At 47.8% G+C, this 144,179-nt stretch overlaps 1 protein-coding gene across 1 annotated transcript; it reads right to left on the bottom strand.

Moving 5' to 3' along the window:
• Positions 1-15,775: 15,775 nt before the first annotated feature.
• On the bottom strand, positions 15,776-94,950 carry LOC136572952 (alcohol dehydrogenase 1-like). Its single transcript, XM_066573997.1, has 9 exons — positions 94,897-94,950; positions 87,287-87,388; positions 78,164-78,305; positions 76,746-76,833; positions 66,338-66,557; positions 63,008-63,268; positions 56,823-56,958; positions 56,603-56,741; positions 15,776-15,909 (listed from the first exon to the last, which is right to left on the bottom strand). Exons 1-9 carry the CDS (start codon positions 94,912-94,914, stop codon positions 15,885-15,887), a joined length of 1,131 nt encoding a protein of 376 aa, XP_066430094.1. The 5' UTR covers positions 94,915-94,950; the 3' UTR covers positions 15,776-15,884.
• Positions 94,951-144,179: the final 49,229 nt, after the last annotated feature.

Consider the following 144,179-nt stretch of genomic DNA (forward strand, 5'->3'; position numbering starts at 1 on the left):
AAAATAGTATAGCTGAAATGGCCTGCACAGCCCGAGATGGAAAAAAAATTTTGGTGCACTACAGCTCCCAGCCAGACACAACAGTAATGTACACTATGAAGAGTGAGTAGCCCTAAGAAGGCCCGTTGGGGTTCTTGAAGACTGGATCCTACTCTAACACTTTCCCTATATAAGCAGCAGCACTTTCCCTAACCTCTGCCAGCATGCATCTGAGGCGTGCCGCGGGCAGAACCACTTTAAGTACTCGGCGGTCACCTGATCGGCCCAGCCACTCACTACTGTGAGGTGGGATAGGGCTGGCACGCCACAGCAGGAAGTGGTAATGCCTTCCTCGCATGTCTATTGCTCGAATGACCATCAAACTCGGACGAGTGTGCTCGCTTATCTCCAAGCAATACGTAATGGAGAAAATAATAAATGTCCTTCTGCTAACAGTGTTTGTCAATCATATTGGCTCAGAATTTGCTCCAGATTCTCTGCATATATGATGTATGTAAATTTTGTGTAGGTACCAGTCCTTTTAACTTGGTCATGTTGCAACAGAAATAAGTTCATTGCATCTGAAATGTACCCACCTGCTGTAGGCTGTGCCTTAAATACATGGTATTTGTCAAACATTTATAAATGTGACACATGGGTGCATCTTTTAGAAATCCAGATTTTTGACAAAAGTTTTATATACCGTATGTGTCTTTTTGTTTCAATGATTTTTATTACATTTTTAAATTTCTAAACAGTGCAACAAATACACATTTATATACTGTATGTGTCTTTAGTAGAGATGAGCGAACGTACTCATCCGAGCTTGATACTCGTTCGAGTATTAGCGTGTTCGAGATGCTCGTTACTCGTGATGAGTACCACGCGATGTTCGAGTTACTTTCACTTTCATCTCTGAGACGTTAGCACGCTTTTCTGGCCAATAGAAAGACAGGGAAGGCATTACAACTTCCCCCTGCGACGTTCAAGCCCTATACCACCCCCCTGCAGTGAGTGGCTGGCGAGATCAGGTGTCACCCGAGTATAAAAATCGGCCCCTCCCGTGGCTCGCCACAGATGCGTTCTGACATAGTTTAGGGAAAGTGCTATCTTGTTGGAGCTGCTATAGGGAGAGTGTTAGGAGTATTTTAGGCTTCAAGAACCCCAACGGTCCTTCTTAGGGCCACATCTAACCGTGTGCAGTACTGTGGAGGCTGCTTTTTGCAGTGTTGCACTTTTTTTTTTTTGGTATATCGGCCGTGCAGAGCATTGCGCCCTGCAGTAATACTCCGGGGCCAGAAGCGCTTAGGCAGGGATAGAAGACATATTGATTGAATATAGGCAGTGGGCCTTTGCAAAAAAATTTGGGTAAAAAAATCTATTTGGGCTGCCTGTGAGTGTCCTCAGTGTTCTGGGTCTGTGCTGGGTGTAGTAGTTCTCCAAATTGATACGCAGCCAGCTAAGTGTTACAGCAGGCTTGCGCAAAATTATTTCCTGGTTCTGTCTGGTCTGTGAAATCACCGCTGTATTGCAGTTCACAGTGCAACACTCTGTAGTTCTTTTTTTTTTTTTAATTATTAAATTTTTATTGAGGAGTACAAAATCACATAAACATAAAATACATGGAAGACAGAATTATCAAACATGGCAATGGAAACATCAATAATCTAACCCGTCTTGGGCTTACCTTCCTCAGTAATTTTTTTTTTTTAAAACATAAGAGGAGAAACATTTTCTGTGTACATATAAGTATTGAAGTCTGATGAGATCTGTTAACACGCCTATTATCAAACTTCGTAACTTTAGTCCCATCGGCTTACCTTGTGAAATATATGTAATAAAAAAAAAAAAAAAAAAATTTGCATGAAATAACAGTAACACAATATGAACAAAAGGCATCTTGGAGTAATTAGCTATAGCTAGTTATATGGGCTCCCTCCACACGCTCCACATCTCCTCATGTTACGGTATACTATTCTCTCTGAATGCCAACCATCTCTCGAACACCTTCTGTTCGGCCATTTTGTCAACAAACTCGCGGTACTCCGGAGGGTCTAACCTCCTCCAGTGTTTAGCAATTAGGGCTTTTGCAGTCATTAGGGCGTGACCTACCAATTTTCTAACCGGAGGAGGGAGTCCCTCCAAGCCCACCAGCAGCAAAATCCACCTCGCCTCCCTCTGGACCCTGAGTTGTAGGGTTGTGTCTAGTAAATTTAGTACCTTGCATCAGTAATCCCTCAACTTAGGGCATGACCAAAATATGTGGGAGAGAGTACCTTTACCCCCGCATTCTCTCCAGCAAGTTCCATCTCCTCTTCGGAATCTGTTACAAATTAGTGCTGGCACAAAATGCCATCGCATATTAATCTTTATTTGTACTTCCAGGACCCTCATCCCTTTGGTAGCTTTCCCAGCTAGTCTAAATGCGTTATTCCAGCTATCAATTGAGATGTCTACCTTCAATTCTCTCTCCCAATTTAACATGTGGACTCTCTTGGCTGGAATATTGTTACCTGTTAGTATATCATAAAAGGTCCTGGTCTCTGATTTTCCCAATACAGGGCAGGAAGAGAATCTTTTTGTAACTTCGTGTGGGATCTTAATTGCGTGTAATTGAGATTTGGATATAAAATGGGCTATTCTTGTGTATCTATATAGGTCCTGTGGGAGTGGGTTATACTTTGAAATAAGAGCTTGAAAAGGTCTTATCGCACTACCCAACATTAGGTCCGACACATTTACTATGCCCTTACTTCTCCAATCTTTCAAGGCCAGGTCAGGGAGGAACAGACATAAGGTCTCAAGAGGAATCTGTGGGGACTCCAGCGTGTCGTAAGAGGCTAGTTTTTCAGTTAAGTCTCTCCAGACCTTAAGGGAAGCCGCCGTGGTGGGGGAGAAATGTTTCATGTCAATTTTCAGGTTTTTTAGTAAATTCGGGCTGCTCGCCATAGCTTCTAGGGACGCCGCCAAAAGCATAGGTTTACATGAGTTGAGCCTTGCAAAATTGCTTTCCATGCCAGCCCATCCCATCTTATCCTCCCATAGAAGCCAGCCCCTAGTCTGGTTCAGGAGGGTAGCTTTAAAGTATTTTTCCACATTAGGGATATCCGCTCCCCCCCTGGACCGCCGCATAGCCAATATAGGTAATGCCAGACGGGGTTTTTTACCCGCCCAAATGTAATTTGATATTTGTTTCTGGAGTTTGGCCAGTGTACTCGGAGAGACATCGATCGGCAGGACCCGGAAAACATACAGGATTTTGGGCAGTAGTTTCATTTTAAATGTCATAACTTTACCTTACCATGATAGTCCGAGTTTCGCCAAGCGACCTACCTCCTTCTGTATAGAGGTCAGCAATGAGGGAAAGTTAACACTCTCCAAATCATCCGTGTTAGGGGACAGACATATTCCCAAGTAGGGGAGATCATTTTCTCGCCATTTAAAGGGGAACTCTTTTCTTATAGAATCTTTTAAGTCCTTTGGGACGTTCACCCCCATAATCATGGATTTATCTATGTTAAGTTTATACTGCGAAACTTTACTGAATTCTTGCGGGATTTGTTGGGCCGCCCTCAGAGAGCTCAACGGATGCAACAGGGTGAGGACCACATCATCCGCAAAAAGTCCGATCTTATACTGGCGGAAATTTAAGGGAATCCCTCTTATTTCAAGCGATGATCTAATAGCTTCCGCCAGCGGTTCGATCGAAAGAACGTACAGTATAGGGGACAACGGACAGCCCTGTCTTGTGCCGTTAGTTATGTTAAATGGCCCAGACAGAGTCCCGTCTACTAACGTCCTAGCTGAGGGCATGGAGTATAAAGCTCGGATAGCGCGTTGAAGCCCCTCCCCTATGCCAAACCTCTCCAGCGTCTTGAATGTGTAGTCCCAGTGGACACGATCAAAAGCCTTTTCAGCATCGAGTGCAAGCAAGATCGCTGGGGAACGAGAGGCCTTCAGAGAATGCAGAAGATTGATTATTTTACGTGTGCCGTCAGGTGCCTGCCGTCCCTTCACGAAACCGACCTGGTCGGGGTGGATAATTTCTGGGAGAATTTCCAGAAGTCTCCTTGCAAGGGTTTTAGAGTATATTTTTACATCCGTATTTAATAAAGAAATTGGCCTAAAGTTAGACGGATCATCAGGGGGTTTACCTTGTTTGGGCAACACTACTATAGTAGCCTGGAGGGACTCCGCCGGGAACATACCGCTACGCATGGCCAGATTGAAATGGTTTACTAACTGTGGGGATAAGATTCTCTGAAACATCTTATAGTATTCGGCTGAGAAGCCGTCGGGGCCGGGTGCTTTCTGATTTTTCATTATTAAGATAGTATCTATAACTTCCGTTAGGGACATTTCTTTATCGAGTTCAGCCATCTGTGAGTTGGTAATTTTGGGAAGTTTTAATTTATTTAGGAACTCCTCTATCTCCTCTTTCTGTGGTTGTTTTACGGAAGTGTCGTCCTTCAAATTATACAAGTCACTATAATATGAGCTGACTCTGTCTGCAATCTGTTCCGGGTGGGATATTTTGAATTCTTTCTTTTTAGAGTTCCACACAAAAGGGATGTTGGATTTGGTTATCTTTTTTTTGACCAAGTTGGCCATTAATTTTGTCGGCTTATTTAATGAAGAATATATGTTGGCTCTATTAATAGTGATTTCTTTTTCAAAGTCACCTTGTAAGGTTTTTCGGAGTTCTAATCTTGCTTTAAGTAATTTGTTGTGGGTGGCAGTGGAAGGGGATGTTTGTAGTTCTCTTTCCAGAAGTTGGATACTGGTCACTAAGGATTCGGTCTTGTCACATTTCGTTCTCTTGTACTTAGCGCCCAACTTTATGAGCACTCCTCTTATAAAAGCCTTATGGGCATTCCAGAGAATGTTTGAATCTACATCAGGAGTGTCATTTAGGGCAAAGAATTCCTCCAGACTATTTTCTATCTCTTTTTTATATTCCGGGATTTTCATGAGGTATAAATTATTTTTCCACTTCTTGGCTCTCAGACGGGATCTACCTATATGAATTGACGTTGTTATGGGTGCGTGGTCCGACCATGTGGCCGTTCCGATGGCTGCCTCCGACACGGAGGTAATTAGTTGTTTATCCACCAGACACAGATCTATGCGTGAAAACGTCTTGTGTCGTGGCGAGTAAAACGAGTATTCTCTTGCCGACGCGTTTAAGCATCGGAAAATGTCGAATAAAGCCATCCCACGGATCCACCTGCCAAGAGGGGTATCTTTCCTTGTGTGACTTTGAGTGGAGTCTACTTTGCCTTCAGGCACCAAGTTAAAATCCCCACAGAGAATCAACGGACCTTTAGCTACTTTGTAAATTTTTTTCATGAGTTTATTTAAGAAGCGTATTTGTTTCGTGTTGGGGGCATAAACATTAATTAGTGTAACCTGTGAACCTCTCAAAGTGCCTACCAATATTATATAGCGGCCTTTAGGGTCACATACTTGGTTGTCAATTTTAAACGATGTGGAGTCTCTAACAGCGACCAACACCCCCGCTTGCTTCTTAGGGGCGCAAGCCAACACCACGTGGGGAAATCTTTTATGTGTCATGCGAAAGCTATCTGTTTCAAGCAGATGTGTCTCCTGAATACATACTAGATCGGCGTTGCAACGCAAAGCCTCCTTCCAGGCGGCGCTTCTTTTGTTCGGAGAGTTTAATCCGTTAACATTCAGGGACAGCGCCTTCAACGCCATCTTTCCATAAGAAACGATACGGAGCTAGGAGCTAGGGAACCTGCGTAGTTGACGATGCCTGTCAATACAAAACTACAAACAAAACAAGAGAAACAGAATCTGCTAGTGCAGAGAAACACACGGCTATGAAAAACAGCTTTAGAAAACATTAGCACCTTGCTGACATTTAAAAGAAAGCAGTAAGACATACAAAAGAAAACTGGGCAAGCAAAAGCTTGCAATCTTGTTTTGGGGAACAACAGTTCACGAGAGAGTGTAAAGCATCACTCAAAACTTGCGGAAACATATTGCGGCAGGGCGCAATAGCCGGATATGACGCAATAGACAACACTTCAAAAAAAAAACTTTCATTCCTTCGTGTGTCGGTAAAGAGAGTTAGCTATATCGGGCACCTCTTCCTCGATTCTTTCCGGGATCATTATCAGAGCGGGAAGACGAAGGATCTTTTTCTTTAATGCCCCACACTTTCAAGGTAGACTTGGCAGAAGCAGGGTCAAGAAAAACATGTGAGGAATTTTCCCTTGATACAATAATCTTGGTGGGGAAACCCCACATATATGGAATCTTCGCCTCTCTCAAGGCCAGAGTCACTCCTGCAAAACCCCGTCTCGCCTCCATAGTAACTTGGGATAAATCAATAAATAGACGTATGTCCGCATAAGGACTCGGCAAGACCCCCAATCTCCTCGTGGTAGACATGAGAGCCTCTTTTGTGCTACAATAATGGAAACGCACAATAATGTCCCGCGGACTGTTTTCTTTCAGAAATTTTGGCAATGGAAGCCTATGCACCCTGTCGATCTTGAGCTCTTCCTCAGGGATATCTGGTAGAACTTTTTGGGTCAGGCGCACAACATATTCTGTTAATTCGGTGTTCGTGATCTTTTCGGAGACACCTCTTATTTTAACATTGTTGCGCCTGTTTCTGTCCTCAAAGTCGTTTATTTTATTCTGTAATTTGGTGACCAAGCCTTCTAGGTCATAGTGCGCGTCTATGAGGTCATTGTGAGACTTGACCATCTCCTCCATTTTATGCTCTGTGTTGTTTATTCTGTTTTTAACTTCTAACACTGAGAAGTCCACATGCTGGGTGAGGCTTTTTAGGTCAGTCTGGATCGTGTGCCTTAAAGCCAAAATAGCCTCCTTAATGTATAATTCTGAGGCTGGTCTTTCTGTGGCAGATAAGTTGCCGATTTCTCCTTCTTTTGTGATCAGAGGGGCACCCTCCTCTAGGCTCTCCTCCCCCATGTCCTCTGACAATCTCTGGCGTAGTTTGACTGGGCTGCTGGAAGCTGAAGCAGGCTGGCTTCCCTGCAGTGACACCGCCGCCATTTTGTTTTTTGTACTGCGGCCGGGAGGGGTCCCGTATTTTGTTTAAATGCACCCTTGGCCTCCTTTTCTCCCTGTCCCGGTCCCCCTGGTTGTTCCCTAGCGTTAGGAATGTCCACATTACCTAGGGGCTGCATCTCTAGGGAGTCAGGGGATCCTCTTACCGGAGCGCCGGCTTCAGGCATAGCTTCTTCCTCCGCCGCCATTACAGTGTGAGGAGCGCGCGGGACAAAGAACTCCTCCAACCGCGTCGGTTGCGCTTTAGAAGTTCTCCTTCTGGACGCTGCCATGGTCCCTAGAGCTTCTTCTTGCCGGTTGAAGGTAAACCGAGCCGTCCGGAACGCTGTGTAAGTCGCTGAGCAATGCTGCCGAACGGAGTCTATCTAGACATGGCCGTCTCGGTCTCTCTCCAAGCCACGCCCCCCAACACTCTGCAGTTCTTTGACATACTCCAGGGCCAGAAGCGCTTAGGCAGGGACAGAAGACATATTGATTGAATATAGGCAGTGGGCCTTTGCAAAAAAATTTGGGGAAAAAAATCTATTTGAGCTGCCTGTGACTGTCCTCAGTGTTCTGGGTCTGTGCTGGGTGTAGTAGTTCTCCAAACTCATACGCAGCCAGCTAAGTGTTACAGCAGGCTTGCGCAAAACTATTTCCTGGCTCTGTCTGGGCTGTGAAATCACCGCTGTATTGCAGATCACAGTGCAACACTCTGCAGTTCTTTGACATACTCCAGGGCCAGAAGCGCTTAGGCAGGGACAGAAGACATATTGATTGAATATAGGCAGTGGGCCTTTGCAAAAAAATTTGGGGAAAAAAATCTATTTGGGCTGCCTGTGAGTGTCCTCAGTGTTCTGGGTCTCTGCTGGGTGTAGTAGTTCTCCAAATTCATACGCAGCCAGCTAAGTGTTACAGCAGGCTTGCGCAAAATTATTTCCTGGCTCTGTCTGGGCTGTGAAATCACCGCTGTATTGCAGTTCACAGTGCAACACTCTGCAGTTCTTTGACATACTCCAGGGCCAGAAGCGCTTAGGCAGGGACAGAAGACATATTGATTGAATATAGGCAGTGGGCCTTTGCAAAAAAATTTGGGGAAAAAAATCTATTTGGGCTGCCTGTGAGTGTCCTCAGTGTTCTGGGTCTGTGCTGGGTGTAGTAGTTCTCCAAACTCATACGCAGCCAGCTAAGTGTTACAGCAGGCTTGCGCAAAATTATTTCCTGGCTCTGTCTGGGCTGTGAAATCACCGCTGTATTGCAGTTCACAGTGCAACACTCTGCAGTTCTTTGACATACTCCAGGGCCAGAAGCGCTTAGACAGGGACAGAAGACATATTGATGGAATATAGGCAGTGGGCCTTTGCAAAAAAATTTGGGGAAAAAAATCTATTTGGGCTGCCTGTGAGTGTCCTCAGTGTTCTGGGTCTGTGCTGGGTGTAGTAGTTCTCCAAATTCATACGCAGCCAGCTAAGTGTTACAGCAGGCTTGCGCAAAATTATTTCCTGGCTCTGTCTGGGCTGTGAAATCACCGCTGTATTTGCAGTTCACAGTGCAACACTCTGCAGTTCTTTGACATACTCCAGGGCCAGAAGCGCTTAGGCAGGGACAGAAGACATATTGATTGAATATAGGCAGTGGACCTTTGCAAAAAAATTTGGGGAAAAAAATCTATTTGGGCTGCCTGTGAGTGTCCTCAGTGCTCTGGGTCTGTGCTGGGTGTAGTAGTTCTCCAAATTCATACGCAGCCAGCTAAGTGTTACAGCAGGCTTGCGCAAAATTATTTCCTGGCTCTGTCTGGGCTGTGAAATCACCGCTGTATTGCAGTTCACAGTGCAACACTCTGCAGTTCTTTGACATACTCCAGGGCCAGAAGCGCTTAGGCAGGGACAGAAGACATATTTATTGAATATAGGCAGTGGACCTTTGCAAAAAAATGTGGGGAAAAAAATCTATTTGGGCTGCCTGTGAGTGTCCTCAGTGTTCTGGGTCTCTGCTGGGTGTAGTAGTTCTCCAAATTCATACGCAGCCAGCTAAGTGTTACAGCAGGCTTGCGCAAAATTATTTCCTGGCTCTGTCTGGGCTGTGAAATCACCGCTGTATTTGCAGTTCACAGTGCAACACTCTGCAGTTCTTTGACATACTCCAGGGCCAGAAGCGCTTAGGCAGGGACAGAAGACATATTGATTGAATATAGGCAGTGGACCTTTGCAAAAAAATTTGGGGAAAAAAATCTATTTGGGCTGCCTGTGAGTGTCCTCAGTGCTCTGGGTCTGTGCTGGGTGTAGTAGTTCTCCAAATTCATACGCAGCCAGCTAAGTGTTACAGCAGGCTTGCGCAAAATTATTTCCTGGCTCTGTCTGGGCTGTGAAATCACCGCTGTATTGCAGTTCACAGTGCAACACTCTGCAGTTCTTTGACATACTCTAGGGCCAGAAGCGCTTAGGCAGGGACAGAAAACATATTGATTATTGATTGAATATAGGCAGTGGGCCTTTGCAATAAAATTTGGGGAAAAAATCTATTTGGGCTGCCTGTGAGTGTCCTCAGTGCTCTGGGTCTGTGCTGGGTGTAGTAGTTCTCCAAATTCATACGCAGCCAGCTAAGTGTTACAGCAGGCTTGCGCAAAATTATTTCCTGGCTCTGTCTGGGCTGTGAAATCACCGCTGTATTGCAGTTCACAGTGCAACACTCTGCAGTTCTTGGACATACTCCAGGGCCAGAAGCGCTTAGGCAGGGACAGAAGACATATTTATTGAATATAGGCAGTGGACCTTTGCAAAAAAATGTGGGGAAAAAAATCTATTTGGGCTGCCTGTGAGTGTCCTCAGTGTTCTGGGTCTGTGCTGGGTGTAGTAGTTCTCCAAATTCATACGCAGCCAGCTAAGTGTTACAGCAGGCTTGCGCAAAATTATTTCCTGGCTCTGTCTGGGCTGTGAAATCACTGCTGTATTGCTGTTCACAGTGCAACACTCTGCAGTTCTTTGACATACTCCAGGGCCAGAAGCGCTTAGGCAGGGACAGAAGACATATTGATTGAATATAGGCAGTGGGCCTTTGCAAAAAAATTTGGGGAAAAAATCTATTTGGGCTGCCTGTGACTGTCCTCAGTGTTCTGGGTCTGTGCTGGGTGTAGTAGTTCTCCAAATTCATACGCAGCCAGCTAAGTGTTACAGCAGGCTTGCGCAAAATTATTTCCTGGCTCTGTCTGGGCTGTGAAATCACCGCTGTATTGCAGTTCACATTGCAACAGTCTGCAGTTCTTTGACATACTCCAGGGCCAGAAGCGCTTAGGCAGGGACAGAAGACATATTGATTGAATATAGGCAGTGGGCCTTTGCAAAAAAATTTGGGGAAAAAAATCTATTTGGGCTGCCTGTGAGTGTCCTCAGTGTTCTGGGTCTGTGCTGGGTGTAGTAGTTCTCCAAATTCATACGCAGCCAGCTAAGTGTTACAGCAGGCTTGCGCAAAATTATTTCCTGGCGTTCCGTAAGCGAAGTCAGCCTCCAACCACAGGCCAATAAGCGTCACATTTAATTACAGCGTTCTGTTTCTGCACTACTGGTAATACACCATGCTGAGGGGTAGGGGTAGGCCTAGAGGACGTGGACGCGGGCGAGGACGCGGAGGCCCAAGTCAGGGTGTGGGCACAGGCCGAGCCAGTGCGGTGGCCCGGGGTAGAGGCAGGGCCAGACCGAATAATCCACCAACTGTTTCCCAAAGCGCCCCCTCCTGCCATGCCACCCTGCAGAGGTCAAGGTGCTCTACGGTGTGGCAGTTTTTCACAGAGACGCCTGACGACCGACGAACAGTGGTATGCAACCTTTGTCGCGCCAAGATCAGCTGGGGAGGCACCACCACCAGCATGCACAGGCATATGATGGCCAAGCACCCCACAAGGTGGGACGAAGGCCGTTCACCGCCTCCGTTTTGCACCACTGCCTCTCCCCCTGTGCCCCAACCTGCCACTGAGATCCAACTCCCCTCTTGAGGACACAGGCACTACTGTCTCCTGGCCTGCACCCACATCCTCACCTCCGCTGTCCTCGGCCCCATCCAGCAATGTCTCTCAGCGCAGCGTCCAGACGTCGCTAGCACCACTGTTTGAGCGCTAGCGCAAGTACGCCGCCACGCACCCGTACGCTCAAGCGTTAAACGTGCACATTGCCAAATTGATCAGCCTGGAGATGCTGCCATATAGGCTTGTGGAAACGGAGGCTTTCAAAAGCATGATGGTGGCGCGCGGCCCCGCGCTACTCGGTTCCCAGTCGCCACTACTTTTCCCGATGTGCCGTCCCAGCCCTGCACGACCACGTCTCCCGCAACATTGTACGCGCCCTCACCAACGCGGTTACTGCCAAGGTCCACTTAACAACAGACACGTGGACAAGCACAGGCGGGCAGGGCCACTATATCTCCCTGACGGCACATTGGGTGAATTTAGTGGAGGCTGCGACAGAGTCAGAGCCTGGGACCGCTCACGTCCTACCCACCCCCCGAATTGCGTGCCCCAGCTCGGTGGTGGTATCTGCGGGGGTGTATTCTTCCTCCACTAAACCACCCTCCTCCTCCTCCTACGCAACCTCTGTCTCGCAATCAAGATGTGTCAGCAGCAGCACGTCGCCAGCAGTCGGTGTCGTGAGGCGTGGCAGCACAGCGGTGGGCAAGCGTCAGCAGGCCGTGCTGAAACTACTCAGCTTAGGAGAGAAGAGTCAGACGGCCCACGAACTGCTGCAGGGTCTGACAGAGCAGACCGAACGCTGGCTTGCACCGCTGAGCCTCCAACCGGGCATGGTCGTGTGTGACAATGGCCGTAACCTGGTGGCGGCTCTGCAGCTCGGCAGCCTCACGCACGTGCCATGCCTGGCCCATGTCTTTAATTTGGTGGTTCAGCGCTTTCTGAAAAGCTACCCACACTTGTCATACCTGCTCGGAAAGGTGCGCCGGGTCAGCGCACATTTCCACAACTCCAGGACGGACGCTGCCACCCTGCGGACCCTGCAACATCGGTTTCATCTGCCAGTGCACCGATTGCTGTGCGACGTGCCCACACAGTGGAACTCTACGCTCCACATGTTGGCCAGGCTCTATGAGCAGCGCAGAGCTATAGCGGAATACCAACTCCAACATGGGCGGCGCAGTGGGAGTCAGCCTCCTCAATTATTTACAGAAGAGTGGGCCTGGTTGGCAGCCATCTGCCAGGTCCTTGGAAACTTTGAGGAGTCTACCCAGATGCTGAGCGGGGATGCTGCAATCATTAGCGTCACCATTCCTCTGTTATGCCTCTTGAGAAGTTCCCTGCAAAGCATAAAGGCAGACGCTTTGCACTCGGAAACGGAGGCGGGGGAAGACAGTATGTCGCTGGATAGTCAGAGCACCCTCATGTCTATATCTCAGCGCGTTGAGGAGGAGGAGGAGGGGGAGGAGCATGAGGAGGAGGGGGAAGAGACAGCTTGGCCCACTGCTGAGGGTACACATGCTGCTTGCCTGTCATCCTTTCAGCGTGTATGGCCAGAGGAGGAGGAGGAGGGGGAGGAGCATGAGGAGGAGGGGGAAGAGACAGCTTGGCCCACTGCTGAGGGTACACATGCTGCTTGCCTGTCATCCTTTCAGCGTGTATGGCCAGAGGAGGAGGAGGAGGATCCTGAAAGTGATCTTCCGAGTGAGGACAGCCATGTGTTGCGTACAGGTACCCTGGCACACATGGCTGACTTCATGTTAGGATGCCTTTCTCGTGACCCTCGTGTTACATGCATTCTGGCCACTACGGATTACTGGGTGTACACACTGCTCGACCCACGGTATAAGGAGAGCCTTTCCACTCTCATTCCCGAAGAGGAAAGGGGTTCGAGAATGATGCTATACCACAGGGCGCTGGTGGACAAACTGATGGTAAACTTCCCATCCGACAGCGCTAGTGGCCGAAGGCGCATTTCCGCGGCCCAGGTAGCAGGGGAGGCGCAGAGATCAGGCAGCATGTACAGCGCAGGCAGGGGACCATTATCCAAGGCCTTTGCCAGCTTTCTGGCTCCCCAGCAAGACTGTGTCACCGGTCCCCAGTCAAGGCTGAGTTGGCGGGAGCACTGTAAAAGGATGGTGAGGGAGTACGTAGCCGATCGCACGACCGTCCTCCGTGACGCCTCTGCCCCCTACAACTACTGGGTGTCGAAGCTGGACACGTGGCCTGAAGTCGCGCTGTATGCCCTGGAGGTGCTTGCTTGTCCTGCGGCTAGCGTCTTGTCAGAGAGTGTGTTTAGTGTGGCTGGGGGAATCATCACGGATAAGCGTACCCACCTGTCAACCGACAGTGCCGACAGGCTTACAATCATAAAGATGAACAAAACCTGGATTTCCCCAGACTTCTCTTCTCCACCAGCGGACAGCAGCGATACCTAAACAATACGTAGGCTGCACCCGCGGATGGAAGCATCGTTCTCTATCACCATCCAAAACGGGGACCTTTTTGTTTCATCAATCTGTGTATAATATTCCTCCTCCTCCTCCAGCTCCTCCTCCTGAAACCTCACATAATCACGCCGAACGGGCAATTTTTCTTAGGCCCACAAGGCTCAGTCATATAATTTTTCTAAACAATTTTTATACGTTTCAATGCTCATTAAAGCGTTGAAACTTTCACCTCAGCCAATTTTTATTTTTACTGGGCTGCCTCCAGGCCTAGTTACCAATTAAGCCACATTAACCAAAGAGATTAATGGATTTCACCTGCCCTTTTGGTTGGGCATGGGCAATTTTTCTCAGGTACATAAGTACTGTTGGTACACCAATTTTTGGGGGCCCTCGCCTACAGTGTAATCCAATTAATTTTTAGCCCACCTGCATTACAGCTGACTTTACATCAGCTGTGTTGGGCACTGCAATGGGATATATTTATGTACCGCCGGTGGGTTCCAGGGAGCCACCCATGCTGTGAGTCCACAGGGAATTGTAACTGCATGTGTCCACTTCTAAAGAACCCCAGTCTGACTGGGGCATGCAGTGTGGGCCGAAGCCCACCTGCATTAAACATGACATTACCTCAGCTGTGATGGGCAATGCAATGGGATATATTTATGTACCGCCGGTGGGTTCCAGGGAGCCACCCATACTGTTGGTCCACAGGGAGTTGTAACTGCATGTGTCCACTTCTAAAGAACCCCAGTCTGACTGGGGCATGCAGTGTGGGCCGAAGCCCACCTGCATTAAACATGACATTACCTCAGCTGTGATGGGCAATGCAAAGGGATATATTTATGTACCGCCGGTGGCTTCCTGGCACCCACCCATGCTGTGGGTCCACAGGGAGTTGTAACTGCATGTGTCCACTTCTAAAGAACCCCAGTCTGACTGGGGCATGCAGTGTGGGCCGAAGCCCACCTGCATTAAACATGACATTACCTCAGCTGTGATGGGCAATGCAATGGGATATATTTATGTACCGCCGGTGGGTTCCAGGGAGCCACCCATGCTGTGGGTCCACAGGGAGTTGTAACTGCATGTGTCCACTTCTAAAGAACCCCAGTCTGACTGGGGCATGCAGTGTGGGCCGAAGCCCACCTGCATTAAACATGACATTACCTCAGCTGTGATGGGCAATGCAATGGGATATATTTATGTACGACCGGTGGCTTCCTGGCACCCACCCATGCTGTCGGTCCACAGGGACTTCACAATAGGGAGTTGTACCTGCCTGTGTCTATGAATTAAAAACCCCGGTCAGGTTGGGGCATGCAGTGTGGGCCGAAGCCCACCGGCATTTAATCTGACGTTAGCTCTGCTGTCCAGGGCACTGCAATGGGATACATTTATGTACAGCTGGTGGGTTCCAGGGAGCCACCCATGCTGTGGGTGCACACGGAATTCCCATTGCGGAGTTGTACCTGCCTGTGACTATTTATAAAAAAACGCGGTCTGACTGGGTCATGCAGACACCTTGACAGAATAAATAGTGTGTGGCACATAGGTTCCCCATTGCAATGCCCACGTGTGCAGCTCCAGATGGAGGTGGCACAGGATTGGATTTCTCATTGCTTCTGTACAGCATTGTGGACTATCGCCCCGCCCCTTTTAAAGAGGGTCGCTGCCTAGCCGTGCCAACCCTCTGCAGTGTGTGCCTGCGGTTCCTCTGGCAGACACACTTATAAATAGACATGAGGGTGGCGTGGCATGAGGGCAGCTGAAGGCTGGGCAGGGACAGTTTGGTGTGCGCTGTGGACACTGGGTCGTGGGGGGGGGGGGGGTTGGGCAGCATGTTACCCAGGAGAAGTGGCAGCGGAGTGTCATGCAGGCAGTGATTGTGCTTTGTTGGAGGTAGTGTGGTGCTTAGCTAAGGTATGCATTGCTAATGAGGGCTTTTCAGAAGTAAAAGTTGTTGGGAGGGGGGGGCCCACTCTTGCCGCTATTGTGGCTTAATAGTGGGACCTGGGAACTTGAGATGCAGCCCAACATGTAGCCCTTGCCTGCCCTATCTGTTGCTGTGTCGTTCCTGTCACTTTCTTGAATTGCCCAGATTTTCACAAATGAAAACCTTAGCGAGCATCGTCGATATACAAAAATGCTCGGGTCGCCCATTGACTTCAATAGGGTTCGTTATTCGAAATGAACCCTCGAGCATCGCGAAAAGTTCGTCTCGAGTAACGAGCACCTGAGCATTTTGGTGCTCGCTCATCTCTAGTCTTTAGCACTGCTTACATACTAAAAATTCCAGTAACTAATTAAAAGAATTATATGTTTTCACACAGCATTATGCAGTTGCACCATTTTATTTCTGAGACTGGGAAGTCATGAGTTAAATTTTTCAAATAATTCAATGAACAATGCCTTCTTCTTGAATCAACAATGGGTCTTTCTGCTGAACACTGGAGATCTCAGAACTCCAGTACTGTACGAATGCTGTAGATAAAGAGAGTGAGAAAAACACAATTACTGGTGAAAGTAAAAACATTCAGAAATATACATTGTGGCTATTACAACTCAGTATAATATTAGTTATCAGTAAGTTACAAATGCAGCAAACTTATCTCAGATTCTACAGGCCCTTTTACACGGGATGAGTATCATTCAAAATTTTTTCAAATGAGTGAAAATAAACAATAATCGTGTAAAAGCAGCCAGTGATCAAATGACGAACGGTCATTGTTTGCTTTTCATTCATCGATCATTTTATGAAGGCATAAAAATAATCGTTGACTAATTCTTCGCTTTAAATACAGATCGTTCAGTCGTTCTCATTCACTTATACACTAAATGTGAATGACTTCTGGTTTGAACAAGCCAACAATGTATCTGCTTGTATAAACAGGCTGCGTGAGTGAAATTGATAAATCGGACACCTACTGACTATAGTGAGATATTTGACAGAAAGCAATGATTAAACAATATTATTTCATTAGCTGAAGACAAAAGTGTAACTTGAAGCTCCTGGGCGCTAATGCAACCACGTGTTATTTATACAACTTCTAATGTGGCAAAGCGGCTTTTGGGACCACATGCAACTGCTTCCTCTACTCCCCTATAGCTACATCCACTTGCGTAACTATAGGGGATGCCGTTGCACCCGGGCCCAGGAGCCTTGGGGAGTCCATAAGGCCTCTTTTCTCCATATAGTGAGCCAAGTACTATAAATAAAGCATTATAGTTGGGGGCCCTGTTACAGATTTTGCATTGGGGCCCAGAAGCTTCAAGTTACTCCTCTGGCTACATCCATGGCTACATAAATAACAGATCACAATCTGGTGCCAGATAGAGATACCACCAGCATTATTTAACCACTCTTTGAAGTTACTGTAAATTATTCAGCCTTCAATGTTAACTCCTTAGTAGCTTGCCTACCAGTGTTTATTAAAGATCACTAAGGGGTTAAAGATCTGCTCACTCCTAAAAGGCCACCAGTTTTTGACCTTCCATGGCAGCTGCCTGGAATTGGAAAACACTGCATGTATCTGTCCTCTAATACGAATTTAACATTCAAATCAATAGGAACAAAGATGACATTCATATTTGCATTCATTTTCCCACTGAATTAAAGAAGACCACATGCTGTTCCATTGACTACAATGGTGAAAAAGTAATGAAATAGAAATTATATTTCTACATCATTTATGCCTGGCCTTGTTGTCCTTAGCAGTTTACAGAACTCTACTGCAGACTGTTCATTATAGAGATTGGTGAGAATCCCAACAATTGGATACCACTAGAGATGAGCGAACGTACTCGTCCGAGCTTGATGCTCGGACAAATATTAGGGTGTTCGGGATGCTCGTTACTCGTAACGAGTACCACGCGATGTTCGGGTTACTTTCACTTTCCTCTCTGAGACGTTAGCGCGCTTTTCTGGCCAATTGAAAGACAGGGAAGGCATTACAACTTCACCCTGCGTCGTTCAAGCCCTATACCACCCCCCTGCTGTGAGTGGCTGGGGAGATCAGATGTCACCCGAGTATAAAAGTCGGCCCCTCCCGCGGCTCGCCTCAGATGCGTTGTGAGATAGCTGAGGGACAGTGCTATAGTGTTAGAGCTGCTGTAGGGAGAGTGTTAGGAGTTAGTGTAGGCTTCAAGAACCCCAACGGTCCTTCTTAGGGCCACATCTAACAGTGTGCAGTACTGTGGAGGCTGCTGTTAGCAGTGTTGCACTTTTTTTTTTTTTTCCAAATCGGCCGTGCAGAGCATTGCGCCTGCAGTAATACTACAGGGACAGAATTGTGTAGGCAGGGCCAGAAGACATATTTTATTGATTGAATATAGTCAGTGGGCCTTTCCTTTAAAAAAAAAGGGAAAAAATTCTATTTGGCCTGCCTCTGACAGTCCTCAGCGTTCTGGGTACATGTGTGCTGGGTGGAGAACTTAAAAAAAATCATACACAGCCAGCTAAGTTTAACAGCAGGCTTGCGCCAATTTATTTCCTGGCTGGGAAATCACCGCTCTGCTGCAGTTAATAACAGTGCAAGACTGCAGTTCTGTGACACACTGCAGGGCCACAACACATTTATTATTGATTGAATATAGTCAGTGGGCCTTTCCTTTAAAAAAAAGGGAAAAAATTCTATTTGGCCTGCAGGCTTGCGCCAATTTATTTCCTGGCTGGGAAATCACCGCTCTGCTGCAGTTCATAACAGTGCAAGACTGCAGTTCTGTGACACACTGCAGGGCCACAACACATTTATTATTGATTGAATATAGGCAGTGGGTCTTTCCTTTAAAAAAAAAGGGAAAAAATTCTATTTGGCCTGCAGGCTTGCGCCAATTTCTTTTCTGGCTGGGAAATCAAATCACTGGTAATACACCATGCTGAGGGGTAGGGGTAGGCCTATAGGACGTGGACGCGGGCGAGGACGCGGAGGCCCAAGTCAGGGTGTGGGCACAGGCCGAGCCAGTGCGGTCTCCAGGGGTAGAGGCAGGGCCAGACCGAATAATCCACCAACTGGTTCCCAAAGCGCCCCCTCGCGCCATGCCACCCTGCAGAGGTCAAGGTGCTCTACGGTGTGGCAGTTTTTCACAGAGACGCCTGACCACCGACGCACAGTGGTGTGCAACCTTTGTCGCGCCAAGATCAGCTGGGGAGGCACCACCACCAGCATGCGCAGGCATATGATGGCCAAGCACCCCACAAGGTGGGACGATGCCCGTTCACCACCTCCGGTTTGCACCACTGCCTCTCCCCCTGTGCCCCAACCTGCCACTGAGATCCAACCCCCCTCTGAGGACACAGGCAGTAGAGTCTCCTGGCCTGCACCCACACCCTCACCTCTGCTGTCCTCGGCCCCATCCAGCAATGTCTCTCAGCGTAGCGTCCAGACGTCGCTAGCGCCACAGTTTGAGCGCAAGCGCAAGTACGACGCCACGCACCCGCACGCTCAAGCGTTAAACGTGCACATTGCAAAATTGATCAGCCTAGAGATGCTGCCGTATAGGCTTGTGGAAACGGAGGCTTTCAAAAGCATGATGGCGGCGGCGGCCCCGCGCTACTCGGTTCCCAGTCGCCACTACTTTTCCCGATGTGCCGTCCCAGGCCTGCACGACCACGTCTCCCGCAACATTGTACGCGCCCTCACCAACGCGGTTACTGCCAAGGTCCACTTAACAACAGACACGTGGACAAGCACAGGCGGGCAGGGCCACTATATCTCCCTGACGGCACATTGGGTGAATTTAGTGGAGGCTGGGACAGAGTCAGAGCCTGGGACCGCTCACGTCCTACCCACCCCCCGAATTGCATGCCCCAGCTCGGTGGTGGTATCTGCGGGGGTGTATGCTTCCTCCACTAAACCACCCTCCTCCTCCTCCTACGCAACCTCTGTCTCGCAATCTAGATGTGTCAGCAGCAGCACGTCGCCAGCAGTCGGTGTCACGCGGCGTGGCAGCACAGCGGTGGCCAAGCGTCAGCAGGCCGTGCTGAAACTACTCAGCTTAGGAGAGAAGAGGCACAGGGCCCACAAACTGCTGCAGGGTCTGACAGAGCAGACCGACCGCTGGCTTGCGCCGCTGAGCCTCCAACCGGGCATGGTCGTGTGTGACAACGGCCGTAACCTGGTGGCGGCTCTGCAGCTCGGCAGCCTCACGCACGTGCCATGCCTGGCCCATGTCTTTAATTTGGTGGTTCAGCGCTTTCTGAAAAGCTACCCCCACTTGTCATACCTGCTCGGAAAGGTGCGACAGCTCTGCGCACATTTCCGCAAATCCCACATGCACGCTACCACCCTGCAGACCCTGCAACATCGGTTTAATCTGCCAGTGCACCGACTGCTGTGCGACGTGCCCACACAGTGGAACTCTACGCTCCACATGTTGGCCAGACTCTATGAGCAGCGTAGAGCTATAGTGGAATACCAACTCCAACTTGCGCGGCGCAGTGGGAGTCAGCCTCCTCAATTATTTACAGAAGAGTGGGCCTGGTTGGCAGCCATCTGCCAGGTCCTTGGAAAATTTGAGGAGTCTACCCAGATGGTGAGCGGGGATGCTGCAATCATTAGCGTCACCATTCCTCTGCTATGCCTCTTGAGAAGTTCCCTGCAAAGCATAAAGGCAAACGCTTTGGAATCAGAAACGGAGGCGGGGGAAGACAGTATGTCGCTGGATAGTCAGAGCAACCTCATGTCTATATCTCAGCGCGTTGAGGAAGAGGGGGAGGAGCATGAGGAGGAGGGGGAAGAGACAGCTTGGCCCACTGCTGAGGGGACAGATGCTGCTTGCCTGTCATCCTTTCAGCGTGTATGGCCAGAGGAGGAGGAGGAGGAGGGGGAGGAGCATGAGGAGGAGGGGGAAGAGACAGCTTGGCCCACTGCTGAGGGTACAGATGCAGCTTGCCTGTCATCCTTTCAGCGTGTATGGCCAGAGGAGGAGGAGGAGGAGGAGGAGGAGGATCCTGAAAGTGATCTTCCGAGTGAGGACAGCCATGTGTTGCATACAGGTACCCTGGCACACATGGCTGACTTCATGTTAGGATGCCTTTCTCGTGACCCTCGTGTTACACGCATTCTGGCCACTACGGATTACTGGGTGTACACACTGCTCGATCCACGGTATAAGGAGAGCCTTTGCACTCTCATTCCCGAAGAGGAAAGGGGTTCGAGAATGATGCTATACCACAGGGCGCTGGTGGACAAACTGATAGTAAACTTCCCATCTGACAGCGCTAGTGGTCGAAGACGCATTTCCGCGGCCCAGGTAGCAGGGGAGGCGCAGAGATCAGGCAGCATGTACAGCGCAGGCAGGGGAACACTCTCTAAGGCCTTTGACAGCTTTATGGCTCCCCAGCAAGACTGTGTCACCGGTCCCCAGTCAAGGCTGAGTCGGCGGGAGCACTGTAAAAGGATGGTGAGGGAGTACGTAGCCGATTGCAGCACCGTCCTCGGTGACGCCTCTGCCCCCTACAACTACTGGGTGTTGAAGCTGGACACGTGGCCTGAACTCGCGCTGTATGCCCTGGAGGTGCTTGCTTGTCCTGCGGCTAGCGTCTTGTCAGAGAGTGTGTTTAGTGTGGCTGGGGGAATCATCACGGATAAGCGTACCCACCTGTCAACTGACAGTGCTGACAGGCTTACACTCATCAAGATGAACAAAGCCTGGATTTCCCCAGACTTCTCTTCTCCACCAGCGGACAACAGCGATACCTAATCAATACGTAGGCTGCACCCGCGGATGGAAGCATCGTTCTCAATCACCATCCAAAACGGGGACATTTCTGCTTCATCAATCTGTGTATAATATTCCTCCTCCTCCTCCTGCTCCTCCTCCTGAAACCTCACGTAATCACGCCGAACGGGCAATTTTTCTTACGGCCACAAGGCTCACTCATATAATTTTTCTAAACAATTTTTAAACGTTTCAATGCTCTTAAAAGCGTTGAAACTTTAACTTGAACCAATTTTTCGTTAAACTGGGCTGCCTCCAGGCCTAGTTACCACTTAAGCCACATTAACCAAAGCGATTAATGGGTTTCACCTGCCATCTTGGTTGGGCATGGCCAATTTTTTTCTGAGGTACATTAGTACTGTTGCTACACCAATTTTTTGGGGTCCTCACCTACAGTGTAATCATAGTAATTTCTATGTTCTTCGCCTGCACTCATGGTACAGAAAGGTGTGTGGGGTTGGCCTACACTTTTGCTACATAAATGTAACTGGGGCCTTGTCTATACTGCAGCTACTGAAAGGTGAAAGAGACTGTTATCTCCCTAAACTGCTGCAATGGGAATGTTACTGGGTCCTGTCTTGAGTGCTACTATTACTGAAATGGAACTAAGACTGCACTCCCCCTATACTGCTGCTAGTGATATGTTAGTGGGGCCTGTCCCTAATGCTACCGCTGAAATGTTAATAATTCTGGGCTCTGCCTATACCGCTGCTAATGGTATGTCACTGGGGTGTGGAAACAGAGGCTTCACAAAGACATGATGGCGGCGAGGCCATTTCCCACCAACGCTGTTACTGTTAAGGTGCATATAACCACGGACACGTGTAGAGGACACATAGTGGCTCCAAAACATCCCCCTCCTCCTCCAACAATGAAAACATTCTTGGCAAATACCTTTGCATTGGTCCGTCTGGTGGCAGTCCAAGAATTTCACCTTTAACGACACAACAAGAGAGCACCACCACCATCCCCCCGACACGGCCCACTTAATCCTGGCCACATTCCGAAAACCAACTACATAAAACCGCGCTACCAGGTCCGCAGTCACCACCACATTACCACCAACGAGTCTACTGTTAAGGTACATATTACCAGTCTGACTGGGGCATGCAGTGTGGGCCGAAGCCCACCTGTATTAAGCACGACATTACCTCAGCTGTGATGGGCAATGCAATGGGATATTTTTATGTACCGCCGGTGGCTTCCTGGCACCCACCCATGCTGTGGGTCCACAGGGAGTTGTTACTACATCTGTCCACTTGTAAAGAACCCCAGTCTGACTGGGGCATGCAGTGTGGGCCGAAGCCCACCTCCATTAACCACGACATTACCTCAGCTGTGATGGGCAATGCAATGGGATTTATTTATGTACCACCGGTGGGTTCCAGGGAGCCACCCATGCTGTAGGTGCACACGGAGTTTAACCTACATCTGTCCACTTGTAAAGAACCCCAGTCAAACTGGGGCATGCAGTGTGGGCCGAAGCCCACCTGTATTAAGCACGACATTACTACCTCAGCTGTGATGGGCAATGCAATGGGATATTTCTATGTACCGCCGGTGGATTCCTGGCACCCACCCATGCTGTGTGTCCACAGGGAGTTGTTACTACCTCTGTCCACTTGTAAAGAACCCCAGTCTGACTGGGGCATGCAGTGTGGGCCGAAGCCCACCTGCATTAACCACGACATTACCTCAGCTGTGATGGGCAATGCAATGGGATATTTTTATGTACCGCCGGTGGCTTCCTGGCACCCACCCATGCTGTGGGTCCACAGGGAGTTGTTACTACATCTGTCCACTTGTAAAGAACCCCAGTCTGACTGGGGCATGCAGTGTGGGCCGAAGCCCACCTGCATTAACCACGACATTACCTCAGCTGTGATGGGCAATGCAATGGGATTTATTTATGTACCACCGGTGGGTTCCAGGGAGCCACCCATGCTGTAGGTGCACACGGAGTTTAACCTACATCTGTCCACTTGTAAAGAACCCCAGTCAGACTGGGGCATGCAGTGTGGGCCGAAGCCCACCTGTATTAAGCACGACATTACCTCAGCTGTGATGGGCACTGCAATGGGATACATTTATGTATAGCGGGTGGGTTCCAGGGAGCCACCCATGCTGTGGGTGCACACGGAATTCCCATTGCGGAGTTGTACCTGCCTGTGACTATTTATAAAAAACCGCGGTCTGACTGGGGCATGCAGACACCTTGACAGAATGAATAGTGTGTGGCACATAGGTTCCCCATTGCTATGCCCACGTGTGCAGCTCCAGATGGAGGTGGTACAGGATTGGATTTCTCATTGCTTCTGTACAGCATTGTGGGCTATCGCCCCGCCCCTTTTATGGGGGGGTCGCTGCCTAGCCATGCCAACCCTCTGCAGTGTGTGCCTGCTTTTCCTGTGGCAGACGCACTTATAAATAGACATGAGGGTGGCTTGGCATGGGGGCAGCTGAAGGCTGGGCAGGGACAATTTGGTGTACGCTGTGGACACTGTCGTGCGGGGGGGGGGGGGGGGGGTTGGGCAGCATGTAACCCAGGAGAAGTGGCAGCGGAGTGTCATGCAGGCAGTGATTGTGCTTTGCTGGAGGTAGTGTGGTGCTTAGCTAAGGTATGCCATGCTAATGAGGGCTTTTCAGAAGTAAAAGTTGTTGGGGGGGGGGGGGCACTCTTGCCGGTATTGTGGCTTAATAGTGGGACCTGTGAACTTGAGATGCAGCCCAACATGTAGCCCCTCGCCTGCCCTATCCGTTGCTGTGTCGTTCCCATCACTTTCTTGAATTGCCCAGATTTTCACACATGAAAACCTTAGCAAGCATCGGCGAAATACAAAAATGCTCGGGTCGCCCATTGACTTCAATGGGGTTCGTTACTCGAAACGAACCCTCGAGCATCGCGATAATTTCGTCCCGAGTAACGAGCACCCGAGCATTTTGGTGCTCGCTCATCTCTAGATACCACTGATCACACAGTGATTGGATATTCTCTCTGTATCTCTTCGGATCCTAGGTCAGTGTTTCTTGCAGTTATAAGGTAGTATCAGGCCCCCAAATTAAAGGGATTTTCCAAATTATTATTTTAATCCTGGCCATGTGGAAAAATAAAAGAGACTATACTCATCCGTCCGGGCACCCCACATTTACAGTGCCACCTCTCCATTCACCCTGCCAGCGCTCTGTACAGCAATATTTGTACCTATAGTGCCCACCTACAGTATTAGTGTCACCCACATAGCCCCATACAGTTATACTAGCCTCTATAGTATCCCTATATAGTAATAATGGACCAAATAGTGCCCCATATAGCAATATTAGCCCCAATAGTGCCCACATATAGCTACAGTTTATGGCAGATTATAATATGGGATGGCCTCCACGGGCCCAAGACTCAAGGGGTTACCAAAGCTTCCCAAATTAGCCTTATTGATAATCCGCCGCTATTGAAATCTAAAAGATTATACTCACCTGTATCGCTCTTTCTGCTCATGGCCTCTGTAGTCCAAGTTAATTCAGAAAGCTGCTGTTTAATCCCTTAGACGCCTTGGTCAATACTGATTGCGACGCATCTAGGTGGTTAGAAGCAGGGCTACCTCCATCACTTCATCAGCCCACCAGTGATGTGGTGGGATGCCAATGGCTTGTTTTGGTAGCAAGGGACCTAATGAAGGCCCCCAGTTATGCCATATAGTATTCGTATTAAGCCATGCTTGTCATGACCCAACAATCGTTCTCATTTATTCCGCCACACAAAACAACAGTTTCTCAATACCATATGTGGTACACTATGCATTGAAAAAATGAACTTGTTCCACAAAGAAGTCCAATATGGCTATGTTAATGGAAAAATAACAAAGTTATAGCTCTTGATATCTGGGGATGAAAAGAACTCAAACTTGCTGCCCAAACTCCCTGTGACATAAGGGGTTAACAAGATTTGAAGGTGAACCAGAAATGGTTTTGATGGTTTGATTATCTTCAATTAGTTTTGTATTTGGAACAAATAGTATTCAAAGTAGTGTAGTCTCTATTTCATTCAAATGGTTCAGCTGCTGAAAAGATACCAAATGATTTCCAAATAGCTAAAAGCACTTTCATATAATAGATGATAATAATAGAAGTATTTTGCCTTTTGAAATATTATGGGCACATTTTGATACACTCTTTGTAAAAAAAAATATTAAGCACCTAGAAGAAGTTGCTTTGCTCCAAAACTCGGCATGCAATTACATCTCAGGCAGAAATGCACATCATTAGAATTGTGGTGTGATTAGATGAACAGTTTTGCCACATGAATAGAGATGAGCGAGCACCAAAATGCTCGGGTGCTCGTTACTCGAGTCGAACTTTCAGTGATGCTCGAGAGTTCGTTTCGAGTAACGAACCCCATTGAAGTCAATGGGCGATTCGAGCATTTTTGTATATCACCGATGTTCGCTAAGGTTTTCATTTGTGAAAACCTAGGAAATTCAAGAAAGTGATGGGAACGACACAGAAACGGATAGGGCAGGCGAGGGGCTACATGTTGGGCTGCATCTCAAGTTCCCAGGTCCCACTATTAAGCCACAATAGTGGCAAGAGTGAGACCCCCCCCCTCGCACTGTCAGCATAAAGATCATTCTTTATGCTGAAGAACGATGTTAGCCCATTGAATTCAATGGAGCCGGCAATACAGCTGGCTCCATTGAAAGCAATGGGCTGCCGGCGATCGCGGGATGAATCAGATTGGTCCCTGCGCTGAGCCAATGAGAGGCAGCAGTCACTCACCCATTCATGAATTCATGAATGGGTGTGTGAGTGAGATCTGCCTCTGATTGGTCAGGCTGTGACCAATTAGAGGCAGCTCATTCAGCAGGCGGGGATTTTAAATCCCCAGCTGCTGAATACTACTCACAGCTGTTCAGAGCAGTTCAAGAGGACTGCCGCCGGCCGCGCTGAACTCCGTCTGCCGGGACCAGGTGAGTATATATATTTTTTTTATTTTTACACATTTCTGGATGAATTGCAGGGAAGGGCTTATATATTTAAGCCCTTCCCGACAATTCATCCCGCGATCGCCGGCAGCCCATTGCTTTCAATGGAGCCGGCTGTATTGCCGGCTCCATTGAATTCAATGGTCAGTGCTCGTTTAATTGAGACGAGTACCGCGTGGTGCTCGTCTCGAGTAACGAGCATCTCGAGCAACCTAATACTCGAACGAGCATCAAGCTCGGACGAGTATGCTCGCTCATGTCTACACATGAAGCCTCAAAAGTGGTTCCATCCTTGGCCGATAAAAAGGCTCTCAGAGGCTACTTGTGTGTAGTGGACCTCTTTTTCTGCTTGTATAGAGTTTGTTGAGTACTAGACACCTTGACAGCTCAATCAAAGAGATGTCACCCTGTTAATAGACTTTGAGAGGAGGCACATTACTGGAATGTAAGAAGCTGGATGGTCATAGCAACAAATTGTCTGTCACCTAGGCTGCTCTGACCAGACTGTTAGGAAGTGTTTGGACCAGTGGATGCATGAGGACATTCACACAAGACAACTGGGCTCAGGACACCCTCGACAAACTACCAGTAGAGAATTGTCTGATTGTCCTATAAGCATAAGCAGCTCCAACTACTTTGTTGTCCGCCATCCAGAGATAGGTGACATTATTGTTACAGGCCCCTGCGGAACCATTTCCAGGCACTTAGTGAAGGACATTTCGTCTTGTGGTACCCATTATGTCTACTGCCTTTGACACCCATCATGGCCTTCTTTTGCAGTGTTGTCGTCAATGATAAAACTGGACTGCTACAGAGTGGAAATGGGTTGCTTCCAGCAACAAACCCAGGTTTATTTGGGCACTGACGACTGCCTTGTTCTTGTCTGGATTCCCAGGGGTGGACACCTCAATACTGCCCTCAGCAGGATATTGCTAGACCACACACAACAATGGTGTCAAAAGAATGCCTCCACAACATTGCCACACTTCCATGGCTTGCCCAGTCGCCAGATTTATCGGCACTAGAACATGCATGGGACCATCTGGCATATCAACTTCGACAGCCTATGAGTTTGCATGATCTAAAGGCTCAGTTACAGCAAATGTGGACCGATACCATATAGAACCAGTATGTTTCCATGCCGGTTCATATTACATTTTACATTCAAGCTAGAGGTGGCCCAAGAGGGTACTACAGCCTCCATGCCTGCCCGTATCACATTTTGCATCCAAGCTAGAGGTGGTACAACAGGGTACTAGAGCCTACTACATGCCCCCTCCGTTTCATTCCATTTTGACAACTCCATCTAGGTGCTTAAATTTTTTTTTGACAATGAGTGTATTAAAGGGATTGCCACAAGATAAGAAACACGTGTCTGACTGCTGGAACACCCCCACTGATCATGAGAACGGGGGTTCCGATTTTCCCTGATCGATTGGAGTGGTGGTCACACTTGTATTTATATTTCTTCAAGTAAACAAAAGAGAACAATATATTTTCCTCATTAAATTATTTGAATATATGTAATTAAACATAAAAAATAAAGTTAATGTTATTTATAATGCATAACAGCAAAAAATAAAAAAATGAAATGCTAACCTACACTATATGATTAAAAAAACAATATTATATAATTCTGTACTAAACTTATACCCTTCTTCTGCTAGGCTATGTTCCTAGGGCCTATGCCCAACATATCCATAGGACTCTATTGATCTGACAGACTTTGGCATCTGCTAGACTGTTATATGTCAGTATACTTTTTTCTTTTACTATACAGAATATCATAGTCGACTATGTTATTCAATACAGAGGCATCCATAAGCATACACCGCGTGGCATGAATTTTTTTGTTGTACTTTTACAATGGGACCCTATGGGTGACTCATGCCTGTGTTTGCCTATACAATTGCATACATCGGAATCTTCATCAGGAGATATTCCTAAGATCCGCCTTCAATGAAAAGCTCAAAGAAGAAGTGACTTATGTAGCATTCTATCAAGCTAGTGAAGCTTCCAGAAATGATTTCATGCATATGGTTTGTGTCAACTATTTATATAATAAGTTATATAAGTAACCACTTTTACATATAACACATGTGTTATGAACTGAATGATGCATCGTAACTTGATACCCTTTCCCCAATTACCCTGTTACGGCTCCTCGCATGTGTTTCATTTCCATGTTCTATGCTGGAAAGTTGAGAAGTCATTTAAGGTAATCGGCTTTGTGATCAAGTTTAACCCCTTAGGGACCAAGCCTGTTTGCGCCTTAATGACCAGGCCAAATTTTGCAAATCTGACGTGTCACTTTAACATGGAAAAACACCAGAAAGGTTTTGCATATCCAAGCGATTCTGACATTGTTTTTTCGCCACATGTTGTACTTCATTTAGGCGGAAAAAATAGACCGATAGAATTTGTGTTTATTTATTAAAAGCGCCAAAATTGGGAAATTATTGAAAAAATCGTCATTTTTTCACATTTCCAACTGCAGTATCTTAAATATGTGCAAACATAATATAAAAGTTTTTTGCTAAGATATATATTTCCACCCATTTACTTTATTTTGGGCGCACATTGGAAAAACTTTCTTTTTGCTTTTTAACCATTTAGGAGACGTACAAATTTAACATTACTTTTTAGCATTTTGAGGAACACTTTGTTTTCCTACACCAAGCCAAGATTGGAAAGGCTCATGAGTGTCAGAATAATAGATACCCCCACAAATGACCCCATTTTAAAAACTACACCCCTTAGTGTATTCACTGAGGGGTGTCATGAGTATTTTGACCCCATTGTTTTTTTTCAGGAATTAATTCAATTTAGAGGAGAAAAAGTAAAATTTCATATTTTTGCAATTATGTCATTTTAAAGACATTTTTTCCCTATAGTTTACATGAAAATGGGGATTTACAACCCAAAATGGATACCTCTGCTTCTCCCGTGTTCAGAAATATACCCATTGTGGCCCTAATGTTATATCTGAGTCCACAACGGGGCTCAAAATTAAAGGAGTAGTCAGTGTCTTTCAAAACAGAAATTTTGCTTGAAGTCCTTTTAGGCCCCATTGCCCACTTGTAGAGTTCTTGAGCGCCCAAAACCATAGAAAACCCCCACAAATGAGCCAATTTTGAAAACTAGACCCCTTAAGGAATTTATCTAGGGGTGTACTGCATATTTTGACCCCACAGTTTTTGAATGAATTCAAGCCAAGCAAAAGGAAAAAATTGTGATTTGGGTCATTCCATGTCAGTTCAACCAACGCTCCCATGCATTTGTGTAATAAATAACTATAGTTTACAAGTGACTGATTGTGCACCAGCAAAGATGAAGTGAAAAATGAGCAGAAAGGAAGCGCAACTGCTGGATGCCATGTCAAGCTGTAGCATGCCGGCTGATCAACAGATCCTATGAAGCAGCTTAATGACAAAACGCAAAACAAAAATTTCCCATCTAGAAGGTCTGGGAACAAAATGAAAAACATCAAATCTTGTAGAGCAAAAAATTCTCTTTCAAATAGAGCAAAAAAAAAAAAAAGGAGTACATTCCGATTTTTGCCTCTGAAAAAAGGTAAAAATTTGCATAAAAATGTTTTTTGCCATTTTTGACTCATTGTATCTTAAGAGCTATGCATCCTTTTGGGTCCATAATGCGAATAATGAGAAACATTTCTATGGAGTACACATTGATAAATTCATAGGTGAGTTGGATTGCATTGATTATGAGTTATTACTGCTTAAAATATGAATTTTATTTTGCGCGATAGAATTTTTCAGCTAATTTGACATGCAATGGTGGCAGAATGATGACAAGAGTGGCAGTCTGAGTAGCTTAGCTGGATTCAGCACCAAACGTTCTCCTAGTGTGTGAAGTTTCATTGCTCTAGAGTCATTGGAACTGGCTTGGCAATAAATTGAAATCGCCACTTTTTTCAGGTTGCGCACTGTAATCACATGACAACCCCCTAGATAAAGACCTGTAGCTCGTGAACCAAAGCACTTTGAAGCCTAATATTTTGGCTATCTTAGTGTAGGGTCAGGTTCTATCTTTGTGCAAAGTTCCATTGAAATCTGAGATGGTCGACTGGGAGCATTGGTTGAACTGACATGGAATGACCCATTTTCGTTTTTTTGGCAATTCTGAATGAAGACTTGCACCCAAAAATGGATACCCCTCTTTGTCCCGTGTAAAGAGACATTCCCATTGTGGCACTAATCTTATGTCTGGATGCACAACAGGGCCCAAAATGAAAGGAGTAGTCAGTGGCTTTCAGAACATAGATTTTGCTTGAAATCCTTTTAGGCCCCATTGCCCACTTGTAGAGTTCTTGAGCGCCCAAAACCATAGAGAACCCCCACAAATGACCCCATTTTGAAAACTAGACCCTTTAGTGAATTTATTTAGGGGTGTACTGTGTATTTTAACCCTACAATTTTTGAATAGATCTAAGCAAAGCAGTAAGAAAAAAATTAAGATTTTCATTTTTTGGGCTATTGCGTCAATTTAAAAACAGATTGTTTTGTACAGCACATGTATAAATGAAGACTTTCACCCCAAAATGCATACCCCTTTTTGTCCCATGTTCAGAAACATACCCTTTGTGGCCCTAATAGACTTACAGGACACATGGCTAGGCCTACAATGAAAGGAACACCCGTTGGATTTCAGGGTACAATTGAATAAATTCCAGGCAACATTGCCCACTTATAGAGCCATTGAGCGGCCAAAACTATAAAGACACCCTCAAATGACCTCATTTTGAAAACTAGACCCCTTTACAAATTCATCTAGGGGTGTACTGCGTATTTTGACCCCACAGTATTTGAATGAATCTAAGCAAAGCAGAAGGAAAAAGTTACGATTTTCATTTTTTTTGGCAATTTTTTAAATTTAAAAACAGTTTTTTTGTACAGGGTACATAGGAATGAAGACATTCACCCCCACATGGATACCCCCGTTTGTTCCGTGTTCAGAAACATACCCATTGTGGCCCTAATTTACTTACAGGACCCATGGCAAGGCCTATAAAGGACGGAACACCCGTTGGATTTCAGGGCACAACTGAATAAATTCCAGGCCCCATTGCTTATTTGTACGGAATAAAAATTGACTCCCTAAAAATTTCCCCCCCGCCCACAAACACACACACTCCGCGCCCTTTTCGGCGTTCGCAAATCTTAGATAACAGTAATAATGTGATCTGTGTGGTATTTCCAAAGACAGGGGTAATTACGGGGGCCTGGTTGGGATGGCCACATGGGGCAATAAAACCGGTATCCCCCCCATCTCTCATGCTTTTGGGGGGTCATTTCTTGACCTCAGTGGCCGGTATACGGTGTAAAAAGTGGCGTTCCGTGAGTCTTCGTGAGCTTGCGGAGGTGCGGCGGTCTCACACAGAAGGCGCTCAACAAGCTGCTCCTGGAACTGCATGAAGGCAAACGTTCCCGGGGCTTCTTGTAAAATACGTATTACAGGTAGCGGTCTGAATAAGACCGGGCTCACGCAGCCGTAGGAGGAATCCGCTTGCGGAGGCCCACAGCGGATCCCTTCTGTGAGCCCGGCTGTGACCCTGCGCACGGCCGCGTAATGTACTGCGCATAACTGCGTACTTACACGGGCGGTCATGCGCAGTACACCTTTTTTTTGTTTGTATTTCCCGCACCGTCACTTAGCGATGATGCGGGGACCCGCAGTCCGTATACAACGTAGTTGCATATGGGCAGCGGGTATATCCACGACCATGGAGCACAATAGGCTCTATGTTGCGGATATCCGCAGTAAAATAGAACCTGCTGCGTTCTCTTTTCTGCGAGTTGATTACACAATTCCAACCCACTAATGTGAGCGGAATTGTGTAATCCAATGCGATTGATCTGCGTATTACCGCGGATCAGACGCATGTGGAATCCGTAATTCCTATCCGGTCACGTGAGACCGACCTATGTTAGAGCGCTACTTTTTTATTACGTGACCGGGGACCGCTCAACGGGGCCACCTGTCACTGCTCCAGGCTCTCGGTGACCGTTGGTCGCTGAGAGCAAGGAGATTTTAAATTTCCTGTGCTCCCCGACTCCTGCGCATGTGTCCGGCTTTTTGCCAGCAATCACATGTGCAGAATTCGGGAAGGTTCACGGAGGAGGATTGCGTCGGGGTTCAAATACGGAGGCCTCTGGTAAAAAGTTTAATCTCCTCTCACCGATCGCATCGGTGAAGGGAGATGAAACTTCAATTTTTTTTTTACTTTTATATGACCGCCATTATTGGATAACGGTGAACACGTGACCAGGAACCGCTCACCGTGGCCCTCCGTGATATCTCCAGGCTCTTGGCTACGTTTTGTAGCCAGGAGCAGGGAGAATTTAAATTGAATTGCGGATTCTGCAGCAGAAATCTGCAACGGAATCCGCAATTCAATTTTGCTAGTGGACATGAGACTTTAGACCCAATGTCCACAGCCACGCACGGATTCCATCTGCTGAATCCCGCTGAAGAATCCAGTCGTGCCTGCAGACATGGACAGAAAAATATACTTTGTTACCTGTCCAGATCCAGTGCGGATCTCCTCTATGCTGGACGCATGCGCAGTGCTTTTTTTTTTTTTTTAAATCTGCTGCTTTCACAGTGACAGCTGCGGGTGTGCCGTGGACCGGTCGGCTTTTATTGACTTTAATGGAAGCCGTCCCGCAGAATCTGCAGAAAAATGGAGCATGCTGCGATGTCTTCCCATACATGCTATCCACACGCCGTGGAAAAAAATCACATGCTTTAAATTGTTTTGACAGCTCACATTCTGTGCTATTGCATGTGGGTAAAGAAAAAGAAGCAGGAAGATGGGTCCTCCTGTCTTTGTTCAAAAAACCGCCGCAAAAACTGCCCTGGAATTCTTTGCGGTTTTAGTTGATTAATGTTCTTCTTTGTATTTTATAATAATAATTTAAATATAAGTTTCCAATATATTTACTGTATTAACCCTTTCCAATCCACTGTCTGATGTCAGAAGACATTATGATTTAAGGCTGTACAGCTCCGATGTTGGAAGACGCCCGTCGTGGTTCTCTTACTGTATATTGCCAGCCTCTCTGCTGTCGGAGCCTATACAACATGTCACCTCATGCTGTACTGGCTTTAGCCAGCAGATAGTGCCATTGTATAACAGCAGAAAAAAAGTAAGCCCCGTAAGAAAACCAGGATACAAATTGGATTGGAAAGGGTTAATTGCTTGTTATTTTATAGGACAGATAATTTTAGTCTATTTGGGAAGTTACTTCATTTCACAGTTACAAAAGAACAAATGAATAATAAACAAAAATCAGTGCAAAGATTTTAACATACTTTAAGGCCAACTTCACACATAAGTCAATGGGCTCTATTCACTGCGTATTGTGTGGGTAACTTTTGCGCGCGTAATACGCACCTTATTATTTGGGAAAAAGCACAGTTTTTGTAACGGATTCAAGTCCTTATTTTAGGCCGGATTCAAATGGCTATATTTGTGCGCGCGATAGGAAGTGAGTAGAACCCACTGACTTTAATAGGTTAGTTCACACGCGTGTATTTTGCATGCGCTATTATGTCATGCAAAACAATTTGCAACATGTTCTATTTTCCTAGACATTAGCACAGGGAAAAGAACACGTGAAACTATTCAGGCTAATTAGCCATTTCAATGGCTGCAAGTCTTTTTGCATGTGCAAATGTGCACGATTTGCGCAAACAAAAAGTACAGTAAAAATGCAGCTGCACGCAAATATGCAACACCCATTCCACAAAAACGCAGCACAAATGCGTGCATGAATACGCATACGCTTGTGTGAATCCAGCCTTATATTTTCTATTCCTTAAAAAGCCACTTCTGTCTTTGACTTAAAAAAACAACCCCATCACTAAGGCTTCCTTCAGACATACAGTGCAGCTCATACATTTCTATACTCCCCAAAATGCTAATAAACTCACTTTGTTCTTATGTTTACAAATGAGTTGAGCCGTGATTTCTTGACATTTTTCTCCTCAAGGCATCTACAGTATCAGCAGTCTTCCCAGAAGTCATCCGCGTAAATAAATCCATATTCATCACAAACTAACTTCATTTATTTCCAAAAAAATCGACAGTTTGGGTGGTCTGTTGAAATTGATGGGCTGTAGCGTAGTTTTATTATTCTGGGAGGGTTTTAGTGTTTAAAAAATGCCAGAAAAATCAATTTTTTTTTCAGAGTTTTATTGGTGGTGTTTTTTAGTCACACGTACATTTTTCCTTTTGTCTATTTTTTCCCTAAAGAAAAGCTTGTAGAAAAAAAGCAGAAAAACAGCAAAACACAAAAAATTGTAGTAAAAGTGAAAAAAACTGCACTACAAAAAATACAATGTTTGTGAGCATTACATATTTCACTATTTACCTACAGCAAATGCATGGATGCAAGATTGTTTGCCACTGTGTTAAAATGCTAGAAAAGTGGTATTTTTACAAGAACTATTTTATGAAACCAACCACATTATGGATCGGAAAAAAAATCCTTCTATAAAACAACCACCTAAATAAAGTTCCATTATAGTTTGCTAAAAATTGTATTGTGTTGAACTTTCATTATAAAGTGGATGGATGCATCAGAAGTGACATTCATCTAACCGCTCATTGTTAGCCTTAAAGGGGTTGTCCCGCGAAAGCAAGTGGGGTTCAGCACTTCTGTATGGCCATATTAATGCACTTTGTAATGTACATCGTGCATTAAATATGAGCCATACAGAAGTTATTCACTTACCTGTTCCGTTGCTGGTGTCCCCGTCGCCATGGTGCCGTCTAATTTCAGCGTCTAATCGCCCGATTAGATGCGCTTGCGCAGTCCGGTCTTCTCCCTGGTGAATGGGGCCGCTCGTGCCGGAGAGCTGGTCCTCGTAGCTCCGCCCCATCACGTGTGCCGATTCCAGCCAATCAGGAGGCTGGAATTGGCAATGGACCGCACAGAGCCCACGGTGCACCATGGGAGAAGACCTGCGGTGCATCGTGGGTGAAGATCCCGGCGGCCATCTTAGTAAGGTAAGGAAGAAGTCGCCGCAGTGCAGGGATTCAGGTAAGTACTAAACGTTTTTTTTTTAACACATGCATTGGGTTTGTCCCGCGCCGAACGAGGGGCCTATTGAAAAAAAAAAAACCCCGTTTCGGCGCGGGACAACCCCTTTAACTGTAGTTTAGCCGTCATATTCTGCACATCGAGGACTGCTGCCGGTGTGGGCAGCTGAAAGATCAGGAAACACTGCATGACAAGAGTTGTGACGCTCAACACGCTGTGGGTTCAAATCCTTGTACAAATCTCCATTATAAGCTGACAATATGTGGGGATTTAACTCCGTGTCAGTAACAGGGCTGCAAGCTCCAGTAATGAGCAAAGGTTTTTCTAGGATTCATCTTGAAAAAGGTTTTAAAAAAATAACTACTCCATTCGCTGTGTTTGGATTGTTCTTCTTACTCATTGTTCTGTCTTGCCTCACAAGGGTTAATGGCTTACATACACACACTGTGCATTTAATTAATTAGCTGGTTAAATAAAATTGAAGCAAAGCAAAAGAAAACCTTATAAGTGTACATTAAGTCTGTCCCGTCATTTAGACCTTCGGAATATCTAGTATCTAGAGATGAGCGAACGCGTTCGTCCGAGCTTGATATTCGTGCGAATATTAGGGTGTTCGGGATGTTCGTTATTCGTGACGAACACCATGCGGTGTTCTGGTTACTTTCACTTCCTTCCCTGAGACGTTAGCGCGCTTTTCTGGCCAATTGAAAGACAGGGAAGGCATTACAACTTCCCCCTGCAACGTTTAAGCCCTATACCACCCCCCTGCTGTGAGTGGCTGGCGAGATCAGGTGTTCGCCTAATATAAAAGTCGGCCCCTCCCGCGGCTCGCCTCAGATGCGGTGTGAGTTAGATGAGGGACAGTGCTGTTTATACCGGAGCTGCTGTAGGGAAAGAATTGGTAGTTAGTGTAGGCTTCAAGACCCCCCAAAGGTCCTTATTAGGGCCACTGATAGCTGTGTGTTGGCTGCTGTTAGCAGTGGGATTTTTTTTTTTCTCAAAGTCGCCTCTGCAGACCGTTGCACCTGGCATTAGGGACAGAAGTGCTGCATAGGCAGGGAGAGTGTTAGGAGTGAGTGTAGCCTTCAAGAACCTCAACGGTCCTTTCTAGGGCCATATTTATCCGTGTGCAGTACTGTCCAGGCTGCTGTTGGCTGTGCTGCATTTTTTTTGGGCTTCTCAAAATCGCCTCTGCAGAGCATTCCACCCTCCATTGATACTGCAGGGAAAGAATTGTATAGGCAGGGCCACAACACAGTTATTATTCATAGAATATACGCAGTGCTGCCTGTTGGTGGGAAAAAACTGAAAAGAAATCTATTTGTCCAGCCTGTGTCCGTCCTTACGCCTGTGGAGACGTGTGAGCTGCGTGAAAAACATTGCTAAATCATACGCAGCCAGCTACGCTTTACTGCTGGCTTCGCCATTTGCTTTCCTTAATTGGGAAAAAAAATACCTGCTCTCCAAGAGTTATAATAACTCTGCTACCCTCACGTTCTGTGACACATAAGCAGGGACACAGCGCAGTTATTAAACTTCGCAGGTTCATTGAATATACGCAGTGCTGCCTGTTGGTGGGAAAAAACTGAAAAGAAATCTATTTGTCCAGCCTGTGTCCGTCCTTACGCCTGTGGAGACGTGTGAGCTGCGTGAAAAACATTGCTAAATCATACGCAGCCAGCTACGCTTTACTGCTGGCTTCGCCATTTGCTTTCCTTAATTGGGAAAAAAAATACCTGCTCTGCCACAGTTAATAACTCTGCTACCCTCACGTTCTGTGACACATAAGCAGGGACACAGCGCAGTTATTAAACTTAGATAATTCATTCACTAGAGGCAGTGGGGCCTTTCGTTTTCCAAAAAGGGCAAAAATTATATTTGGCCTGCAGTCTTGCGCCAATTTATTTCCTGCCTGGGAAATCTAATCACTGGTAATACAGCATGCTGAGGGGTAGGGGTAAGCCTAGAGGACGTGGACGTGGACGTGGCCGAGGACGCGGAGGGCCAAGTGAGGGTGTGGGCACAGGCCAAGCTCCTGATCCAGGTGTGTCGCAGCTGTCTGCTGCGCGATTAGGAGAGAGGCACGTTTCTGGCGTCCCCACATTCATCGCCCAATTAATGGGTCCACGCGGGAGACGGTTATTAGAAAATGAGCAGTGTGAGCAGGTCCTGTCCTGGATGGCAGAAAGTGCTTCGAGCAACCTATCGTCTACCCGCAGTTCTGCGCCGTCCACTGCTGCCAATCCGAATCCTCTGTCTGCTGCTCCTCCTTCCTCCCAGCCTCCTCACTCCACTACAATGACACCTGCTCAGGAGCGGGAACACTCCCAGGAACTGTTCTCGGGCCCCTGCTTAGATTGGGCAGCAGCGGTTCCTCTCCCACCAGAGGAGTTTATCGTCACTGATGCCCAACCATTCGAAAGTTCCCGGGGTCCGGGGGAAGAGGCTGGGGACTTCCGCCAACTGTCTCAACAACTTTCTGTGGGTGAGGAGGACGATGACGATCAGACACAGTTGTCTTGCAGTGAGGTAGTAGTAAGGGCAGTAAGTCCCAGGGAGCAGCGCACAGAGGATTCGGAGGAAGAGCAGCAGGACGATGAGGTGACTGACCCCACCTGGTGTGCAACGCTTACTCAGGAGGACAGGTCTTCAGAGGGGGAGTCAAGGGCATCAGCAGGGCAGGTTGCAAGAGGCAGTGCGGTGGCCAGGGCCAGGGGTAGAGGCAGGGCCAGACCGAATAATCCACCAAGTGTTTCCCAAAGCGCCCCCCCGCGCCATGCCACCCTGCAGAGGCCGAGGTGCTCTAAGGTCTGGCAGTTTTTCACAGAGACGCCTGACGACCGACGAACAGTGGTGTGCAACCTTTGTTGCGCAAAGCTCAGCCGGGGAGCCAACACCAACAGCCTCACCACCACCACCATGCGCAGACATATGATGGCCAAGCACCCCACAAGGTGGGACGAAGGCCGTTCACCGCCTCCGGTTTGCACCCCTGCCTCTCCCCCTGTGCCCCAACCTGCCACTGAGATGCAACCCCCCTCTCAGGACACAGGCACTACCGCCTCATGGCCTGCACCCACACCCTCATCTCCGCTGTCCTCGGCCCCATCCAGCAGTGTAGTTCAGCGCACCGTTCAGCCGTCGCTTGCGCAAGTGTTCGAGCGCAAGCGCAAGTACGCCGCCACGCACCCGCACGCTCAAACGTTAACCGTCCGCATCGCAAAATTCATCAGCCTTGAGATGCTGCCGTATAGGGTTGTGGAAACGGAGTCCTTCAAAAGTATCATGGAGGCGGCGGCCCCGCGCTACTCAGTTCCCAGTCGCCACTACTTTTCCCGATGTGCCGTCCCAGCCCTGCACGACCACGTCTCCCGCAACATTGTGCGCGCCCTCACCAACGCGGTTACTGCCACGGTCCACTTAACTACGGACACGTGGACAAGCACAGGCGGGCAGGGCCACTACATCTCCCTGACGGCACATTGGGTGAATTTAGTGGAGGCTGGGACAGAGTCAGAGCCTGGGACCGCTCACGTCCTACCCACCCCCAGAATTGCGGGCCCCAGCTCGGTGGTGGTATCTGCGGAGGTGTATGCTTCCTCCACTAAAGCACCCTCCTCCTCCTCCTCCTCCTCCTCTGTCTCACAATCAAGATGTGTTAGCAGCAGCATGTCGCCAGCAGTCGGTGTCGCGCGGTGTGGCAGCACAGCGGTGGGCAAGCGTCAGCAGGCCGTGCTGAAACTACTCAGCTTAGGCGATAAGAGGCACACGGCCCACGAACTGCTGCAGGGTCTGACACAGCAGACCGACCGCTGGCTTGCGCCGCTGAGCCTCCAACCGGGCATGGTCGTGTGTGACAACGGCCGTAACCTGGTGGCGGCTCTGCAGCTCGGCAGCCTCACGCACGTGCCATGCCTGGCCCACGTCTTTAATTTGGTGGTTCAGCGGTTTCTGAAAAGCTACCCACGCTTGTCAGACCTGCTCGTAAAGGCGCGCCGGCTCTGCGCACATTTCCGCAAGTCCCACACGGACGCTGCCACCCTGCGCACCCTGCAACATCACTTTAAGCTGCCAGTGCACCGACTGCTGTGCGACGTGCCCACACGGTGGAACTCTACGCTCCACATGTTGGCCAGGCTCTATGAACAACGGAGAGCTATAGTCGAATACCAACTCCAACATGGGCGGCGCAGTGGGAGTCAGCCTCCTCAATTCCTTTCAGAAGAGTGGGCCTGGTTGGCAGACATCTGCCATGTCCTTGGTAATTTTGAGGAGTCTACCCAGGTGGTGAGCGGCGATGCTACAATCATTAGCGTCACCATTCCTCTGCTATGCATCTTGAGAAATTCCCTGCAAACCATAAAGGCAGCTGCTTTGCGCTCGGAAACGGGGGCGGGGGAAGACAGTATGCCGCTGGATAGTCAGGGCACCCTCCTGTCTATTTCACAGCGCGTACAGGAGGAGGAGGAGGATGAGGAGGAGGGGGAAGAGACAGCTTGGCCCGCTGCTGACGGTACACCGGCTGATTGCCTGTCATCCTTTCAGCGTGTATGGCCTGAGGAGGAGGAGGAGGAGGAGGATCCTGAAAGTGATCTTCCTAGTGAAGACAGCCATGTGTTGCGTACAGGTACCCTGGCACACATGGCTGACTTCATGTTAGGATGCCTTTCTCGTGACCCTCGCGTTGCACGCATTCTGGCCACTACGGATTACTGGGTGTACACACTGCTCGATCCACGGTATAAGGAGAACCTGCCCACTCTGATTCCCGAAGAGGAAAGGGGTTCGAGAGTGTTGCTATACCACAGGACCCTTGCGGACAAGCTGATGGTAAAATTCCCAGCCGACAGCGCTAGTGGCAGAAGGCGCAGTTCCGAGGGCCATGTTGCAGGGGATGTGCGTAGATCGAGCAGCATGTACATCCCAGGCAGTGCAACAGTCTTTAAGGGCCTGGCCAGCTTTATGGCTCCCCACCAAGACTGTGTCACCGCTCCCCAGTCACGGCTGAGTCGGCGGGAGCACTGCAAAAGGATGGTGAGGGAGTACGTAGCGGATCGCACGACCATCCTTGGTGACGCCTCTGCCCCCTACAACTACTGGGTGTCGAAGCTGGACACGTGGCCTGAACTAGCCCTGTATGCCCTTGAGGTGCTTGCTTGTCCTGCGGCTAGCGTGTTGTCGGAGAGGGTGTTTAGTGCGGCTGGGGGAATCATCACCGATAAGCGTAGCCGCTTGTCAACCGACAGTGCCGACAGGCTAACACTCATCAAGATGAACAAAGGCTGGATTTCGCCAGACTTCTGTTCTCCACCAGCGGACAGCAGCGATACGTAAGCAATACGTAGGCTGCACCCGCGGATGGAAGCTACGTTCTCTCTCACCATCCAAAACGGGGACATTTGTGCTTCATCAATCTGTGTCTAATATTCCTCCTCCTCCTCCTGCTGCTCCTCCTCCTGAAACCTCACGTAATCACGCTGAACGGGCAATTTTTCTTAGGGCCACAAGGCTCACTCAAATAATTTTTCAGAACAATTTTTATAAGTTTCAATTAGCTTAAAAGCGTTGGAACTTTAACTTGAACCAATTTTTCGTTACACTGGGCTGCCTCCAGGCCTAGTTACCACTTAAGCCACATTAACCAAAGCGATTAATGGGTTTCACCTGCCCTCTTGGCTGGCCATGGCCAATTTTTGGGATGTACATTAGTACTGTTGATACAGCAATTTTTGTGGGCCCTCGCCTACAGTGTAATCAAATTAATTTTTAGCCCACCTGCATTACAGCTGACGTTACCTCAGCTGTGTTGGGCAATGCAATGGGATATTTCTATGTACCGCCGGTGGCTTCCTGGCACCCACCCAGGCAGTGGGTCCACAGGGAGTTAAACCTACATGTGTCCACTTGTAAAGAACCCCAGTCTGACTGGGGCATGCAGTGTGGGCCGAAGCCCACCTGTATTACGCACGACATTACTACCTCAGCTGTGTTGGGCAATGCAATGGGATATTTTTGTGTACCGCCGGTGGGTTCCAGGGAGCCACCCATGCTGTAGGTGCACACTGAGTTTTTAATACATCTGTACACTTCTAAAGAACCCGTCTGACTGGGGCATGCAGTGTGGGCCGAAGCCCACCTGTATTACGCACGACATTACTACCTCAGCTGTGTTGGGCAATGCAATGGGATATTTTTGTGTACCGCCGGTGGGTTCCAGGGAGCCACCCATGCTGTAGGTGCACACTGAGTTTTTAATACATCTGTACACTTCTAAAGAACCCGTCTGACTGGGGCATGCAGTGTGGGCCGAAGCCCACCTGTATTACGCACGACATTACTACCTCAGCTGTGTTGGGCAATGCAATGGGATATTTCTATGTACCGCCGGTGGCTTCCTGGCACCCACCCAGGCAGTGGGTCCACAGGGAGTTAAACCTACATGTGTCCACTTGTAAAGAACCCCAGTCTGACTGGGGCATGCAGTGTGGGCCGAAGCCCACCTGTATTACGCACGACATTACTACCTCAGCTGTGTTGGGCAATGCAATGGGATATTTTTGTGTACCGCCGGTGGGTTCCAGGGAGCCACCCATGCTGTAGGTGCACACTGAGTTTTTAATACATCTGTACACTTCTAAAGAACCCGTCTGACTGGGGCATGCAGTGTGGGCCGAAGCCCACCTGTATTACGCACGACATTACTACCTCAGCTGTGTTGGGCAATGCAATGGGATATTTCTATGTACCGCCGGTGGCTTCCTGGCACCCACCCAGGCAGTGGGTCCACAGGGAGTTAAACCTACATGTGTCCACTTGTAAAGAACCCCAGTCTGACTGGGGCATGCAGTGTGGGCCGAAGCCCACCTGCATTAAGCACGACATTACTACCTCAGCTGTGTTGGGCAATGCAATGGGATATTTCTGTGTACCGCCGGTGGGTTCCAGGGAGCCACCCATGCTGTGGGTCGACAGGGACTTCACAATAGGGAGTTGTACCTGCCTGTGTCTATGAATTAAAAAGCCCGGTCTGACTGGGGCATGCAGACACCTTGACAGAATGAATAGTGTGTGGCACATAGGTTCCCCATTGCTATGCCCACGTGTGCAGCTCCTGATGGCGGTGGCACAGGATTCTATTTCTCATTGCTTCTGTACAGCATTGTGGGCTATCGCTCCGCCACTTTTAAAGAGGGTCGCTGCCTAGCCGTGCCAACCTCTGCAGTGTATGCCTGAGGTCCCTCGTCATGGCAGACGCAATTCTAAATAGACATGAGCGTGGTGTGGCATGAGGGCAGCTGAAGGCTGCGCAGGGACACTTTGGTGTGCGCTGTGGGGGGGAGGGGGTGCGGTTGGGCAGCATGTAACTCAGGAGAAGTGTCAGTGGAGTGTCATGCAGGCAGTGATTGTGCTTTGTTGGAGGTAGTGTGGTGCTTAGCAAAGGTATGCCATGCTAATGAGGGCTTTTCAGAAGTAAAAGTTGTTGGGAGGGGGGGGGGCCCACTCTTGCCGCTATTGTGGCTTAATAGTGGGACCTGTGAACTTAGGATGCAGCCCAACATGTAGCCCCTCGCCTGCCCTATCCGTCACTGTGTCATTCCCATCACTTTCCTGAATTGCCCAGATTTTCACACATGAAAACCTTAGCGAGCATCGGCGAAATACAAAAATGTTCTGGTCGCCCATTGACTTCAATGGGGTTCGTTGTTCGAAACGAACCCTCGAGCATCACGGGAAGTTCGTTACGAATAACGAACACCCGAACATTTTGGTGTTCGCTCATCTCTACTAGTATCCGAATTAGGGATCTAAACGGCTTTCCTATAGTATATGTTTCCTCTCTCTGCCATGCATGGGTCTTTTAACTCTTCTGGGACCTTTCAAAGGGGACGGAAATGTCCGCAGGACTCAGCATAGATGCAGATTGTATCAATTAGAGCCGATTTGTTGAGTTTTGAACTGTGGAACGTCTTGCAGAAATTCTTGCATTTTTTTCTACAGACTTTAAAGGGGTTGTCCCGCGCCGAAACGGGTTTTTCTTTTTTTCAACAGCCCCCCGTTCGGCGCGAGACAAACCCGATGCAGGGACTTAAAAAAAAAAACGCACAGCGCTTACCTGAATCCCCGCGCTCCGGTGACTTCTTACTTACCTGGTGAAGATGGCCGCCGGGATCTTCTCCCTCGGTGGACCGCAGGGCTTCTGTGCGGTCCATTGCCGATTCCAGCCTCCTGATTGGCTGGAATCGGCACGTGACGGGGCGGAGCTACACGGAGCCGCTCTCCGGCACGAGCGGCCCCATTCAGAAAAGAAGAAGACCGGACTGCGCAAGCGCGTCTAATCCGGCGATTAGACGCTGAAAATTAGACGGCACCATGGAGACGAGGACGCTAGCAACGGAACAGGTAAGTGAATAATTTCTGATAACTTCTGTATGGCTCATAATTAATGCACAATGTACATTACAAAGTGCGTTAATATGGCCATACAGAAGTGTATAACCCCACTTGCTTTCGCGGGACAACCCCTTTAATCGTGGAATTAAATCTCCTGTAGGTTAGAAATCCACAATAACAATTCTGCAAGACGTCGTTAATTCTGCAGCAAAAAGCTATCTTGTTGGGAATTTAAATCTTGCGGTTTTGAAGTAAAGACGTGCAGATTTTAACAGGTTCGGAATTCAAGCGCCATAGGGATAACATTGCAAAGCGCAAATGTCTATGTGGACTAATTCCATCCCGTGTTAAAGGTCCCTTAGAGTGCAGTTACCTTTTGGGTATCAATTTTGGCATCATGGGAATATAAACAATGTTTAGAGACTCCTGAGATAGTTTTGGTGGTCGGGTTTCTGATGTTAGACCACCTCCATGTGGTGGGGTTTGAATTGCGGAATCAACGATCATCTCCCGCATGGACAATCTGCGATATTCCACACCAATTCAAACCAATAGTGCATCCGGATGTCCACTCACGTGAGCGGACAGAGGCTGCAATTTTCTGCTAACAGCAAAAAATTCTGCGCAGGCGACTTCCATTGAAGTCAATGGAAGTGGTTTGACCGAAGTCCCTTCTGCAATAAACATTGCAGAAAGGTCGCAGATTCCACGTCACCGCCTAGCGACGGCGCAGAAAAGTAGGATTTTAAAGAAAAAAATATGTCCTCCCATAGGCAACAGCTCGTTGTATGGACTATCTGCAGGATAGAAGAGAGGACGAAAAAAGAGAAGTATGCATTCGGAATCCAACCCGATCACATGCAGCCGATGATTTGTTCACTAATTCTTTTTTTCTGAGCTTTATGCTAGTGCATCTCACATATTGTTCTTGGCATTAATTGCAACTGATCACATACATATCACATGTATATCATCACATATGTTGAAAAGAATATGTGTTTCCAGGGTGTAGGCTTGCAATTTTCAACACGTAGCAAACAAATTTGCTGTTTTAAAATCTTTTTCAAGATAAGTGCTGGAAAACTTATGGCTTGTTAATGGAACAGAAAGGTCAGTCCATGTATGAGTTTCCTCTAGGAAAGCTTATGTCTCCCTCTACAGGAGACTAAGATGCAAATAAGGGAGATGGAATAATACCTCCACAGTGCCACCTACTGAAATACAGCATTCCTTTAAGCCAAAGTCAGACTTTTTATACAAGCCTTGTTACAATGATCAGGAATTAGGAGACTAAGAGTCACTCTGGATGGGATGGCCTGTACACAGCACAGAAGGAGGCTCCATATAGTTGCTATAATATTATAGATTGATTCAAAAACAGATGTAACCAAGTTTAACCTGACTGACACCTTCCTGCAACAAATTATCTTAAGCCATTTAAAGGTTATTGTTTTCGTAAAGAGGTTCTACAGGCAAATACTATTGATGATCAGTCATCAGGATAATGAGACCCTAGCTTGCAATTACCAGCACCAGCGAGTACACAGGGAGCACAGCCAACTGCTTCTGCTCCGACCCTGTGTATTACAGTACTGACAGTGGGCACCTGAGTCCTGAGCAAACGATCAACTATTGATGAACTATCAAGTATACTTTGAATACTACTACTAGAGATGAGCGAACACCAAAATGTTCGGGTGTTCGTTATTCGAAACGAACTTCCCGCGATGTTCGAGGGTTCGTTTCGAATAACGAACCCCATTGAAGTCAATGGGCGACCAGAGCATTTTTGTATTTCGCCGATGCTTGCTAAGGTTTTCATGTGTGAAAATCTGGGCAATTCAAGAAAGTGATGGGAATGACACAGAAACGGATAGGGCAGGCGAGGGGCTACATGTTGGGCTGCATCTCAAGTTCACAGGTCCCACTATTAAGCCACAATACCGGCAAGAGTGCCCCCCCCCCCTCCCAACAACTTTTACTTCTGAAAAGCCCTCATTAGCATGGCATACCTTTGCTAAGCACCACACTAGCTACAACAAAGCACAATCACTGCCTGGATGACACTCCGCTGCCACTTCTCCTGGGTTACATGCTGCCCAACCGCCCCCCCCCCTCCCCCCACAGCGCACACCAAAGTGTCCCTGCGCAGCCTTCAGCTGCCCTCATGCCACGCCACACTCATGTCTATTTAGAAGTGCGTCTGCCATGAGGAGGAACCGCAGGCACACACTGCAGAGGGTTGGCACGGCTAGGCAGCGACCCTCTTTAAAAGGGGCGGGGCGATAGCCCACAATGCTGTACAGAAGCAATGAGAAATAGAATCCTGTGCCACCGCCATCAGGAGCTGCATACGTGGGCATAGCAATGGGGAACCTATGTGCCACACACTATTCATTCTGTCAAGGTGTCTGCATGCCCCAGTCAGACTGGTAATATGTACCTTAACAGTAACCGCGTTGGTGGTAATGTGGTGGTGACTGCGGACCTAGTAGCACGGTTGTATTTTGTTGGTTTTCGGAATGCGGCCAGGATTAAGTGGGCCGTGGCGGGGGGAATTCTTGGACTGCCACCAGACGAACCAATGCAAAGGCATTTGCCAAGAATGTTTTCCCTGTTGGAGGAGGAGGGGGATGTTTTTGAGGCACTACGTGTCCTCTCCACGTGTCCGTGGTTATATGCACCTTAACAGTAACCGCGTTGGTGGGAAATGGCCTCGCCGCCATCATGTCTTTGGGAAGCCTCTGTTTCCACACCCCAGAGACATACCATTAGCAGCGGTATAGGCAGAGCCCAGAATTCGTAACATTTCAGCCATAGCATTAGGACAGGCCCCACTAACATATCACTAGCAGCATTATAGGAGGAGCGCAGTCTTCGTTCCATGTCAGCAATAGTAGCACTCAATACAGGCCCCAGTAACAATTCCGAAGCAGCAGTATAGCGGGAGCGCAGTCTTCGTTCCATGTCAGCAATAGTAGCACTCAAGACAGGCCCCAGTAACAATTCTGAAGCAGCAGTATAGCGGGAGCGCAGTCTTCGTTCCATGTCAGCAATAGTAGCACTCAAGACAGGCCCCAGTAACAATTCCGAAGCAGCAGTATAGCGGGAGCGCAGTCTTCGTTCCATGTCAGCAATAGTAGCACTCAAGACAGGCCCCAGTAACAATTCCGAAGCAGCAGTATAGCGGGAGCGCAGTCTTAGTTCCATTTCAGTAGCCTTAGTATAGCCAAGGCCCAAGTTACATTTATGTAGCTAAAGTGTAGGCCAACCCCACACACCTTTCTGTACCATGAGTGCAGGCGAAGAACACACAAATTGCTATGATTACACTGTAGGTAAGGGCCCCAAAAATTTGGTGTACCAACAGTACTAATGTACCTCAGTAAAAATTGGCCATGCCCAACCAAGATGGCAGGTGAATCGCTTTGGTTAATGTGGCTTAAGTGGTAACTAGGCCTGGAGGCAGCCCAGTGTAACGAAAAATTGGTTCAAGTTAAAGTTCCAACGCTTTTAAGCGCATTGAAACTTATAAAAATTGTTCAGAAAAATTATTTGAGTGAGCCTTGCGGCCCTAAGAAAAATTGCCCGTTCAGCGTGATTACGTGAGGTTTCAGGAGGAGGAGCAGGAGGAGGAGGAGGAATATTAGACACAGATTGATGAAGCAGAAATGTCCCCGTTTTGGATGGTGAGAGAGAACGTAGCTTCCATCCGCGGGTGCAGCCTATGTATTGCTTACGTATCGCTGCTGTCCGCTGGTGGAGAACAGAAGTCTGGGGAAATCCAGCCTTTGTTCATCTTGATGAGTGTTAGCCTGTCAGCACTGTCGGTTGACAAGCGGCTACGCTTATCTGTGATGATTCCTCCAGCCGCACTAAACACCCTCTCCGACAAGACGCTAGCCGCAGGACAAGCAAGCACCTCCAGGGCATACAGCGCTAGTTCAGGCCACGTGTCCAGCTTCGACACCCAGTAGTTGTAGGTGGCAGAGGCGTCACGGAGGACGGTCGTGCGATCGGCTACGTACTCCCTCACCATCCTTTTACAGTGCTCCCGCCGACTCAGCCTTGACTGGGGAGCGGTGACACAGTCTTGGTGGGGAGCCATAAAGCTGTCCAGGCCCTTAAAGACTGTTGCACTGCCTGGGATGTACATGCTGCTCGATCTACGCACCTCCCCTGCTACCTTGCCCTCGGTACTGCGCCTTCTGCCACTAGCGCTGTCGGCTGGGAATTTTACCATCAGCTTGTCCGCAAGGGTCCTGTGGTATAGCAACACTCTCGAACCCCTTTCCTCTTCGGGAATGAGAGTGGGCAGGTTCTCCTTATAGCGTGGGTCGAGCAGTGTGTACACCCAGTAATCCGTCGTGGCCAGAATGCGTGCAACGCGAGGGTCACGAGTAAGGCATCCTAACATGAAGTCAGCCATGTGTGCCAGGGTACCTGTACGCAACACATGGCTGTCTTCACTAGGAAGATCACTTTCAGGATCCTCCTCCTCCTCCTCCTCCTCCTCAGGCCATACACGCTGAAAGGATGACAGGCAATCAGCCGGTGTACCGTCAGCAGCGGGCCAAGCTGTCTCTTCCCCCTCCTCCTCATCCTCCTCATGCTCCTCCTCCTGTACGCGCTGAGAAATAGACAGGAGGGTGCCCTGACTATCCAGCGGCATACTGTCTTCCCCCGCCCCCGTTTCCGAGCGCAAAGCAGCTGCCTTTATGGTTTGCAGGGAATTTCTCAAGATGCATAGCAGAGGAATGGTGACGCTAATGATTGTAGCATCGCCGCTCACCACCTGGGTAGACTCCTCAAAATTACCAAGGACATGGCAGATGTCTGCCAACCAGGCCCACTCTTCTGAAAGGAATTGAGGAGGCTGACTCCCACTGCGCCGCCCATGTTGGAGTTGGTATTCGACTATAGCTCTACGCTGTTCATAGAGCCTGGCCAACATGTGGAGCGTAGAGTTCCACCGTGTGGGCACGTCGCACAGCAGTCGGTGCACTGGCAGCTTAAAGTGATGTTGCAGGGTGCGCAGGGTGGCAGCGTCCGTGTGGGACTTGCGGAAATGTGCGCAGAGCCGGCGCGCCTTTACGAGCAGGTCTGACAAGCGTGGGTAGCTTTTCAGAAAGCGCTGAACCACCAAATTAAAGACGTGGGCCAGGCATGGCACGTGCGTGAGGCTGCCGAGCTGCAGAGCCGCCACCAGGTTACGGCCGTTGTCACACACGACCATGCCCGGTTGGAGGCTCAGCGGCGCAAGCCAGCGGTCGGTCTGCTGTGTCAGACCCTGCAGCAGTTCGTGGGCCGTGTGCCTCTTATCGCCTAAGCTGAGTAGTTTCAGCACGGCCTGCTGACGCTTGCCCACCGCTGTGCTGCCACACCGCGCGACACCGACTGCTGGCGACATGCTGCTGCTAACACATCTTGATTGCGAGACAGAGGAGGAGGAGGAGGGTGCTTTAGTGGAGGAAGCATACACCTCCGCAGATACCACCACCGAGCTGGGGCCCGCAATTCTGGGGGTGGGTAGGACGTGAGCGGTCCCAGGCTCTGACTCTGTCCCAGCCTCCACTAAATTCACCCAATGTGCCGTCAGGGAGATGTAGTGGCCCTGCCCGCCTGTGCTTGTCCACGTGTCCGTTGTTAAGTGGACCGTGGCAGTAACCGCGTTGGTGAGGGCGCGTACAATGTTGCGGGAGACGTGGTCGTGCAGGGCTGGGACGGCACATCGGGAAAAGTAGTGGCGACTGGGAACTGAGTAGCGCGGGGCCGCCGCCTCCATGATACTTTTGAAGGACTCCGTTTCCACAACCCTATACGGCAGCATCTCAAGGCTGATGAATTTTGCTATGCGGACGGTTAACGTTTGAGCGTGCGGGTGCGTGGCGGCGTACTTGCGCTTGCGCTCCAACAGTTGCGCAAGCGACGGCTGGACGGTGCGCTGAACTACACTGCTGGATGGGGCCGAGGACAGCGGAGGTGAGGGTGTGGGTGCAGGCCATGAGGCGGTAGTGCCTGTGTCCTGAGAGGGGGTTGCATCTCAGTGGCAGGTTGGGGCACAGGGGGAGAGGCAGGGGTGCAAACCGGAGGCGCTGAACGGCCTTCGTCCCACCTTGTGGGGTGCTTGGCCATCATATGTCTGCGCATGGTGGTGGTGGTGAGGCTGTTGGTGTTGGCTCCCCGGCTGAGCTTTGCGCGACTAAGGTTGCACACCACTGTTCGTCGGTGGTCAGGCGTCTCTGTGAATAACTGCCAGACCTTAGAGCACCTCGGCCTCTGCAGGGTGGCATGGCGCGAGGGGGCGCTTTGGGAAACAGTTGGTGGATTATTCGGTCTGGCCCTGCCTCTACCCCTGGCCACCGCACTGCCTCTTGCAACCTGTCCTGCTGATGCCCTTGACTCCCCCTCTGAAGACCTGTCCTCCTGAGTAAGCGTTGCACACCAGGTGGGGTCAGTCACCTCATCGTCCTGCTGCTCTTCCTCCGAATCCTCTGTGCGCTGCTCCCTCGGACTTACTGCCCTTACTACTACCTCACTGCAAGACAACTGTGTCTGATCGTCATCGTCCTCCTCACCCACAGAAAGTTGTTGAGACAGTTGGCGTAAGTCCCCAGCCTCTTCCCCCGGACCCCGGGAACTTTCGAATGGTTGGGCATCAGTGACGATAAACTCCTCTGGTGGGAGAGGAACCGCTGCTGCCCAATCTAAGCAGGGGCCCGAGAACAGTTCCTGGGAGTGTTCCCGCTCTTGAGCAGGTGTCATTGTAGTGGAGTGAGGAGGCTGGGAGGAAGGAGGAGCAGCAGACAGAGGATTCGGATTTGAAGCAGTGGACGGCGCAGAACTGCGTGTTGACGATAGGTTGCTCGAAGCACTTTCTGCCATCCAGGACAGGACCTGCTCACACTGCTCATTTTCTAATAACCGTCTCCCGCGTGGACCCATTAATTGGGCGATGAATGTGGGGACGCCAGAAACGTGCCTCTCTCCTAATCGCGCAGCAGTCGGCTGCGACATACCTGGATCAGGAGCTCGGCCTGTGCCCACACCCTGACTTGGCCCTCCGCCTCCTCGGCCGCGTCCACGTCCTCTAGGCCTACCCGTACCCCTCAGCATGCTGTATTACCAGTGATTTGATTTCACAGGCAGCTAATAAATTGGCGCAAGACTGCAGCCAAATATAATTTTTTCCCTTTTTTGAAAACGAAAGGCCCCACTGCCTCTAGTGAATGAATAATCTAAGTTTAATAACTGTGCTGTGTCCCTGCTAATGTGTCACAGAACGTGAGGGTAGCAGAGTTATTAACTCTGGCAGAGTAGGTATTTTTTTTCCCAATTAAGGAAAGCAAATGGCGAAGCCAGGAGTAAAACGTAGCTGGGTGCGTCTGATTTTTAAACGTTGCACACGCAGCCGACACGTGTCCACCGCCCTTAGGACGGACAGAGGCAGGACAAATAGAATTATTTTCAGTTTTTTTCCACCAAAAGGCAGCACTGCGTATATTCAATGAACATGAGAAGTTTAATAACTGTGCTGTGTCCCTGCTAATGTGGCACAGAACGTGAGGGTAGCAGAGTTATTAACTCTGGCAGAGCAGGTATTTTTTTTCCCAATTAAGGAAAGCAAATGGCGAAGCCAGGAGTAAAACGTAGCTGGGTGCGTCTGATTTTTAAACGTTGCACACGCAGCCGACACGTGTCCACCGCCCTTAGGACGGACAGAGGCAGGACAAATAGAATTATTTTCAGTTTTTTTCCACCAAAAGGCAGCACTGCGTATATTCAATGAACATGAGAAGTTTAATAACTGTGCTGTGTCCCTGCTAATGTGTCACAGAACGTGAGGGTAGCAGAGTTATTAACTCTGGCAGAGCAGGTATTTTTTTTCCCAATTAAGGAAAGCAAATGGCGAAGCCAGGAGTAAAACGTAGCTGGGTGCGTCTGATTTTTAAACGTTGCACACGCAGCCGACACGTGTCCACCGCCCTTAGGACGGACAGAGGCAGGACAAATAGAATTATTTTCAGTTTTTTTCCACCAAAAGGCAGCACTGCGTATATTCAATGAACATGAGAAGTTTAATAACTGTGCTGTGTCCCTGCTAATGTGGCACAGAACGTGAGGGTAGCAGAGTTATTAACTCTGGCAGAGCAGGTATTTTTTTTCCCAATTAAGGAAAGCAAATGGCGAAGCCAGGAGTAAAACGTAGCTGGGTGCGTCTGATTTTTAAACGTTGCACACGCAGCCGACACGTGTCCACCGCCCTTAGGACGGACAGAGGCAGGACAAATAGAATTATTTTCCGTTTTTTTCCACCAAAAGCCAGCACTGCGTATATTCAATGAACATGAGAAGTTTAATAACTGTGCTGTGTCCCTGCTAATGTGTCACAGAACGTGAGGGTAGCAGAGTTATTAACTCTGGCAGGGCAGGTATTTTTTTTCCCAATTAAGGAAAGCAAATGGCGAAGCCAGGAGTAAAACGTAGCTGGGTGCGTCTGATTTTTAAACGTTGCACACGCAGCCGACACGTGTCCACCGCCCTTAGGACGGACAGAGGCAGGACAGATAGAATTATTTTCAGTTTTTTTTCCACCAAAAGGCAGCACTGCGTATATTCAATGAACATGAGAAGTTTAATAACTGTGCTGTGTCCCTGCTAATGTGGCACAGAACGTGAGGGTAGCAGAGTTATTAACTCTGGCAGAGCAGGTATTTTTTTTCCCAATTAAGGAAAGCAAATGGCGAAGCCTGGAGTAAAACGTAGCTGGGTGCGTCTGATTTTTAAACGTTGCACACGCAGCCGACACGTGTCCACCGCCCTTAGGACGGACAGAGGCAGGACAAATAGAATTATTTTCAGTTTTTTTCCACCAAAAGGCAGCACTGCATATATTCAATGAATAATAACTGTGTTGTGGCCCTGCCTACACAATTCTTTCCCTGCAGTATCAATGGAGGGTGCAATGCTCTGCAGAGGCGATTTTGAGAAGAAAAAAAAAATGCAAAACACTGCTAACAGCAGCCTCCACAGTACTGCACACGGTTAAATATGGCCCTAGAAAGGACCGTTGAGGTTCTTGAAGGCTACACTCACTCCTAACACTCTCCCTGCCTATGCAGCACTTCTGTCCCTAATGCCGGGTGCAACGCTCTGCAGAGGCGATTTTGAGAAGAAAAAAAAATTGCCACTGCTAACAGCAGCCAACACACAGCTTTCAGTGGCCCTAATAAGGACCTTTGGGGGTCTTGAAGCCTACACTAACTACCAATTCTTTCCCTACAGCAGCTCCGGTACAAACAGCACTGTCCCTCATCTAACTCACACGGCATCTGAGGCGAGCCGCGGGAGGGGCCGACTTTTATATTCGGCGGACACCTGATCACCCCAGCCACTCACAGCAGGGGGGTGGTATAGGGCTGGAACAACACAGGGGGAAGTTGTAATGCCTTCCCTGTCTTTCAATTGGCCAGAAAAGCGCGCTAACGTCTCAGGGAAGGAAGTGAAAGTAACCCGAACACCGCATGGTGTTCGTTACGAATAACGAACATCCCGAACACCCTAATATTCGCACGAATATCAAGCTCGGACGAACACGTTCGCTCATCTCTAACTACTACTAATTGAAACTCTATTGGAAGGGCAAATAAACTTTGGCACAGAAAGTTATCCTAACATGTTAAGAGTTAAGTTAAACTTGACTATGTCTGCATGCAAAAAGTTATTCTGATGGGTCAAAAACATTTCAATATACAGTAGTTAACCAACTTCTTCATACCCCACACCAGGCATGTGATCACCACTACCAGCCGAAAATATTTAGTATAATACTGCATGTGAAAAAGGACTAAATAATGGGAGTTCCCTACAATCACTACCCATATTTCACAGGTACAACAGATGGTAAACATACCCGATGCAGGCTTGGCATGAATAAATAAAGGATCGACTCAAACAAACCTCATCACTTTTGTGCTCAAGGGGTAATCCTTTGTATCGGGCAACAAAAAACTCTCTGCTACCATGATAGGATATGATATTACTAGGAAATGAATATGAAACCCCTGTCACCATATCTAATTTAGTCCTTTAGGGAAAAATAATAAATATATTTTACTAGTGGAGCAGAAAAGTTTTAGTAAAGCCCACTGTTTGGAAAATAAGCATGCAGTCAGGCTGCAGAAATGATTGGCAGAAAACACCTGTAGTTCTCCTGGGGACCATGTGACAAAGGCTATGGTGGCAGAGATGTACAGTTCCAGATCTGACAGTAGGTATATGTTCAGCTTTTACATGGAGTATTGCTTTAAAGGGAGCTTGTCACATTGATAATGCTGTCCAATTTGGAAGCAGCATGTTCTAAGGCAGAAGGATCTCAGCAGAACGATATAGTAAAGTCTTACCACGTAACCGAGGATCTAGAAATCTGGGGGACCATGGACGAAGCTAAGGGTGAAACGTACGCATCGGGCGCAGGAATTTCCAGATCCTCGGTTACGTGGTAACACTTTCTTATATGCATGACATTGAGATTGGTATCGCCTATTGTAGGTTTATATAAGCATGATTTTCTTTGGAAACTTCCTATATGTGTGACCTGAGGTGATGGATTTCCCTTGTATTGATCCCTCCATTCCAAGACTCAGATGGGCAGAAGGGGAAGCAGTGAAGGCAATCAGAGTGCCAGTTGGGAGCCCTGCCACAGAGCAGAAGTAGGGAGCAAGGAAGATAGAAGCGTCAGTGATACAGCTCTACAAGCATTATTTTCAGGGTAGACTCTGCTCCCTTATTGATGCAGCGCTAGCACATCCGTGCTGTGAAAAAAAAGCCAATAGCAGGGACTGTGCTTAGTGGCTAAGTCTACCCTCTCTCTGAAGTCTGGGGAAAGGTTGAGGCACCTTGGAGCACTATAAAGTCTTATAAGGCTGCATCACAGCTAGGAGTGACACAGCAGCAGACAGAGAAGAGAAGCTAAGAGGGGCCAGCAGTAGGAGAGCAATGCAGGAGGACCAAAGGCACCCTGATGATTGCAGGCCAAAGATGGTGTCTGAGAGAGAGCAGAAGTGCTGTGGTCCCAACCTGAAGTGGCAACCAGAATGGGACTGTGATGAAGAGCAGTGGTTGAGGTCGAACCTCCCACCATGATTTTTCAACTGAGGCCAGCCTTATGAAAAATCGGCATGCACACCATGAAAGGGATAATAGTTAATCAGCAGGACTGCTGTGAAGCTTAGCTAGGATACGGACATTAGTTATTTGGATAGCACTGAGTTAGGGTGGCTTCACATGAGCGTGTTTTTGTGCGTACATAGGTGTGTACATAAGTGCGCACCCATGTACATGCAAAAACACGCATGAATACCGGTCCATGCATTGCCTTCAATGGAGCCGCAGCTGCTGCTGGCCGCTTCATTGAAGGCAATGGTCTGCCGGCAACCCTGAATTGTTTTTCAGGGAAGAGCTTTACATATAAGCTCTTCCCTGAAAAACAAAAATTTTTGTGTAAAAAAAAACAAAACTGAAAAAAAGCTTACCTGTCCGCCGCTGCCATGTCCCTGCGGGGATAAAGAACACATCTGCTGCATGCGGCGTATGTTTCCTTCATCCTCGTGAGGAAAAAGAATTCCCTGCTGCACCTACCACATCTGTGACAGATGCAGCAAAGGAATTCTTCATCCCTGCAGGGAATAAAGAATTCCTTGCCACAGCTGTCACAGATGACAGCTGCGGTAGGGGATCCAGCTGCCAGTATCCTGTAATTGTTTTTCAGGGAAGGGCTTTAAATATAAGCCTTTTCCTGAAAAACATGAAAAAAAGGTGATAAAAATTTAAAAAAAAACATACTCACCTTTCTTCAGCTGCCGGCGCTCAGCCAGCAGTCCAGCTGGCTCTTGTCCTGCACAGATGTGGCAGGTGCAGCAGGGAATTCTTTTTCCTTGCGGGGGTTCTTCATCCCTGCAGGGACACGGCAGCGGCGGACAGGTAAGTATATTTTTTTCTTTTTTTTTTTTCTTTTTACACTAAAGTTTTTGTTTTTCAGGGAAGAGCTTATATGTAAAGCTCTTCCCTGAAAAACTATTCAGGGGTGTCGGCAGACCACTGTCTAAAATGGAGCCGCCAGCAGCAGCCGCGGCTCTATTGAAGACAATGCGTGCATTCCATATGGTGCACGCATGTCCTATCTTTACAGGCACGCACCTGTACAACATGGACGTGTGAGCACATCATAGGGAATGCATTGTTTCTAATAGAAGCCATCCCTTAATTGAGGCTCAAACCGCTGACAGCATTTTGGAACACTAATTGGAATTAAGCCTAAACATTTATGTACAATGCTTATAGAGTGTTTGCAAACTGATTCTTAATCCTGCAACTGGTGGAGGATTATTTAGTTAACAATGAATGTTGTAAAGTGATGATGCTTAACCCTTTGTGGCCAGTGGTGTAATGTATAGAGTATTGAAATTGTTGCTTAATGATGTATGTAGAGTGTAACATGACTGCAAGTTTCCAGGACAGTAAGAAAATGTAGTAAAGCATGGAAGATCTCAAGTTGTAGTGGTATGCATGACGTAGTATGTCCTGGGTGTAAGGACGTGGCATATATGGAGTTTGAGTTCCCTATAGACTTTTATAGGCAGTATGAGTAATCACCCTCCTCTACTTACTGTTCTTGGTCTTATCCCTGTTACTAGATACAGGCATCATTGGACAACAGGTAGTGGACAGCAAATTAGGGGGAAGGGCTAGCCCTGGTGGCCAGTACTTTAGAGTGATGTTTCAGGACAAAAATGCCATTCTAAGTAAATAAAGGGATTTTCACACTTGCTAGTTATCATATTGCATCACTAATTATATTATTATAGGTTATCATATTGCATCACTAATAAATCATATTCACATTTGCTAGTTATCATATTGGCTATCACATAAGCACAAGTTGTTTTAAATGTCAGTGACTATATAAAAACATGGTAGGTAAATTATTCTATATTTATCTGAGGAGCAATTGAAACATACCTTTCACCTTTACGCAACAGATCAAACCCTTTATTAATTTCATGAAACGGCAATTTGTGAGTCACCAACCCATCCACTTTGAACTTCTTAGCAATCAGATCTGATACTAGTTCAGGAACGCAGTCCTTGCTTTTAAAGCCTAAACAGAAAAAGATGATTGGTAGCTTTCTACAATATAATAAAACAGCATTTTTGTATCCTAACTGTATGTGTTTGTTACCTCCAAAAATAGCTCCTTTCACAGTTCGTCCAGTAAGAAGCAAGAGTGGTGAAAATGAGAGTGTTGAATCTGAAGGAGCCACTCCAACCATCACAGCGGTGCCGCAACTGAAGTGGCTGGACAGTAGTGCAGAAACCTATGTAGAAACATATGGAGAGCATTGAAGAAGACATCTAAAGGGATATTCACATAAATCACATGTGGCAGATTTCTTGCAGATCGCAGAGTTTCTCCCATTGCTTTCACCGAGTCCGGTGCTGCTGCATAAGAAATGGTTTCCTTTTGATAATCGTATTTCCTATCCATTTTTTGGTCTTCTTTCAAAATGCCGCGCAAGTTCCTCTGTGGTGGTATTGCAGAGGAATTAAACATTTGCTGCTGGGTTCCCGCAAAGTGATTACATCGTATCACTGTTGGTCTCCACATTAGAACACAATGTGATCAGTTTGTTGTTCATGTTTTCTCCAATAAGTACAAGTCATTTTCAACTTTGACACACACTGTCTATAATATATTAAAGTAAGGCAAGTTATCAAGATGGAATCTCATTGATGTCTCTAGGTAGGACATCATTAAATTCAACACCAGAAACTACAACATTTGGAACATGTAAAATTTAAAAGCAGAAAAACTCACTTAATGCGCTCCATCCAGCTGTGTCAACAGAATGAAAAAAGTCTTACTTGGTGTGGGGTGCCTTGGACTCCTGGCACCCCAATATCCAAAGAAGCAGGGAAACTCCAACGGTGCAGGGGTATATTTCATAAAACGATTTATTATATACATACAAGGGTAAGTGGATATAATAAATCGTTTTATGAAATATACCCCTGCACCGTTGGAGTTTCCCTGCTTCTTTGGATATTGGGGTGCCAGGAGTCCAAGGCACCCCACACCAAGTAAGACTTTTTTCATTCTGTTGACACAGCTGGATGGAGCGCATTAAGTGAGTTTTTCTGCTTTTAAATTTTACATTTCTCTCCTCCTTGACAACACTGTTTCGGAGTCGCTCGCTGCTGCTCTCCCCTAGGGGATGTCTTTGGACCATCAATGTACTTCATTCCAATTGATTTGAAACACCCCAGTGGACCCATGAACTGACCGGTTTCCTTTCATTAGGACCGGTTCAGTTGCGGTGAGTTTTATTTCATTTTATAACTGTTCCTGATTGCAACTTCGTTATACACCATTGGAGCGCCGCTTCTGATTTTCTGTTTATTCCAACATTTGGAACATGCTCGCCTCCAGGACTTCTCCAGAGCAGCACCCATTCTCTGGAATGCCCTACCCCAAGGCATCCAGACGATGTACGAAACTTCAGGTGCACCTTAAAAACTCACCTCTTCAGGGAGGCATACCAAATTTTCTTTCCCTTCCCTATGGCTCCCCACACCTTTCACCCTCCTTATCGAATTTGACCTCTACTCCTTCAACTCCTTACCTCCCCACCCCATTTGCTCTCTAATAACTGATTTCCACATTTAATTCCCCTACTGCCTGTGTTCTCCCCCCTCCCTCCTCCTTGTACCCCCTGTACCACCCCCACCCCGTCTATTTCAAATTTATTGTATATCACATGTAATTGTTGTCTGCTTTCTCCCATGCTTGAAAGTGCTGTGGAATAAGTTGCTGCTATACAAATAAAGATCATTATTATTTAATACCTTGGACTCAGATAGAGAGACTCTATCCAAGTTGCGACTCTGAACAGCAAACAGCATGAACCTATAATCTGTCTGCAATATCTCAGGACAGGAAGAGTAATTATATAGAAAGCGTAACACTGTAAGTTCTCCTGATTTTATATTTTTAAATAGAACCAAAGTTTTTCAAAAATCACCGAATGGCAACGTCCCTAAGTGACCTGGCAACAGTTTCTAGTAACAACATCCTGGCCATCATTGTTCTGGAGGAGTTTACTTTTCCAAGTTTTGCATGTAAAATAGACACAGCTGGGAATAAATCATTTCCATAACATTTTTATCTTACTTTTTGTACGAACGCCAATCTTTAATTATTCTCTCAAGCTACGTGTTTTTATGCGACCTTGATTAGGCCTCGGATGCAAAACAAGCTTTAGTTTAATTATATATTATTTCTAAGCTACAAAAATGTGTTTTTTATCAAGATAGAAAAACTTCAATTGCATTTGTTAGGACTTTGTTGTAAGTGTAGCCTTAAAGTGGATGATTCGTTACATAGTAATCGTTTTTAATTATTAATCGGCAGTATATATGAATATAAACTTTGTAATATTTTTTATTATTGAATGCGGCATCTTGCTCAACTTGCGGCAGCCGATAATTCTCCATGTCCTGTCTCTAGGCTCTATCTACATGTTCATAAAAATCCTCAATTACCAAAAGTCCATCTAGTAAAAAATAGAAAATACGAGTGAAAGAGGATAGAGAAGAGGGGGTGCAGCAGCGGTATCTCCCTCCAAGAGCATGTAAGGGAAGGTTAGTATCAACGGGAGACATTGAAAATCTCACAAAGGGTTGTCAACTTAGCAAGTATGGAGAGAGAAATTTAAAGGGGTTGTCCAAGACCCACATGTGCAGTTAATTAAACTAATAGACTGACCACTAACCTATTTCTAACATACTTAACTTTAAAAAGATGACCCATTCCACTGATTTCCATGTTGGTGCAAACTTCCACTAACATCACATACACAACCCAAGAGCCTACGCGGCTCAGGGTATAACGTGGTGAACTGCACACACACTGACGTTCTTCCCAGGTGCATGCGCATTCACGGTTCACCGCCAGGGTATACAACTGCTAGAATATACAGGGGAAGTCTCAAGGTTGACTCAGCCTTCCATCCTTCCGAGGTTGGTAAAATGAGTACCCAGCTTGCTGGGGGGTAATAAATAAATGACCTGCAAGCGCTGTGGAATAAGTAACCGTATACAAATAATTAGATTTATATTTATTTTAAATTAAATTTCCCAACTCAAATTCAGACAATGGATACTTCAGATGATATGATCGCCATTTTATAAAAAAAAAGTTTTTATTTAAAAAGTTGATGGTAAGAAGCGTGGTAGCGGACCAGGTCCACTGTGATAGACCTGCATAAGTGTCATATCTGAAGGACAGCATTCCTTGGCATGTTTAGCTATTAAAGCTGACTCACTGCATTCAGCGTTGGAAAACATGGTTTTGAGAATGGAGAACAGTGTTGAAAACCAAGAAAGACAAATTGAACAATTGTAGCATGCTTTGCATTGCTACAGTCCAATCTATTGGCGCCTTATTTACAATTTTTTTTCAGAAATGGCGAGGGCATTGTCGGAAGTAGCCGCTGCCTGAATTTTGTCTCATTTGGAGTAGCAGAACACCCTCTAGAGACCTCTGAGTTGGGGAGGTTTAAGTTTGCAATCCCTGTATACATACACACCAAGCCACGGAGGCTCCTGGGTAGTGTACATGATGTCAGTAGAAGTTCATAATTTTTGACAGCATGACTGCTGCTGGAATTGGCGGAATGGGGCATCTATTTAATGGTAAGTATATTAGAAAAATGTTACTGCTGAGTGTATTAGTTTAATTAATTACACATGTGGGTCCTGGACAACCCCCCTTAACGTTTATAGGAAACTGGTGAGACAAAGGAATAGACCCAAGAAAAGGCATATTAGACACATCTCTGGATTCATTACAACTGATATCCATCTGCAGCTGCCTATGAAGTGATTGATGTTCGGATAAACATGCTGTTACCCCAGGCTCTTACATAACTGTTCACTTGTAGTTTAAATAATTGAAAACAGATCCCAAGAAGAGAAATAGGATGAAGGAAATCAATATTATACGAATAAACATACAAGAAACCCAAGTTTTAACATGGTCTAGTAATGAAATCAGGAAAAGTTTTTAAACTTTAGGCTCATCTTCCTGTCCAGCTGCTACTCGGACATCTCTGCCCTGTGCCGGTCACTGCACTGGCTGCCCATCAAATACATAATACAATTTAAACCCACTACCTTCATCCATAAAGCTCTCCATAGCACTGTGCTGCCCTACATTGCCTCCCTCATCTCAATGCAACTCCCAGTCCGGGCCCTATGCTCTGCTAATGAAATCAGTCTGAGTGCCACATTAATTCAAACCTCTCATTCCCGACTTCAAGACTTCTCCAGAGCAGCACCAGTCCTCTAGAATGTGCTACCCAAAACTATCTGCGCAATCCCTGATTCATGAAACTTCAAGGGTGCTCTAAAAATGCACCGTTTCAGGGAGGCATACCATATCTCTCAAATCAAACTCCTCTGTACTTCACCTGACAATGCGCCCCCTGTCCTAGTGACTGCAACCCCTGCTAGCCGCCATCAATCGCCCATTGCAGTCATACCGATTAAGCCACCACACAGCTTAATGTCTGACTCTTGTTTATGTGTATAGCATCCCTCGCTCTCCACCCCGCCATACCGCGCACATCTCCAGCCCCTTTACCTTCTGTATCACCCCATTATTTGTAGTATTTAAGCTCATTGGAGCAGGACCCTCACCCCTACTGTTTCTATCAACTGATTACTCTGTAACCGTGGTTTTTGTATGTTTGTCTTTCTGTATCTCCCTGTTTTTGTAAGCACTGCAGAATATATTTGGTGCTACATAAATACAGATTTATTATTATTATCCTGGAAACACTGTAATATGTCAGCACAGTTAACACATGTAATTAATTAAAGCTACTGATGGTTTATGAGGAGGTAAGATTCCCATGCTCTCCTTTAGACATAGCAGTGGCTCTGCCACTGTGATAGATGGCTGACGGCCACAGTAGTTAGCCCTGACCCCTACCGATCTGAAGCCGGGAGAGCAGTCACCCAAGAAGAAGTGCCAATGTGAGGGGGCTTTAAGCACTGTGTTGGAAGGATCCTGCTCCCGTGTAGTGATGCTAGCAAGAGAGCCTGAAGATCCAAGGGCCAAGAATCACAGGTTGTGTGGAAGGAGAGGGAGAATCCCTTCCATTAGTGACTTGCTCCTAAAGCAGATGATGGCACTGTAGACCCAGAAGCTCAGAACAGCACTGCAGGATATGTGAGACCGGTCCAACAAGACTAGATAGTGTCCACACTATGGACAATGACATTGACGGATGTGTTTGGACTGGGGAAGTACCTCCCTGAACAGACCGTGATGTGCGGGTTGCGATATGGTGTTAATGGTTACCAGTTACCTCTCAGTCAGTGAGGGACATTGGGTGTAGTACACTTAGTGAGCAATGTGACGATTCATAATGCAAAGTGTATTGTAATGGGGAACAGGGTATTTTAATCAGCGGTGCTGTGTGCTAGTTTGTGTAGTGGCGTTATACGTCAGTTTAAGATTACGCAAGACGAGACCGTTCAGGAGATGCATATCTGCACCAAAGGTGCGTTGAGTTTGCAAGGACTATGGGGAGTACTATGGGGATCTGTAATGAAGAGAAGTTTGAAGTGTCTTGTTCAACTGAAAAGATCCCCTTATATGGTAATATGTAATGTATATGGTGGTGAGGGACACTTAGGGATGAAAGGTGTATTTTCGGTTGCAGTAGGGTTATTGTCACTTATGAGAATTAATGCTGAGTTAGTATGCAACATTTAAAGTAGGGCGCCCTCCTATTGAGCATAACTAGTAAACCAGTTTGTTAAGACATCTGTCTGGGATGATTCATCATAGAATGGTAGAGTTGGAAGTAACCTCCAGGGTCATCGGGTCCAACCCCCTGCTCAGTGAGGGATTCCCAGACATCTGTCTTGGATGATTTAGTGATCCTGCACTGAGCAGGGGGTTGGACCCGATGACCCTGGAGGTCTCTTCCAACTCTACCATTCTATGATTATGTAAAAGTTAATCAATCACGCCATAATATAACACCACTACCTGCTTCAAGCTAAGTGATATTAACACATCAATTAATATGTTATTTTCCCATTCTGAGAAGTGCTTTCTCTATACAGATATTAATGACACACAATTTTAATAGCATACAAAGATGTGTAATCACTGCCTGTCTGCAGAATATTAAATAGCTGACCCAGGTTGCAGACATTGCTGTCACTTGCTAACTACTTTTATCGGTATGTGCCATTCTAAAAAGATCGGAGCTGTTTAAGCGACGTCCACTACATGAATATTTACTTAGGAAATCCCAAATACATAGTCTAAAATCTGTAAAATCTATTTACCATGATATCAGTGTTTCCAATGCACTCAAAAGCATAATGGACTCCGCCATTAGTCATCTTCTGTATCACCTCATGAATGGGATTTTCATGCTCCTTTGGGTTCACGCATTCCGTGGCCCCAAGTTCTTTAGCTTTTGCAAATTTTTTGCTGTTTACATCAACAGCAATGATTCTGGATGCTCCAGCTACTTTACATCCTATAATCACAGAGAGGCCGATGCCTCCCAAACCAAATACTGCACACGTAGAGCCTGGCTCCACCTGGAACAGAAAATATAATTATAGGGTATGTAAGAATTTTATGTGATTATTAAAAGAAATGACAATGCTTCCAAAATTTTCCTTTTTATTTTCGCTATAAAGTTTTTTTTGTATTTTTTTTATTGCAGCCAGGGCTTATTTTGGGGGTAGGAATTATATTTCTAGCCCACGTGAAAATTCCGGCAAAACATCGCTAAAAAATGTCTAATCAATAGAGATGAGCAAGCACCAAAATGCTCGAGTGCTCGTTACTCAAGTCGAACTTTCAGTGATGCTCGAGAGTTTGTTTCGAGTAACGAACCCCATTGAAGTCAATGGGCGACTCGAGCATTTTTGTATATCGCCGATGCTCGCTAAGGTTTTCATTTGTGAAAATCTTAGCAAATCACCAAAGTCATGTAAAAAACACAGAAACGGATAGGGCAGGCAAGGAGCAACATGCAGGGCTACATTTCGGGCTCGGAGGTCTCACTATTAAGCCACAATAGTGGCAAGAGTGAGAATCCCCCCCCCCCCCCCCCGCACTGTCAGCATAAAGATCGTTCTCCTCTGACACAGCTGTAACAGCTGTGGCAGAGAAGAACGATGTTAGCCCTTTGAATTCAATGGAGCCGGCAATACAGCCGGCTCCATTGAAAGCAATGGGCTGCCGGCGAGCGCAGGTTGAATTTTCGGGAAGGGCTTAAAAATATAAGCCCTTACCTGAAAATCATCCTAAAATGTGTAAAAAAAAAATTTATACTCACCTTTCCGCTGCAGCCGGAGTTCAGCCGCGTCTGGCCGGCAGTTCTCCTGAACTGCTGTGAGTAGTATTCAGCAGCCGGGGATTTAAAATCCCCGCCTGCTGAATGAGCTGTCTCTGATTGGTCACAGCCTCACCAATCAGAGGCAGCTCTCACTCACACCCATTCATGAATTCATGAATGGGTAAGTGAGTGCTGCTTCTGATTGGCTCAGCGCAGGGATGACAGCTGAGAGCTGCCCCTGATTGGTCCCTGCGCTGAGCCAATCAGAGGCAGCACTCACCCATTCATGAATTCGCCGGCAGCCCATTGCTTTCAATGGAGCCGGCTGTATTGCTGGCTCCATTGAATTCAATGGTCAGTGCTCGTTTAATCGAGATGAGTACCGCGTGGTGTTCGTCTCGAGTAACGAGCATCTCGCGCACCCTAATACTCGAACGAGCATCAAGCTCGGACGAGTATGCTCGCTCATCCCTACTAATCAATAATGAAATTAGAGGCAGCATTCACGGCAGTGATATAGTAGTTAAAAGGAACTTTACTCCATCATGGTCCCAGTAAACAGTGACATTTCGATCAAATAATGGATCTTTATCAAGCCTCCTCTTAATACGATACTTTTTGCCCATTCATTGGTGATGGAATGTATTCGGCATTCCATATATAGCGAGTCTTGAGACTGTTGCATGAACCGGGTAGCCGGAGGGTCGGTGCTTTCGTTCCGCATCTCAATATAGAGCTTTGCTGTGTTTCTGTAGCATAGGCAACGGATCCTGTGAGAGCTCTGTAATACCGCACATGCGCACTGTGTATAGTTGGCTCGGCAGGTACAGGGGTAGCTGAGCGTCACCGGTGTATGACGTGCATGCACAGTCATCCTTTAGGCTGCTCCCCTGGTGCAGGATGATGACATGCTTCTCCAGACACTGGCTGATGACGCTCCCATAGCTGGTAGTAATTGATTTTAATTGTATTAAGAGCTATGTGTATATAAGATGTGTCTGTGAGTGTGGAATACAGGCTTGATAAAGATCCATTATTGGATCGAAACGTCACTGTTTACTGGGCCCATGATGGAATAAACTATTATATCACTGCCGTGGATGCTGCCTCTAATTTCATTATTGATTGGACATTCTGGAGCAGGTTTGGATCCAACCTGAGGTGAGGCGTGACATCCCCTTGGCTTAAAACCGCTGTTTGAAAAGGGAATGCTGCTGTGCTACTGTGTACATGCGGAAAGATCAGTACAAAGTTGCATGACTTTGTAGCGCCATGCACAACATTGTAGGAACACAAAAGCGTGATATCGCCGCGTGAAAACGCTGCGATATCGCACAGAACGCAGGTGCAATATTGCTGTGATTTTCTCACAGTGATATTGCTATTGCGATATTGTGAAAGAGGCCTAAAGCTCCTGCTATGTAGCAGGAGCAGGTTGGCTTCTCTGATGTCAGACACAGCCGCGAACCTGGAGAAGAAGATAGAAGTAGTTTTAAACCACTTCTGCCTTTTCCTTTACCAGCTACATAGCGCTCAGTGAGTGCTATGTAGAGAATGCAGGAAGTTGCACTGTTGTTTCCTGCACAGAACCCGGCGATCACATGATCACTAACGACTCTGGATGTCAGAGCTGCAAGGTCTTAGCAGATGCCTGAACAGATCTGACAGTGACTACTGTCTCACTAGAAGGATGTTTTCCCCAGTAACTGGAGCTCCTATGGATGCTGCAGTTACAGTGAAAAAGTGTAAAATAAAAAAAAAAAATACACTGTGAAAGCCCCCAGAGGCCTTATAGGAAAGAAAAAAGTTACAAAAATAAGTAAAAAAACTACAGAATAACATATCCATAAAAAATAGAAAACGACCCACCGCCATCCAACATAAACCATCGTCATATCTGCTCTGTAATCTGATATTATACAAATTATATATCAAAACATCCAAAACAAAATGAGAAACCCGTTCCTATGCTTTGTTTTAAAGTAAATATAATATTTAAAAAATAAAGAACTATGCTTTTAAAAAAAAAATTTCTTCTTTTTTTATTACTCCTAATAAAATAAAATACAAAATCTGTGAAAAAAAAGTTATTAAAATTTAGCCCTGTATGTGATGGGCAAATAAATGCAGCAAAAATTATTTTGGCAGGCAAGGAAAAAAATTAGGACCATAAAACCACCACATGGTTAAAATCACTGAACACTTAATTCCCTGGCCTTTAAGGAGTTTAAGCATTGTCAATGTCAAAGGAGTAGTTATTAAAATGTTGGCCGTATTCATTTGTTTTTGTTTGTTTTTTACTTTCTTTGAATTGGTCACTTACCTTAGCTGCATTAACTGCGGATCCATATCCCGTGGAAAAGCCACAACCGATCAAGCACGCTTCATCCAGAGGTGCATCATCATGTATCTTCACCACATTTATTTCATCTACTACTGTGTACTCAGTAAATGTGCTGGTGCTGATAAAATTATGAATCAATTTTCCTTTACAGGTAAATCTGCTGGTGTTATCTAACATCAGCCCAGAAGCTTGGCCAACTCTGTAATAAATACATTTGATAAAGATTTTTTTTTTTCATTTTGAAAAAGCCATATTTTAAACGAATTTCCTGAAAAAGCTACATTCTTACAATTAAGAAATATTCATAGTGGATGATTTGAACAAATTAAAACTAGGTCTTAAAAGCCTCAACATTTACCTTGATACCATGTTTTCCCAAAAATAAGACCCTATCTCTCGTATTAATTTTCACCCAAAAAGAGGAACTAGGTCTTATTTTCGGGTAATGTCTCATTTTACTTACCTAGCAGGCTGGTCCGAGTCTCTAGAGGTCCATGCAGTTCCCACAGTCCTAGCCGTTCATGAAACATCGCTTCCTGGGTACAGGATTCATAAATCCCACCTCCAGGAAGCGATGGCTGTAATTGGTCAAAGAATCAATCAACAGCCATCTTGTTTTGGAAGCAAGTTTTATGAATTAGCTGAGCCCTACTCAGCTAATTCATAAATTCTGCCTGCACAACGCGATGGCTATTTATTGGCTGAGCAGCGGTCGAAGAACCAATCAGCCGCTGAGAAGGGTCATTGTGGAAGTGGAGCAGCGGTCGCTGTGGAGGCAGGATTCATTAATTGGCTGAGCCATGGCTGTTGATTGAGTGATGGCTGTTGATTGGTTCTTTGACCGCTGCTCAGCCAATCAATGCACCACGGGATGAACCAATGCGATGGCTGTGATTGGTTCATCAAACGCTACATTGATTGGCTGAGCAGCGGTCAAAGAATCAATCACAGCCATCATTTCTTGGAGGGTGGAATTTATGAATCCCATAACCAGAAAGTGATATTGTACGAGCTCCGAGGACTGCAGGAATCGCACTGGCTCTTGAGAGCAGCAAGAGGGACTGGAACTGGCCCTATTTAACGTTGGTTTTTTAATGGAGTGTAACTAGGGCAAATTTTCGTGGTAGGGCTTATATTTCAAGCATTCCCAAAAATCCTGAAAAATCAGGGTAAGCCTTATTTTCAGGGAAGCACAGTAAAACAATTAAGCCAAGCCAGTTGGATTGCTTATGCAATTTTACGACTACTACTAGTACAATACTACTACAGTAGAACCTCAACTAACGTCATTAATCCATCCGGAAGCAATGGACTTTAGTAGAAATCAATGTTAGTTTAGGACATTATTTCCATAGGAATTAATGTAAATCCAGTTAATTGGTTCTAGATGTTCCAAAAAACACACCAAACCCCATTTAATAGAGAATGACTCTGGTCTTAATACCAAAAACAATAACAATACTAAATGAATATAAAACACAACTGTAAAGAAAAAATTAACATTTAACAGGTTTTTGGACATTTAGCATACAGTGCTTTGACATAGCACTGCAGGGACACGCCCTTTCACTTCCCGTTGCAGGGTGTGGCTCACCTATGAGCAGATGCTAGCAGCCTCAGGCCTCTCTCTTTCTCCTCCAGGGCCTGGGACTTTTGGTCTCTCCTACCCAGGGGGGAGTGAGGTCCTGGGCTATGGCTAGAGGGAGGACTACTACCCCCACTCTCCGGAGCCAGCCGGTGGAGGATGGGGATGCTTTGCAACCGGCTACCCAGGAGGGGCTGAGGAGATCTAGCAGGAGACGCAGTGATGTGTCTCCTGCACCCCTCCTGGAGACCACCCGAGGTTAGCCGGGGTGAGGGACGGCGGCCCTCCGGGACCTCAGCTGCTGGGACTTCCAGCAAAGGCCCTCCTGGTGCCAGGCCAGGTACTCCTGGGGGAAACCCCAGTCCTACCATCGAGCACTGGGGGACACTGCAGCCTAGGGAGGATGTTACCGTCTTTGCTGCCAGGCTCGCTTCAAGGACCCAGGAGTACTGTGAGGCCGGTGGCACCTTCAGAAGGCTCCAGGAGGAGTTAAAGGCAGCCAGGTCCCTGGCCAACAATTCAGGTGGGTCAAGGAGGGCCCAATACAACCAGGCCATCCAGGAATTGAAAAGCGAGATCCTCACCCTGGTTGAGAGGAGGGCGGACATCTTAAGGGGTGCAGGTCCCTTCGCTGAGAAGCTGGGGAATTTTGACTTGTTTGAAGGGTCTCAGCCGGCTCTAGCTGGGTTCTGTGAGAATATGAAGGGCCTAGTGTCCAAGATGGAGCAGGCCCCTGCTGGAGAACTGCAGACAGCGGACAGTCAGCAGTCCCTGTGCAGTGACCTTCCAGCCGGGCAAGCTACTATTATTTCAAGCTCGGACTCCTCTGGGGAAGAGGGTGAGGACAGCGGCCCAGGAAGGGGGGGCAACTAATGGCGTACATAAGTCACCTGGAGGCCTGGAGGGTCTCTATTTTGGCAATGACCTTCCTGAGTGAGACCCCCAGGCTAAAAAGAAGAAAAGTGGCAAAAAGATCACCCAGGTGGAGTACAGGTACGTCAGCCTCCCTGGGCAAGCCTCTGAACCAGGGGAGGGATGTAGCTGCATGGGTAGCCCCTGGGTTCAACCCAGCCTGGACTCTGCTAATGTGGGTTCAGTGTAAAGGAAGGGGGAGAGTGCTAGGCATCCTGATCCAAACAACCCCCTGGTTCATAATAAAAGGAGGGGTGATGGGCAGAAGCTGGTGTCTGACAGCGAGATTCCTAAGAATGGGGGTCATCTGGCGTCGGATGATCTAGGTAAAATATCAAAAAAGACTGCAAAGGTGGGGGGTCATCCGGCGTCGGATGATCCAGGTAAAATGACAAAAAAGGCTGCGGAGGTGGGGGGTCATCCGGCATCGGGTGGCCCCCAGAAAGGCCCTGCGGTGGGCCTAAGTAAGGTGGGTCACCCGGCGTCGGGTGATCCCGAGTTCAGGGAAGATAGAGGAACAGTTTGGGGGTCATCCGGCGTCGGCTGGCCCCCAGAAAGGCCCTGCGGTGGGCCTGGATAAAGGGGATTGCCCGGCGTTGGGTGGCCCCCAGAAAGGCCCTGTGGTGGGCCTAAGTAAGGGGGGGTCTTCCGGCGTCGGGTGATCCCAAGAGTTCAGGGAAGGTGGAGGAAAAGTTGGGGGGTCATCCGGCGTCGGCTGGCCCCCAGAAAGGCCCTGCGGTGGGCCTAAGTAAGGGGGGTCACCCAGCGTCGGATGATCCCAAAAGTTCACGGAAGGTGGGGGGTCATCCGGCGTCGGGTGGCCCCCAGAAAGGCCCTGCGGTGGCCCTGAATAAAGGGGATGGCCCAGCATCGGGTGATCCCAAACATCCTGGGAGTTTGGGGGGCCGTCCGGCGTCGGATGGCCCCAATAAGGGCCCTGCGGTGGACCCCCAAAAAAGTGGATACCCAAAACGCCGGAATTCTTTTGCTGGGGTTACACGAAGTATGATGGCAGGAGGCGGAGCCAAAGGTCCTGAGTGCGTGGCTGGAAGTCCCTTTCCCTCCAGTGCTAAGGGGAGTGGGTCTGGAGGCTCGGAGGGGACTATATTTAAGAAACCCACCCTGGGTTGCTCCCCTGCAGGCATGGGGGGAGCGACTGGGAAACCTTCGGGCCGCCAGGTGCCCCTTACTCTTCCGGCCAAGAGAGGAGCCATTACCGGTCGGGTCGCAAAGAATAGGGAGAATGATGAGCATGAGAGTATGGAAGGCATGGAGGTGTGTGAAAGGGATGAAGGGAGCAACATGATAGGGAGTGGTGTGCATGAGGGAGTGTCCAGGGGTGTGGGGAATCTAAATAATTCAAGATTAAATGTTGGGGTGTCTGCTGGTGGAGGAGTATCTGAGGGAGATACAGGTGATAGTAAATTTACAAAAGTCACAAGTGAGGGTGGAGTGTCTGGTGGTTTGGGGAGGAGTGGGGGCCCTGGTCCAGCTGCCGCCCCGGCGGTGACTGCTCCTAGAAGCTACGCTAGTATTGTCGCCAGGGTAAGTGGGGCACCTTCACCTCCCGGCTTCAGGGACCCCAGGTCACACGAGCTGTTCCTATCCGCCTTAAAGAGGGGAGAGAGGTCGGTCACTATAGAGGGTGAAAAGCGCGACCTATCCTTTTGGATAGATAGGTTTGGCACAGGGGCCTTCCGAGAGCAAAGGCAGGGAGAAGAGGCATGGTCGCTTCCTACAGCTGGGCAGGGGGGGTCCAGAAGGAATGTGGTTCGTCTCCGATGGGGAGGCAGTGAAGCCTGCCTTAACCGTACTAGGGTGGTGGAGCTTCTCCTCGGGATGGAATTCAGGGTGAGTGACATCTTTGCCCTGATCCACCCCTTTGGGACCTCCCTGTTTGATGTTAGCTTCGTGAGACCGGAGGGGCTCGAGCTCTTCTGGTCAAAATACGAGCTGGCTCAGATGGAGCCTGAGTGGCGGGACTTTGCGGTTCAAGCAATTTCCCGCCAGAATGACACTAAGAGAGTGACCGTTCTGACTAGTAACGAGTCTCTCTCTTACGTTGACATCATGACCTGGGTGGGCAGGTATGGGAAGATTCTTCATCCTCCCCAGAAAAACAGGGACGCACACGGTATCTGGTCAGGGGCCTGGACTTTCATGGTAAAGTTGAAACGTGCAGGTAATTCCGTTACCCACATCCCTTCTTCTACATTCCTGGGATGGGACAGGATTCTGGTTTTCTACCAGCGGCAGCCGAAGGTCTGCCACAGGTGCGGGGACCCCACACATTTCAGTGCACAGTGTAAGGTGCTGGTGTGTGCGCTGTGTGGGGGCAGAGACCACCCATCCTCCTCCTGTGGCAGCATTCGGTGTAACCTGTGTGGTGCTTTAGGGCACCCATTCAGTCGTTGTCCCTTATCCTTTGCCAATATCTGCCGAGCCCAGTCAGAGGGTCAGCGGGCCCGTCGCTCCAGGGGCGAAGCTGGTGGCAATAGGGAGGAGGAAGAGCTACGGGGTCTTAGCAGGATGCATGGCCAGCCAGGGCAGGAGGGGAGTCGAGCTGCTGAGGCCCCAAGGGAATAGCGATGTGGATGAGGAAATCAGAAGGATGGAGAGAGAGGAGGTGGCTGCCAGTTCTGCCGGATCCTCCCGTGAAGAAAGTGAGGACGAGGAAAATGAGAAATGGCAAAAGCAGGAAAAAAAGGGTAAGGGAAGAACAAGAAAGAAAAATAGGGGTTCTTCCTCTCTAGAGTGGGATGACTCAGTCCCCCTCACTCTGGTGCAGATACCAAAGGAAGGCCCCATCGGTTCCCTTACTGTCGACCTCTCTAACCGGTACCAAGCCCTCAATAACACCTCCTCTTCCCTGCCAGGAGGAGAGGTTGGGGGTGAGGTGCCTGAGGTGGTCGCAGAGATAATTGAGGAAGGAACCCCCGGGAACGCTGGGTCTCTTTCTGTGGGGGACCCGGTTTCCTCCGGGAAGGGGGCTACCCTGAAGCCGGAAGGTGAAGGTTATGATGAGAACGGTGATATGGATGTCTCAATTTCATTAAAAAGAAACAAAGGAGAGACCTCTTCTTCCGACAGGGAAGAGGGGCAGAGTAAGAGGAAAGCCATCCAGCTCGATCACCAATGATGGCGGCACTCACCCTGTTGACGCTGGCATCCATTAATGTTGCCAGCATTAAGTCAGACGCGGCTAGGTTTGCGGCCTTTGATTTTCTCAGCCGAGTTGAAGGTGACATTTTATTTTTGCAAGAGACCAGGCTGACAGATTTGTCGGTCATGTACAAAGCCAAGCGTGAGTGGAGGTGCGGAGCCCCCTATTGGTCTGTTGCGGCCGAGCCGTATAGCGGGGTGGCGGTCCTTTTTAAGACCGCACAGGTAGAATGCAGATGGGTTATCGAGCTGGAAATGGGGAGGTGCCTGATCTTGGATATTCTCATGGGAGGTCAAGAGTTGCGTCTTATTAACATCTATGGACCCCAGTCAAAGGAGGGGCGCAAAGACCTCTTTATGAGAATTAAGCCGTTCCTTTTTATAAGCCGGCAAGTGGTCTTTGGAGGAGACTTTAATAATGTCACGAGGCTCTGTGATAGAGAAGGTTCCAATAACCAGCTAGCCTATGATAGCGTCGCGTTAAATAGAGTTGTTAGTGAGGCACACTTTGTGGATGTCCACAGGGCGCACAGGATTCACTTGGTTTAGAGGTAGTTATTGCAGGTCTCGGATAGATAGATTTTATTTAATGGAGGAAGCCGTCTCCTCACCGTTATCGCTGGTGGAGGTGGAGTTCTCCGACCACTGTATGATTCTTTTTGCTCTGAATGTCACGGGACCCCTCGGATGGGCAAAGGTTTATGGAAGTTGAATTCGTCACTTCTGGAAGAAGCGGAAATAAGACGGTCCTTTGAGGATTTTCTTTAGAGCCAGGAACCGCTACTGGACCTATGCAGCAGTAAGTCAGAGTGGTGGGAGATGTTCAAACATCGGGTAAGAAGGTTCTTCCGACAGATCTCCAACCTCAGAAGCCTGAACAGAAAGTGTATGTATCAGAGCCTGAGGAGGAAACTCGAGCGTTTGGTCACGACTGGAGGTAGCCGCGAGGAGATCTCCAGAGTGAAATCCTTGCTCAAGAGATGTCAGTATAATAGACACGCATCTTTGGTTCTTGAGAGGGACTTTGGGAAGTACCGCTCACCTGACCCCTACAAGAACTGTAAGATGTCAGTGAGTTGTAAATTGGTTACGGGTCTGCTAGACAGTTCGGGCTCCCTGAAAAGGTCCAGATCAGGGATCCTGAAGGTAGTCAGATCCTTCTACTCGCATCTCTTGGGCGGGAAAGAACTTAATCGGGACTGAATCTCGACTTTCCTGGCAGAAACCGTTCCCGAACCAGGAGTAGTCGGACTGGCGATTGATGGGCTTCGGTCCAAAAAGTCGCCAGGCCCAGACGGTTTAACATCTGAGTTTTATAAAGCCTTTAAGGAAATTTTGGTTCCCCTCTTGACCGAGGTTTTTAATGAATGTCTATCCTCGGGCGTTCTGCCGGAGTCAATGAGGAAGTCGGGCCTAATTATTCTGTCAAAGGGTAAAGATCCGCTCCGTATTGAGAATTGGCATCCCATAGCACTCCTCAATATGGACAGAAAGATTCTGGCAAAAGTGCTGTTCAGTAGGTTGGTGAAATTTGCACCCCAGCTCCTTTCTGGGGCTCAGCACTGCTCTGTTCCCAGTCGAGGCACGTTTAGCGCCATGCTGAGTGTCCGGGAGGCTGTGGAGCAGGGCAGGGCGGGTCTCTGGAAGGGGTTTTTACTTTCGCTGGATCAGGCTAAAGCTTTTGTAAACCATGAGTACCTTTGGTCTGTCCTTTTGAGATACGGTCTGCCGGTGGGGTTCGTAAAATAGTTAAAAACATTGTATTCAGGGGCCGAGAGTTTTTGCTCGTGAACGGTTGGGTTGGCCGTCCTTTTGTAGTCGGGTCTGGAGTCCATCAGGGATGCCCTCTGAGCCCCTTGCTTTACGCGTTCACTGTCGATCCCTTCCTCAGAAGGGTAGATGGGGGACCGTTGGCGGGGGTAAGGATGGACCCGGGGGTCCCGGACCCGGCCTTGAGGACAGTAGCGTACGCTGATGACGTTACTATCTTTGTCTCCTCTCATGAGGAGGCAGGTTGGGTGATGTCGGAAGTTGTCCGCTACTCGGAGGTCTCCGGGTCAAAGATCAATCGGGAAAATTGTGAGAGTCTCTGGCTGGGAGGGGGAGATCCTGCTTTTGATCTTCCAGACGCTCTCCCAGAACCCCAAGATTCCGCTAAAATTTTAGGCATCGATTTCGACCAAGGGAATTATCCCGAGAAAAACTGGGAAGGCAGATTGAGGAATGCCGCTCAAAAGGTGTATCAATGGAAAGGGTGGTCTTTGACCCTGAGAGAAAGGGTTTGCTTGATCAAGACTTACCTGCTCTCTTTGTTAATGTACCTGGGAAGTGTCTGCATTTTGCCAGAACCTCTTTGGTCATGGGTCTACAGCCTGTTCTTCCAGCTGTTATGGGGGAATAGGTTGAACCCAGTCAAGAGGGAGGTTACTTACCGTACAAGGAGACTAGGTGGGTTGGGTATGGTCAACCCAGTGGTATTCCTCGTGAATACCTTTTTGAAAGCTAATATCGCAAACCTCTGGAAAGAGAGGGCTCCTCCGTGGGTATCCTCCTGTAAGGGATGGTTTCGGCCATTCTTCCAGGAGTGGGAGACAGGAGGGATTGTGAAGGACTTTCGTACACCACACGGACATCTTCCGGCTTACGTTGCACCGGTTCTGAAGGTTTTACGCTAATAAGGGGCTGAACGTGGGGGAAGTCTGGACACTGGCCAGGCGTGTGCTGGACCAGAGGGTCTTGGCAACCCACTTTCAGAATCTATTGGCCCTCAGAGACTGCCCAGGTGGGGATTTGAGGGTGGGTTTGTCTCTTTTAAATTCGGTAAGAATCCCCTCAAAGTATTGGGACTTGACCTGGCGCTGCTTCCATGGTAAGCTGTATGTGGGGGACAACTTGAAGCACAAGAACAGCGAGGACAGAGGTTGTCCCCAGGAGGCATGTGGCAACACTCTGGAGAGCATGGACCACTTCCTGCTTCATTGTCCCTTTAATATAGAGGTATACAAGAGGGTAGGGGCTTCCATCGGTTGGCCTCGGCTGGCTGACCTTACCTACGCCGACTGGTGTTATGGAGCATTCAGAGATCTGGGTGGCAGGGACCGCTGCACTTTATTTTTAGTAAGTCTAGTGGTTAGGTATTACAAGTGCAGCGCACGGTGTGTAGTATCGACGCAGCATAAAATCCTCCTCGAGGACGAGGTAAGTAGGAATATTCTCGGTGACCTGGTGAAGGTGCGTTCTCTGGAGTTTGAAAGGTTGGGTAGGCCTTGAGCAGCCTTCCTTTGGAGGGGTTTTTGCTTTGGGGTTCCCTAGCCTGGAGAACTGTTTCCCAGTGAGAGGCTGAATTCATTCACCCTAGCTTTTTGTTTTGTTTTAAGTTAAAAGTTGAATAAAAGGCTTACAGGACCTGAACCAGGGCTGGAGGTAATGGTTATATTTTTGTTATTTATTTATTTTTCTGTATATTTAGGCTGTGGATTATTATGCATTATATGGTTTTGTGGGTGGTATTATATGTTTATGTTTTTTTGTAGGTGGGTATCATGTTTCATGGGTGGTGGTATGTGTTTTCGTGGGTGGTATCTTTATGGGTGGTATTATGTGTTTTCGTGGGGGGTATTATGTTGAGTTTTTGTGGGGGGTTAGTATTGAGTTCAGTATATATATATATATATATATATATACTAAACTATGTTCATAAGCATGATTGGCAAGTATTGGCAGCGGACCAGGGGATGGGTAGAGGGTAATGCATGTGTAGTTTAGAGGGGAGGGGGAATTAAAATGATATATATTCTTGTTTTACTAATGTGTGTGTTTTCTCTGTTTAGTAGGTTGGAATATGCAGCACTACAGGATTATGGAATAGGTTGTCTTTTTTTTGTTGTGATATGTTTTGTTATGTTATGTAAATTTTGTTGTGTAAATGGGATGTGTGAGATTGGGGATGCGGCCAGACCGTTTTTTCACTCCTGTACAGTTTCTGTAAAATTTTGTAAATATGAATATGTTTGGCTATTATTTCTTGCAAATATTTATTTTCTGTTATTTTTGCAAATATTTCTGTTTTGTAAATGTGTGTGTGTGTGTGTGTGTGTGTGTATATGCTTCTTGCGATTGTATTTGGCAAATTTTTCTGTTATTTTGCTATTTTTGTTATTACGCCCTATAATGTTTTTTACTTTTATAATAAAAAGATTATCACTGTGTTATCTGTGGTTTGACATAGGACTGCAGAGACATCATTATAGCAGCATATATCACTGTGTTATCTGTGCTTTGACATAGGACTGCAGTATTTATTTGCAAACATTTCTTTACTGTACTGTACTCATCTGTACAGTACTTACATTTTGCATTACAGTGGGGGTTCAGGAGGCAGGCAGCGTTCAGCCTGCACTTGGGGATTCAGCTGCTGTACTGTGTCAGGAGGCAGGCAGACACAGCAACGTTCAGCCGGCACTGTGTACTGTAGAGAGGAGAGGGGGAGAAGTAACCGCGCGCTGATGCAGGAGAAGCAGGAAGTGGCCAGCATCAGCTGCACGCCGGCTCATTGAGCGGCACCTGGGGTCATGGAATGGTTGGCGCCCTTATCTGAGGAATGCTACTTTATTTGAGGGACCGCCACTGCCCTGACACATCGACTTAAGTTGAAAACATTGTTACTTAAGAGCAATGCTACTCAAGGGTTTACTGTACTAAATATAATAATGATACACAAAAACATACTGAGCTTTGCAGCACATGTTACTTTTAGGTTCAACACAGCCTCTGCATTCTCCACACTGAGCAACAAACAGTGGTATTACTTTGTCTCCTAGAATAAGAAAAAATGGTTTAGAACTTTTATCATCAGGCCTACAGTCCTTATGAAGGCTATATGAAGAGATTTAAAAATGGAAGAAACCCGCGTAGGCTCTGCTCACACTACCATCATGATTTTTGTTTTCACAGATACTTTCATGTATCAGTCTTACAACAGATTCTAATAGACCATGAAGTATCCCATTGACTGTAACACTGGTTTAAAAATCAATAAATATGCCCTTACACAATTGTATTTTATTGTATGAGGAAAATCTGTGAATGACCTACTTTAACCGGATGGGGTTTAATCCCGTGCGATAGTGAAAGTACGGTGCAGGATTAAAGCTACTGCAATCAAGCAGAAGCAGGTTGGGTATTCGGATGTCAGTGACAACTGAGGACCTGAAAGAGAAGGCAGAAGGATTTTCTAACCGTCTCTGCCTTCTCTTTTGTGTGCTACATCGCGCTCATTGAAAGCAATGTAGTGAATAGAGATTGCGGAAGTGCTGCTTCCACTATTCAACCTGGTGATCAAGAGATTTCCAAGTGCACAGCAGAGATGCAGGGTCTTAGCAGACCCAGATCAGCTCTATTGGTGACTATTGTTACTACAGGGAATGTTTTTCCTGTAACAGGGGCTTCTATGGATGTCCCAGCTACAGTTGAAAAGTGTGAAATAGAAAAAAGAAATGATAGCGTGAATTTCTCCCAGAGGTCATGGGGGACATAGATGTTAAAAGAAAAAGGTCCGAAAATAATTTAAAAAAAATTACAAAATGAAATTAAAAAAAATAAAAAATATATATACATATATATATATATATATATATATATATATACATATATATATATATATAAATAAAAAACAACCCACCGTTGATGCCAACCAAAACCGTCACTATATCTGCCCTGTAATCTAAGACTATACAAATTATACATCAAAACGTCTGAAATGAAATGGAAACCCATTATCGTGCCTTATTTCAGCGTAAATATACAAATTTTTAAAATAAACAACTAGAATATTTTAAAAAAATCATTTTACCCCAAATAAAACAAAATGGAAAAGAAATTCTGTGAAAAAAGATATTAAATAGCCCTGTATGTCACAAAAAATGCAGCAAAATAATTTTGGTAGCTGAAGAACGAAAAATAGGGTCCTAAAACCACCACATGGGTAGAATCCCTAAAAAGTGTCTGGTCCCTAAGGTACAAAACAGCCTGGTCCGTAAGGGGTTAAACTATAACGATTCAACGAACGACAAATATTCAATGCTGAAATGTGTTTTCTGGACTTAAATATTGATGGCCTCTCCTATGCTTCATTTTGTGAGACTTACCAGGCTTGACAGTAGTTACTCCATCCCCAACACTTTCCACTATACCGGCAGCTTCGTGACCTAAAATCAGTGGATACTTGCTGTCTTGAATTAACCCTTCTATTATGTGGTCATCTGATCGACATATTCCAGTAGCAATTATCTACTCAGAAAAATACATTAGCCAAATATAACACTGTCAGCGAATCATTTTAAAGACAGTATATGTGGTTATGATACCTAACTGTAGCATACATTTCTCATAGCAAATCAATTTTTTTTAAGTCAATAATAGTACATTGTAGTATTTTTGTTACTCTATGACTATTAATTAAAACCTGATTTGCCCACCAAATGCTTTCTTCGCTGGTAACATAGCACTTTTGTAAATTGCTCTGTTATGCCTGAAGCCAGGATTTTCTATGGTTGATCAGAATAGGCCCATTTAGACAATTATCACTGAAGATTCGCTCAAGGGCAATCTTTGTGTGCATTTAGGTGCTTCGAAAACTGCTGTGTTCTCGGAGCTGTTAGCTGGTATACAGCTGAGTGCTCCGAGCGGGGTATGCAGAACACAGCTGGAGCTTACGGAAATTACAGAAATGATCATCCAAGTAATAGAATTACAGATACAAGGGAGGAGTCTGATCTGAATGCGATAAAAACCTCTATCAAAAACATCTATAGCATTGAGACATCATTGCGTTCAGATCTATAATCACTCTCAGTTCTCATTATAATAAAGTACTGGAGACGTACCCAGTTTACTGTGAAATTATAAAACACATAAATTACATGGGATACTGGTTATAGCATATATCTGCCAATTCCTGAAGGAATTTCATAATAAAAACTAGGCTAGAATAATAGACTATACATCCAGATCAGTAAGGGATATTGATTGGGAACCCAGTGGGGGCTAGACCCACCGGCATCGGTGGTCTTATATTACAAAGTATGAAAAGTACAAACACCAAAGGGTGGAAACCTTATACCTTCAGTCTATATTCACATAAACCTGTTTTAAAATTAGCAGGTTTTCTTTTTGTTATCACTAGAGATGAGCGAACGTACTCGTCCGAGCTTGATGCTCGGGCGAATATTAGCGTGTTCGGGATGCTCGTTACTCGTAACGAGTACCACGAGATGTTCCGGTTACTTTCACTTTCCTCTCTGAGACGTTAGCGCGCTTTTCTGGCCAATTGAAAGACAGGGAAGGCATTACAACTTCCCCCTGTGACGTTCAAGCCCTATACCACCCCCCTGCAGTGAGTGGCTGGGGAAATCAGATGTCACCCGAGTATAAAAGTCGGCCCCTCCCGCGGCTCGCCTCAGATGCCTTGTGACTGAGTTAGCTGAGGGAAAGTGCTGCTGCTGGTGCTGCTGTAGGGAGAGTGTTAGGAGTGAGTGTAGGCTTCAAGAACCCCAACGGTCCTTCTCAGGGCCACATCTATCCGTGTGCAGTACTGTGGAGGGTGCTGTTAGCAGTGTTGCACAATTTTTTTTTTTTCAAAATCGGCTGTCTGCAGAGCATTGCGCCCTGCAGTAATAGTCCAGGGACAGAAGTGGTGGTTAGGCAGGGAGAGTGTTAGGAGTGAGTGTAGGCTTCAAGAACCCCAACGGTCCTTCTTAGGGCCGCATTTAACCGTGTGCAGTACTGTGCAGGCTGCTGTTAGCAGTGTTGCATTTTTTTTTTTTTTCAAAATCGGCTGTGCAGAGCATTGTGCCCTGCAGTAATACTACAGGGACAGAATTGTGTAGGCAGGGCCAGAAGACATATATTATTGATTGAATATAGTCAGTGGGCCTTTTCTTTTTAAAAAAAGGGAAACATTCTATGTGCCCTGCCTCTGTCAGTCCTCAGCGTTCTGTGTACGTGTGTGGTGGGTGGAGATAGTAAACAAATCATACGCAGCCAGCTACGTTTAACAGCAGGCTTGCGCCAATTTATTTCCTGCCTTCCTGGGAAAAATCACAGCTCTGCTGCACTTCATATAACTGCATTTCTGTGGAACAGATTTCTTATCTGATTGAATATAGTCAGTGGGACTTTTCTTTTTAAAAAAGGGAAAAATTCTATGTGCCCTGCCTCTGTCAGTCCTCAGCGTTCTGTGTACGTGTGTGGTGGGTGGAGATAGTAAACAAATCAAACGTAGCTGGCTGCGTATAACAGCAGGCTTGCGCCAATTTATTTCCTGCCTTCCTGGGAAAAATCACCGCTCTGCTGCACTTCATATAACTGCATTTCTGTGGAACAGATTTCTTATCTGATTGAATATAGTCAGTGGGCCTTTTCTTTTTAAAAAAAGGGAAAAATTCTATGTGCCCTGCCTCTGTCAGTCCTCAGCGTTCTGTGTACGTGTGTGGTGGGTGGAGATAGTAAACAAATCATACGCAGCCAGCTACGTTTAACAGCAGGCTTGCGCCAATTTATTTCCTGCCTGGGAAATCAAATCACTGGTAATACACCATGCTGAGGGGTAGGGGTAGGCCTATAGGACGTGGACGCGGGCGAGGACGCGGAGGCCCAAGTCAGGGTGTGGGCACAGGCCGAGCCAGTGCAGTGGCCAGGGGTAGAGGCAGGGCCAGACCGAATAATCCACCAACTGTTTCCCAAAGCGCCCCCTCGTGCCATGCCACCCTGCACAGGTCAAGGTGCTCTACGGTGTGGCAGTTTTTCACTGAGACGCCTGACGACCGACGAACAGTGGTGTGCAACCTTTGTCGCGCCAAGATCAGCTGGGGAGGCACCACCAACAGCATGCGCAGGCATATGATGGCCAAGCACCCCACAAGGTGGGACGATGCCCGTTCACCGCCTCCGGTTTGCACCACTGCCTCTCCCCCTGTGCCCCAACCTGCCACTGAGATCCAACCCCCCTCTGAGGACACAGGCACTACCGTCTCCTGGCCTGCACCCACACCCTCACCTCCGCTGTCCTCGGCCCCATCCAGCAATGTCTCTCAGCGTAGCGTCCAGACGTCGCTAGCGCAACTGTTTGAGCGCAAGTGCAAGTACGACGCCACGCACCCGCACACTCAAGCGTTAAACGTGCACATTGCAAAATTGATCAGCCTAGAGATGCTGCCGTATAGGATTGTGGAAACGGAGGCTTTCAAAAGCATGATGGCGGCGCGGCCCCGCGCTACTCGGTTCCCAGTCGCAACTACTTTTCCCGATGTGCCGTCCCAGGCCTGCACGACCACGTCTCCCGCAACATTGTACGCGCCCTCACCAACGCGGTTACTGCCAAGGTCCACTTAACAACAGACACGTGGACAAGCACAGGCGGGCAGGGCCACTATATCTCCCTGACGGCACATTGGGTGAATTTAGTGGAGGCTGGGACAGAGTCAAAGCCTGGGACCGCTCACATCCTACCCACCCCCCGAATTGCGTGCCCCAGCTCAGTGGTGGTATCTGCGGGGGTGTATGCTTCCTCCACTAAACCACCCTCCTCCTCCTCCTACGCAACCTCTGTCTCGCAATCAAGATGTGTCAGCAGCAGCACGTCGCCAGCAGTCGGTGTCACGTGGCGTGGCAGCACAGCGGTGGGCAAGCGTCAGCAGGCCGTGCTGAAACTACTCAGCTTAGGAGAGAAGAGGCACACGGCCCACGAACTGCTGCAGGGTCTGACAGAGCAGACGGACCGCTGGCTTGCGCCGCTGAGCCTCCAACCGGGCATGGTCGTGTGTGACAACGACCGTAAGCTGGTGGCGGCTCTGCAGCTCGGCAGCCTCACGCACGTGCCATGCCTGGCCCATGTGTTTAATTTGGTGGTTCAGCGCTTTCTGAAAAGCTACCCCCACTTGTCATACCTGCTCGGAAAGGTGCGCCGTCTCTGCGCACATTTCCACAAATCACACACGCACGCTGCCACCCTGCGGACCCTGCAACATCGGTTTAATCTGCCAGTGCACCGACTGCTGTGCGACGTGCCCACACAGTGGAACTCTACGCTCCACATGTTGGCCAGACTCTATGAGCAGCGTAGAGCTATAGTGGAATACCAACTCCAACTTGCGCGGCGCAGTGGGAGTCAGCCTCCTCAATTATTTACAAAAGAGTGGGCCTGGTTGGCAGCCATCTGCCAGGTCCTTGGAAAATTTGAGGAGTCTACCCAGGTGGTGAGCGGCGATGCTGCAATCATTAGCGTCACCATTCCTCAGCTATGCATCTTGAGAAGTTCCCTGCAAAGCATAAAGGCAGACGCTTTGCGCTCGGACACAGAGCCGGGGGAAGACAGTATGTCGCTGGATAGTCAGAGCACCCTCCTGTCTATATCTCAGCGCGTTCAGGAGGAGGAGGAGGAGCATGAGGAGGATGAGGAGGAGGGGGAAGAGACAGCTTGGCCCACTGCTGACGGTACCCATGCTGCTTGCCTGTCATCCTTTCAGCGTGTATGGCCTGAGGAGGAGGAAGAGGAGGAGGAGGAGGATCCTGAAAGTGATCTTCCTAGTGAAGACAGCCATGTGTTGCGTACAGGTACCCTGGCACAAATGGCTGACTTCATTATAGGATGCCTTTCTCGTGACCCTCGCGTTACACGCATTCTGGCCACTACGGATTACTGGGTGTACACACTGCTCGATCCACGGTATAAGGAGAGCCTTTGCACTCTCATTCCCGAAGAGGAAAGGGGTTCGAGAATGATGCTATACCACAGGGCGCTGGTGGACAAACTGATGGTAAACTTCCCATCCGACAGCGCTAGTGGCAGAAGGCGCAGTTCTGAGGGCCAGGTAGCAGGGGAGGCGCAGAAATCAGGCAGCATGTACAGCGCAGGCAGGGGAACATTCTCCAAGGCCTTTGCCAGCTTTATGGCTCCCCAGCAAGACTGTGTCACCGCTCCCCAGTCAAGGCTGAGTCGGCGGGAGCACTGTAAAAGGATGGTGAGGGAGTACGTAGCCGATCGCACGACCGTCCTCCGTGACGCCTCTGCCACCTACAACTACTGGGTGTCGAAGCTGGACACGTGGCCTGAACTCGCGCTGTATGCCCTGGAGGTGCTTGCTTGTCCTGCAGCTAGCGTCTTGTCGGAGAGTGTGTTTAGTGTGGCTGGGGGAATCATCACGCATAAGCGTACCCACCTGTCAACCGACAGTGCCGACAGGCTTACACTCATCAAGATCCTCCTCCTGAAACCTCACGTAATCACGCCGAACGGGCATTTTTCTTAGGGCCACAAGGCTCACTCATATAATTTTTCTAAACAATTTTTATACGTTTCAATGCTCTTAAAAGCGTTGAAACTTTAACTTGAACCAATTTTTCGTTAAACTGGGCTGCCTCCAGGCCTAGTTACCACTTAAGCCACATTAACCAAAGCGATTAATGGGTTTCACCTGCCCTCTTGGTTAGCCATGGCCAATTTTTTGGATGTACATTAGTACTGTTGATACAGCAATTTTTGTGGGCCCTCGCCTACAGTGTAATCAAATGAATTTTTAGCCCACCTGCATTACAGCTGACGTTACATCCGCTGTGTTGGGCAATGCAATGGGATATATTTATGTACCGCCGGTGGCTTCCTGGCACCCACCCATGCTGTGGGTCCACAGAGAATTATAAATGCATCTGAAACCACATCTAAAGAACCCCAGTCAGACTGGGGCATGCAGTGTGGGCCGAAGCCCACCTGCATGAAGCACGACATTACTACCTCAGCTGTGTTGGGCAATGCAATGGGATATTTTTATGTACCGCCGGTGGCTTCCTGGCACCCACCCATGCTGTGGGTCCACAGGGAATTATAAATGCATCTGTTTCCACTTGTAAAGAACCCCAGTCTGACTGGGGCATGCAGTGTGGGCCGAAGCCCACCTGCATTAAGCACGACATTACTACCTCAGCTGTGTTGGGCAATGCAATGGGATATTTTTATGTACCGCCGGTGGCTTCCTGGCACCCACCCATGCTGTGGGTCCAAAGGGAATTATAAATGCATCTGTTTCCACTTCTAAAGAACCCCAGTCTGACTGGGGCATGCAGTGTGGGCCGAAGCCCACCTGCATTAAGCACGACATTACTACCTCAGCTGTGTTGGGCAATGCAATGGGATATTTTTATGTACCGCTGGTGGGTTCCAGGGAGCCACCCATGCTGTGGGTCCACAGGGAATTATAAATGCATCTGTTTCCACTTCTAAAGAACCCCAGTCTGACTGGGGCATGCAGTGTGGGCCGAAGCCCACCTGCATTAAGCACGACATTACTACCTCAGCTGTGTTGGGCAATGCAATGGGATATTTTTATGTACCGCCGGTGGGTTCCAGGGAGCCACCCATGCTGTCGGTCCACAGGGACTTCACAATAGGGAGTTGTACCTCCCTGTGTCTATGAATTAAAAACCGCGGTCTGACTGGGGCATGCAGACACCTTGACAGAATGAATAGTGTGTGGCACATAGGTTCCCCATTGCTATGCCCACGTGTGCAGCTCCTGATGGCGGTGGCACAGGATTATATTTCTCATTGCTTCTGTACAGCATTGTAGGCTATCGCCCCGCCCCTTTTAAAGAGGGTCGCTGCCTAGCCGTGCCAACCTTCTGCAGTGTGTGCCTGCGGTTCCTCGTCATGGCAGACGCACTTATAAATAGACATGAGGGTGGCGTGGCATGAGGGCAGCTGAAGGCTGGGCAGGGACAGTTTGGTGTGCGCTGTGGACACTGGGTCGTGGGGGGAGTTTGGGCAGCATGTAACCCAGGAGAAGTGGCAGCGGAGTGTCATGCAGGCAGTGATTGTGCTTTGTTGGAGGTAGTGTGGTGCTTAGCTAAGGTATCCATTGCTAATGAGGGCTTTTCAGAAGTAAAAGTTGTTGGGGGGGGGGGCCCACTCTTGCCGCTATTGTGGCTTAATAGTGGGACCTGTGAACTTGAGATGCAGCCCAACATGTAGCCCCTCGCCTGCCCTATCCGTTGCTGTGTCGTTCCCATCACTTTCTTGAATTGCCCAGATTTTCACACATGAAAACCTTAGCGAGCATCGGCGAAATACAAAAATGCTCGGGTCGCCCATTGACTTCAATGGGGTTCGTTACTCGAAACGAACCCTCGAGCATCGCGATAATTTCGTCCCGAGTAACGAGCACCCGAGCATTTTGGTGCTCGCTCATCTCTAGTTATCACATAATTGTGTTTAGGTAGTGGGTTCCGTACATCATTTTAATTCTATAAATAAGTTATTTTTTAATATTTTTGGTAGGTTCTCCACGGTGATTTAGTTCTAGATATGGGAACCAATCTGTCTCCGTGAATAAGTGCCCACTTCCATTTATCTTACAGCTGTCTGATTGTATTAAGGGAAACTGCTGCTTCACCATATTAGATCTATAGGGAGCCTTCAAGCTAACTTGCATTAAAAAATAAGACAAGTGAAAAACCGTATATTCCAAGGACTTAAAGACCAATCATCTGCCTATCTGCTCTATGTTGCTACAGCTATTAGATAATTTCTTGCATGCCAAGTTGGAGAAGAGCCTGTTAGAGAAACAAGAGCTTCCTTTCCTGGTTTACATCATTAGTTCTAGGGAAATGCATCCTGAAATAGTTTCTGCATTTTTTAACTAACTGCCATCTGTGGGTCTCAAAACTTTTCAGAGATTTCTTAACTTCACAATGCATTGCTTCCAGTGTATCCAGAACTGCTCTTAGAATGTGTTGTTCCTCAGAGTTCTAATGTGGAAAAGAGTGAATACCTTGGATTAGCCAACTTTTGTGGTGCATTTTATGGATTCTAATTGGCCATTACTTCTGGAGGCTGATGCCTCCCTGCTTGGTGTAGTCGCTTTTCTCTCCAAGCAGTTGAGATAGAATGAGTACCTTGCTTGTGGCTTCTTCTCTAAGAAATTCTCTCCTAACAAGATTGACTCCTTTGGAGATCGTGAGCCACTAAGTGAGTGACGCCTTGTTCCCTGCTCCAGCATCTTCCTCTTCTCTTTGCAGCAAACCTGCTAGAACTGCACAAGTATGTTGTAAAGCACTCAAGATTATCTATCTATGCTTTAGTTGTACAGGTTCTGACAGATAAGCTAAAGACCGCGTTCACACTAAACAGTGCATTATTTCCTGTACCCTATTACTTTCGTCAATGTAAACAGAGTATCACAACCAAAATTGCAAATTATGGAGAAGGTACATTTGCTGCATATAGAGCTTATCGAGTTCTGAGGTTAAAACAATGTGATGCATTTTTTAAGCATAGGTTGCAGATGCAGGAACTTGTAGGCCTTCATCTATATATATAAAATAGGATGTAAATGTGTGTATATATTTGCCACCATAACTCATGAACGCCTGGAGCAATTTCAAGCAAACTTGGTACAGATATAACTCATCCCATGGGGACACATCGGGGGGGGGGGGGGGGGGGGGGAGAACAAAGCCCAACTACCCCTGGGGGGGAGGGGAGAGGGAATTTTTGAATTGCACTTGAGCAAATGGTTTTTATTTCACAGCCTTATCTAACACAGACGACCTCCTCCTCATCATACACTAATCTATTATACAGACAACATCCTCCTCCTCAAATACTAATATATTACACAGACATCCTCCTCCTCCTTATATATAGTAATATATTAAATCAGTACACACACACACTATATATATATATATATATATATATATATATATATATATACACACACACACACACACACATATTTAATCAGTAATCAGCTAGTTATGAATATAAGTAAGGAATACATTTAGCATAACCCTATTATCGTCCACATATAACTTTGTTTCTTGTTTTTCAGATGCAGCAATGGAAATATGATCTCTGACATCTCTAGCATGTGACAGTGCGTTGTTTCTGTCTTAACATGTACTGAACCAGCCCTTAAGCCAATAAGATACAGAAAACTGAGCTTTGCACTCCGCTTTGGCTTAGATTATGTACAGCAGAATGACCTCTACACACTGCAGCAGTTAACTGAGGGTGAAACTCCTACATGTGTCAAGCTTTAATCATGGAATCTGAGACTGATTCTCATTTCCAGGCTCTGATCTTCCCTGTTTAATACACTGGTATCTAAATCCCTTGTAGATGGAGGTAACATATTTATCTAATGTATTGGATTTCCATTTGATATTTTTAAACAAAAATCTCTTAGAAAAAAGAAATTTAAGAATACAATTCTTACCTTTATTCGGACTTCATGGGCCTTTGGTGGGGCAACTTCAATCTCTTCAATCTTTAGTGGTTGATGTGGCTCCCACAGCACAGCAGCTTTGCATTTAATAACCTAAAAATTGTAAACATAACAATTTGGCCATAAAGACATGAAAGATTTTCTCAAGGTCTACTCTATAGTAATATTTATACATTACGCAGTATATTTTACTGTTCCATTCCTTACCACTCCAGTATGTCATTGATGAAAGGGTTACAAACGCCATGGGGTTACTCTAGAGTGTAAAGTTACAGTCAATGTTTGACCCTTTAACAGACCTAACTACATGACTAGGTATATAATAGAAAATATTCTAGTTTGGCATAGATTATTTGTCATGTGGCAAAGTTGACACTATTGAGACATCTTTTTATCTCTCAGATAGAGACAGTGTAGCACAGCCTACCTAACTGTTTCTTTAAGTCCAGGCCACCATATTCAGCCAGGTTAGAGGCATCCGGGGGCTAGAACTAGCTAAAGATGGGAATCCTAGAGGTAGGACCCGCATCTGTCAGCCTTTCATGGCATATCCTGTCTCAGATGGGAATCACTCTTTAAAGTTTCTTCACTCAACTTTTAATACTTATTGAAATAATGTCACCTATTACTAGAGATGAGCGAGCATACTCGTCCGAGCTTGATGCTCGTTCGAGTATTAGGGTGCTCGAGATGCTCGTTACTCGAGACGAGCACCACGTGGTACTCATCTCGATTAAACGAGCACTGACCATTGAATTCAATGGAGCCGGCAATACAGCCGGCTCCATTGAAAGCAATGGGCTGCCGGCGATCGCGGGATGAATTGTCGCGAAGGGCTTAAATATATAAGCCCTTCCCTGCAATTCATCCAGAAATGTGTAAAAATAAAAAAAATATACTCACCTTGTCCCGGCAGAACGATGTTAGCCCATTGAATTCAATGGAGCCGGCAATACAGCCGGCTCCATTGAAAGCAATGGGCTGCCGACGATCGCGGGATGAATTGTCGGGAAGGGGTTAAATATATAAGCCCTTCCCTGCAATTCATCCAGAAATGTGTAAAAATAAAAAAAAAATATTTACTCACCTGGTCCCGGCAGACGGAGTTCAGTGCGGCCGGCGGCAGTCCTCTTGAACTGCTCTGAACAGCTGTGAGTAGTATTCAGCAGCTGGGGATTTAAAATCCCCGCCTGCTGAATGAGCTGCCTCTAATTGGTCACAGCCTGACCAATCAGAGGCAGATCTCACTCACACACCCATTCATGAATTCATGAATGGGTGAGTGACTGCTGCCTCTCATCTGATTGGTCCCGCTGATTACCACAGTTCTCTGTAAGTGGAAGAAGGGGAGTGCTGTTGGTACAGATGCTGAATCATAATTTGAAGACAGCATAAACTTTTTTAAAGCAATGAAATAGTCTATATAATCAAACTTATTAAAGTAAACAAGTTATTTTGTTATCAGTTATAGTTTATTGGTTGGGTATCCAATATAGAATGATATGTTCCATTTTGAAATAAAGAAAAAAAATTGGTACTGTGTTAGCCAGTAGAGAAAAATGTGATTGTTCTCAGCAAGAGAAACCAAGTAATCTTGTAGATATGACACCTTTTAATGGCTAATAAAACTACATGATGTTATAGCGAGCTTTCGAACCTAGTTAGAGTTCTTCCTCATGCTTAATGGAATAGAGCCGAAGAAGCATACATATATATGCACATACATATAAAAAAGCACAGACAGGATGTGATTAATTTGCACTTAAAACAATACCAGAACTGGATGAGTAGAGGAATAAATACTTAATTAGCCCACTGATATGGTATGTGAAAGTTTTATGGTCTCTAAATAGGTGTTAGGGGGTCACCAGGCCTGTGTGTTATTTCTGCTATGGATTTCTAATATTCTCCAATGATGCATGAAGAGAGTTTCAAAGATGGTTATAGACTTGTACTCCCAAGTTCTTCTATGACATTAAGATTTGAAGGTGCCTTTTAATATAGTAACTTTCATATGTTCTATGTTGTATAAGTGACTAGAAAAGTGCTCCTTCACAGGTAATTCTGTCTTTCTTTCTTTAAAGGTGCCTACCCACTAGCGATATTTTTTCCTGCGATGTGAGAGTAAGTGAAAACACATGATTATGACACCAATGATTTTCAATGGTTCCATACTCATTGTGATTTTTTCTTCTAAGTCTCACAGCACAGAGAAAAAAAATCTGCAATATCACTCAGTGCTTTCAATGGGGCTGGTGGCAGCAGCACTAGCCCCATTGAAAACATAGGGAATACATCGCAGACTTCTGCCACAGCTGTCACAGCTGTGGTAGAAGTCTGTGATGCTATGCTATTGCTTTCAATGGAGTCAGCACTGCTGCGGCAACCCCCGCAGCGATGATTTTTTGGTAAGGGCTTAAAATATTAGCCCCTCTCTGAAAATCAGCCCTAGCTGTAAAAAAAAGTTTAAAAAAATTGTACTCACCTAGAAAAGCCGTCTTCTCTCCGGCACGGCAGTCTTCTTCTGTGTTTTGGAGGCTGGGAATTGAAAAATCCCTGCCCACAGTAAGCGCTGGTGTCATTGGCTGAGCGTTCAGCTTATTGCAGATAGTACTCAGCCATTGAATGACAGCTGAGTGCTGCCTGTGATTGGTCACAGCACTCAGCCAATCACAGGCAGCGCTCAGCCATTCATTGAATTCATGAATGGCTGAGCGTTGCCTGTGATTGGCTGAGCACTGTGACCAATCACAGGCAGCACTCAGCTGTCATTCAATGGCTGAGTGCTGCCTGTGATTGGCTGAGTGCTTAGCCAATGCCACCAGCGCTTTCTGGGGGTGGGGATTTTTCAGCCTCCAGAACACAGAAGAAGACTGCCGTGCCTGAGAGAAGAGCTGGACGGCTCTTCTAGGGGAGTTTAATTTATTTAGGGTTTTTTTTACAGCTTATATTTCAAGCCCTTCCCTGAAAAATCATCGCTGCAGGGGTTGCCTGCAACCCACTGCTTTCAATGGGGCCGCAGCAGTGCTGACCCCATTGAAAGCAATGGGGTAGCATCACGGACTTCTGCCACAGCTGTGACAGCTGTGCTGCAGAAGATTCGCTCACCCCTGTGGTCACCTCCGGGATGAATGAATCCTCTGCCATAGCTGTCACAGCTGTGGCAGAAGTCCGCCATGTATTTCCAAGGTTTTAATTGGACTGGCCCTGCTGCCACAGCCCCATTGGGTACAGTGTGCGACATCGAAGAGATTTCTCTGTGCTGCAAGGCACTCGCTCTCAGTGTAAGAAAAAATATCACTAGTGGGTAGGCACGCTAATGGTGAGATTTAATCCTCACTTTAACTTTTTGTCCTGTTTCTCCAACATAAAGTCCCCCAACAGGCCATTTACTGCACAGGATTAGGTACACAACATAGGACGTGGAACATGTAAATGTCCCCGAGATCTTATAGTCCCGCTGTGTGTTGGGGATTTGTACCCTGTCCACGGTCAGTACATGTGAGCAAGTCATGCAGCTCCTTACATTACAGCGATAAGCTCCGGTTGTATCTGATGGCCTGGTTGTAGTCGATGGACTTTTTGATGTTTTTGGGATGGGAACGGTCCCATTTGAGGCATGTGGGCCGATCAATAGGTTTTCGGTATAGGGATGTCTATATTGAGTTGTTTGAAATTCAGACATTCCTGTACCGAAAATTTCAACTTTTACTTGTGAAAGCAGTAATACAATTGTAACATGAATCAACATTATCTTTACACAGATCAACTTCAGCTTGACAAAGGTATATTTCATTTTTCCACTGAGGATACTTTCTGACACCTGGCTTATCCCCCAAAAGCTGGATTTTAGATTGCACTGCAAGAAATTCTGCAAAGTGCCACCATATCCCAACTTAGTGTTAACACAAATTTTCTACATGTAACTGATTGTGTTTGGTTTGGGGGGTAATGTAAATGGGTCATGTAAGGCTGCTTTCACACAGCCGAGAAAATCTCGTGAGATTTGTGCGTTGCGAGACGCACAAATTCCGCATGAATATGAACCCCATTCTTTTGATTAGGGTCATATACATGAGTGATGCGGGAAATAATTGCGGCATGCCCTATCTTTGGGCATTTCCTCTGAACGCCTTGCCCATTCTTTTCAAGCATATGTTTATCTCAATGCACATTTGTGTCACATTTTTGCAGAATGCGTGTCGCATGTTTGTGTGTGCAACTGTGTGTTTTACTGTACGTTTTGTGTGCACAAGAAAATCGCAACTATGATCCTATTCATTGAAATGGAAATCAAGTTAATTAGTTCAACACGTGCTGGAAAAGTATTTTTTGCGTGAATGAAATGTGCGCACAACATACGTGCATGTGAATACGCCCTAAGTGAAGGACCACACAGTGTTCAGAGAGAAGTGTGAGCTCCTGCTTGGTCGCTGGCTCCTTTAAGCAACCATTTTTTACTCTTCATAATGATAATCAGAGGTTTAGCTAAAGCCTCATGGGCACGGATGCAAAAAGTTCACCATGGAGGCTCTCCCACAACTCTCCTCTGCATCGTTGGGTCTCTTAAGAAACTCTTCGATGCAATACTGGCAGGCAGGGGCATTGCTAGAATCTCAAAAGATTAAGCAGAGGCTAAATGTTGCGAGCCTCAATGCAAAATTTGTGAAAGGGCCCCCCCCAACCATCTATTTAGTATTTATAATACTGGTGTTTTCTTATGTGATAGAGCGCACTTTGGTCTCCTTAAAGGGGTTGTCTCGCGCCGAAACGTTTTTTTTTGTTTTTTTTTCCATAGGCGCAGGACAACCCCAAAGGTTGTGGTTAGAGATGAGCGAACGTACTCGTCCGAGCTTGATGCTCGGGCGAATATTAGGGTGTTCGGGATGTTCGTTATTCGTAACGAACACCACACGATGTTCGGATGTTCGGGTTACTTTAACTTTCTTCCCTGAGAAATCTTTTCTATATGCGCTCAATGGGGCCGGCGGCAGCAGCGCCAACCCCATTGAGAACATATAGAAGACAAATCCTTCTTCTCTGCCACAGCTGTAACAGCTGTGACAGAGAAGAACGATGTTTGCCCATTGAATTCAATGGAACCGGCAATACAGCCGACTCCACTGAATGCAATGGGCTGCCGGCGATCGCGGGATGAATTGTCGGAAAGGGGTTAAATATATAAGCCCTTCCCTGCAATTCATCCAGAAATGTGTAAAAATAAAAAATATATATATACTCACCTGGTGCCGGCAGACGGAGTTCAGCGCGGCAGGCTGCAGTTCTCCTGAACTGCTCTGAACAGCTGTGAGTAGTATTCAGCAGCTGGGGATTTAAAATCCCCGCCTGCTGAATAAGATGCCTCTGAATGGTCACAGCCTGACCAATCAGAGGCCAGCCCTCGCTCACACCCATTCATGAATTCATGAATGGGTGAGTGAGGGCTGCCTCTGATTGGCTCAGCGCAGGGACAGCTGACAGCTGAGAGCTGCCCCTGAGCCAATCAGAGGCAGCCCTCACTCACCCATTCATGAATTCATGAATGGGTGTGAGTGAGGGCTGGCCTCTGATTGGTCAGGCTGTGACCAATCAGAGGCATCTTATTCAGCAGGCGGGGATTTTAAATCCCCGGCTGCTGAATACTACTCACAGCTGTTCAGAGCAGTTCAGGAGAACTGCAGCCTGCCGCGCTGAACTCCGTCTGCCGGCACCAGGTGAGTATATATATATTTTTTATTTTTACACATTTCTGGATGAATTGCAGGGAAGGGCTTATATATTTAACCCCTTTCCGACAATTCATCCCGCGATCGCCGGCAGCCCATTGCATTCAGTGGAGTCGGCTGTATTGCCGGTTCCATTGAATTCAATGGGCAAACAACGTTCTTCTCTGTCACAGCTGTTACAGCTGTGGCAGAGGAGAACGATCGTTATGCTGACAGTGCGGGGGGGGGGGGTCTCACTCTTGCCGCTATTGTGGCTTAATAGTGGGACCTGTGAACTTGAGATGCAGCCCAACATGTAGCCCCTCGCCTGCCCTATCCGTTGCTGTGTCGTTCCCATCATTTTCTTGAATTGCCAAAATTTTCACACATGAAAACCTTAGCGAGCATCGGCGAAATACAAAAATGTTCCGGTCGCCCATTGACTTCAATGGGGTTCGTTATTCGAAACGAACACCCGAACATCGCGGGAAGTTCGTTTCGAATAACGCGAACCCGAACATTTTGGTGTTCGCTCATCTTTAGTTGTGGTAAAAAAAAAAAAATTTTTATTACTTACCCGAATCCCCACTCTGCGACGTCTTTCTTCTTCCTTCTTCTTCCTTCACCATGATGGCCACCGGGATCTTCACCCACGATGCACCGCGGGTCTTCTCCCATGGTGCACCGTGGGCTCTGTGCGGTCCATTGCCGATTCCAGCCTCCTGATTGGCTGGAATCGGCACACGTGACGGGGCGGAGCTACGAGGAACAGCTCTCCGGCACGAGCGGCCCCATTCACCAGGAAGAAGACTGCACAGCACAAGCGCGTCTAAAAAAGCAAGAAGACATCAGAATTAGACGGATCCATGGCGACGGGGACGCTAGCAACGGAGCAGGTAAGTGAATAACTTCTGTATGGCTCATATTTAAGGCACGATGTATATTACAAAGTGCATTAATATGGCCATACAGAAGTGTATAACCCCACTTGCTGCCGCGGGACAACCCCTTTAAGGCTCCAAGGACTGGTAGCGACTGCTACCTCTGCACCCTCTATAGCTACGCCCCTGATGATAACAACAGCAACTACACAGATTAACTAGAGATGCATATTAAACAAATGAGAACACGGTGCTCTCTATATTCCTACACTTGTCATCTGTTATCTATCTGGCTACTTATCTGTCTACAAGCACTTCTCTATGAGTTGCATTTGTAAAGATCACCTTTAACAGTGTCCCAAACCTCTATATCTACTTTCTAACACATTATGCCACAATACATTGTAGTTTTTCTTACTTTCCCAGTTATATCCATCGCGACTCAGAGTTGGGTAGTTTCTGGAGAACTGTTATTTTCACAGTAGCACACAGGACTATAAGTACAAGGCAAACACAAAACCCCTCCCAGTATCTGTAAATCATTCCAATACTTTAACTAATGTAGAACACACTTTTCTGAGAAGAGCAACTTTCATGGCATTTTACAGCTAAGGTGTGATGAAAATGTATAATTATTCACTCATGATTATTTGCAGGACTCTTCAGTTCTTGCATTCAGTTCTATATACATCTAACTTTCTGGCACGAGAATGAAAATCAGTTACAGTAGATGTGAAATTGTATTCGTATACATTGCTGTGAAACTAAATGCCTTCCCTCCTGTCCATAAAGAGCAAATGATGTCATTTTAACCAAACGAAAAGCAAACAGCTGAACTATGGATTTCAAGCGGACTGAAAGACAACGATGAGCGAGCGAAAACTGCATGACGGGCGCAAGATAGACGCAACGATTATTGCTTAAATGATGACTTTTGAGCATATTTCGAGCTATAATCATTGTGTCTAAATCAGCCTTAACACATTATGCCACAATACATTGTAGTATTTCTTACTTTTCCAGTTGTATCCATCGCGACTCAGAGTTGGGTAGTTGCTGGAGAACTGTTATTTGCACAGTAGCACACAGGACTATAAGTACAAGGCAAATGCATAAACCCCTCCCAGTATCTGTAAATCATTCCAATACTTCAACTAATGTACAACCCACTTTTCTGAGAAGAGCAACTTTCTTGGCATATTACGGCTAAGGTGTCATGAAACTGTATAATTATTCACTCATGATTACTTGCAGGACTCTTCACTTCTTGCATTCAGTTCTATATACATCTAACTTTCTGGCACAAGAATGAAAAAGAATTACAGTAGATGTGAAACTGTATTCTTATACATTGCTGTGAAACTAAATGCCTAAGAGCAGAATAAATTGAGTATATAGAGTCAGGGAAGCTCCAAAGATGAAATATATGTAATAATCTCGCCTGGCGTAGACAGCTTAGCGCCCTGGGGTACCAGCTGTCTCACCTGGGGATTGATCCTGGTGCGGTCCTATGCCCGATGGCATCCACTTATTCAGGGGAGAGCTGCAGGGTTAAAGGGGTCCACCCAATGGAGGATACCTCTGTACAAAGAAAGAGATATACTTAGTTATAAAAATCCTGTGCTCATAGGATCCACCATTCAGATGGAGTGATACAATTGTTAATGCTCCCAAGTATTGGTGACTTACTCTGAGGGAGGGGGGTATGATGTCCACAGAACCCCCTCCTGTTCCTAGTTGTCTCAAAAGATATTACCGTCAGAGGGTTTAGGCAATCTTCTTCTTTATTCAAGTCTAAAACATAAGGCAAGACAACGCGTTTCGGTGCTACAAGCACCTTTCTCAAGCCATAATCGCACATAAAAAGTGTATGTATATATAGTATTACCTGTCTCTAGATGCCACGATGTCCCTCGTTCACCCCGGTCCCTGGTGGAGTGGTTTCACATCTGCCTCATCGCGCTGCTCTCACATGAGGGTTTATGACGTCATCACGTTGTTTAGTGGTTGACGTCATTGCGCTTATAGTCATGTGGCCGCGAGGGTGTATCACATGATTGCATCACTGTCTATATCCGCATTCAAGATGATTGCGTTTCATTTCCTTTTTAGATGAGAGACTGACGCCGCGGCTGCAGAACCAGATCCACCATACATCAGTTTAGCTTTTGTTCATTCCTCACAGCAATCATGATATAGATCTTCATATTCAATAATCTACTGATAATATTATAAATATAATTATAGTATAATACATATGAACGAGCATACTCGTCCGAGCTTGATGCTCATTCGAGTATTAGCGTGCTTGAGATGCTTGATACTCAAGACGAGCACCACGCGGTACTCGTCTCAATTAAACGAGCACTGACCATTGAATTCAATGGAGCCGGCAATACAGCCGGTTCCATTAAAAGCAATGGGCTGCCGGCGATCTCAGGATGAATTTTGGGGAAGGGCTTAAAAATATAAGCCCTTACCTGAAAATCATCCTAAAATGTGTAAAAAAAAAAAAAATGTCAGCATAAAGATCGTTCTCCTTTGCCATAGCTGTAACAGCTATGGCACCGGCTCCATTGAAAGCAATGGGCTGCCGGCGAGCGCGGGATGAATTTTCGGGAAGGGCTTAAAAATATAAGCCCTTACCTGAAAATCATCCTAAAATGTGTAAAAAAAAAAAAAATGTATTCATGAATGGGTGTGAGTGAGAGCTGCCTCTGATTGGTGAGTCTGTGACCAATCAGAGGCAGCTCATTCAGCAGGCGGGGATTTTAAATCCCCGGCTGCTGAATACTACTCAGAGCAGTTCAGGAGAACTGCCGGCCAGACGCGGCTGAACTCCGGCTTCAGCGAAAAGGTGAGTATACATTTTTTTTTCATTTTTACACATTTTAGGATGATTTTCAGGTAAGGGCTTATATTTTTAAGCCCTTCCTGAAAATTCATACCGCGCTCGCCGGCAGCCCATTGCTTTCAACTGAGCTCCTGCCCTCTCTCCGCTGCTTGTCACTATTTGCAATAGGTGGGGGGAGATGGGGCGAAGCTAAGTCCTGGCGCTTAGCTCCACCCCCGTCCCGCCCCTCCCATTGCAAATAGTGGCGAGGGGCGGGGAAGGGGCGGGAGCTCAGTTCCTGCTCCTGGGTCTTCCCTCCTCCCCCCCTGCAGACAAGGACACCGTATATCGGCTCGGCGTGAAAACCGAGCCAATATACGGTCGTCTAAATAAGCCCAAATATTGAATTCAACATCTAAAAATACATGGCGATGGGCGGCAAGCCTCTGTGTACTGGCTACGTGCATATATTTCACAGCCTGTATGTTGCGAAATACGCTCACATGAGCCCAACCTTATGCCGCTCTTACACATTAATTCAGAAAACACCACGTCCGAAACTGTGGAGTTTTACAGCAATTTTGCGCTGCGTTTTCAAACATACGTTACAGAACTTGACAGCTTTTTTTCATGCACCCCATCATTGTGATGGGTGGTGAGTTGCATTAACAAGTGCTAAAACACACAAAAAGGGATGAGACAGCGCTCAAAAATCGTGGCGTTAGAAACACCACACTCAAGCGTTAGTCTGCGCTGCCAAATTGAAATCAATAGAGGTGTTGTAGTACAATTAGCACGGCATTTGAAATGCCTTGCTAATCGCGGTGAAAAGTGTGTGAAAGTGGCCTTTAAAGTAAGAAAGTCTCTTTAACATTTCACAAAATACAATACAAAATAAAGATATAACAAAGAATGAGTAAACAGAAAAGTTGTAAAAGAACCTGAATGTCTTGCCGCGCCTGAAAGTGCGATTACAGTTCCATTCAGGGCAAAGGTACAACTCAGGGCATGACTTTGTGAACATTGGACATTACAGGTTTGTACACAGTTGAGGTTAAGTCAGGTCAGGCATAGTTAGACTGCAATAAAGACTAAGGGCTCAGTCCCACGGGCATTTTTTCGCGCGATTTGCGGATGCGTATGAGATCCTCTTATATAGACCTAATGCATTGCAATGGGAGCGGTCACATGTCCGTTTTTTATGCGGATGGGCGAAAAATTATATGACGCAACGATTCGCAGAACGCGCCTATCTGCTTTCTGTTTTTAATTGTGCACACAAAAGGCATGTACTGCAAATAGCTGCGATTTTTCGCTGGCGAGCACGCCGCACTGTACTCCCATCATCTGCGCGAGTGCATAGTCTTCTAGGAAGTGAATACTTGAATGAAATGGCAAAGGCTGACTAGGTGGTCGTAATATGGGGGCAACGGGTTATCTTATCAAATCTTTGCAAATGCGTATTTTAAATGAACAAAATGTTCGTGCCGCTACCTTAGTGTACAATAGAAGATAAATAGCGTGTCACAACCCGGCCAAACGGGGTTCGGTAGGAGCGTACAGAAAAGGCAGGAGGAGGGCTCTGGGGCCCCTGGCTACAAATATGCTGTCCAACGCACATTTCTACTACCATGTATGCAGAGACCACAGTAAGTAACGTGCATTTGAACATGTGTCACCCCCCATCGGTGATTTTGCTGAAAGTAAATCCTTTATTAGAGGATTATTTACTTTATTGTTGTATGTATTTCAGCACCATAGCATTTTGCATTCTTATATAGGCCCTTCAAAATTGTTGGTTTGTCCTCCAAGCCTTGTCTACAGTAACCTAACTCCTGTTTTAATGTTGCGGTATTTTTTTTGTTGTTACATTCATCATGGGAATGGAGCTTTAAAATAGTATGTAGCATTTGGTTTAAAACTAACAAACCCAAATTTGACTGCTTAGATTTTGTGGCAACTGTTCCTGTGGGGTACATACTAATAAATTGTATTCTCCCTTAGGTCCTTAGGAGAGTAAGCCATGTAGAAGGTAGAGGAAGAGGCTGGAAGTGCCTCAACGGGCGAGACATCATCCTCATCTCGGGAGCTGCAGCACCCTGTGTCTGAGAGGCAGATTTAACGGCGGCACTCTAATCTTGCATCCGATTCTCAACCACATAGCCCCAGGAGGCATCCCCTGCAGAGAGAAAGCAGGACTCCTCGGCGGTCTCCTGTTTCACCTCCCCGTTAGGATGACTCCGAATGGCCCCGTTGGCCTCCCCCAAGGAGTCCAAACAGGAGACCCCTTAGGTCTCCTGTTTTGAATCCCCCTCGGAATTCCTCTGGCCGTCCCCCTACGGCTCCACCTAGGCATCAATCCCGTAGTTCCAGGAGGGATCCTGTTTTGTTACCACGTTGATGTTCTGTTCGTCGCTCACTACAGAATTTCCATAGGCGGACCCATAGGAGGGGCCAAAGGAATCCCCCTCCAGCTACCCCTGAGCATCATCCCTCACATCAGCCACCTCCTTTTCTCCCCGGTGACATTGAGCATGCTGCATTGCAGTATTTGAGATGACGGGCAGATGAGGATGGGGCTGATGCATTTGGTCATTCGATCGCCTGGCGCTTGTGGCAGGTGCCCACGCGGCTACAGGCCATGGTGAGGTTTGCCATGGAGACCGTGCTTGAGGCTGCTCTCTTGGAGAGTCCAGATATGGAGGTATTTTGGTATTTGGACCACTGGATACAATATAGTAGAGGCAGGTCCCGTGTTTTGCAGGCAGCTCAAGGCGACTATTTTACGCCACCACCATTTGGAGACAGTAGGGAGCGCAGTTCCCCAGAGCAGGGGTGACCTTCGATGAGGAGAGGCCCAAATTTGCTGACTCCCACTGAAGTCCCTCCTGCTGATCTTGCCTCTTAGCCACAGGGTCCTCCTCCCCACCTCCCCTCTCTTCGCCATCCTGCTTCGGGGAGGCCGTCCACGGCGCCTGGGGCTCCTGGAGGAGGAATGCGAAATGTTTGCCGGGGAGGGACACTCCAACAAAGGTGTGTCTGGGTCACCCTCGGGGCCCAAACAGGTGGTGTGCTGATGTGGTTCGTTTGTGCTAAAAAAATGCAGCATGGTCTACTTTTCTGTGCCTTCCTCGTTCTGGGAGGGCTTCATCCCGAGGTCTGCACCAGAGTGGACGGAAAAAATAATGTCCCTTTTTGTTGAAATCTGCTTTGTGTGTGAGCACATTCTTGTCGTATTTGTTTTTCTTGCCTAAACTTTTATTTAATGAAAAATGTAGGTGAATAAGGCCTCCTTCCCACGAGCGTGACGGGGTCCGCCGCGTAATATTACGCAGTGAAGCCCGTCACGGCGCCCCCCAGAGCCCCTATACTTACCTGCGGGAGATAGCGTGAAATCGCTTCCCCGCCCACCACCGCCGCGTCACCGCCCGTCACCGCCCACCACCGCCGCGTCACCGAGCGTGTCACGTGACGCGGCCGGCCGTGTCACGTGACGCGGCCGGCCGCGTCATTTGGCGTCAGATGACGCGCGGCGGTGGGCGGGAAAGCGTTTTTTCACGCTATCTCCCGCTGGTTACAGCGGGAGATAGCGTGAACGGACGGCTTCCATTGACTGCAATGGAAGCCGTCAGTGCGTACAGCCCGTCCTCACCCGCAGAAAATAGAGCATGCTGCGGGTGAGGACGGGAGAAATCGCGGTGCGTAATTCCGCGCTGGAATTACGCATCGTGAGCATTGTGCTATTAGGTTCAATAGAACCTAATAGCTGCGGGCAACGCAGCGGATTTTCGCCGCGAATTACGCGGCGGAAATCCGTTCGTGGGAAGGAGGCCTAAAGCAGACCAAGTTTTGTGGCACAATAAAAAATATCTAATACGTTACATTGTGTATGGTGTGTTCACTACTTTTTAAATATAATAACGGTGAATTGATGAGCAAACTCCTGTGTATCAATGGTAGTTCTCTAGTCACGCCAGGTATTTATTTGTTGCCATTTTGTAAAGAAGCTTTTGGTGTGGTCATCTTTTATTAATCTTTAAGGATAGTACAAGCAAGAGGTCCCAGGCCACCAGACATTTCTACAGCTAAGCAAATGTATGTTACAACACTCTGAAAGCGCTTTATAGCTCAAGACTATAGTCAACGCTATGTAAAAAGTTGCCTTCCAGAAATGTCATAGTGCATTTTGTTGCAGATACATCCAGAATGCTGTGAAGTTATCAAGGCAGACTTCAAACAAGGTGTTTATTGATAACTCGTGCCACAAGTAGCCCATCACAAGCAACTGCACTCATACATACAGATTTGTGCCCACCAATAGCTAAGGTGCACACCACCACCCAGCCTTTTTGGGTTTATATTTGTCAAAGTTAGGACATGGCAGAATACTCTTGAGTTTATCACCACACACGCCAATGTAATATTGTAATATTTGTGTGTGTGTGTGTGTGGGGGGGGGGGGGGGGGTAGGTAGTGTTTCGCAAATAACTTTATGAGGCTAGAATTTTTCGATCCCTTTTTTTTTTTTTGCTCTCGGACGAACAAACGGCTTTAGTATGGAAGTGCGAATTATGGGGCGAACAATCGCCAGAGTATTGTCAAGACGGAAGAAAGTGTGTGTCTGGCGTCATCTGTGGTTCCCCTGTGTTCGTCTCACACACGACAGTGGCTGGGCAGCGCCATTATGTGGGCAATATTGCCAAAGTTAACATGTCCGGGCGAAGTATTCCCTTGGGACGTCGCAAAACCGGCTGCTTGTCCAGTTGATGGACCAGCTCGATTACGATGGGCACCATGGGCCCTACCTGCACCCCCACAAACATAAAGAGAAAATTCTGCGAAAGGTCCGCAGGGCGATGGTGAGGCAATTTGGGACTGTCAGGAGCCACATCCAGCTGCAAAAGAGGTGGAGCGACCTAAAGCTGAAGGACCCTCAGTGTCTTGAGGCCATTAGGCGGCACCTACTTCGTCGGGAAGAAGGTAAGCACAGTGTGTGCGTGGTTGTGATTGGAAGTGTAAGCAATTTTACATGGTGGGTGTGGTTTGTTTGGGGGCGTGGCTTCTTTCTCAATAAGCATTATTGCCAGACATGCAAGTGCCACTTTAGCTACAGGAGCAACCTTTGCCTCATTCCCATCGTTGCAACAGCTATACCATGTTGTGTGAGCTCAAGAACGCCTTGAAGTTTACATTACTGATCTGTTTTTATTTGCATAACTTTAGCGAATAAGAGTTAAGCAAACATCATTAAAAGTATTCATGTTACTGTCCCAACAGATGCAACACAAAGTCACAGGGCGGATTCTCAAGAGGTCAGCACTGCCTCACCACCACGGCAGCCAACACCTCCACCAGAACCAATTCAGGAGGAGCCACCCGGTAAGTGTAAATAGTCTGTGCAACTTTTGTTCTATCCCAATTGACGACCTAATTCATCTTTAGATTTACCATGAAAATTTTAATACACTGCCTTTTTCTTCTTGTCAGCTGAAGACCCCCCTGCAAGTGACCACACATCTGCAGAGGGGTCCCCATTCAGCCAGGCTCCCCTGATGTCACCACAGCCTCTGGTGGAGGTGGATCAACCAAGCCTGGACCCTGGCTGCCCTGTGACAGGTAAGGACGACACAATTGGCCCTCTAGAAAGTAACATCCTGGTTCAGACGATAGGCCGATAAGATATTTCTGACATTTTTGGGTGTACATACATTCACCAGAGTAGGCTAAATAAATTTTAACACACAGTAGGAGAGCAAGATACACATTTACACATGCCTGATTGCCTGTCTTTCTCTTTTGTCATAGTGTGGAGAGATGTCCCCCCTGATGAGAGGGTGGCCTGGTACTTTCACGAGATCCGTCTATGCCACCTGCAGATTGATTTTCTGCAGAGTGGCCTACACGGACTGCGTGAAAGGCTAGCCAACCTCCATCAGTGGGGAGTGCATCACTTCCCGAAGATGGAAACTAGGTCGCTCCACCCTACTGCCCGCTCCCCACAGTCCCTGTCCACACCATCGCCCTTGGATCTTTCCAGAACAATCTGAAGATGTTTGTGGGGGTTCAGAAGGGTCCCTGTTTTCCTATTGTTTGAGCTTGACCATCATCTGGATCTACCAGAAGAGCTGTGTTTTGCGACGCCCCTAAAGACTGAAATGTTTTGAGCTATGTTGGCTCCCTGCCACATTTTTCTAGTAAAGATATTTATTCAAAAGAAAAAAAAGCAAGCGTGTTTTTAATTCTTTATTAATAAATCTGTGTACACTATACAGATTTTGGGGTAAAACAACGAGAAACCATGATTGCAGATGACAAAGGGTTCAAACATGTTTTCGTAAATACAGGCCAGTTTAAGTTAACATTTTGGTTGTCCAATCTCCTAAAAAGTGGCCTATGTCATGCCCATACAAAGTAATAAATACTTACACTAGTATCACACACAGTATGCTCCTAGGCAACTCATGAATATGTTTTAAATCTTGTGTGACCATTTATCACTTCTCTTGGAAGGTACAAAGCCTCAACCAAAGATCCATAGTTAGAAGCTGCGTTAAGTGGTTTTTATTAAGTGGCACGGACAGCATTTCAACCCTCAATAGTCATTTTCAACACATTACACAGTGGGCCAGGCGACAATAGTTTGTAAAATCCCAAACTTACGTGTTTGTAGTCTCTAATCTTTACCTTGGAAAGTGAGCACAGTGTCCTACACAGGCTGCATACATGTTTCGAACATAGTGCTCCTGATGTTTGACTTGTCTTAGTATCTGAAAAGCTAGTTAAGGGGCCACAAACATTCTGGCTACTAGGAACACATTTGCCCCCCCCCCCGCAAATAATCAAATGTTATAAAAAAAAAAGGTAAAGGGGTTCCCTTGGCTAAGGGCCCCAAACGAGGTATTGGTTTACTAGATTGCCCATCTTTAGCTAACTGTTTTAAAGAGTACCTCAGTTTGAAAGGGCATTTGCTCAAGGTGGGCAAGTTAGTACAAGCTCGCAATCCACGTCAAGGATCCTCATTATTTGCGAGTCCGTAACTAAGAGAATGTGCCAATAATATTCTAACTATAAAAAAGGGGGCATAGCCAGCTTAAAAAAATAAAGTATACAATCTTAAGAAACCAGCTCATCGGCCACCTCGAGCATGCTCAAACTGCCACGGAAGTGCTCCCTGTGGAGATAGGAAATACTCCGTGAAGAGGTCCCTGACTAGGATAGCAGATGGTGCTCGCCTACCATACTGCACAGCCTCCTCCAAAACTTTGCTGGCAGAAATTATGTAGAACCACACAGGCCCTAATTACCACAGCCACATTGTCAGGAGCCAGGTGAATGGTACTTAGTAAGACTCGCCAACGATTAGCGAGAATAACAAATGCACACTCCACATAACGCCGGGCACGTGTGAGGCGGTAATTAAACACCTGCCTCCTGGTGTCAATGTTCCTGCGAGCAAAGGGCCGCATGACATTATTAGACAGGCCAAATGCCTCATCCGCCATAAAGACAAATGAGGCTTCTGGACCTGACGAGCAAGGAAGGGCATGGGGTGCAGGAATAGAAGGCTGCTGTTCCCTCAGCCGCCTAGCCATTCTGGAAGTGCTGAAAATGCGAGCATCAACAGCACTTCCAAAGGATCCAATATCAACCAGCAGGAATTCATATTTACTGTCAGCAACAGCAAGGAGGACCACCGAAAAGAACTGCCGATAGTTGAAATATGAGACCCCGAGTTAGGTGGCTTCTAGACACGAATATGCTACCCGTCCAACGCCCCAATGCAGTTTGGGAACTGCGCAGCGCTCATAAATCCCTCAGCGACGTCCAGCCAATCTTGACGAGAGGGAGGAGCCATCACCAAAGGTACAAGACACTGCCAAAGGACGTCACAGGTCTCCCTGACGATTCCACCAATGGTAGAGCGGCCAATCAAGAATTGCACATGCTGCGAAGCATACGAATTCCCAGTAGCCAAAAATCTGTGGGAGAAAAAAAAAATAAGGTAAGAACTTTGCGACATGAAATGAACTTTCTACGTATAGAACTGCATCAGTAACAAACATACTAAACATATACTCAGACGATTGAAAAACATGGTACATTTGCGCATTGGCTTTTCATCTACCTCTTCGTTTGATCAAAAAAATGTTCGCAATATTTACCGTCTGGTCAAGGTAAGCTCATGCTTTGACAAAACAACTTAGGCGCAACATAAAGTATTTACCCAACACAAGGAGGTTTCACCCCCCCCCCCCCCCCCCCCCCCCACACACACACACACAACAAAAGGCGACAGAACAATGGTCGCACAGAAATGGCAAAAAAAAGATAATAAAATCTAACTAAACAAAACCCACCTGTATTACTGCTGTAAGATCGTGCAATTATTGCGAAGCCGTCAAAGCACTATTAATATTTGAAGCATGGAGACAGATCCACCATCACTTTATGAGGAGCTCACAGCGGAATAAAGGTGAGACTAATTATTCTGCTGCATCATGCTTCCTTGATATAGGCTACATCAAGTGCTGTCACACACCTCAGTAAGATGTGGCAAACAAAGGACACCAATACAAAAAAAGGGATGAGGAAGGGGTGGGGACCCTGCAATAACCAAGGGCCTTCGCTAATAAAGGTGGCTTATAATTGGACTTTCAGGGCATTTCAAACAAAGATGAAAGCAGGTAGACATTTTGCGTTGGTAATGAAGGAAAGGCCAAACCAGATGTGCTCTCGCCATGAAGCTTGTGATGGTGTATCAGCTGTAGGTACTAAGGTTTGCTAATGTGCAGGTAAATCAAAGACGCAGACTAAAGCAAACATGTATACACAAAGGTACAAAGGCTACACAGGGAAGGGATGAAAGATAATGACAGATGATGTGACCTAGAGACAGAGGAGAACTTACCGCAGAGTGACCAGGAGTCTTTCCTCAGCAGAGATACTGTCACGCATGTTAGTATCTCTGTGCGTAATCCCGGCACGCACCACCTCCAGAGATTCGTCGAACATGGTGACCGACAAACGACAAAAGGCAATGAACTTGTCGGGGTACAGCCTCAGGTACTCGTACAGGGAGTGAAACAGCCCAATACGCTCACGCTGCTCCACCATCGGATGCACCCAGTACCTCCTAGTCCTCCTCCTGGCCGGCCCAGGACAATCGCTAGCCCTAGGTTGGTCACTAGCAAGGTAGCCAAACGCAACCTCTGGCAGGTAAGCAGAAAGCCTACATACACGCAACATCAACCAGGTAAAGAAAATATCATCTCTGGACAATATCTCTCCAACTCCAGTAATGCCATGCACATCCCGGTCGAACCAGAAGCAGATTGAAGAACAGGCCTTATTAGCAGCTATTTATAACACCTTGTAGTGGGGTGCAGCATGATTACATGATTACATGCACGACGAAAAAGTTGCGGCCGATCCAAGATTCATGTGCATTTTGATGCGCACGGCGAATTTACTCAGGTCAGATGGCAGTTTTGCTGCAATGATAAACGCGGCTAGGTGCAGATTTTTTGGCAAATCGCAGGCCTCAGTCACGCAATTTTTTGGAGCACATTCGTTATGCGATCTGCAAATCGCGGGAAAAAACGCCCGTGTGACTGAGCTCTAATGTGTCACAATATATATAATATAAAGGTGAAAGCCCTCACTGACTGACTGACTGACACACTCAAGCTTGATAAAGATCTAATTGCAGGTCAAAAAGTCGCTGTATTTTTTACTGTTATGGAGGAAAAAAATCTAGTTCTATTGCACCGATTGATTCTGCCACCTTGCCTTTTTTTTGTCTGATGTTTGGACATGGTACTTGTCCTAAAGAGTTCCACCCTATCCTGGGTTATACTTGTGCTGCTGGTAAATCTTTTTTTCATGTGTTTTATCTCACGGACTGACTGACTCGCAACTAATTCTCTAACTTCCTGATGTCACACAAACAAGAAATTTGGCAGGAGCATTCTTTAGGTCTTAAATAGGAAAAATAAAGGGGGTCACAACTCAAAATTCAATGCTAATTGCAAAATTATTGGCACCCCTATGCAATGTACCTTCCCGATGTCGTACAAGCGTGAAATTTGGCGTGAGTATTCTTTATGTACTAAATAGGCAAAGTAAGTGGGTCGCAACTTGCTTATTCAATTCTAATTGCAAAAGTAAGTGCACCGCTGTATAATGTAACTTCCTGGTGTCGTACAAGCGTGAAATTTGGCAAGAGCATTCTTTAGGTCCTACATATTAAAATAATGGGGTCACAGCTCGATTATTCAATGGTAATTGTAAAAGTAAGTGCACCCCTATGTAATGTAGTTTCTCGGTGTCGTAAAAGCATGAAATTTGGCACAAGCATTATTTAGGTCCTAAATAGGATAAGTAAGGTTCTAAATAGGAAACGTAAAAGGGTCACAACTCAATTATTCAAAGCTAATTGCAAAAGTAAGTGGAACCCTATGTAATGTAACTTCTAGCACTAGCATTCCTTAGGTCCTAAGTGAGGAGAGTGGGAGGGGTGGCACATTCTGCAGACGGACATTGGTACATGCTGCCTGAGGAGAATCTAACACTCCTCTATGTGTATACGTATCTTTTCCTTGGTTCCTCTAAAGTAATCTGGACTTTATAAAATTTTTCATGCGAACAACACATAAACACTAGAGATGAGCGAACATACTCGGTAAGGGCGATTTCGCAATCGAGCACCGCGATTTTCAAGTACTTCACTACTCGAGTGAAAAGTACTCGGGGGCGCTGTGGGTGAGCGGGGGGTTGCAGCGGGGAGTGGGGGGGAGAGGGAGAGAGAGAGGGCTCCCCCCTGTTCCCCGCTGCTACCCCCCACTCCCCTCTGCAACCCCCTGCCCCACAGCCCACCTCAGTACTTTTCACCCGAGTAGTGAAGTACTCGAAAATCGCGGTGCTCGATTGCGAAATCGCCCTTACCGAGTACGTTCGCTAATCTCTAATAAACACCTGTAGCAAATTAACTCCTGCAAAAATTACACAGCTCCATTGCCAGAAAAGTAAAATGGATATACTGTAGGTTTTTATTTTGGAAATGTAATAAAACATAATATTATAGAGTAACTAGCTGATATACCCGGCTTTGCCTGAGTTAATTTGATACAGTTGTTTACATGTTGTTTGCACAAATGTTATGAAGTCAAGGTTACTTTATAGGGACTGAGGATAAAATATGTATAGACATAGAGGAGCATTAGATTCTCCTCAAGCTGCATATACCAATACCCTCTCTGCAGAATGTGTCACCCCTCCAACTCTCCTTACTTGTACGACATCGAGAAGGTACATTACATAGGGGTGCACTTACTTTTGCAATTAGCATTGAATATTCGAGTTGTGACCCCGTTACTTTTCTTATTTAGGACCTAAAGAATGCTCATGCCAAATTTCACGCTTCTACGACACCAGGAAGTAACATAACATAGGGGTGCACTTATTTTTGCAATCAGGATTCAATATTTGAGTTGTGACCATCTTAATTTTCCTATTTAGGACCTAAAGAATGCTTGTGCCAAATTTCACGCTTGTGCTAAACTGGGAAGTTAGAGAATTAGATTAGGTAGGTTACATAGGAGGCAACTGGGGTGCTTACAGGTTCCTGCTACAAATGGCCTAAGTTAGTCCTTCTCCATGGGTTCTGGCTCTCTACAATCTGACTACCCCGCTGGGTGCAGTTTTTCCATATAGCAACAGCGAAACCCACACCCAATAACCCAACATAGGGCCACAGTTTACATCCATCTTGGCACTCTACTCAGGCACACAGTAAAACTATGACATTAAGTGTTTTTATTACCAATAACCTTGAAAGCATTCAAGTAATATTTTACACTATTTGCTGTATTTAATATTCTAACAGTGGTCTGATATTCAGCATGAGTTCCTGATTGCTGACATTATTTTAGACTAAATTAGCTCAACTATTAAACACTAGTAATTATTAGAAAATTTTAGCACCAGTATTTTTGGTTGTGCAATGCACCACACAGCTGTACTACATGCACGTCACACACACAGCTCTGGTACTTGTACGTCATATACACACAGCTCTGGTACATGCGTGTCACACACAGCTCTGCTACATTCATTTTTCATCCCATACAACAGGGATCACAACCAGCACAGCAGAGTCCTGCACACACTGATCACCCCCTGGTCATGTGACCCCAGACTCCTCCCACACAGGTGACTGAACACATGACGGTGACATTACAGGTGCTGTAAGCACACGGCTGCTGTCCAGCTCTGTAGGTTTTTAATAAAGTGAAGGGAATGTGATGATATCATCATGATGTGATGAGAGGCAGAGCTTAGAGCCTAGCTGACTGATCACATGATAATATCATCTTTACATGTAACTGACACATTCACTCACTTACAGACAGGTAGTAGTTAATATTCCACTAGTAATTATTAGGAAATTATAGTATCAGTGTTTCTGGTAGTGCAATGTGCCACCCAGCTCTGCTAAATGCATGTCACACACACACAGCTCTAATATGTTGCTTTTGCATATGAGCTGCAAAAGATTTACAAACTTCAGCTGGTGGCAGAGGTGAAATTGTGGCTTGTCGCCGTGTCATTTAATTTGCAATAGCTTCAAGCAGCATTGAAGCACTGTTGTGACATGTTTGCACAACATCAATGGTTTGTTTCAACACCAGACAACAGTTGACGATTAGATGAAGGCTGGACTGGTGTTGGCGGCATTAGCGATTGAGATGACATGATATCATGTTTAGGAGATGTGAAGATAGTGGTGAAGGACTATGCTTCAATGTTTGTCATTATGCACTGACAGCTATGTATGTGGTTATTTATGAGATGTAGTTTATTGGAGTCTTCACACAGGTGTGCAGCTGTCTCACAACCAGCTACAAGCTGCCAGACTGAGCACTGCTGTATCCATAGCAACTGATGCAGCGGAAGTTTTTGGGGGATGTAGTTCGCCCATAATCCCTCATTCAGCTCAGAGACCATGTGACTGATTACATGACAGTGACATCACTACAGGTCCTGGCAACACACAAGCTATATATGTGTAGATTTGTGAGGTGTAATTTATTGAAGTCTCCACACAGGTGTCCACATGTCTCACAAGCAGCTACAAGACTGAGTACTACTATATCCATAGCAACTGAGGCCACAGGGGTTTGTGGAGAGGTAGTCTGCCTATAATCCCCAATAGTTAAGCTCCACTGCCAACCTACTCCTCTACAGACAATTGAGACCTTCCATTATTGACCATAGAAAATAGGTTTCTATTTTGCATGCACAATAGTAAGGACCAAATAATAGCATTAATAGAATGTTAGTAAACTGTTCGCATTGTAAGCCATTACTACTGTTGTATGTTAGTGCCATCTTCTTCTTTAGTGTACATTCAGTAAAGGATTGTTTAATTTGTACAATTTCTTCAACTGAACTGGTATAAAGCCTCTCCATTACAGGTGTCATCCTGAACTAGCACTCAGTGCCCTACAGGGAAATGCACAGAAGACTGTATTATTAAGATCAGAATGAGAATGGTGTGTGCCTGAGGAGAAATCTGCTGCCATTCAGGAAGAGATTAGTTGAAACAGTTCTCTCAAAATGGCAAAATTCCAGGAGCCATTGATAAATGATAATTTCCTGGGCTGATGACTCTGTGCTGTACCTGATTGATTCAAGGATATGCCCTTCCACCCTTCAGGAAATGAGATGGGAAGGATTGCAGAGTAGACAGGGGCCCTGGAGCAGCAATGGATGGCACAGCTGGCAAAGTATAACTTACGCATATTGCTCTAAAAAAAGAGAATTCCAATGTCGATGCCCTGTCAAGAGTCATTTTAGAAGTACCTTTTGGGGAACTGGATACAAATTGGAAGATACAGAAATTACAGACCTCCAAAGAGTCCCACTTACACTAGTCTAAGCTACGCCAAGTGAGGTGGCCACCAAGGCTATGATACTACTGGGCAAAACCAAAGAAGATTGGGTAAAATGCAAGACAAAGATGCAAGCCTGGCCAAGTGAAACAGTGGGCACTCCAACAGAAGAAACCAAGCAAGGAAGAAGTGCAGGTTAAAACTCCTGAAAGATCACAGTTGTTGCAACAGTGGAACTGTTTTAGAGTTGAGTATCAGCTATTGTATCAGAAAATGTAGTGTCATTAGAAATTGGCATGAGATGCCAAATTGGGATACTCATGTATTTAGCCAACAAGGTTATCCAGGAAGCTCATTAGAGGGGAACTACAAAAGTTAGTGTATTATCCTCACTTGGAGAGGATTTCTGAAGAAATTTAGCCAAGCTTGTAGAGGAAGTGTGCCTAACAAACCTCCCAATAAAAGAGCCCCCATGTACACAATTCAAACGAGTGAACTGCTGAAAGTGTTTATGATCAATTATATCTTGATCGGGTTGTCTAAGTGGGCACCAATATTGTTAAAGGAGATGTCTCGAGGAAGCAGTTAAATTTTTTTTTTGCCCAGTCCCCCCCATTAAGTACACATTACTAAGCCCCCCTGTAAATGACATTTCTAGCTGGTTCGTACTTACCGTTCCAGCGTTTCAGCAACTTATAAAAGTTTTCTCAAGATGGCCGCCGGCTCTTTCCCCGTCGCTCGCTGCAGCCCGACGTGCGCGCTCCCGAGACGCCGCCAGCTGTGTCTCCATGGCAACCGGACGCATCGCAGCCGCCGACCAGACGCCCCGCAGCCGCCGACCAGACGCCCACCGCCAGGCAGCAGGTAACCGGCGCTAGCCCCCGGCTCCCCAGCGCTACGCTCCCGGCTCCCCAGCGCTAGACCCTCAGCCCAGGTGAAGGCCCCGGAGCCCAGCGCTAGGTTCCGGAGCCCAGCGCTAGTTCCCCCGGCCTAGCGGCAGCCCCCCCCGGCCTAGCGGCAGCCCCCCCCGGCCTAGCGACAGCCCCCCCGGCCTAGCGCTAGTTCCCCCATCACAGCGGCAGCCCCCCCCGGCCTAGCGACAGCCCCCCCCGGCCTAGCGATAGCCCCCCCATCGCAGCGACAGCCCCCCCGGCCTAGCGGCAGCCCCCCCCCGGCCTAGCGACAGCCCCCCCGGCCTAGCGCTAGTTCCCCCATCACAGCGGCAGCCCCCCCCGGCCTAGCGACAGCCCCCCCCGGCCTAGCGACAGCCCCCCCATCGCAGCGACAGCCCCCCCCGGCCTAGCGCTAGTTCCCCCATCACAGCGGCAGCCCCCCCCCCGGCGCAGCCCGGCGCAGCGGCAGCCCCCCCATCGCAGCGACAGCCCCCCCGGCCTAGCGCTAGTTCCCCCATCACAGCGGCAGCCCCCCCCCCGGCGCAGCGCTAGTTCCCCCCCGACCCATCACTTACCTGGGACGCTTCTCGGGGCTGCTGGGCTGGGCTGGGCTTCTCCGCTGGGCAGCTCCAGTTTCTGCACCTTCCTCTAACAGAGGAAGGTGCAGAATGGCCGCTGCAGCGCGCTCCCGAGCAGTGACAGCTCGTCTGCGCATGCGCAGAAGAGCTGTAGCGGGGAGCACACTGAAGCGGCTCGTGCTGAATAGAGAAGACCGGACTGCGCAAGCGCGTCTAAAAAAGCAAGCTGCCAGCGAATTTAGACGGAACCATGGAGACGAGGACGCTAGCAACGGAGCAGGTAAGTGGAATAACTTCTGTATGGCTCATATTTAATGCACAATGTACATTACAAAGTGCATTAATATGGCCATACGGAAGTGTATAACCCCACTTGGTTTCGCGAGACCACCCCTTTAAGTTATGACCGACCACTTTAATAGGTTTGCAGTTGCAACTCTGACCAGAGATCAAAGTGCAGAGTCAGCTGCTGCAGCTATCTGTCTAGGTTTCATCCAGACATATAGATGCCTGAAGAGAGTTTATTCTAATCAGAGCGCTTGCTTTCAATCAGAGCTCATGGAAGAGCTACGCAATATTTGCAGCATTGAAAATTCCCGGATCACACCAAGGAAATGGAGCCTGTGAAAGACCTAACCGTGCCCTACTGCAAATGCCGTGAATGCTTGAGAACAACCAGATGACCTAAATACCTTTTAGTATTACTGTGAGCCTACAATAACAGGGTCTTCACTACCCCAGGGTACTCTCCCTATGTGATGATGTTAGGTCAGTCAGAAAGAGAAGTAGGTGAACTGAGTTGTTTTATGAATAATCAATAATGCCATTTTTTAAGTAAAGAATAGAGATGAGCGAACACCAAAATGTTCGGGTGTTCGTTATTCGAAACGAGCTTCCCGCGATGTTCGAGGGTTCGTTTCGAATAACGAACCCCATTGAAGTCAATGGGCGACCAGAACATTTTTGTATTTCGCCGATGCTCGCTAAGGTTTTCATGTGTGAAAATCTGGGCAATTCAAGAAAGTGATGGGAACGACACAGCAACGGATAGGGCAGGCGAGGGGCTACATGTTGGGCTGCATCTCAAGTTCACAGGTCCCACTATTAAGCCAGAATACCGGCAAGAGTGCCCCCCCCCCCCTCCCAACAACTTTTACTTCTGAAAAGCCATCATTAGCATGGCATACCTTTGCTAAGCACCACACTACCTCCAACAAAGCACAATCACCGCCTGCATGACACTCCACTGCTACTTCTACTGGGTTACATGCTGCCCAACCGCCCCCCCTCCCCCCCACAGCGCACACCAAAGTGTCCCTGCGCAGCCTTCAGCTGCCCTCATGCCACACCACCCTCATGTCTATTTAGAAGTGCGTCTGCCATGACGAGGGACCGCAGGCGCACACTGCACAGGGTTGGCACGGCTAGGCAGCGACCCTCTTTAAAAGGGGCGGGGCGATAGCCCACAATGCTGTACAGAAGCAATGAGAAAGAGAATCCTGTGCCACCGCCATCAGGAGCTGCACACGTGGGCATAGCAATGGGGAACCTATGTGCCACACACTATTCATTCTGTGAAGGTGTCTGCATGCCCCAGTTAGACCGGGCTTTTTAATTCATAGACACAGGCAGGTACAACTCCCTATTGTGAAGTCCCTGTCGACCGACAGCATGGGTGGCTCCCTGGAACCCACCGGCGGTACACAAAAATATCCCATTGCATTGCCCAACACAGCTGAGGTAGTAATGTCGTGCGTAATACAGGTGGGCTTCGGCCCACACTGCATGCCCCAGTCAGACTGGGGTTCTTTACAAGTGGAAACAGATGCATTTATAATTCCCTGTGGACCCACAGCCTGGGTGGGTGCCAGGAAGCCACCGGCGGTACATAAATATATCCCATTGCATTGCCCAACACAGCTGAGGTAACGTCAGCTGGAATGCAGGTGGGCTAAAAATTAATTTGATTACACTGCAGGCGAGGGCCCACAAAAATTGCTGTATCAACAGTACTAATGTACATCCCAAAAATTGGCCATGGCCAGCCAAGAGGGCAGGTGAAACCCATTAATCGCTTTGGTTAATGTGGCTTAAGTGGTAACTAGGCCTGGAGGCAGCCCAGTGTAACGAAAAATTGGTTCAAGTTACAGTTCCAACGCTTTTAAGCGCATTGAAACTTTTAAAAATTGTTTAGAAAAATTATTTGAGTGAGCCTTGTGGCCCTAAGAAAAATTGCCCGTTCAGCGTGATTACGTGAGGTTTCAGGAGGAGTAGCAGGAGGAGGAGGAGGAGGAATATTATACGCAGATTGATGAAGCAGAAATGTCCCCGTTTTGGATGGTGAGAGAGAACGTAGCTTCCATCCGCGGGTGCAGCCTACGTATTGCTTACGTATCGCTGCTGTCCGCTGGTGGAGAAGAGAAGTCTGGCGAAATCCAGCCTTTGTTCATCTTGATGAGTGTTAGCCTGTCGGCACTGTCGGTTGACAGGCGGATACGCTTATCTGTGATGATTCCCCCAGCCGCACTAAACACCCTCTCCGACAAGACGCTAGCCGCAGGACAAGCAAGCACCTCCAGGGCATACAGCGCTAGTTCAGGCCATGTGTCCAGCTTCGACACCCAGTAGTTGTAGGTGGCAGAGGCGTCACGGAGGACGGTCGTGCGATCGGCTACGTACTCCCTCACCATCCTTTTACAGTGCTCCCGCCGACTCAGCCTTGACTGGGGAGCGGTGACACAGTCTTGGTGGGGAGCCATAAAGCTGTCCAGGCCCTTAAAGACTGTTGCACTGCCTGGGATGTACATGCTGCTCGATCTCCGCACCTCCCCTGCTACCTTGCCCTCGGTATTGCGCCTTCTGCCACTAGCGCTGTCGGCTGGGAATTTTACCATCAGCTTGTCCGCAAGGGTCCTGTGGTATAGCAACACTCTCGAACCCCTTTCCTCTTCGGGAATGAGAGTGGGCAGGTTCTCCTTATAGCGTGGGTCGAGCAGTGTGTACACCCAGTAATCCGTTGTGGCCAGAATGCGTGCAACGCGAGGGTCACGAGAAAGGCATCCTAACATGAAGTCAGCCATGTGTGCCAGGGTACCAGTACGCAACACATGGCTGTCTTCACTAGGAAGATCACTTTCAGGATCCTCCTCCTCCTCCTCCTCAGGCCATACACGCTGAAAGGATGACAGGCAATCAGCCGGTGTACCGTCAGCAGCGGGCCAAGCCGTCTCTTCCCCCTCCTCCTCATCCTCCTCATGCTCCTCCTCCTCCTCCTGTACGCGCTGAGAAATAGACAGGAGGGTGCCCTGACTATCCAGCGGCATACTGTCTTCCCCCGCCCCCGTTTCCGAGCGCAAAGCAGCTGCCTTTATGCTTTGCAGGGAATTTCTCAAGATGCATAGCAGAGGAATGGTGACGCTAATGATTGTAGCATCGCCGCTCACCACCTGGGTAGACTGCTCAAAATTACCAAGGACATGGCAGATGTCTGCCAACCAGGCCCACTCTTCTGAAAGGAATTGAGGAGGCTGACTCCCACTGCGCCGCCCATGTTGGAGTTGGTATTCGACTATAGCTCTACGCTGTTCATAGAGCCTGGCCAACATGTGGAGCGTAGAGTTCCACCGTGTGGGCACGTCGCACAGCAGTCGGTGCACTGGCAGCTTAAAGTGATGTTGCAGGGTGCGCAGGGTGGCAGCGTCCGTGTGGGACTTGCGGAAATGTGCGCAGAGCCGGCGCGCCTTTACGAGCAGGTCTGACAAGCGTGGGTAGCTTTTCAGAAAGCGCTGAACCACCAAATTAAAGACATGGGCCAGGCATGGCACGTGCGTGAGGCTGCCGAGCTGCAGAGCCACCACCAGGTTACGGCCGTTGTCACACACGACCATGCCCGGTTGGAGGCTCAGCGGCGCAAGCCAGCGGTCGGTCTGCTGTGTCAGACCCTGCAGCAGTTCGTGGGCCGTGTGCCTCTTATCGCCTAAGCTGAGTAGTTTCAGCACGGCCTGCTGACGCTTGCCCACCGCTGTGCTGCCACACCGCGCGACACCGACTGCTGGCGACATGCTGCTGCTAACACATCTTGATTGCGAGACAGAGGAGGAGGAGGAGGAGGAGGGTGCTTTAGTGGAGGAAGCATACACCTCCGCAGATACAACCACCGAGCTGGTGCCCGCAATTCTGGGGGTGGGTAGGACGTGAGCGGTCCCAGGCTCTGACTCTGTCCCAGCCTCCACTAAATTCACCCAATGTGCCGTCAGGGAGATGTAGTGGCCCTGCCCGCCTGTGCTTGTCCACGTGTCCGTTGTTAAGTGGACCGTGGCAGTAACCACGTTGGTGAGGGCGCGTACAATGTTGCGGGAGATGTGGTCGTGCAGGGCTGGGACGGCACATCGGGAAAAGTAGTGGCGACTGGGAACTGAGTAGCGCGGGGCCGCCGCCTCCATGATACTTTTGAAGGACTCCGTTTCCACAACCCTATACGGCAGCATCTCAAGGCTGATGAATTTTGCTATGCGGACGGTTAACGCTTGAGCGTGCGGGTGCGTGGCGGCGTACTTGCGCTTGCGCTCAAACACTTGCGCAAGAGACGGCTGGACGGTGCGCTGAACTACACTGGTGGATGGGGCCGAGGACAGCGGAGGTGAGGGTGTGGGTGCAGGCCATGAGGCGGTAGTGCCTGTGTCCTGAGAGGGGGGTTGGATAGCAGTGTCAGGTTGGGGCACAGGGGGAGAGGCAGGGGTGCAAACCGGAGGTGGTGAACGGCCTTCGTCCCACCTTGTGGGGTGCTTGGCCATCATATGTCTGCGCATGCTGGTGGTGCTGAGGCTGTTGGTGTTGGCTCCCCGGCTGAGCTTTGCGCGACAAAGGTTGCACACCACTGCTCGTCGGTCGTCAGGCGTCTCTGTGAAAAACTCCCAGACCTTAGAGCACCTCGGCCTCTGCAGGGTGGCATGGCGCGAGGGTGCGCTTTGGGAAACAGTTGGTGGATTATTCGGTCTGGCCCTGCCTCTACCCCTGGACACCGCACTGCCTCTTGCAACCTGCCCTGCTGCTGCCCCTGCCTCCCCCTCTGAAGACCTGTCCTGAGTAGGCGTTGCAAACCAGGTGGGGTCAGTCACCTCATCGTCCTGCTGCTCTTCCTCAGAATCCTCTGTGCGCTCCTCCCTCGCACTTACTGCCCTCACTACTACCTGACTGCAAGACAACTGTGTCTCATCGTCATCGTCCTGCTCACCCACAGAAAGTTCTTGAGACAGTTTGCGGAAGTCCCCAGCCTCATCCCCCGGACCCCGGGAACTTTGCAATGGTTGGGCATCAGTGACGATAAAATCCTCTGGTGGGAGAGGAACCACTGCTGCCCAATCTGAGCAGGGGCCAGAGAACAGTTCCTGGGAGTCTTCACGCAGCTGAGCAGGTGTCATTGGAGTGGAGTGAGGAGGCTGGGAGGAAGGAGGAGCAGCAGACAGAGGATTCTGATTTGCAGCAGTGGACAGCGCAGAACTGCGGTTGGACGATAGGTTGCTCGAAGCACTTTCTGCCATCCAGGACAGGACCTGCTCACACTGCTCATTTTCTAATAACCGTCTCCCGCGTGGACCCATCAATTGTGCGATGACTGTCGGGACGCCAGAAACGTGCCTCTCTACTAATCGCGCCGCAGTCGGCTGCGATACACCTGGATCAGGAGTTTGGCCTGTGCCCACACCCTGACTTGGCCCTCCGCGTCCTCGGCCGCGTCCACGTCCTCTAGGCCTACCCCTACCCCTCAGCATGCTGTATTACCAGTGATTTGATTTCACAGGCAGGAAATAAATTGGCGCAAGACTGCAGGCCAAATATAATTTTTTCCCTTTTTTGAAAACGAAAGGCCCCACTGCCTCTAGTGAATGAATAATCTAAGTTTAATAACTGTGCTGTGGCCCTGCTAATGTGTCACAGAACTTGAGGGTAGCAGAGTTATTATAACTCTGGCTGGGCAGGTATTTTTTTCCCAATTAAGGAAAGCAAATGGCGAAGCCAGGAGTAAAACGTGGCTGGGTGCGTCTGATTTTTAAAGTTGCACACGCAGCCGACACGTGTCCACCGCCCTTAGGACGGACAGAGGCAGGACAAATAGAATTTTTTTCAGTTTTTTTCCACCAAGAGGCAGCACTGCGTATATTCAATGAACATGAGAAGTTTAAAGGAGATGTCTCGAGGAAGCAGTTAATTTTTTTTTTTGCCCAGTCCCCCCCATTAAACACACATTACTAAGCCCCCCTGTAAATGACATTTCTAGCTGGTTTGTACTTACCGTTCCAGCGTTTCAGCAAGTTATAAAAGTTTCCTCAAGATGGCCGCCGGCTCTTTCCCAGTCGCTCGCTGCAGCCCGACGTGCGCGCTCCCGAGACGCCGCCAGCTGTGTCTCCATGGCAACCGGACGCATCGCAGCCGCCGACCAGACGCCCCGCAGCCGCCGACCAGATAGCAGGTAACCGGCGCTAGCCCCCGGCTCCCCAGCGCTAGCTCCCCCGGCGCAGCGACAGCCCCCCCCATCGCAGCGACAGCCCCCCCGGCCTAGCGCTAGCTCCCCCGGCCTAGCGACAGCCCCCCCGGCCTAGCGCTAGCTCCCCCGGCCTAGCGCTAGCTCCCCCGGCGCAGCGACAGCCCCCCCGGCCTAGCGACAGCCCCCCCCATCGCAGCGACAGCCCCCCCGGCCTAGCGCTAGCTCCCCCGGCCTAGCGACAGCCCCCCCGGCCTAGCGCTAGCTCCCCCGGCCTAGCGACAGCCCCCCCGGCCTAGCGCTAGCTCCCCCGGCGCAGCGACAGCCCCCCCGGCCTAGCGACAGCCCCCCCCCCATCGCAGCGACAGCCCCCCCGGCCTAGCGCTAGCTCCCCCGGCGCAGCGGCAGCTCCCCCGGCGCAGCGGCAGCTCCCCCGGCGCAGCGGCAGCCCCCCCCGGCGCAGCGGCAGCCCCCCCCGGCGCAGCGGCAGCCCCCCCTCCCGGCGCAGCCCGGCGCAGCCCGGCGCAGCGGCAGCCCCCCCCCGACCCATCACTTACCTGGGAGGCTTCTCGGGGCTGCTGGGCTGGGCTGGGCTGGTCTTCTCCGCTGGGCAGCTCCAGTTTCTGCACCTTCCTCTAACAGAGGATGGTGCAGAATGGCCGCTTCAGCGCGCTCCCGAGCAGTGACAGCTCGTCTGCGCATGCGCAGAAGAGCTGTAGCGGGGAGCACACTGAAGCGGCTCGTGCTGAATGGAGAAGACCGGACTGCGCAAGCGCGTCTAAAAAAGCAAGCTGCCAGCGAATTTAGACGGAACCATGGAGACGAGGACGCTAGCAACGGAGCAGGTAAGTGGAATAACTTCTGTATGGCTCATATTTAATGCACAATGTACATTACAAAGTGCATTAATATGGCCATACGGAAGTGTATAACCCCACTTGGTTTCGCGAGACCACCCCTTTAATAACTGTGCTGTGGCCCTGCTAATGTGGCACAGAACTTGAGGGTAGCAGAGTTATTATAACTCTGGCAGAGCAGGTATTTTTTTCCCAATTAAGGAAAGCAAATGGCGAAGCCAGGAGTAAAACGTAGCTGGGTGCGTCTGATTTTTAAACGTTGCACACGCAGCCGACACGTGTCCACCGCCCTTAGGACGGACAGAGGCAGGACAAATAGAATTTTTTTCAGTTTTTTTCCACCAAAAGGCAGCACTGCGTATATTCAATGAACATGAGAAGTTTAATAACTGTGCTGTGGCCCTGCTAATGTGGCACAGAACTTGAGGGTAGCAGAGTTATTATAACTCTGGCAGAGCAGGTATTTTTTTCCCAATTAAGGAAAGCAAATGACGAAGCCAGGAGTAAAACGTAGCTGGGTGCGTCTGATTTTTAAACGTTGCACACGCAGCCGACACGTGTCCACAGCCCTTAGGACGGACAGAGGCAGGTCAAATAGAATTTTTTTCACTTGTTTTACAAGCAAAAGGCCGCACTGCGTATATTCAATGAATAATAACTGTGTTGTGGCCCTGCCTACACAATTCTTTCCCTGCAGTATCAATGGAGGGTGCAATGCTCTGCAGAGGCGATTTTGAGAAGAAAAAAAATATGCAGCACAGCTAACAGCAGCCAGCACAGTACTGCACACGGTTAAATATGGCCCTAGAAAGGACCGTTGAGGTTCTTGAAGGCTACACTCACTCCTAACACTCTCCCTGCCTATGCAACACTTCTGTCCCTAATGCCGGGTGCAACGCTCTGCAGAGGCGATTTTGAGAAAAAAAAAAATTGCCACTGCTAACAGCAGCCAACACACAGCTATCAGTGGCCCTAATAAGGACCTTTGGGGGTCTTGAAGCCTACACTAACTACCAATTCTTTCCCTACAGCAGCTCCGGTACAAACAGCACTGTCCCACATCTAACTCACAAGGCATCTGAGGCGAGCCACGGGAGGGGCCGACTTTTATATTAGGCGGACACCTGATCTCGCCAGCCACTCACAGCAGGGGGGTGGTATAGGGCTGGAACAACACAGGAGGAAGTTGTAATGCCTTCCCTGTCTTTCAATTGGCCAGAAAAGCGCGCTAACGTCTCAGGGAAGGAAGTGAAAGTAACCCGAACACCACATGGTGTTCGTTACGAATAACGAACATCCCGAACACCCTAATATCCGCACGGATATCAAGTTCGGACGAACACGTTCGCTCATCTCTAGTAAAGAACCTCACAAAATTCTTTTTGTTACTAAGTTTTTCTTTATATGCTGAAAAGTATAACTGGGGGTGTGGCCTGAGCATGGAGGAGTGAAGTCATGTTTACCGGAGCTCCGTCCCCGCTACCGTTCAGACAGCCTTTTCAGAGACACTATGCAGCGCTTACCAGCCATGAAGGGGGAAAGGCCCACTATCCACCAGCAGCACCCCGATCAGCCTGTATCTTAACGGCTCAAGCTCTGCAGGCACACAAGACGGCCTCCCCAACATGGTGCCGGTCAGCCCCAGAGAACAAGCGCCCGCCTGCTCTGGAGACTCGGAAACACCAACCCTGCACCGGGACAGGCAGAAATAGAGCGCATCCAGCGAGGGAGACTCACCGCAAACCAGCGTAGCTCAGACAGGCCCCTTACCGTGCAGCAAGGGGCACTACAGACACTCCGCTCCGCGCTTCCAAAATGGTGCCGGACCACCACATGGAGCGGGTGCCTTCCAGCTCAGGCAATGCAGCGGCATTGCTCCAGAATTATCAGCCACAAAACAAGGTCAGTGAGGGGAAAGGGGACCTGCAGCAGGGGATGCCCCAGAGCCCCCCAACCCCACAGATGACTGTCCAGAGGAACCTACCCTCCCCAGCAGCTACTAGAGAGGTACTGGGGTCACCACTTAGCAGCAGCTGCTGCAGCCAAGAGCCAGGTCAGAACCAACCACTGGGAATCACAATAGACCCGGGCAGCCCTGTCCATACAACGAACAAAACTCCCATCCACCTCACAATACCTACGGCGGGAAGCAGCAGCATAAATTCAACCATCACAGGCCCTCATGCCCTAGCACCACTAGCTATATCAGGACCCCCAATTACGCAGGGCCCACCACAAGACGACTCGCAGACCTTACAGGCTCTTTGGGTCATGATCCAAGCCTTTCCCACTAAGACGGACCTAGATATGCACCTTAGGCGCATTGAGGAAAAACACACAACGGAAATCAACGCGGTCAGCCACACAGTGCAGGAGTTGTCAGAGCGGGTCATAGTTCTGGAGCAGAATGCCTTGGCCCCGAATATGGACTTTCAACAAATGGTGCTCACGATTGAGAAACAACAGAAACTTAGAGAACTGACATTTCACCTGGACAATATTGAAAATAGAGGCCGCCGCAATAATCTCAAACTAAGGGGCCTCCCTGAAGATATTCCTCCGGAGGACATATACTACCATGTGAACTCCATCGTTAACAAGCTTTTACAGCGACCTGACAACAGGATGATCGAATTAGACAGAGTACATCGCCTGCAGGGCAGAAGAGCCCAGAACCTGAATCTCCCAAGAGACGTAATCTGTTGCGTGCATTTTTACAGACAGAAAGAAGAGTTACAACGCTTGGTCTGGGAACAGGGTCCCATTAAACATAATGGTGTGGACATAACAATTCTTCCTGATGGGTCCAGACTGACGCTTAACAGCAGGAGACTGATACGCCCCCTCTTGGAAAGCAGCACGCAGGGCCCAGGCAACATACAGATGGGGGCACCGCTTTCATCTGATCCTCAGAAAACGAGGCCGGCTTTTCATGGTCAGATCTCCGGCAGACCTAGATGGGGCATTTGATTTCCTCAGAGTCCCCTCAACTAACCTCTTAACAACTTCCTTGTACCACCACAAGTGCATAAATTATGCCTTTTGCTTCCTCAAATTTCACTGTCTTCTCTCTTAATGCACAGGGTTTGAACGTCCTCAAGTAAAAGGTCCTCCATTCTCCATCTCCTTCAGAAGAAAAAGGCGCAGTTAGCCTTCATACAAGAGACCCACTTCCGAGCAGAAGGGGTCCCTCGATTCTCCGATGCCAGGTTCCCGAACGCCTACCACTGCTTGAACCCAGTCTCCAAATCTAAAGGGGTGTCGATCCTAATCGCCAGTTCTATCCCATGGGAGCACACAGCATGCAGTGCGACGCTGAGGGAAGATGCATCTTCGTCAAAGGTAAGCTTGCCAGCACTCCAGTCACACTCGAAACCATGTACCTCCCCAACTCCAACCAGGTGTCTTTTCTAGAAAGGGCCTTGGAGGACTTGGAGGAATTCAAGGAGGGTACCCTGGTATTCGGGGGAGATTTCAACATTCCACTTGAGCCACACATAGAAACATCTAAAGGAAGTAGTTGTCTCACACTATCTGCACATCGTAGGATTAGGAAAACACTCCACAAACATCGGTTGACTGATGCCTGGAGAGTCCTACACTCTGACACCAGAGACTACACGTACTTTTCCACACCACACAATTCATACTCTAGGATCGACTTCTTCTTGATACACCACTTGACCCTCCCACTGCTAGCTTCAGCGGAGATAGATAGCATCACACTCTCCGACCATGCGCTCATATCCTTCTCTTTGACACTCCCCAAAATTCCTGACAGAGTTTGGCACTGGCACCTAAACGAATCCCTCATCCACAGTCCTGAGACATCAGGAGAAATTCAAAAAGCCATAACAGACTACTTCGAAAACAACTGCACCTCAGACACGGACCTGCTGGTAATCTGGGAGACACACAAATGTGTAATCAGGGGCTACTTGATAGGATTGGGGTCTCGCATCAAAAAAGAACAAGAAGCACACCTACATGGGCTATTAGACCAAATCCAGGTGCTCGAACTCTTACACAAAGCCAATGGGGACAGCACTGGTGCGGCGGAACTAATTCAGCTGAGGGATTGGGTGCACTATGCTTGGAACAAGCAAAGGGGTCCTTAGCAAAATGTAGACGTCACTTCTACGAGTTCAGCAACAAGCCGAGCCGCATGTTGGCCCGGGCTCTTCGGGTTACCAGAGCAAAAACATATGTCCCGCATATTTCTTATCCCTCCGGTCAAACTATGCACCTACCCCAGCAGATAACGGAAGCATTTCGCGCCTACTATCAATCTCTATACAATCTAGCCCCCTCACTGTCAGAACAAGATAGGGCCGCTCGGAAGGCCAAAATACAGGAATACTTACAACAATCAAACATGCGAGGGTTTACACAAGAGACACTAGACATATTAGAAGATCCGATCACGCAAGACGAAGTTACAGCAGCGCTCTCAGAAACCCAAACAGGAAAATCCCCAGGGCCAGATGGACTCACTCTCACATACTACAAAAAATACGTGGAGACCCTGACCCCACAATTTCTACAAGCCTTTAAAGGGGTTGTCCCGCGCCGAAACGTTTTTTTTTTCCCAACCCCCCCCCCCCCCCCCCCCCCCCGTTCGGCGCGAGACAACCCCGATGCAGGGGTTAAAAAAGAACACCGGACAGCGCTTACCTGAATCCTCGCGCTCCGGTGACTTCTTACTTACCTGCTGAAGATGGCCGCCGGCATCTTCTCCCTCGGTGGACCGCAGGGCTTCTGTGCGGTCCATTGCCGATTCCAGCCTCCTGATTGGCTGGAATCGGCACGTGACGGGGCGGAGCTACACGGAGCCCCATTGAGAAAAGGAGAAGACCCGGACTGCGCAAGCGCGTCTAATTTGGCCATTAGACGGCGAAAATTAGACGGCAACCATGGAGACGAGGACGCCAGCAACGGAGCAGGTAAGTGAATAACTTTTGATAACTTCTGTATGGCTCATAATTAATGCACAATGTACATTACAAAGTGCATTAATATGGCCATACAGAAGTGTATAGACCCACTTGCTTTCGCAGGACAACCCCTTTAACTCCCTCACGACAGGAAAAGAGATGCACAGAGACAACCTAAGGGCCCATAATACAGTAATCCCAAAAGAAGGAAAGGACCCCTCACAATGTCAGAGTTACCGCCCCATCTCCCTGCTGAACATGGACCTGCAACTGTTCGCAAATATATTGGCAAGCAGGATTTCCCCCCTCTTACAACATACAATGCATAGAGACCAGGTTGGATTCATCCCACTCAGAGAAGCAAGGGACAACACGACAAAAGTGATAAACCTAATCCACCTGGCCAAAAAACTAGCAATACCCGCTTGCCTGTTGTCCACAGACGCAGACAAAGCGTTCGACAGAGTGGACTGGGATTTCTTGTTTGCCACTATGACCCACCTGGGACTGGGCCCTAGAATGCTATGATGGATCTCTAGTCTATACTCCTACTCCACGGCCTCGGTTAGAGTAAACTGACAAATATCACCCCTCTTCCTGATTTCGAACGGTACGAGACAAGGGTGCCCTTTATAGCCCATAATTTTTATCCTGTGCCTGGAGCCATTTTTAGCCTGAATTTGCTCCAATCCAAATGTAACGGGGATCAAACTTGCCGATACTGAACATAAGATAGCAGCCTACGCAGACGATCTTCTATTCTTTATTACCAACCCGAGAATTTCACTACCGAACTTGTTAGCTGAAATCAAACAATACTCTGAGTTCTCAATTTTAAAATTAACTACCACAAATCTGCGGCTCTCAATATATCCCTCCCGCAAATGTTAGTCAGTGAACTTAAAAACTCATTTCCATTTACATGGGCTGTTAGCCACATTCAATATCTAGGCATAAGTCTTACCCCTGAAGTGCAGGGCCTGTATGCGGCTAACTATCCCACACTCCTAAGCAAGATTAAGACAGATATAAACTCGTGGACTAAGGGACTTCATTACTGGTTTGGGAGATGCGCAATCTTCAAAATGAACATCCTCGCCAGAATATTATATCTGTTCCAGGCGCTCCCCATATATGTTCCCAGACAATTTTTTCAACATCTATCATCTCTCACATCCAAATTCATATGGGCAAATAAACCAACCGCATCGCTCGCAATACCCTAACAAGACCTAAAAAAGAAGGGGGTGTGAGCCTCCCGAATTTCACGCGATACCATCAAGCAACTCACTTAGTCCGCATAATAGACTGGCAAAGACATGGGGCCCTTAAACAATGGATCACTATAGAACAAACAGCTACGTCCGTACTGCTGAGGGTTCTGCCCTGGATACAGGAACAGATCCCCAGGGAGCTGAACCATCACCCTACAATCGGTCCCACCCTGGCGACAGCAGCGAAGATATTGATAAGGCTGGACATCGCTCCCAGCCCCTCACCAATGTTCCCAATCCTGGGCAATCCCTTGTTCCCCCGGGAACGAAAACAAAGCCTCCCGCCTCTGGTCTCGGAGTGGTAGATTTCGAGCAGTTCATTTCCTACACGAAGGCCAATGACTTTCTATGGACAATCTGATAGGGACACAAGACCCATCCCAAATCCCATTCTGTCAAACAGTGCAACTGAGACACTTCCTCAGTTCTCTCCCCCACCCGAGTTCATTCACTAGCCCAAAAACCCAGTTTGAGTCAATATGCAGTGCAGAGGGCCCATCCAGACACACACTGTCTCTAGTGTATGACATTCTCAACAGACAACTAGTAACCCAACCTCCGGGTTTTGTCCAGAAATGGAAGGAGGATCTTGAAATAACACTCTCCCCGACAGAAAGGGAAAAAATCTTTATGCTCACACACTCCTCATCCATATCCAGTAAAATCCAGGCAGCCGGATACAAAGTATTATCGCGCTGGTACAGGGTACCCTCCCGCCTAAGCAAAATATACCAATCAGTCTCTCCCCTATGCTGGAGATGTGGTACCTCTCGAGGGACTCTCCTACACATCTTCTGGGACTGTCCTGTGCTGGCGGGCTTCTAGACCGAAGTCTGGCAGATTACCTCTAAATTTACTCAATATCCTATACCCAAAAAACCCGTCTTTTTTCTTCTTCATCATAATGAGATTCCTCTTGCAGTGTACAAAAAATCAGTAGTGCATCATCTGGTTACCACAGCACGTTCTTGCATACCGAGACTCTGGCGTCTGACAACTGCACTCTCGACAGCTCTGTGGCTTAAAGGGGTTGTCCGGCCATAAACATTAGGTCTCATTACTTCTGTTTGCCCAATACAATGCACTTTGTAATATACATTGTGCATTGTAAATTAGGCAAACAGAAGTTATTCAGTTACCTTTAGGGTTGCCCCCCCCCCTGTGTTGCTCCTTGGTTGCCATGGTTCCTGGTTCCAACAAGTCTCTAGTCCTCTTCTTGTCGGGACGACCGGGTACGCGCCTCTCCAGCACAGCTCTGCGCATGTGCAGAAAAACTTCAGCCTGGGAAGCTCTGCTGGCTCTTCAACTCCAAGGTAAGAATGAGAGGAGGGGCGGGCTCTCGTGGGGGGTGGGGGAGGATGGATGGATGGATGTGTGCAAGTGGCTGTCAGAAGTCCCGGGGGGGGCGGCAGCGGCTGTGATCTGTGTGTGTGTGCAGTGTCAGGAGACCCGGCTGTCAGAAGTCCCGGGGGGAGGGGGGGTGCAGTGATGTGATGTGTGTGTGTGTGCAATGTCAGGAGACCCGGCTGTCAGAAGTCCCGGGGGGAGAGGGGGGGGTGCAGTGATGTGATGTGTGTGTGTGTGTGTGTGCAATGTCAGGAGACCCGGCTGTCAGAAGTCCCGGGGGGAGGGGGGAGGAGGGGGGGGGCAGTGATGTGATGTGTGTGTGTGTGCAATGTCAGGAGACCCGGCTGTCAGAAGTCCCGGGGGGAGGGGGGGGTGCAGTGATGTGATGTGTGTGTGTGTGTGTGTGTGCAATGTCAGGAGACCCGGCTGTCAGAAGTCCCGGGGGGAGGGAGGAGAGGGGAGGGGGGAGGCGCTGTTAGTGTACTTGTGTGTGGGCACTGTAAAGGGGGACTCTGTGGGGGAGGTCACAGGGGGGGCACTGTATAGGGATGCTGTGGATGGGGGGCATGTGGAGGGGGGCTACTTTGGAGTGCAGAGGGGGGGACTCTGGGGGGCATGTGTAGGGGGTACTGTAGAGGGCACTGTTTGTGGCACTGTGGGGGATCATTAGGGGGGCACTGTGGGAGAGTGCACTGTGGGGGGGGAGTCATTGTGAGGGGGGGGGGTCGCTGTGGGAGGGGCACTATGAGGGCATGTGAGGGGGGGGAAATGTTTTGTTTCACTTTAGCAGGGTGGGGGGGCAGTAGGTAGCCTTGCAGTGGGGGGCTGCAGGAGAGTTATCTCTGGGCTCTCCCCCGCCCCTCTCCATTCACTATACACTGTGCTGCTGTTTCCACTCATGCCAGGATTTTATCCTGACATGAGTGTATAACGCAGTCTCCCCTGGCCACACCCCCTCTGATTATAGTATGCAGCAGGGGGCGGGGCCTGGGCGGGGAGAGACTGTAGAGCAGTTCAATAGAGGTGGGCGTGTCATGGGCGGGGCTAGGACGTGAGCTGAGGGAAATCCTGCCTTTTCATGTCTCTTACTACCATCGGGAGCGCGCACACAGAAGAGGGAGAGCGCAGAGCATTGTGGGAAGGCAGCACAGAGGCACCATCTTTGAAAGCTGCAGTGAAGATCAGATTCTAAGGTAAGAAACTGATATTGCAGCTGATCTGCCAGCCGGTTTGAGCCCCTGTATGCTGTCTGTTACTATCCTTACTGAAAGGGAAGCAGCAGCATTATAAAAATTTTTACCCTGTGTGGCCGGACAACCCCTTTAACACGATACAAGGGATAAGGGAGATGAAGGACCTTACGGCATCTCTTAAAGGCACCCAAGAAAAGTTCGCGAAGACATGGTTCTATTGGCTCGAGTTCCAGAACTCAGTGGAATACCGGAGACTACTAGACGCCAACTACCCAAGGTCATAGAGACTCCCCCCCCCCCCCCACGCTCACCCCCACACCCCACAATTCTCCTGCCCAGCCTTCAACGTTTCCTATTGTATCTTGTCCTGTGTCTTTGTTCTTATTTGTTCCTACCTAAGGTTGTTTGAGTTTTAATCCTATTTGACTGTTTGTAAGAACTGGAAACTAATAATGTCTATCTAGCTTAACTACAAAAAAACAGGCTTTGTCCTGAACAGAGGATCCTACAGTTTGGTCTCAAGTGTGGATGGTTCCTACACACACAATTTAAAGTTCACTTAAAGGGGTGGTCTCGCGAAACAAAGTGGGGTTATACACTTCCGTATGGCCATATTAATGCACTTTGTAATATACATCGTGCATTAAATATGAGCCATACAGAAGTTATTCACTTACCTGCTCCGTTGCTAGCGTCCTCGTCTCCATGGTTCCGTCTAAATTCGCCGGCAGCTTGCTTTTTTAGACGCGCTTGCGCAGTCCGGTCTTCTCCATTCAGCACGAGCCGCTTCAGTGTGCTCCCCGCTACAGCTCTTCTGCGCATGCGCAGACGAGCTGTCACTGCTCGGGAGCGCGCTGGAGCGGCCATTCTGTACCTTCCTCTGTTAGAGGAAGGTGCAGAGCTGCCGAGCTGTCCGGAGAAGCTGCCCAGCTGTCCCACCGTCCAGCTGTCCTGGTAAGTGATGGGTCGGGGGGGCTGCCGCTGCGCCGGGCTGCGCCGGGGGGGGGGCTGCCGCTGCGCCGGGGGAACTAGCGCTGGGCCGGGGGGGGCTGTCGCTAGGCCGGGAGGGCTGCCGCTGCGCCGGGGGAACTAGCGCTGGGCCGGGGGGGGCTGTCGCTAGGCCGGGGGGGCTGCCGCTGCGCCGGGGGAACTAGCGCTGGGCCGGGGGGGGCTGTCGCTAGGCCGGGGGGGCTGTCGCTGCGCCGGGGGAACTAGCGCTGGGCCGGGGGGGGCTGTCGCTAGGCCGGGGGGGCTGCCGCTGTGATGGGGGAACTAGCGCTGGGCCGGGGGAACTAGCGCTGGGCCGGGGGGGGGGCTGTCGCTAGGCCGGGGGGGCTGCCGCTGTGATGGGGGGGGGCTGCGCCGGTTACCTGCTGCCTGGTGGTGGGTGACAGGTCGGCCATGTTCATTCCTGGGGTCCGGTCGGCGGCTGCGGGGCGTCTGGTTGCCATGGAGACACAGCTGGTAGCGTCTCGGGAGCGCGCACGTCGGGCTACAGCAAGCGATGCGAAAAGAGCTGGCGGCCATCTTGGGAAAAAGTTTTATAAGTTGCTGAAACGCTGGAACGGTAAGTAGAAACCAGCTAGGAAAGTAATTTACAGGGGTAATTAGTAATGTATGTTTAATTAGGGGGACTGGGCAAAAAAAAAAATTCACTGCTTCCTCGAGACATCTCCTTTAATGTCTAGAGTTAGGATTTCATTTTACGGTACTGTATAAAGGTGCCCTTACGACTCTCAATGTTAATTGTATTAAAATTGAAAATAAAGAATTTAAAAAAAAGAAAAGTATAACTGGAAGAAAACACATGGAAAAAATATACTAATTAAATGCAATCAAGAAGATCGAGGAACGGATTATAATAGTAAATGGTTCACTATACTGAAGTACAAACCTGCCACCTGACAAACTTGCATAAGAGAGTAAAATGTAGAATTGGTTAATTACTGCAGTGTAAACAACTGAGAAACTCAAGTTCCATTTTCTGATGCTTGTACAGTAATTGTTAATGGGCTTCTGAATTTCCTTGTCCCAAAAAAAATACTGTGGAAAGGTTAGGTATATTTTTCATCAGCCGGACATCATCATCATTATGTAATAGGGCTGGTTGTGGTCCTTATAAAGTCAGAGGAGTTAGATTTTCAGTCGCTGCGCAGACTTTAACTGCGCGAAAAAGAAAGAGGACGAGTAGGAAAAATACATCACCCAGGTCCCTGCCACCTCACCTAACAGCTACATAACTTAGTTTATGGTGCTTTAGGCAGGTGACAGGTTCCCTTTAATACAAGGCATAGAATTTACATACCTCTATCCAATGCACAAAATATCGAATCATTCATTGATCTTCTCGAATGTTAATGTGTGTGTTATAAGCATATCCAAATTAAGTTTTTTATTCATATAATCACATACAAGTTTGGTACATCTTTACTCTTCGAACCTGGAAAAAAAGGCCAGATATGTTTTGTGAACTCTTGATAATAATTATTTATTTATTTAAGTTTTTCGTTTAGTTTTTTTTACCATAATCTATCCTATAATAAATTGCTATTTTTCTTTATTACTGTGCACAGACGTCACAAAATATTACCGTTATCTTGTTCTGCAGCAGTTCTTAGAATTGTTGTGTCCTGAAGCTGATTTACTGTCATTTTTTACTGCCCTGCACCATTTAGTGGCTTCTTGACACTTTACTCTTAGCATCTCTTAGATAGTTTGCATTGAAATGTCCCCTTCTAGGAGTTAGAACCAGTGTTGCCCTGGGGTATTCTTAGCTCACCAAAAGAAATGATACCAATGGCCCACAATAAAGCTTTACAAAACATGCATATGTCCACTTAAAGGCAAGTCATTTGCTCCAAAGTCCTTTCTTTTTGACAAGAGTTTCGTGGTCCTGTTTTTACTAGGGAATCGGGATGCATTATTAAAAACTAGTGCTAAGGGTAAGTAGAGTTATTCACAGAAACAAATCAAATCGCAAAACCATCTTTTTAAGTTTGGAAAATGTAGCACTGACCTCATTGGTTGGGACAAGTAACTTATCCGCTTTACTTTTTCACTAGCTTACATGTATCTCCCCAACTGTGTATAGTTGAGATGTAGATGAGACTCACAGGCCATAATACTTACACTCAAACATACATATCAAATACAAGGTAAATCTATCACTCCTGTAGACTGAACATTACAGTTACAGTACATCCGTTACCAATAATGATAGTTTAGGTAGCTCATATAACATGCTAAAGGGCTCAAGTTGGGACACACCATGTAATAATTAGTCCACTGTGGGACAGTTTCTCTTAGTTATCACATTACATTCAGTATGAGACAGGAAGGATAAATCTATTCTACAAAATATATAGAACGTTATTTACCAGAATATAATATTTCGACCTGCATCTACTTTCTTTTGCTGCATGCTGCATTACCTCCAAATGATGATCACTTTATAGTTCGACCAGTGAGAAGCAGCAATGGATCAAAGGACATCTTGGCATCTGAAGGAGCTACTCCAACAATTGTGGTGCTTCCACAGGCAAAGTGAGAAGAAAGAGCAGATGCCTATACAAATGTGCAAGAATTAAAGAAGCAATCCAGAGCAAATTGACACTACAGTTTTTTTTTTGTTTTTTTTACTAACCATGACTTCAGTTTTTCTAATAACCTCAAAGGAATAATCTAACCCCATCATAAGTCATCTCTGCCAACACTTCTCGGAAAGATGGGGGTCTCGGCTCAGAGACCCACACCAATGTGAAGAGTGGGGGTCCCTGGACACTGTATTCAGGCAAGGAATACATGGAGGGGTAGCTACTCAAATTCTTTTTTACTGAAGTTACAGAAAGTTGCTCACTTGCTTTTATAACTCACATGTATGTGTAGTGGCTCAAAGTCTATATTTCTGGCCCCTCCATAATTGTCATACATGTCATGTCTTCATTGTGGATGCACTGTGCTGATTGTTTAGTCTTCTATTATGTGTATTGCACAGCTGCAACATGCAAGAGGTTAATGTCTGAAAGTGGCTGGGATATGTCTGGAAAAGTATCCATATCTGTCTAGTCACGTGATGTCTGTACCCTATAAGTATGAGCAAGGTGTGGTCTTTTATCATCTTCTATGGTTGAGAGTGCAGTGGAGTGCCGGCCACATGAGGGTACCTTCCACCCTCATGTAGTGAAGTGATGGAAGAAGAGGAGAAGTATCTTGAAGTCTTCTATGCCAGGAACTGCCTCTGAAGAACAAGTGAAGTAAGGAGTCCGCCATGCAGACTTGTCTTCAAGTACTGAGTGAGTGTCTGTGGAGTGTTCCTACCCCCATCCTCCTCTGGAGTGTTTCCCTTCCAGGAGTGGTGTCTCACAAATAACTTGGCCTGTAGGACCAGTGTCATCCTGTGTCTCCTCCCTGACCTCACAGTCTCTGTCTTTCCTGCACTGGTGTAAAGCTATACTCTGCAAAGTTTCAAGTAAAGTTCTCCGGTCATTGCCCATTCCCAGTGACCAAGTTGTCAAGTTTCAACTGTGTGTGTGGTCTCTCTTCATTTAACCACTGAGTACAAGCTACGGTGAGAAGGAACGGTGTTGTCATGTGTGACAACTTCACATCCACAACACTTATTCAGGTAACCGCTTTCCCAGCGTTGCCTGGAAGAGGCCTAGTGGTACTTGGGCCAAGGTTTTCCTAGGGCGTCCCTCTGGGGAGGAGTCTAGTTAGTGCCACCGTGACAAGTGCCAACTCTACCCTCCCAGCTCCTCAGCACGGGCCTCGTGTCTAGGTGACTGCTGGGTCGCTGCAGAATCTCCTCTTCTGGCGTTACGAACAAGATCAACTCCTCTGTGCCGCATCTGTCTACCTGCATTACCGCAGAGATACTAAAGAAAATTCTTTTGGCGAGTCCGGAGCAAAAGAAAACCTCTGTGTCAAGTTTTCCCATCATGTCTACAGTTTCACAAAAAGTTTCCTTTCCAGTGGCATTTGCAAGCAAGCACTACGCTCAGAAAGAGAGTGTGCTAATCTTGTTGGATCTTGTGCAATTAATTGACTTTGTCGCAGAGTTCCACGTGAGTGGACCTCTCCATTCAGAATGCCTTCAACCAGCCAGCTGCCAGGATATATCCCCCGCGCAGAGAGCTGAGACTATGTCCAGTTTGAGATGCCTTGTCTGGAGTTCCACCAAGGCTATCCGAGTATTACTGGGGGAGAAAACCAACATCTGCTACCCCTGCTCCCGCTGGACTCTCCTACTTCTCCGCCACCTGAAGGATCAGCAGGAGAAGCAGAAGCTGACGCAGCTGCACGGCCTGCCCACCCTAAGTACACTTTCAGGGTGGCAGAAGTACCCGCTATGGATCCTCATTCACAGCAACAGCACTGCGGTAAAGAACTGCCTGACGGAAATCCTGAAGCAGTTCAATATGGAGTATGAAGATCAAAACCTCTTTCTTTCTTTCTTTCTTTCTTTCTTTCTTTCTTTCTTTCTTTCTCTCTTTCTTTCTTTCTTTCTTCCTTTCTATAGGAGCATGCCATGTTTTGCCAAACCTGCCTCTGCAGCAACCCCAACATGGACCTACTATGTCTCCCATCTCCATCTAGGACACGACATCTTCAGAGGAGGACTCCATGCTGACATTGCATACCACAGTTAGCTATGCAGCATCTGAATCCCTTAATGAATGTGATGAGGAAGTACCCTGCATTTATCAGACCAGCATATCCAAAGATTAAGCCGCATCCAGGTATTAGCATTAGGACCCATCTGAAAGCTTGGTCACCTGGATGTTGGTAGATGGGTGTTAGGAGGAAACTTACCAGCAGCGGGTCTCGGCAGCACACCAGCCCAGCTGCGGGGGTTCTTCCTTCCGGGTCCGGCGCCGGTTCCCTTAGGGCGGCCGCGTGGCTCTGGGAGCCTTTTCTGATGTGAGTGGGTGGGGCTTCTTCCTCCACCCACCAGCATGTCATTTGGCTCCGCCCTTTTGCTAGGAATAAGAGGCAGCAGCTGGCAAGTTTTATTGCCAGTGTTTGTTTGTATCTAGTGAGGTTAACTAGGTCTCTCTGGTCCTCTTAGTCTGTGTGCTTTAACCCTTGCTTTCCCTTGCTGTAGTTTTCATTAAGCCTTTGTGTTTCTCTGTGGTAGTATCTTCCTTAGTTTTTGTGCTCCTTTTTCCCCTATAGTATCAGGTTATCCCTAGACAGTATAGGGACAGCCACCCAGTTGTCCCCCTGGGTTTAGCCAGGGCGAGGCAAGTAGGTAGGGACTTCCAGTCTTTTCTCTGTACCCACCTGACAATGGGCCAATGTAATTTGATCAAATTATATAACAAAAACCTTGCATTATTTAATGTGGTTATTAGAGATGAGCGAGCATGCTGTTCTGAGCTTGCTACTGGTTCGAGTATTAGGGTACTCGAGATGCTCGTTACTCAAGATGAGCAACACGCGGTACTCGAGTCAATTGCATTTCCCTTCTCCGCATGTTTAGCGCCATTTTCTAGCCAATAAACATGCGGGGAAGGCATTATCACCTCCTGCTGTAACATGTCACCCCCCCCCCCTTCCCCACAGTAGTGAGTGGCTGGGCCGATCAGGTGACCGCCGAGTACTTAAACTGGTCCTGCCCGCGGCTCACCTCAGACGCATGCTGGCAGTGGTTAGGGAAAGTGCTGATGCTTATACAGGGAAAGTGTTAGAGTCGGGATCCTCATTATGAGAACCCCAATGGTCCTTCTTAGGGCTACTCCTCATCATGTGCATTACAGTTGTGGCTGGCTGGGAGCAGTAGCACACCCTTTATTTTTTTAAAGCATATAGGCCTGTGCAGAGCACTACAGCTATACCATTCTCAGTCTGCAGTGCATTAGACAGAGGTCTCACTGCGAAACAGTACTCTAATATTTCCTAGGCCACTGCAAAGCCTTTTTAGTTATACCATTCTCAGTCTGCAGTGCATTAGACAGAGGTCTCACAGCAAAACAGCACTCTAATATTTCCTAGGCCACTGCAAACTTTTCAGTTATACCGTTCTCAGTCTGCAATGCATTACACAGAGGTCTCACAGCAAAACAGTAGTCTAATATTTCCTAGGCCACTGCAAAGTATTTCAGTTATACCGTTCTCAGTCTACAGTGCATTAGACAGAGGTCTCACCGCGAAACAGAACTCTAATATTTCCTAGGCCAATGCAAAGCCTTTCAGTTATACCGTTCTATGTCTGCATTGCATTAGACAAGGTGTCACCGCAAAACAGTGCTCTGATATTTCCTAGGCCACTGCAAAGTATTTCAGCTCTGCCACTGTGCAGAGCATCTCACAATACACTTTCCTTGGGGGGGTTGAGATAGCCGCAGTTACCTGCACTATCCACTGGCTTCAGAGTCTTCTCCCACTCCATACAGCCTCTCTTATCTACAAGTCTCTGTGACCACTAAATTACCCCTAGGTATCAGTGCAGGACAGTGGTTTAATTTTTTCAAATCACAGCATAGAGCCTCCGCTATCTACAAGTCTCTGTGTGTGGTGAATTAGCTACAGTTGTCAGTGCTGTACAGTGGGGAAATTTATTTGGGCCCTGCTCTATCCTTAAAGGGGTTGTCCCGAGGCAGCAAGTGGGTCTATACACTTCTGCATGGCCATAATAATGCACTTTGTAATGTACATTGTGCATTAATTATGAGCCATACAGAAGTTATAAAAAGTTTTATACTTACCTGCTCCGTTGCTGGCGTCCTCGTCTCCATGGTGCCGACTAATTTTCGCCCTCCGATGGCCAAATTAGCCGCGCTTGCGCAGTCCGGGTCTTCTTCTTTTCTGAATGGGGCTCCGTGTAGCTCCGTGTAGCTCCGCCCCGTCACGTGCCGATTCCAGCCAATCAGGAGGCTGGAATCGGCAATGGACCGCACAGAAGCCCTGCGGTCCATGAAGACAGAGGATCCCGGCGGCCATCTTCAGCAGGTGAGTATGAAGACGCCGGACCGCCGGGATTCAGGTAAGCGCTGTGCGGATGGTTTTTTTAACCCCTGCATCGGGGTTGTCTCGCGCCGAACGGGGGGGGGGTTTAAAAAAAAAAAAAAACCCGTTTCGGCGCGGGACAACCCCTTTAAGACGCCATGATGAGGAGTAGGGATAAGGGTCAAAGACGTGGACGCAGGCGTCCAAGCGAGGGTGTAGGCACAGGCCGAGGTCCTGGGCAGCGTGAATTACAGCCGGCTGCTGAGGGATTAGGAGAGAGCCACATTTCTAGGCTCCCCAGCTTCATATCAGAATTTGCGGGTCCGCGTGGTAGACCTTTATCACAAACTGAGCAATGCGAGCAGGTCCTGCCGTGGATGGCAGAAAACGCGTCCAGCAATCTATCGACCACCCAGTCTTCTACACAGTCCACAACTCCTGGCCTAGGGACTGCACCTCTGAATCCTCTGGCTGCTCCTTCTTCCTCCCAGCCTCCTCACTACAGGAAAACAACATATTCTGAGCAGGCAGACTCCCAGGAACTGTTCTTGGGTCCCCTGCTCTGAGTGGGAAAAAACGGTTCCTCTCTCACCTGAGGAGTTTGTCGTGACCGATGCCCAACCTTTAGAAAGTTCCCGGAGTCCAGGTGATGAGGCTGGGGACTTCTGGCAACTGTATCAAGAGCTTTTTGTGAATGAGGATGATGAGACACAGTTGTCTGTCAGTGAAGTAGTAGTAAGGGCAGTAAGTCAGAGGGAGGAGCGCACAAAGTATTTTGTGGAAGAGCAGCTGGACGATGAGCTGACTGACCCCACCTAGCTTGCTAAGCCTACTGAAGACAGAGCTTCAGTGTGGGAGGCAAGTGCAGTAGTAGGACAGGTTGGAAGAGGCAGTGGGGTGGCCAGGAGGAGAGGCATGGCCAGAGCGAAGAATCCCCAACTGTTTCGCAAAGCACCCCCTCACGACAAGCCTCTGTGCAGAGGGCTCGATGTTCAAAGGTGTGGATTTTTTTTTAGTGAGAGTGCAAACGACCGACGAACAGTGGTGTGCAACCTGTGCCACATCAATATCAGACGGGGAGCCACCACTACCAGCCTCACCACCACCAGCATGCACAGGCATATGATGGCCAAGCACCCCACATGGTGGGACGAAGGCCATTCACCGACTCTGTGTCACACCACTGCCTCTTCCCCTGTGCCCCAACCTGCCACACAGATCCAATCCCCCTCCCAGGACACAGGCATGAGCGCCTCCTGGCCTGCACCCACACCCTCACCTCCACTGTCCTCCACTCCATCCAGCAATGTCTCTCAGCGAAGCGTTCAGCTGCGGCTAACACAAGCGTTGGAGTGAAGGTGAAAATACGCTGCCACCCACCTGCATGCTCAAGCTTGAAACGTGCACATTGCCAAATTAATCAGCCTGGATATGCTGCCATAAAGGCTTGTGAAAACAGAGGCGTTCAAAAACATGATGGCGGTGGAGATCCCGCACTACTCAGTCCCCAGTCGCCACTATTTTTCCCGTTGTGCCATCCCCGTCCTACACCAGCACATTTCCCGCAACATAAACCGTGCCCTCACCAACGCAGTTACTGGGAAGGTCCACTTAACCATGGACACGTGGGCAAGTACTGGCGGGCAGGGAAACTATGTGTCCCTGACAGCACATTGGGTGAACTTCGTGGAGGTTGAGACCAAGTCAGAGTCTGGGACCACTCACGTCCTACCCACACCTAGAATAGCGGGTTCTACCTCAGTGCGGCATTTTATGCCACCTCCTCCAACCCCAGCCCTCTTCCTCCTCTGCCACCTCTACCTCTCAATTAAGAGGTTTGAGCGCATTGCCAGAAGTCGGTAGCGCGCGGCAGCACAGCAGTGGGCAAGCGTCAGCATGCCGTGCTGAAACTAGTTAGCTTAGGTGACAAGAGGCACACGGCTCCCGAGCTGTTACAGGGTCTGACAGAGCTGACCGACCTCTGCCTTTCGCCACTGAGCCTCCAACTGGGCATGGTCGCGTGTGACAACGGCCGTAACCTGGTGGCGACTCTGCAGTTTGGCAGCCTCACACACGTGCCATGTCTGGCCCACGTCTTCAATCTGGTGGTTCAGTGGTTTCTGAAAAACCACCCCCACTTGTCTGACGTGCTCAGCAAGGTGCGCCGCGTCTGCGCACATTTCCGCAAGTCCACCACGGATGCTGCCACCCTGACAACCCTGAAACATCGGTTTCAGCTGCTAGAGCACTAACTGCTGTGCGATGTGCACACGCGGTGGAATTCTATGCTGCACATGTTGGCCAGGCTGTACGAGCAGCGTAGAGCAATTGTGGAATACCAGCTGCAGCATGGGTGGGGCAGTGGTAGTCAGCCTCCGCAGTTCTTTACAGAGGAGTGGGCATGGACTCGGAAACTTTCAGGAGTCTACCCAAATAGTGAGCATCGATGCGGCCATCATTAGCATTACCATCCTGCTGCTTTGCCTGCTGAGAAGCATAAAGGCTGGCGCTTTGCGGTTAGAACAGGAGACGGGGATGACAGTATGTCGCTTGATAGCCAGACCACCCTCACGTCTGTATCTCAGCGCGTTTTGGAGGAGGAGGAGGAGGGGGGAAAAGAGACAGCTCAGCACACTGCAGAGGGTACTAATGCTGCTTGCCTGTCATCTGTACAGCATGTATGGGCTGTAGAGGAGGAGAAGGAGGATCCTGAAAGTCATCTTCCTAGTAGGGACAGTGATGTGTTGCGTACTGGGACCCTGGCACACATGGCTGACTTCATGTTAGGCTGCCTTTCCTGTGACCCTCGCGTTAGACGCATTCTGGCCAACACGGATTGCTGGGTGTACACCCTTATACCCACGGTATAAGTAGAACTATTCCACTCTCATTCCCAGAGAGGAAAAGGTTACGAGAGTAATGCAATACCACAGGGCCCTGGTGGAAAAAGTGATGCTTAAGTTCCCATCTGACAGCGTTAGCGGCAGAAGACGCAGTTCCGTGGGCCAACTAGCAGGGGAGGCCCGGAGATCAGGCAGCATGCCCAGCGCACAGACGAGCACCTGAAAAAATTTGTTAGCCAAGAGTATAGGCGAAGGCAGGAAAAAGTTGTTGGAAAAAGGTGGAGGCTGGGACTGAGCCTAACCCTTGGCCCGCTCATGTGCTTCTCATACAGAGTTTTGCGGGTCGTACCTCAGTCACGGTTTCTCTGGCTTATTATGCCACCTCCTCCTCCTGCTTGGGGTCTTGGGATCAGCGGTGGGCAACATGTATTTTCTCTCGTGTTACCACAGTTATCTGAGACAATGGTTTGGGCCAAACAAAAGGAGCGTTACTGCATTAATGAGACGTTCACAGCTGCACTAGCATCCGAGTCTGCTTTATGCCCAAGGTCTAGGGATCTGCGTTGGTCGGCATGTATTTTCTCTCGTGCTACAAATTACTACAGTTATCCGAGATACTGGATTGGAGCCTTCACAGGAAGCTTTAGTGATTTCATGAGACATTCACAGGGTCACTGTATATCTGTGGTGGCTACTTTTGCGACACCTCCTGCTTCAAACTAATCTTTGGTGTTAGTATGCGCTGCTGCATTGTGGAGATGTGTAGAAGTGCTGGCACCTGAGTCCCCTTTATGCCCACGTTTTCGGCTCCTGACAATTTCGTGACGGAGGTGGCACGGGATTGGAATGATGATCGTACGTCAATTTATCATGAATTTTCATCAGCATTGTGGGCTATCGCTCACACTTTCAAAGAGGGTCGCTGCCTGGCCCTGCCAACCCTCTGCAGTGTGTGTCTCCAGTTCCTGCTCATTGCAGATGCACTTATAAATCGACATGAGGGTGGTGTGGCTATGAAGCGAGCGTGTGACATGAGGCCAGCTGAAAAGGCATCGGTGTTACCCGCAGGCAGTGACTGTCCTTGGTTGTAGCTAGTGTGGTGCTTAGCTAAGATTTGCCCGCGCGTATGCCTTGCTGCTTATGGTCTGTCCCAAGTAAATTGTTAGGGGGGTGACCACCAGGCTCTTGCCCCCATTTTGGCTTAATAGTGGGACCTGGGAGCCTCGGATGCAGCCATGCATGCTGCCCCTGCCGTTCCCTATCCGTTTCTGTGGTGTTTCCATGACTTTCTGAGGTTTTCCGGTGTTTCACAAATCATCCTCTATGCGGAGAATTGGTCCCATACAAAAATGCTCGAGTCCCCCATTGACTTCAATGGGGTTCGTTACTCAAAACGAGCTCTCGAGCATTACGAAAGGTACAACTCAAGTACTGAGCACCCGAGCATTTTGGTGCTCGCTCATCTCTAGTGGTTAGAGTATTGATTATAAGTATGTATACTTCTTATCATAAATGTATTATGCGTGCTGTTGCCACTCTTTGGTTTCTGCTTCTAACGTACACCTATAGATTTCTATTTGGAATTGCTGACCTATTTTATTTTATTTTTTTCCTACAAATATTGTGGAGTTTTGGTTGCCTCCAACTGGCCATGCATGCCCCCATCCCACTTACTTTCTGTCCCTCCTATTGGACCATATAGGAGTTCCAAAAGAGAAAAACATATGCTCCGCGCTCCATGGGTTGGGGAAAAATGTTGAAGACATCCAAAATGGATGTATGTTAACAAACCATACTTTATTTAAACCATGCAATGCATTTCGGCGTAGTGAAACGCCTTTTTCAAGCACAGGAGAAAAATTTTACAAAGTAAGTGTTTATAACAAAAACAAAACAAAAAAACACAGTGGGTTATCACGATGGACGCCAAACTGATTAGCATGTGACGTCATCTGGGGAGGGATATGTCAATTGAAGAAATAACAGCTATGATGTGGTCCCGTGGAGTGCAACATGCGTTCCACAATCATAATCAATTGGAGCACATAATGTGTTCCATTGCTACTATCTATCAACCAGAGTCATCACTACACTTCATTCATAAAAAAAATCATAGTAAATATAAAAATTCATTGTTACAGTCATTCATTAATGATCTTAAAGCTAACAAACAAGCATAAATCAAGTTTGTTAAAATACACAAGCTGATTCACTTGTAATAAAAGTATTATATTAAAAGTAGAAACAGATAAGTAATTAATTATTTATTAAAAGCATTCATATTCTTAGGAGGATAAGTAATGTAGGATAAGTATATAACTGAGTACTTGTATTATTGGACCATATACATGGTATCCTACCTTCCCTGGTTTTATTTGTAGGCTTAGTCCCAAGAGAGGAGCATTCTTAGAGGTAGGTACTAGAGATGAGCGAGTACCAAAATGCTCGGGTGCTCGTTACTCGATTCAAACTTTTCGTAATGCTTGAGAGCTCCTTTTGAGTAACGAACCCCATTGAAGTCAATGGGGGACTCAAGCATTTTTCAAGCTGACCGATGCTCCGCATAGGGGAGGTTGTGTGAAACACCTGAATACATCCGAAAGTCATGGAAACACCGCAGAAATGGATTGGGAACGGCAGGGGCAGCATGCATGGGTGCATCTGAGGCTCCCAGGTCGCACTGAGCAAAACTGGGGGCAAGAGCCTGGCGGTCACCCCCTAACAATTTACTTCTACCCAATTCATTCTTTGTATGTGTCAGATAGCTGAACACTGCAATGGGAAAGCCGTCTTCACCTTACCCAAGTCATTCAGTGTATTTGTGCCAGACTGGACACCGCGCTGGGAAACCTTTGTGCACCCACAGCATAGGCGAGCCCCTGGAACCCAGGGACAGCATTAAACAGGCAGAAAATAGAGTGCCCAAACATGGCAGAGTTTCATCACGCCGAGGACCTCGGCCCATACTTCTGCCCAATTCATTCTGTGTATGTGTCAGATAGCTGAACAATGCAATGGGAGAGCCGTCTGCACCCTACCCAAGTCATTCAGTGTATTTGTGCCAGCCAGCTGGACACCGCACTGGGAAACCTTTGTGCACTCACAGTATCGGTCCCCTGAAAAATTTCGGCAGCAAGAGTATGGGAGAACCCCTCAAACCTTTCTGTAGCAAGTATATAGGCGGACCGCTGAAACATTTTTTCTAGCAATAGTATAGGCGAACCCCTCAAACCTTTCAGTAGAAAGTGTATAGGCGGACCCCTGAAACATTTCTGTAGCAAGAGTGTGGGCGAACCCCTGAAACATTTTTTGTAGCAATAGTATAGGCAAACCCCTCAAACCTTTCAGTAGCAAGTGTATAGGCAGACCCCTGAAACATTTCTGTAGCAAGAGTATAGGCGAACCCCTGAAACCTTTCAGTAGCTAGTGTATAGGGGGACTCCTGAAACGTTTCTGTAGCAAGAGTGTAGGCGAACCCCTGAAACGTTTCTGTAGCAAGAGTATAGGCGAACCCTTCAAACTTTTCTGTAGCAAGTGTATAGGCGTACCCCTGAAACATTTCTGTAGCAAGTGTATAGGCGGACCCCTGAAACATTTCTGTAGCAAGAGTGTAGGCGAACCCCTGAAACATTTTTTTGTAGCAATAGTATAGGCGAACCCCTCAAACCTTTCCGTAGCAAGTGTATAGGCAGACCCCTGAAACATTTCTGTAGCAAGAGTATAGGCGAACCCTTCAAACTTTTCTGTAGCAAGTGTATAGGCGGACCCCTGAAACATTTCTGTAGCAAGAGTGTAGGCGAACCCCTGAAACCTTTCAGTAGCTAGTGTATAGGGGGACTCCTGAAACGTTTCTGTAGCAAGAGTATAGGCGAACCCTTCAAACTTTTCTGTAGCAAGTGTATAGGCGTACCCCTGAAACATTTCTGTAGCAAGTGTATAGGCGGACCCCTGAAACATTTCTGTAGCAAGAGTGTAGGCGAACCCCTGAAACATTTTTTGTAGCAATAGTATAGGAAAACCCCTCAAACCTTTCCATAGCAAGTGTATAGGCAGACCCCTGAAACATTTCTGTAGCAAGAGTATAGGCGAACCCTTCAAACTTTTCTGTAGCAAGTGTATAGGCGTACCCCTGAAACCTTTCAGTAGCAAGTGTATAGGGGGACCCCTGAAATGTTTCTGTAGCAAGAGTGTAGGCGAACCCCTGAAACATTTCTGTAGCAAGAGTATAGGCGAACCCCTCAAACCGTTCTGTTACAAGTGTATAGGCAGACCCCTGAAACATGTCTGCAGCAAGTGTATAGGCGGACCCCTGAAACATTTCTGTAGCAAGAGTGTAGGCGAACCCCTCAAACCTTTCAGTAGCAAGAGTATAGGCATACCCCTAAAACATTTCAAACCTTTCAGTAGCAAGAGTATAGGCGGACCCCTGAAGCAATAGTATAGGCGTAGGAGGAGGGAGCAGGTTTGGAGGAGATGGCATAATACGTCGCAGAAACCATCACCAACGTAGGACCCGCTATTCTTGATGTGGGCAGCACGTGAGCTGTCCCAGGCTCTGACTCGGCCCCAGCCTACACAAAGTTCACCCAATGTGCCGTTAGGGAGATATAGTCACTGCCAGCCAGTACTTGTCCACGTATTTATCATTAAGTGGACCTTCCCAGTAACCGCGTTGGTGAGGGCCTGGTTTATGTTGCAGGAGAAGTGCTGGTGTAGGGCGGGGACGGTGCACCGGGAAAAAAATTTCAAGTGTATAGGCGGACCGCTCAAACCTTTCAGTAGCAAGTGTATAGGCAGACTCCTGAAACATTTCTTTAGCAAGAGTGTAGGTGAACCCCTCAAACCTTTCAGTAGCTAGTGTGTAGGCGGACCCCTTAAACAATTCTGTAGCAAGAGTGTAGGCGGACCCCTGAAACCTTTCTGTAGCAAGGGTATAGGCGGACCCCTGAAACCTTTCAGTAGCAAGTGTACAGGCGGACCCCTTAAACAATTCTGTAGCAAGAGTGTAGGCGGACCCCTCAAACCTTTCTGTAGCAAGTGTTTAGGCGGACTCCTGAAGCGTTTCAGTTGCAAGTGTATAGGCGGACCCCTGAAACATTTTTGTAGCAAGAGTATAGGTGAACTCCTCAAACCTTTCTGTAGCAAGTGTATAGGCTGACCTCTGAAACCTTTCAGTAGCAAGTGTATAGGCGGACCCCTAAAACATTTCTGTAACAAGAGTGTAGA

The sequence above is a fragment of the Eleutherodactylus coqui genome, chromosome 7, assembly GCF_035609145.1.
Source record: "Eleutherodactylus coqui strain aEleCoq1 chromosome 7, aEleCoq1.hap1, whole genome shotgun sequence".
NCBI classification, from domain to species: domain Eukaryota; kingdom Metazoa; phylum Chordata; class Amphibia; order Anura; family Eleutherodactylidae; genus Eleutherodactylus; species Eleutherodactylus coqui.

What these genes read in the sequence shown, in the direction of transcription:
- LOC136572952 (XM_066573997.1), bottom strand. An exon ending in CCCATGAAGTCCGAATAAAG is followed by an intron (nt 78,306 to 87,286) that starts GTAAGAATTGTA and finishes TTTTCTGAGTAG; the next exon opens with ATAATTGCTACTGGAATATG. An exon ending in GAAAGGAGCTATTTTTGGAG is followed by an intron (nt 56,742 to 56,822) that starts GTAACAAACACA and finishes TTTTCTGTTTAG; the next exon opens with GCTTTAAAAGCAAGGACTGC.